The sequence below is a fragment of the Puntigrus tetrazona genome, chromosome 13 (assembly GCF_018831695.1).
Source record: "Puntigrus tetrazona isolate hp1 chromosome 13, ASM1883169v1, whole genome shotgun sequence".
NCBI lineage: Eukaryota > Metazoa > Chordata > Actinopteri > Cypriniformes > Cyprinidae > Puntigrus > Puntigrus tetrazona.
In genome coordinates this window covers 3,003,877-3,148,055 of record NC_056711.1, presented here as the reverse complement: position 1 = coordinate 3,148,055, position 144,179 = coordinate 3,003,877, and the positions used below count along the sequence as shown (strand labels likewise).

General features: G+C 39.4%; 4 protein-coding genes and 1 long non-coding RNA gene across 6 annotated transcripts; 2 read left to right on the top strand and 3 right to left on the bottom strand.

The window, feature by feature from the left end:
• The first annotated feature begins 75,661 nt into the window (after window positions 1-75,661).
• On the top strand, window positions 75,662-91,308 carry LOC122356068 (protein delta homolog 2-like). Its single transcript, XM_043254520.1, has 6 exons — window positions 75,662-75,786; window positions 80,607-80,689; window positions 87,250-87,346; window positions 87,510-87,640; window positions 88,258-88,402; window positions 90,229-91,308. Exons 2-6 carry the CDS (start codon window positions 80,620-80,622, stop codon window positions 90,992-90,994), a joined length of 1,209 nt encoding a protein of 402 aa, XP_043110455.1. The 5' UTR covers window positions 75,662-75,786; window positions 80,607-80,619; the 3' UTR covers window positions 90,995-91,308.
• Window positions 91,309-92,757: 1,449 nt separating this feature from the next.
• LOC122356070 (2'-deoxynucleoside 5'-phosphate N-hydrolase 1-like) lies at window positions 92,758-94,550 on the bottom strand. Its single transcript, XM_043254522.1, has 4 exons — window positions 94,259-94,550; window positions 94,055-94,126; window positions 93,130-93,240; window positions 92,758-93,034 (listed from the first exon to the last, which is right to left on the bottom strand). The coding sequence occupies exons 1-4, from the start codon at window positions 94,533-94,535 to the stop codon at window positions 92,913-92,915; spliced, it is 582 nt and encodes a 193-aa protein (XP_043110457.1). The 5' UTR covers window positions 94,536-94,550; the 3' UTR covers window positions 92,758-92,912.
• A 677-nt stretch (window positions 94,551-95,227) lies between these two features.
• Window positions 95,228-97,508, top strand: LOC122356071 (male-enhanced antigen 1-like). 2 transcript variants are annotated; one of them, XM_043254523.1, is made up of 4 exons: window positions 95,228-95,354; window positions 95,587-95,884; window positions 95,970-96,078; window positions 96,795-97,508. In XM_043254523.1, the coding sequence occupies exons 2-4, from the start codon at window positions 95,594-95,596 to the stop codon at window positions 96,956-96,958; spliced, it is 564 nt and encodes a 187-aa protein (XP_043110458.1). In that variant the 5' UTR covers window positions 95,228-95,354; window positions 95,587-95,593; the 3' UTR covers window positions 96,959-97,508. The 2 variants fall into 2 exon arrangements, with proteins under 2 accessions (XP_043110458.1, XP_043110459.1); XM_043254524.1 differs by having other exon boundaries at window positions 95,268-95,354; window positions 95,584-95,884.
• Window positions 97,389-125,440, bottom strand: LOC122356067 (serine/threonine-protein phosphatase 2A 56 kDa regulatory subunit delta isoform-like). Its single transcript, XM_043254519.1, is given in 19 exon segments — window positions 97,389-99,711; window positions 99,714-99,747; window positions 99,750-99,806; window positions 102,252-102,362; window positions 102,861-102,902; window positions 103,699-103,771; window positions 103,935-104,036; window positions 104,179-104,306; window positions 104,935-105,105; window positions 105,264-105,317; window positions 106,031-106,139; window positions 106,236-106,295; window positions 106,497-106,627; window positions 107,810-107,902; window positions 108,659-108,769; window positions 111,083-111,282; window positions 121,042-121,213; window positions 124,497-124,580; window positions 125,319-125,440. Coding segments are annotated over 19 exon segments (1,803 nt in total). The 5' UTR covers window positions 125,346-125,440; the 3' UTR covers window positions 97,389-99,667.
• Window positions 125,441-127,164: 1,724 nt separating this feature from the next.
• Window positions 127,165-127,988, bottom strand: LOC122356074. Its single transcript, XR_006252271.1, has 2 exons — window positions 127,840-127,988; window positions 127,165-127,747 (listed from the first exon to the last, which is right to left on the bottom strand). It is a non-coding gene; the product is annotated as an uncharacterized LOC122356074 (long non-coding RNA).
• Between the last annotated feature and the right edge of the window lie 16,191 nt (window positions 127,989-144,179).

The following is a 144,179-nucleotide window of genomic DNA, read 5'->3' as shown; positions in this document are numbered from 1 at the left end:
GCTCATTTCATCCCCTTACCTAAATTACCATCTGCTAAGGAGACAGCGGTTACTGTCATTGATCACGTCTTTCGCATTCATGGCCTCCCGATGGATGTGGTTTCCGACAGGGGACCCCAGTTTGTATCCAAATTTTGGAAAGAGTTTTGTCGTTTGCTGGGGGCGAGCGTTAGTCTGTCTTCTGGTTTCCATCCTCAGAGCAACGGCCAGACTGAGCGGGCTAACCAGGATCTGGAAAGGGTGTTGCGATGTTTGGTGGCGCAGAATCCCGCTTCCTGGTGTCAGCAACTTTCGTGGGTTGAGTACGCACATAACTCGTTACCAGTGTCATCCACGGGCCTCTCACCATTTGAATGTAGTCTAGGGTACCAGCCACCTATCTTTCCTAGTCTGGAATCCGAAGTCGCGGTTCCTCCCGCCCACGCATTCGTCCCAGAGGTGCCGTCGCACTTGGAGAAGGGCCCGAGAGACCCTCCTCCGGTGGGACGTCGCACTAAGGCTCAGGCCGATCGCCACGGTCTAAGCCTTCCGTATCGTCGTTGGTCAAAAGGTGTGGCCTTCAACTAAGAATATTCCTCTCCGCTCCGTCTGTAATAAACTTGCTCCCAAATTCATTGGCCCGTTTCCTGTCACCAAAGTTCTTAGTCCGGTGACAGTCCGCCTCAAACTTCCTCCAGCGTACAGGAGAATTCATCCCGTGTTTCATGTTTCTAAATTAAAACCTGTTTTTCATTCACCCTTAATCCGCCGCCCGGTTCCTCCACCGCCCGCGTCTCGTAGGCGGGAGCCAACATATTCGGTCAATCGCATTCTGGACTCAAGGCGGAGGGGACGTGGATTCCAGTACTTGGTGGACTGGGAAGGTTACGGTCCAGAGGAGAGAAGTTGGGTTCCTGCCAGGGACATTCTGGATCACTCTCTTATCGATGATTACAATCAACGGGTAAGGTTGGCTGGGAGCGCCAGGGGGCGCTCTTAGGAGAGGGGGTACTGTCACGGTTCATGGATTCATTGTCTCATCTTGTGTGTCTGTTTGTTATTGTACTGAGTGTTGGGTGTGTCTAGTTCATGATTGCGATCCGATCAGCCCCAGCTGTGGCTCATTATTGGGGCTATTTAAGATCAGCTAACACCACTCTCATTGTCAGATCCTCACCGTTGTCCTGAGTTCCTGTTCTGATGTCGTTCTGTTTGTCGGTCTTCCGGATTGTTCCTGCTTCGGAGGATTACGCTTGGATTGACTGCCCATTGCGTTCCTGCACCCGCTTTCCATCCTCGCGCTGCACAAGCTTCACCGCCATCAGTGACTCACTCTCTTGTTTATCCACTAATAAACTGTCATTCACCGCACTTGAATCCATCTCTTGATTTCCGTGACAACTACATGTCATGTGGTCATTCACATTTTTGCCTACCCCCATATGTGCTTTCAGTCATTCGATTTCAAAAAGGTTTGGAATACCATCTGGTATTCAGGTGCATTTTAGGTGACCGGCTATAAGTGGCTAATCACGACACAGTACTGTTCCTACCTGCTATTAGCACGTGTTTCAATCATAACCACTTGTATTTGAATTACGTTGAACTCCTCCCCTGTTAATGTTACGATGCTAAATGTTCAAAGCAAACAGAGATACTGTCTTTTAAAATTATGTCAATTTAATGACTACAGTTATGGCTGGTAGGGACTACATCGAGGTACTTCATGGGTTGCTGACATCACAAACCCTACAATTGCATAAACCCTGCCCCCTGGGAACATGTAATAAAGGGGGGTGGGGCCATGGTGTTTTGCTTTAGAGAAGAAGAGTTGCCATGCCACCAAAACAACAACAACAACAAAACCATTCTAATGATTCCAATGGATTCACAAGTTTCAAAATCAATGTTCTAAAGCATTGCTCCTGCTCTGCATCTCTCTCTCATTCAGATCATCAGCTCATCACAGCTCCGTCAATGAACTGTGCTCCAATTAACAGATAATATTTCGAGAAGCATTAAACACACTTACTGGTGTAGTTAGCAGTACTTGCGGGCAAACAGTTTTTACTTTTATAAAAATGCTGCAGCACAATCACGTAAAAAATAAAACATATTTGAAGCTAACAGAAGCAGTAAAATCAACAAAGAACAATGTATCAAAAAAGTAGGAGGCAACAGCAAACAAAGAAACATTTTCAAAATTCTGTATTTTCACATTTTATTCACACCACTGAATAAAAAGAAAAGACATAAACTCTCAATTGCTAGATATAAAGTCTTTTTGGACTTTATAACTCGGAAATGTTTAACATACTGTATATGTAACATATGTATAACTCAGCAAGTTTATATCTCACAATTCTGACTTTTTTAAAAATTGTATGCAGTGGTGAAATGGGCTTCCATAAGTATGTAATCGTTTGCAAATGTGAAAATATGAACACTCAAATTATTAGTATTTACTCTTGAATTTATTAAAACCAAAAAACTATCATTTTTAAAATGAATCTATTCTTCATATGCTCGATATTGGTTTGTTTTAAAATCTGCATTTGGATAGAGTTGAGTGACAAGCAAAGCAGCCTACTCTGTAACTTGAGCACTCTTTCCTTGGAAACATCAGTGTTTTTGATTTATGATTACTATGTACTTGACCTTTCCACCCCAACCAGCTCTTAGAGACTCAGAGGACAAACAGTTGCATGATGCAGCGCATGAACTCTGACAGTTGAACTAACAAACCTTATGCGAGAGCACGATAATGTTGATATAAGGCGGTACTACAATTCTAGCACCACTATGTCTCAGACTGTCTGCACTTAGGCAGCTCATAACAGATTAATGCAGTTTCATCATATGAAACTGTATAGGTTCAGTCGAGCATTGAATAAAAACTATATAAAGATGCAGCTTTATAGATTTTTAGGATTTCCAATTTTACACAAGTACTCTTAAAGCTCATTTCCCAAGATATTGGTGTGTGCCTAAAGCCTGCACATCAGCTTTAATATGATCATCAAGAGTGCTTTTTAAAAGATCAATGGCATTCTTTCAGAAGCAATTCAGTGAGGAGACACACTGACCAATCCTCCATCACCATGTGAACATTTAAGTGTATTGACCGATGTCTCTTCTCTTCTTAGGCTAAACGATACTGAAGATTGAATAAGAAAAGCCGTCAAGGCTGTCTTAAGTCACTATTAAATATTAATCAATGCTGTGAGTCTGGAAGCCACGTAGCATGTTGACTAAGTACCGCATATACTGTAAGACAGCCTACATCTATTTGACATCTGAGCTTTACCACCGCAGTGCTGAGGGGTGATGAACTACATAATTCATTCCTGTACAGCAGGAACACATGGAGTTTCAGTCATCGGGTAAAATTGTGTACAGTTCTGCAAATGTTCAATATGGATATATGCTGTCTTATCTCAAAACGCCTCTTCCAACCTGCAGAGCTGCCATTACAGCTTTTATTAAATATTGTGACACTACTGGAAATGCAAGAAAATGTGTGTTTACGGATAACATGCAAATACGCCATTAGCCAAGAAATATGTGAATTGTCAAAATCTTGAGATGAATCCAGCAAACCTGGTTTGTTGAAGCACTGTCTTAGTCTTAAGTCGCATGGCCACAGCTTAGCGTTCCCTTTTACTCAATGTCTGACGCACGCAGCCTCAGAAGTAAACAAAAAAGAAATGCTTTCGCCCTCATTATGGGCTAATACAGTAAACCAGCCAGAGCTCGGCCTAACCACGTCTCCATCAGCTGATTCAGATAAACACGTTCTTAAACAACACATTAAAACAAAACGAACTGTAATAGGTGGCTTTTTGATGTTACATGGGTTTCTCAAATTGGACCTCACCTTACTGACAGTCAAAGGCCTGGATATGCTTTTAATACTTGGCACATGTACTTAATATTCACCTGGATCTAACTTACTAAAGGTCATTTTTGTCAATGAATCGTACAAGTAACATTTCGTAGCTTTTGATCGTGATGGCGAAAGCATTCTTGAAATTGCGTGATAAAACCTTTGCTTTCTTCTCATCGTACGCCTCCAGCACGCGTGTCTGCTCTTGCTTTAAAGTGTTCAATTATGTGTAAATGCCACAAGCTCAAAAAGCGAAAACATTTACCTGCGCTCAAGTGTAAAATGAGGGAAACCTTAAACCGACAGTCCCAAATAATCCCCTTTTTCTTCTTTCGCCTCCAGATCACCATTACACTCTTCTAAGACAGCAACACAAACTCTCCGAGGCTGTTTATTGCCCGCTGCAATATATCAGCTTATTCACTCAGCCCTCGAGTGCAACTGTATGCTCAGAACCACCTGTCTGTTGGACGATCCTCTTCCAAACGTCACACTGATATTAAATGATAATGCAGATGTGACATTGCCAGTGTGTGAGGCACATAAAGGCCAAACTAAACATTAATAGCTCTCAGAGTGCGTGAGAAAAGTGTTTAGAGCTGAACGAGTTTTATCATCGCATAAGGGAAAGTGTAAGGAGATATATAGGCTATCCGATCTCTGATTTCACACACTATTAAGTGACAGCCACTGTAAATGTAGGGAATGCGTCTGTGAGGATAAAACCAGGCAATCTAACCAGTCTACAGTATTTTACGTACAAGGCCCGATGTAAATAATCACATGACTTCGGCTGTTTAATCCAGTTTGCTCATATGAAAGATGACGTCCGTCAAAGCTCCGGTTTGATACAGCTACGGTTTTAAAATGTAAAAGTCTTACTTTGCTAATATTACTATTTTTAATTTAGTCACCATTACAATGGAACTCTGAAGCAATCGTTAAATTGATCTGTAGGAATTCAATATTTATATTCAGAATTGAAATGCCATGTTTTGGAATTATAACTTATGTTCTTTAAATATGTTTGGCATGCGTGGCTACTTATGGCAATTTGTAGCTGTTATACACTGTTAAAAAAACAAAAAAAAAACTTTTACAGGATCACCAGAGAAGGAATTGTGATTTGACACAAAATATAACCACAAACTAAAAAACACAAATAATCAAAGCTAAAACTTAAAATGAAAAGAATGGCTATACACTGTAAAAAAAATAATAATATAAATAAAGTCGTTTCAACTTAAAAAAAAGTTTTTACCGTGCTGATTTTTAGTCAACTAAAATATTCCAGTTGCCATTACGTAACTTAAAATTTCAAGTTAACTCAACTAAACATTTTTAGTTTTACCTTTGATTGTTTTTGTTTTTTGTGGTTGATGTTGGTGTTTTTGTGTGAAATCACAAATCCCTCTCTGGTGATCTTGGAATCTGTTACATTCAAATAGTTTCTCTCAAATAATTTTCATTGTCTATAATTAATAGTGCAGTGATGTAATAAGCACAACTCAAACAAAAGTCACTTTCTTCTATTCTTCCTGCTTCCCCATTACCTGTCTTTCAACTTTTGTTAGGGCCAGTTTAAACCATTTTTGACTCCCCACTGGTAATTTCCCACAGTTATTTTCTGTTTGGCAGTGAACAGAGACAGATTAAATTGATTTAGTGTTAGAGTGTTAAATGAAACTGTTGATATAAGTAGAGATAATGTATGCACACACCATCTGTCTGCTTTAAATCATATGGAGTCTGATTCTGAGAAAGAGTCTTAAGCAACTAGAGGACAAGATACTGAGCACCACCATCATTTACAAGCCCTGACTATTACCTCATACCTCTGTCTCAGACCATTTTTCACAGAGATGCAGTTGTCAGCCAGTTCACACGTCCAGGTCTCTGATGTACCTCAGTATAAATACCCCCTCACCCTCAAGCTATTTTGGAAAAGTGCAAGATTTGGAGGAAAGTCTCACGTGTGTGTTTCTCCCGTGACGCCCCAAGCAGTCTGTGTCACCATTAGACGCTTATAATAACTGGACACCTGATCCCTGACTGCTGAAGGTGGGGGTGAAGATGCCTCGTAAGACATTGTGAATCAATCATACAGACAGAAAAGGTGACAACCAAGGGCAGGGAGATTTCCACGTGAAGACAAACACTGAACACAAAAGGACCATCACGTTTAGAAAAGACGCAGTTTAATGTATAGATTTCCCCACAAAGATTACAAGAAGATGGAAATCAGACTGATTGAACTATGCTAAACAATTTTCACTGCAGTGATGCTACCGTTTTCATTGCCATATAATGTGCATAACATCCATAAAAATAAGTACGTAAAACAAGAATCCATAAGAATCTGTGGTTTGCAAGTGAGTTTAGAAAAGCAAAGGTCTATATACGTATAATGTGGAGTGGAGGCTTCAATGGGATTAAAAGGTTTCATAAAATGAACATTTCTATAAAAATGGTTCCAAAAAGCAATTTAGCTCTTGATGAATGTTTAGCAGAATGGCTACCAAACAACACACAGATGCAGTACCAAAGATACTAATCACTATACCAATGTAATGAGGTCACAGATACGCATTTATAAAGGATTTTAATCAATCGTGGTCAAGGATCAGCAGTCTTGTTTTTAGATATTTCTGCTTTTAATTTGAAAGGACAGATCATAGCTGACAGAAAAGCGAAGGGGTAGAGAGATAGGAGGACTGGATCGGGAAAGGTCTGTGAGCCGGGACTCAAACTCATGACGCCCGAAGCTCAGTGGCGCTGGATGACGACGAGCTGCCCACGAGGCTGCTGGCGCCGATAGAAGGATTGTTTTTATAAAAATATTTATACAACAGTAAGTCCCAGTGCTGCATTCCCAGAAGCTATTATGAGTCTTGCGGCATGTTACATTGTTCCACCGGTACACTAGGAACCTGTCTAGATGGTTCCATAAAGAGCCTTTAACATCTGAAGAACCCTTCTGTTTCACAAAATGTTCTTTGTGGTAAAGATTTTAAACAGGTTAGAAAGAGATGGTGGTTCTTTAAAGAATCTTTGACTGAATGGTTCCAGTTATTTATCAGATACATGCGTATTGGTTGTAGGACAGGTTGAAACATCTTGGGCCAGTGCCCAGGTCCTGGTTCTGTATCAGCCCTAAAACCTTGCTGGATTTGAACAAGGGAGCCTATGATATCATAGAGGTTCTACTTCAGGCTTTGGATTTAATCAACATGCTTTAAAATAAATAATGGAGGGGGAACAGTTGCTTGTTTTTGGCATCTGCTCATGAGTCAGCCAGAGCGCTCATGGGATATGGAGGTTACAGATGATCACTGTTGCACTTAGGAATTCATATTTTAAATTATTAGTTCAACCCAAAACGATAGTTCTGTCATTAATTACTTAGCCTCGTGTTGTTCCAAGACCTTTGGAACACAAATTAAGACATTTTTTATTAAACCTGAGAGCCATCTGACCCTCCATTTGATCCCAGATCCAAAAACATAACGTTAGTAAAAAACAGTCCATGTGACATCGGTGCATCAACTTCAGTTTTGTGACACTATGAAAATACTTTTTTGTGCAAAACCCCCCCAAAATAATTGTATTTACTCAACCATTTTTTCCAGAGTTACGACTTCTGCGATTTTGGAGACTTCTTAACAACATATTTGAGGTAATCAGCATTGTTGAGCATAAATGTAATCTACGCAATAATGGTTTTTTATGTTAAGGGGAAATGTTGTGATACTCTCTAAAATGGCAGAAGATGTATTTGTTATTTTTGTTTTCTTTGCACAAAATAGTATACTTGTAGTGTCGTGTTTGAGCCACTGATGACATGCATTGTTTTACCGATGTATACTTTTATGGAGCTGGCATCATTTCGGTTGTGTTTTTGTCTATGAAGGGTCAGATAACTCCCAGATTTCATAAATAATATCTTAATTTCTGTTCTAAAGGTGAACAAGGGTCTTACAGGTTTGGAACAACATGAGGGTGAGTAATTAATGACAGAATATACATTTTGGGGCGAACTAGTCCTATAATTCATCATCTTCTAGATCTGGCTTTTGATTTGTCTTAATGAGTTTGTTTGGACTTTGTTTGGACTTGTATTACTTGCAAGCACTTGCTAACATCATTGCACTGGCAAGCACATTTGAACATTATCAGGAACTTTATAAAGCATTTCAGAAAAGGGACAGAAATCTGAGAGAATCTGAGTGAAAGTCTTTTGATTGCGAAACAGAACGGGGTGAATTTCATTTGAAGGAAATAATTTTGGTAACTCTTTAGACTAGGAAACGCACAGTCATCATTAATTAAGAGTTTTCCCTCACATTCCTACCTACTGCTTATTGTTTAGTTGGTATGTTTAAATATATAGTAAGGTTAAGAGATCTAGAATATGGCCATGCAGTGTGCTTATTTAACAGCCTATATGCTAGTAATATGCATTTTAATAAGCACCTAGTTGTAAGTAAACAGTGTTCCCTAATCAGGTGTTAATAATGAAGCTCCTGGAGCACTATTGAGTTGCTAACCTGATTAAACAAATTATAACCAATCAAGGTGTTCAAGATTACTTGATTATTAGAGGCAAAAAAGTATTCTATGGTAATATCTAGCCACCGCACAAAATTTTTAAACTGCACCTGAGCACCTGCTATGTTTCCTTAGGAGTTCCCATAATGCAAATAGTCTTTGTGTGTTGCTCATTGGCAGTGAAGGTGGTGAAATGAGGTGCTATTTCAAGTTTGACATGAGGCTCTTGGCCTTTGAAGTCTGAAGTACAAGAAGATTACTTTTATACCGATGCTGTCATCTGTCAACAACCATATATTGAAAGATGAGCAGCGTATCTCTCAGTCCTGCTGACCTGCACAATCTAACAGAGTTTTCCATTAGACTTGGGACCTTTGGACAGACCAGTATCTCAGGCCTTCTAAAATAACACCCATGGCTGTAACAGAGGGACCAGGGTCAGAGCGAGAACGGCAGCTGCAAGGGTCCAGAGTCCACTGAAAGAGATGGGCATTGACGTTCTTCAAGGCATTGTACTAAACACAATGGTCCACGTGGGTATTGTCTTCCCCTACGACGAGTTAAGCGGCACTTGTGCTACAAGCCGTCGGCATGCGAGAACGCTGATGCTCTCTAAGGTCCCTGTCGAGATCGACCTGTCTGTCATTGTTGCTTGTAAAAATAACCACATCATTCTTCAGAAAGCAGCTGCCTACACAACTGCAGGGCGACAATCAGCCAGGACAAGGAGGAACAAAATGGAGCAGCTCCCTGATTACTGATGGCTGCTGTCTGATAACAGGCAGCTTTGTGTAATGAGTGTTAATGAGCGTCTGCCATTTTGTAGCCTAATCAATAATTTTGCCATAAGTACTACATAATTTTGCCATAAGTACTACAAAGAGCCACTACACTGATTATTTCTATGGCAAAATTATGAGTTATAGAAGGAAACAGAGATAATAAGCTACTAATGGGGAATTAGTCAAGAGAAATTAAGCATCTGAAGACCGAAGACTTAGCTTCTGTTTCACTACTGCACCTTGACTGAGATGAATTTATCAAAAAAAGCACAGCTGCAGTACCTTTATAAAAAGAAAACCTATACCACATTCAAAAATCTATACTGTTATGGATAAATAGATATAAAATGCCTTTACCTGCAGTACAAAGTCGTTCACATTTGTACGTCTTGTTTCCACAGAATAAAGCTGAATGACTTACGCCTTATGTAGCCAAAAGAAGGGTCTGGGGATGATTTCTTTCCCAGCGTATGCTAGTAAAAATCTCCAGTTTATTTATTTTAATCCCGGACGAGCCCCCAATTATGTTACCTCTCTGAATCTGGACCAGGTTTGTAACAAATTTCCATCCAATCCAGTGTTTTTTTGTCTTTTATTTATATGTATCATTATATATTTTGGAGTGTGTATTTGCTGCACTACAAATTAATCAAATAAGTGATTCATTCACGAATCTGGCATCGCTAGATCTGACTTCAAACAGAAAACACACGTAACACGACTGCCAAAATGTGTTTCAGGGAAAATGATTATCAGTTTGGTGCAATGTAGCCTAATCTCAACTGTTTGACATTTCGTCAGTATTAATATTCTTGGCTACATGTTATTTCACTGGGTACAAAATCTGAGTTAAATTGTTATGCGGGTGGTATAATCTCATGGCAATTAAAAAAAAATAATAGGATCTGTGATCTGAGACTATTTGAATGTTAATCTGGTATAACCATTTGATCAAATTTAATTAATGTAAAATTATATGATGTATACCAGAAACAAACATGAGTAAAAAAAAAATACATTTGGCATTGTATTTTGAAAGAGCTGGTATCCTTGACCTCCTGTGTGGCTCAGAGTTTAGCTGTAAGTGTTGATCTTCCACAGCAGACGGAGCCTTTGAAGTGAACTATTATAGTACTCTATGTATTATCAAGCTCAAGGGCCAACCCATTAGGAAATCTTTGTTCTTTGGTCAAGTTAAATATCTTTGGAATAATAATAAAGCGCTTACCTGCTCAGAAAGTCTTCCGGCGTGACCTAATACTTAAATAATGGCTCCATCAAAATAGCAATAATTTTTGCAGATAAGCATACTGTCAAACCAACAAAAGTGTCTAAATCACATTTTTATATTTAAACGCATGGTTGGCAAGACATTTGTTTGTACACACTTTTATAGGACACAGGTGTCACTGAATAAGCAGAATTTCATATTTCTATTTTATGTATTTTTTTAAGTTATGCTATATCAGAAATTCTCAACTCTAGTCCTTGAGATCCACTATCTTGCAGAATTTAGCTCCAACCTTCATCGGATTCACGTCTGTGACTTTACAATAATCCTGAAGGCCTTGATCAGCTTGTCCAGGTGTGTTTGATTAGAGTTAGCGCTGAACTCTGCAGGAACGTGGACTTTGACTTGAAATCCCCTGTAGTAAACCTCACATAGTGCACCTTTTAAAGAAGGTTAAGTCGTTTGTAGTAGTGTCTGAAAGCATAGTGCGTATTAGTCCACCTAATCTGTAAAACCATTGTACATTAAACAGCTTCTAGATATATCTCATGCTCTACAAAATAAAGAAATTACCATTATTGTCTTCTTTTTTTGGTGAACTATCTCTTTAATAGCAGCCTATACTAAATATGGACAAACTGCCTCTGCAAATAGAAACAGCGGTTGTTAGTTGGGGCTCACTGACAGAGATACCTCAGGGACACAATCAGCACATCTTCCCTGTTTCACTGAAGACAGTAAGTTATGAGCCGCACCAAGCTGGAATTTATGACACTGCTGCCATTTGGAAACGGCCTGGTATTCAAGGCTAAAGCATGACAATAACCTTTAGCAAGCTGTGTTTGCACTGATGCCTGCAGCACACAGTAACTGGTGCCAACTGCAGGGAATCCATCACAGTGTGGGCAGTTTCTGCGCAGTATAAGGTGGGAGTTATTAGATTGGATGGGGTCATTTTGTAGGATCGGGTTCACCTTCTTGTTCTATAATGATCTTTTTTATGTACATGTGAGGGCAGCGCAAGAGAGGCTCCTTCAATGAGAGTTTTCTTGTGCTCGATCGCTCTACGCAGTGCATTTAAACCATGCATGCGGTGCATTTAATACAAGCACTTTTCCCTATAAGTTTATTATTGCAGAAAATTAACGGTTATGAGAACCGTAAATGATGATAGTGGATCAATACTGTATGAGCGTGGTGCTGTTCTAAATCACTGGCATACATCCTCCCCTTGTGGCTGCTCTTGGTACTGTCAGAGAAAAAAAAATTGAGCATTTAAATAGAAAGTGTCAAAAACTAAGGCATAAATGTGTTTTAACAACCGTACTGCCCTCCGAGCAGTGATTCACAACCGTTGGACGGTGGTGGACCCAAACCCAGAAGTCAATTGGACAGGAGGTTCCTTTAGCTTTCCAGTTTTTCCGAGAATACCCTCAAAGGAACACTCCACTGTTTTTGAAAATAGACTCACCTAGAGTTAAACAGTTGCGATTTGCCATCTTTTAGCTGCGGGTTAGCAGAGATCATTGGATCTGATTAAACCAGTAGCATCTCGCTCAAAAATGACCAAAGAGTTCAGATATTTTTCCTATTTAAAACCTGACTCTTCAGCTTTTAGTTTTCCGTTGGTCTTAGTTACACGTGCGCACTACTGCAACAAATCCAGTTGGGAACCACTGTTCTAGAAAGACCCGTCTTCTCGCTGCCAGCCACTTAGCCCAGTTGAAAGCGTTATTTAAACCCCAGAAATCCCAGATCTTTCTCAGTCCTGTGAGCATAGTAGAAGAGATGTCGGATCTCAAACTAAGCAGGTAGTAAAATATCTGCTCTGTCTCAGAGAGCCCACCAGTAACCGAGAAAGTTTTATCGCAGGCCTGAAGAAAACAGTCGGACTGCGTCACCCTTCCTGACTCACACTAGTGTTTGAGAGCTTGACTGTGCTTCTCCATGCATTAGAAGGAGTGGCAGGTTTTCCCGCTGTGCCACAAATGGGTTTTCCAACAGCCCAGAACCCAATCCAACTGTGGAAAACAAACAGCCAAAGGCGCCCAAAGAGGAAGAGACGGGGCTGCGTGTTTAAATCGCCGGGCCTCTGCTTTCTCTTGTATAACGAAACGTCAGACAGTCTGAATGCATAATTACATCTTCAGTGCGACTTCTGACATGTTTATTCTGTACTGTCGGGATAACTGTTCGCATCATTTATGATCACACCAGCATTGTTGCGTGTTTCGCAAAACACAACTGGCTACACCAGAAAGAAACAGGGTGGGATCAACCACTATTTATCTGCGCATGCAGTTTTTACCCCAAACAAACCAGACTCTCAAAGTATCCTGCTGCTGGTTTATGCTGCAGTGGGTGAGCGAGATAGCGGCTTCACAGTATCAGTTAGTATCGTCACCCACCGAAAATGCATGTTTATTTGATCAAAGTGTTATTATAGTTTTCCATTTTTAAATATGTCATTTGTTGTGATCAAAAGCTGAAGCATCAGCAACGTCAGTCTTTAGTGTCACGTGATCCTTCTGAAACCATTTGAATACGCTGAACATTTTTAAATGTTGTGAAAACTGTGATACATACTAAAAAAATGAATGACTGCTAACTTAGAATGCACACACACACACACACACACACACTAAGCTATCTAGATTGAGACATTATATAAACTTCTAGATTCTTTTATACAGGGGGCCACTTCATTTCCAGCGATAATCGTTGATTTGATTACACAGACCGTCTCTGCATTTAATAAAAATTAATCTTGTCATTATACATCACTATCAATCTATTCTCTTATTTGATACTATCAGTGCTTTGCCACAATCTGTATAGTTAAAAGCGCTTAATAAATTAAAGTGATGGAGATATAGATTATATTATTATTTTAGATTTTATAACATAATCCTAACCCTACCCCTCACAGAAAACATTCAGCATTTTTACAATTTAAAAAATGTTCTTAGGTTTAGCTCACTTTTGGGTAGAAATTTGCCCCCAGAATATACAGGTACACACACACACACACACACAATAATATTAATTAATTAATAAAATATAACGGTCATTTTTCTTCCAGGGTATTATCCACTTTTTGTTTTTTTATGTGCATTTCTGGTAACTATAAAACACAAAGCAGTGCTGTTTTATTTACAGGTTTATTGGGTTTTATTTGAGGCTTTATTCTCACTTTACTGCTTACATAATAGCCGTTAGCAAAAACGCATTCGTTTCACCCAAAGTGCCTTATGACACAATAATCTGCATGTAGCAATTTACTCACGAGATCCAACCTGAGATGTTTATATGACTTAATCACTCCACTCCCACCGCCAGGGAAATTTATTTCCTACTGGTATCTACGTACAATCGCTCGCCTTCTCGGATTCTCCTTCTTTTATACAGAATCCTGCTGGAAACATCGGCGAAATTAGAGTCATATTTCACTCCCCTTCGTCTAAACGCAGGCACGCTCGCACGCTAGTTCTGTTTGTGTGTGGGTTTGCTAGCGTTTGTGTTGGCTCTCTCTGACGGCTCCATGACCACACGGGTCCGCAGGTGTTCTAAAAATGAATCACGCTGCTTCGAAGTCATTGAAGTCTCTCCCCTTTGCTTCAAATGCAAATGTTAGCTTCGCCGGCGGGAGGTCCAAGAGACCACGACCCCCTTTAAAAGCGCATGCTTTGTGCCGGCTGTTCTGAGGTCAGCTGTCAGCATTAGTATTCACCCTATACCTGTCAGATGAAGACAACAACTCCCCAGTACCTCGATTTTTTTTCCTTTAAATGTTTTGTTAGACGCAAACGGTGCTGAGGTGAGGTGGTCGGATTACAGATCGAGCCTAAAATGGGAAAGCGTGGGGGAAGGGAAACTAAACGCTTCATTTTCTGTTTATCAACTGTCAACCTAATCTTGCACACAGGAACCGATGAGTCTGTGTTTCTCGATGACTTCCGGCCAGGTCTCAGGACGCTCTCGTTGATGACACAATTAACTACACAAACATTCGGCGCTCTGAAGCCCCCTTGGCGTCGAGGCCCACTCGCACCCTTGACTGCCATCTGGTGCTGAGTTTCATCTCCGTGACATACTGCGTTGAGGCCCTTTCAACGTTTTTCCCTTTCTAATCGGAAAAGGACATACCTGTGTTCATTTAATACAATTTAATACCCGTTTAATACCCTTAAACTTCATTTTCAGCATCATTACTGTCTTCAGTGTGACACGATCCTTCAGAAATCACTCTAATAAGTTGATTGCTGCTCAAGAAACATTTCCCAATATCTTTATCTTCAGTATCGTGTCTTTACCGTCACTTCACTCAAATGCAAGTAAAAAGTATTTCTTTCCTCCTTTTTAAATCATACTTTTGAGTGTTAGTGTATAATAAGCAGCAGCTTTCAATGTAACGTTCAGAAATGCAGCAAATCAGCATGATTTCTGAAGAATCACGTGACACTGAAGACAGAACCCAATCACAACTTACTAAACATTTTTTTATAATTATTTAAATATATATTTGACATATTTGACAGCATTATTTACAACAATTATTAAGTTATTATATTTCTTTTATTATATTTAAGTTATTATATTATATTTATAAGTTGTCCATACTCATGAGACATTATGTCATTTTCTATTAAACAAATTCATAAAGACTTTTCATAATTCTTTAAAATTCATGAACATGGGAACTGTTCTAGATGAAATATTATCTGCGTGTGAAATTATAGGCTATAAGGGGTTTGTGACTTATCTGAACAGATATTGCTTTCAATTTACCTTTAATTGACATTGATTTTCTATATAAGCTAATTCCAATCACTGTTTATGATGTAGACCCGCATAGCTACTATCAGTGACACTTAATATTAATAACTTCACATTAAGAAAGTAGCCCAAGCAGGCTGTTGTCATCTATCATGGAGTCGTACCCCATGTTAGTTTCACGTAGTTGTATGAGTATGAACGCAGACGCCATTCTTTTATTTGCTGGTATCAACTTCTGAAAGCCAGATCCTCATATAGACCGGATGTAAATGTGCTGTATGTTCGCCGGTGGTCGGTCTGATCGCGCTCCTCCCGCGCCGTGATTCTCCCCGCAGCATTCCAGCACTCCGTGACGAGCAGCGAACGCGTCGCGTCGCGTCGGGATTCCTGAGGATTACCCGGCGTGCCCGCGGGAAAGATGGCGCTGGACGGGAGAAGATGGAGATAAACTTTATCTGAGATCGGGAACAGCGGTTATCTACACCTGCGATCCGCGCTGACACTTCAACTCCTCGCGGAGAGATACCGGCGACGGGACGCGGGACCGGAGATCGCTCCTGACGGCGCAGGGCGCGGAGATTTCAGCGGCCGCTAGCAAGTGTGTGTTAGCCAGCGAGGAGGAGAAGAAGAAGAAGGAAAAGCGGGCAAAGTTTATTCAGTTGGAGCAGGAGTGAAGACTGATCCGCACCAAACTCTGGGTTTAACTGCGGAAAATTCACTAGCGCCGGGTAAGAAGTTCACAAATACATTTCTTTGAAACATTAGTCTATTTTAGTAGCGCGCTATCATATCTATTTTCATATTTTGTTGATATACGCGGCCGGTCACCGTTGAGATGAACTGATAAACACACCCAGCAGTGCTGGCTTAAACCTAAACATCGTGTCTGTGTCACAATCAGAGCCGTGAAACGCTTCTTGATCGTCATATCCTCCGGGCACTGATCAGATAGCAGATTAGAGAAGGTTACCGATCTTAAAAGTGTCGATGTCAGGTGTTTTACGCGCATTTATTCGCTCGGTGGAGTCGGGCATGGCCATGGGCAGTGAAAATGCGTGATGTGTTTTCTCTATCCAGTATTCGCGATTTTAAAATACTTATATTTAATTCTTTAATGTCTCTTTTATTCTCCCGGTCAGAGATATGCTCGTATTAATGCTCACCAACTAGATCCGGTTGTGCAACCGATTCGGTTACACGGTCTTCTTTAATACTCGACTGTTTAGCGGGTTGATTATTATAATAACGATGATGATGATGATGATGTCCTAAAGCGACGGGGATTAACATTGTATTCACGTGTCCTCGCATATAACGGTATAACTTCGCGGAATGCTGCCGGGAGGGAAAACGAGGCGATATTTCGACGATGTGCTCTCAGTTTATGGAGTCCATCATGGAAACGGAGCAGGTAAGGACCGCTCGAGGAACCTGCGGTTATGAATCGACCCTCCGGCTGTCACGATCACGAAACGCTGCTTGACGATTAACTGTCGTGCAGATAACCGTGCGGAGATTTAATTGTCCGTTTCGTGCCACTTGCAACGTGAGCTTCATACACACGCAGCTCGGGAAGAAGTCGCGTATTCACGTTGAACACGGACTCGCTACACACTCCATTTAAGCTCTAACGCTGTTCAAATATACGTTTGCTTCAACTTGTTTCTTTTGGAACACGGCCAACTTAAATATAACATTTTATTGCGAATTGCAGGCGTATTTCTGTCGCGTTCCTCACTTTGATTTGGCAGGCAGTCTGACCCGCGACGGCCAAAAACATCGCGCTTTTCTCAAACGTCAAATAAAACGAAGCCGGTGGCTACTTTTATACCCGACGTAAAACGTCGCAAAATGCGCGCGTGGGAAGTTTTTGTTGTTGTTTGATGCACATTGCCTTCAGAAAGGACCAGAGACAGTGAAACGAAACGCAGGAAAACGCTTTACCAGTTTATCTTTGTGCTTGCATTATAACAAATATAGAATGACATTCAAAATGTTCGCGAAAAATCACAAATAGTTGGCGGACCCAATGGCGAAGTGAGGTCTAATATTATGCCTGTCGTTAAAAATATCAAGGATCAGTGGCATTTAAACAATCGAAATGAATTTTGTATTTTTAATAGTAGCGACAAAGTAACAAAAAAAAGTTGTGAAGTTGTGAATTTCTGATTTTAATGTGAAGTATAGTCAACTTGTTGATCTCTAATAACAGGAGCCTATAGAGGTCACCTGTATGCATGTGTAATATTTAGTTTCCACTTCAATTCATCGACAGATTGCAGCATAATGCAGCCCTGTTTTAGTATCTGTAGTGTTGATATAAGGCCTCAGCATCACTAATCCAGCTCTGTGTAAAGTAGATCAGCATCCTGATGTCATTGACTTCTCTGGCTCTGTTTTAAAACCTTGTGTGCCGCCTACCTAGACAGCATATTTGGAGATCGTAGGGTTGCACCTTGGTAAGTCGTCACTGCGCACACCATGCTCAGAAGTGAATGGGCAAGACGCTTCCTTTTAAAGCACTTCAGAGAACACTATAGTACTTTTCGGTCCTCTTTTGTTAGTACAGACGGCTCACTAGTTTTGGGACGAATACCGTGCTGAATGTCTCTCAGGGGAGGTGAAATAAACCGCAGTGTTTCATTGCATGGTGCTTGCTTGATATGACAGTCGAGCTGCTCCCATTCCTCCTCCCTTTTTATTGAGTGCACTTAAAGTGAGCTGATAAGTCATGCGTGTCTCAGCCATTACTTACAGGTGGGTAATGTCGATAAACAATTAGTAAATTGCAGTTTGTTGAGAAGTGCTGAACACGTTGCTGATTAGGACCGAGCGTTTGTACTTTATTGGGTCGTACAGCTATCTAATTCGTTTTAAATAATACAGTTCAAGCGAAGAGATTGGTTTTATTGCAGATTTCAGCCAGTCAGTACTGGGTTCTTGATTTCAGGAGAAACATGTAGATGTTAAAAAGTGAAAATATAGTTTCGACAAAAAGATTTGCTTTAAGTGTAAATAAGTGATTTTGTCTCGTTAATCCTGAGTTTATTGTAACAGTAATGATACAGATCGAGTTTTAAATATTAACTATAATGATGACAGAAATAATTTTTCAGCTAAAGAATAATAAAAACATTGACAACCAGTCAGTCAGGCGTTTAAAGCAGCAGACGACAACTTTGCATGCATTTAGAGCGACCATATTTTTTTTGGACAGTAAATAATTTTTTTTTTTTAGGAGGCGTGGCTTTGCAAGGAGGGAGGGACTTTGCGCTTCCTCTATAACCGCCTGTTCTCAAACAAACTAGTTACGCTCTTCTTCCTTTATTTTGACGTTTATATTCGCGGAAATTCGGCGCGAATTGCTTGAATTCAAGCAACAACAAAATACAACGTAGAACAAGGAACTTTTATTACCGAAAGAAAGAATAAAAATACACCACGCTCCATACCACATAATCTTAAACAACTTACGCAAAGTTAAAATAGGTATACAAAACTAATAATCATATTACAAATACTAATTAGGCTATGAAACGTCGAATGTTTGCCGAATAAGAAAGTTGGAGGCACGGACTGTATACACCTTGATGTAAAATAATGAAAAAACTGTTTAAATGCAATAAAAATTAAAAGTTTGAGGAACCAAAAAAATAATAAACTGTTTAAACAAAACTTCCAATATTCCAACAGCATGTGCAGTGAGCCCAATAGAGATTTACTAAAGATACGTAAGACTTAAACGTACAATTTTTTTGCATTTTTTTTATGTTGTGTTTGCTTCACTACAGCAGCTAATGTTGAATAGCAGGTGCTTGCCGATTGCCTGACTGGACTATGACGGTCTGTTCCCTAAACTCAACTGTGCTCGCGCTGTAACCTCTGAGGTGAAAAGTCACCTAAAAACACCCTCCGGGTCTTAGCGGCGCTCTGCGTTCTCTCTCAAGCGGCTCCAAACGCTCTGTTAGCACGTCGCGCGCATAGCGCTGCTGTTTAAGGCTGCCGGCGACTGCTGGATTTGCGCTAGGCGGTGTCGTGCGATAGCGAGGCCCCCCGTGGAGGTTTATCAATTAGGAAACAGCCAGCGCGAAAATGTTTGGGGAGGGATTTGTTGAAAGATTATTCTGTCAAGTGCCGCTGCATGTAGCTCGGCTTAGCTGAAGAGACGGGGCTTGTGTGCAGCCTGGAGTGTTTAATTGGGAAAAGGTGATTGAGAATCGGATAATTGTTGGAACGATTGAGCCTTTTTCCGTTAAGTAAGGTGGAATGGTTTGGGGCTTTCTGCCGTTTGAGCGAGGTTTTGTTACTGTTTGAGGGATAATGGTGACCATCGTAATTGGTTGTGCATCTTTGATGGCAGTTCTTTACTGAAATGCATCAGATTTGGATTTGGCCACAAGTAAGATTGGTAGATTGTCATATATATCGAAGACGATTTACTGATTATTAAAAAACAAAACAAAACCATATGCCAATATGATAACGGCTACGATTTAATTAAATGTTCGTCAGGGCCTTGGTCAATGATACTCAACGTCAACTTCATTTCTGCTCAGAGATTCACTTGACTATCCATTCGGTCATGCAGTGTTCAAATGAGAAGCGTTTATCAGCAAAAGAGCTTTAGTTGCGGAAAATAAATTGGTAATAAAAGCGTTATGAATTAGCAATTAAATTTCGGTATAAATATTAGCATCGCAAATTGTCTAAAATACGCCAATTTATTTTAGAGTGAAATTGCATTTTGAAAATTTTATAGCTGTATTATGCATGTAGCCATCACACGTTTTTGGCAAACTGTACAATTGTCAATATTCATATGAATATTGTTTTTATGACAATTTTTATTTTAATAATATTCAGTTAGACTTGGTTCCGTAAATGGCTGTAAATTAAATTAAAATTTAATTTAAAAATTTAATTTAATTAATTTGTATATCATATTTAAGGAGTAGTGAGGAGTAGTGAGGTTCATATCGTTAATATTTGTCACAATGCTTTTTCGTCCAAATAATGCGGTCCTGTTCCAGAATGTCACCTTCAACGCATACTTTCAGTCCAGGAATCTTTTTTTTTTTTTTAAACACAGCACAAAGAAGGGCTGTTGAAGATGACCTTGGCAGTCGAAATTGGTTTAGAATTTCAGATACACTCTATTCATCAGCATTTGCCCACACTCCGCATGGCCTTTCACTCAGAAAAGCTGTCAGACGGTCTTTTTTAAAGCAGCCATTTGAATGGTTTTATTAAGATCAACTCAGCAGTTGTTTTGACCGTAATGTGCTGGCGCTGGAAAGATGCACCTGTGATGCTCCTGCGCATCTACCGGACGTTTTTAGACGGATTCTTTAGTTTTGTTTTTCGCCCGGTAATCACTTTACAAGAGTTATTTCACACTCACAAATCACCCTAGCAACGTTTTATTCTTCTTGCCGTCGGCTGGGACCGCGCGTGAAGCTCCGTTGCCCTCGAAAGCAAGATCTCCTTCGAAATATTTGTAACGTTTGAAAGCTTGCGTCTCGCTAGCAGCGAGTAGACCGCGAGGACTTTTCGGTGTGACCTACATGTTGCAGTGTTTTGGAAGCTCCTCTGAAATTTTTTTGTTTTGTTTTGAGCGGGAGGGAGCGAGAGTCGCGAGGATTGTGTGGAAACATTCCTTCGCTTGGCAGAGCTCCCATGCTGGCGAAACGCTCCTCAGTAACCACCATTCAGTTCTTGTGCAAATTTACCCTCCGCTTGCTTGCTCCCATTGTCAGCCTGTCAGGTCTGTTTTTATGTTTGTTGCTTGAATCCAATTATCCGTGACCTGCAACATAGCCTGCACCTTTTCTCAGCGCTACAGACACAGGTTACCGATTCTTTCCTCCGTCCGTCTCTCTTTCCGTTCTCTACCTTCATCAATTTTCCAGCGGCGCTCGGAGAATCTCGCTTAAAGGTAATGAAATCACCCAATTGCGTATAATGACCAAATAAGCAGCTGAAATGTCTCGTAAAGGTCAGTTCTTCAGAGAAGTGTGGAGAACGTGTACATTTGTTCATTTACAAAATTCACCCTGAAATTAAATTCCTCTGCTTTAACTTTTTCGTGCCCGTTAAAACCTTAAAACGTGATTTTTGCTTCAGTTTGGGTGTTTTACGATGTCAAAGCCAACATATATTTTTATGCGCGTAAAAAACGTCTGATAATGAAAAGAAACTGCTTACAGAAATATGCATCAATCAAATGTTTTGTATCCAAAATATAGTTCTTATATTTTTAGATGCACTTGCACTCTATTTATATTTTGTATAAATTATATGACACAATATTTATTTGATTATATAATAAGTACTTTTGATAATATTACACACATTATAATTAGTTCTGTCAAATTAAGTGTGATTAATTGCATCCAAAATAAGTCTTTGTTTGCAAATATTTATGATATATAAATACATATACTGTATGTATTTTGAAAATACGAACATTTATTTACATGTCTAAATGTAATATTCATTTTTTTGCTATATTTAATATATAAACAATGATTTTTTTCTGAAATATGTATAAATGCTTGCGTATAAATCTTTATTTTGGATGCGACTAATCGCGATTAATTCTTTGACCGCACTAATTATACTACTAAATGTTTTTGATGTCAAAGTGAGAGTTTTTAGTAGAAATTATTACAAAATTTAAGCAACATTAATTGTGATTTAAAAAAAAAATTCTTAGAATTTAAATTAGATTAGATTAGATTCAACTTTATTGTCATTACACATGTACAAGTACAAGGTAACGAAATGCAGTTTAAAATGTGTTTTATTTAAAATGTTTGTTAAATTGATCAGAATATTATTTTAATGATTATTATTAAATGATTACTGGTCCTAAACGGAATTGCATTTTTATATTAGGAAGAAAACATTTGACTGTGGCGTCCAACTCCCCCATCTTTTATTTCTGCAGCTCTTAGAAGCCACATGGAAGTCTGACTGTTCTTTATGAGCGCAACTGGCTTTCCGGGGAGCTCAAATCTCCACCGTGTTCCTATTCTTTCATGCTTGTTTCCTCTCTTACCTGCACTTGTTTTTGCCCGCAGTGTTAAGAGAAAGCAGGAGTGGTAATCCTCAGCACACATTAGGCCCGGCTCCACACACACCAGCTGCTAGAAAGAGCTTAGCGCTCCACATCTCACAGTGGCAGGTGGCTGTAGCCCACTGCTTCACCGCTAGGGCCATAAAGAGTCCCGTAGACCTCAGGTTTCCAGACAGCATCAGGTCCGAGCTGCTCTACTTATTATAATTGCCCTTTCCTGCATTTCCTTTGAAACCATCCTGTCATTTCATCTGAGGAGCTCTGCTGGTTATCAAGGACATTTCATAACGCTCCATATTTCAGCAGTTCTGTTTGCTTGCGTACTGCATCGCATGTCGTCCAGCTTGATGATTATGCATTGTTGAAGGCACAGTTCACCAGTAAAATTGAAAACCCGGCATCGTTCACTAGGGCTGGGCAGTCGCAATTTCACTAAAACGTTAATTTCTGATTCACAAACTCTTGATTTGAATCCATTCCATATTAATTCATTTCATTTCTATCTACTCATTATCATAAAAACGCCCAAAAAACCCTTTCTGAGTGGGACTTGGGAAAAACGTGCAAAATTGATTGATTTATTTGAGCTTGACAACATCCGCCGATACAACAGAGGGTATAAAAGGAAATGTATAAATGCTAATTTGTTGGGGTAAGTGTTGGTTTAATTGAAAGTAAAGCGTAATTTCATCCATAGCCTGTAAAGAACCCAAAGCGTTGCCGTGTGCCATTGCAGAACGTCACCTCTATAAGCTGCCAGCTCACAGCAGGATGTTCATTGACTCATATCCCTGCCTTTCTCTTCCTGTCCCTTCCTCAATTTTCCTCCTGACGTCAGCACTTCTACTATTTTTGTCCCCAATGGACACTTTCTTGGAGATATAATGAATATCTCTGAAAATTACAAATTACCCTTTAGGAGTTGGGTTTTGTAAGCCCTGTCATTCACTGAAAGGTCATAGCGGTTCTCATACCTTTATATGAGATCGTATTTAGTTCGCATGGACAGAATGGCCTATTTCTGTCAGTGTTGCCCTGGAGCTTATGTTACAGGTGCGGCAGATGTCTTAAGTTATCTAGTTGACACAGTCGAGTATCGGCATTTCCATTAGCACGACCGTCTTCCATTCTGCCTCCTTATGAAGAAACGTGTGAAGCTGACACCTACACTAAATACAGTCTTATTTTGGAGTTGTGGCAGTGGATAGAGTTCAGACTTGTCTGAACAATGCGCTTCAAAAGAAGGGTTCACTTAAATACGAACATTTCTGTCATGTGCTTAAACCAGCTCGACGTCCTCCTTTTTGCGGACTTCAAAATTAGATGTTTTGAATATTGTTCGAGCCGTGTTTTTTATCTATTGAAAGTGAATGCTTATTATTTTGCTGCCAAGATCAAAAGAAAAAAGTGTGCGTAATCAAACGTGGAAGGAATATGGTCCTTTTCAGAGCTTGACGGTATAAAAAGCGCTGTTCTCTTTTATTGAATGGACAACATCAGCTAGAACATTATTCAGAATGTCTTCAATTACCTTTTGATGGAAGAAAAGAAATCAATAATTGCAGATTCAGAACTACACATGGGTGAGTAAACTACTCCTTATATTTGATTTGCCTGTTGCCTTGAGATTATTAGGAGCATTTTCAAGGTTGATTCATGCTTGAGTGGTTGCTGGCAGCTGTGCTGATTGGATATTATTCTTGTGTGGACACGCCCCCATCCTGTAGCAGTATAAATGAAATCACTCCGGAACTAAAAGAGCCACCTCAGCTATAATTTGACCAAGCTCTCACAGCTGGAAGTCCCATTGATTCTGATTTACTGATGGTTTTTAAAACAAGCAAGACTTTTTAAGAGACTAAACATGCTGAGTTTTAACAGCACGTAACTTCTTCTATTATTCTGCTTGTTAAGAACAAGTATTAGCGCTTTTAGGTACCACTGGTACCATATCTGTTGAACAATTTTGGATATTTTTTGGATATCTTACAATTTAATTCACTGTATGAATCACAATATACCCACTTTTACAAAACATAACTGGCTGTGTTTTTGCAAATGCTTCCCAAAAAGGACATTTTGACATTTTTTCAACAGTCACTTTCACAGTTTCACAGTTCCTCTTTTAATAACTCTTTTAAAAATGGAGATTATCCCACTGTAGACTGCATTTTACCACAGCAATGCTGTATGGTGCGTCTGATTTTAGATTCTACGTGGAACAGCGATCATTTTATTTTGATATCACATTTTTCTAATCGTTGGAGGCCAAAATCAAATCTGAAAGTAAATTCTGATTTATTGCGCAGTCACCATGCGTGAAAGACACATGATAGAGACACGTGATATAATTCGGCCGGTCAGCACAGCCTTCGAGTAGACGGGCATCGCTGTGGTTGTAACGTTGAGCACATAAAAGATCACTGACGTAAGACGTATGTTCCGGGCCAATCAGTAATCATTGAAATTCAGAATTCAATCTCAGTGTTTTCCAAAGAAAAAAAATAAGACGTAAAAAGTCGTTCCTGTAATTGTACGGCAATTTACTCGTATTACTGTGTGAAAGAGACTCAAATCCATTTTACTGATTTTGGGTCGCGTTGTTTTCACGTGTAATATAGCAACAAAGTGCATGCTTCTGCGTGAGTTTGTACGATGAAAATTACAGACACTTACTTATCCAGTAATCGAATTTCTAAATGAACATGCATTTTCCTACTGTAACTATACACTGGTTTTAGTTAGGTTTTTTTTATTTTGCCGAAATAATAGAGAAGGTTAATGTTTTCCATTTAGCGTTAATTCGCCAGTTATCAACTGATTAATCAGCGCTTCAGAAAAGCCTCCAGAATTTCCGTACTTACATTAATTTACGGATTAAAGCCAGACTTAGAGATTTAAACACTGGGTTCTTTTGAGTTGAGCCAATGAACAACCACCTGGCAACCATCCTTTATGCCTTGGCGTTGTGGTGGTGAGATTTGCGCAGACATGTACGCACTCACATTTGCTTAATTTGCTTCTGGCCTTTTAGAATGAATGTCCTCTATTCTGCCTTTTGTAGGAAAACTTCCTCAGCCTATAGCAGCCCTGTTTGTATAGTCTTCATTTATAGTCTAAGCAGTAGACCATCGGCCTGTCCATTACATCTCACCGTCTGAGGTTAGCCGCCCTGGCTGCTGCTCTCAATAGCAGAATGGTGTTCTTGTTTGTGCGTTTTGTTGGTTTCTTTTCGGTGCCAAGTGTAACGCGCTTGAGCAAGTTTTCGGTTTCCTCTGTGTTGTCAGATAAAGGTTTCAATAAAACGTTGAATTCGGAAACTTTGCAGGATCACACATTTCTATGCATAAAAAAAGGATGAAACCTTCCTTCCTCTTAAAGCTGGATTTCGCACAATCCCTTGCTATGGAGTCTGCATCTGCATCAATAAAATATATGACTTAAGTGTGTTTTCTTTCCATTTTCTCTGTGCTTTAAGCATTTGAAATCCTATTGAATTCGTGACTGAATAATGAAGAGGGTTATACGCTGACTTCGACCCGCAGGTATGGAAATAAACTAAACCATCTAAAAGCAATAAATGAAAGAGCCCCGTTCTGGATTAGAAGTGTCCATGTCCAATATTCTCTGTAGTCTCTTAGGTATTTTCAAAGATGATTCCTATATGAAGCGAAGGTAAATTTCCCCCATGACTCGTGGGTTCGGCTGGTGGTATTGTAGCATTAAAGAAAAAGGCTCAGTGTAGTCAGGACTGCAGCTCTTGGCATGGGATTTGTATTTACATGCCTTAGCACAGAAGCCCACTGAGCCTTCCAGAGGGTGAGAGAGAGTTGCTTTAAGACTGCATAACCCTCTCACTTCAGAAGAAGAAGCTTGATTCAGACACAGGAAACCACTCGCACTAGCCCGCGAGCTCCGTCTGCATTCATACATGGAGCTCTTCTGGGACTTCCTGGCATTCTACTCTGACATGACATGGACTGAGACTGGATTTGCCAATGTCCCTCTTCCTCTGATGTTTTTCATCATGAAGAGTCACAGCACTGACAGTGATTGATGGGGGGGTGGAGACATGCACAAGAGAAAGTATGTTTGAATTGATTTCCAGAAGCTGGCCTTTGAAAACTACGTTTTATAGTAATCTTTAGCAGTAACGGTTAATGTGGTTTCCTAATGTTATTACGTCCAGCACAGTTGGTCCACTCAAACAAACAGATTGCGTTTCCGCTTGTTTCGGTGAGCGGCACATGAATTGCACGCTTCATCTGCTTCCTTCCATGAGAAAATGTTTTGGATACCATCGAATGGGCATTCATTTGTCACTGCTGGAACCTAAGGCGTTTGCAGGAGGGGAAACGGGCGACTCGGGGTGCTTCCAGACCTGCCTTTAGCTCTGACCACCACTAGTCAGGAAGTTCATAATAAAGGCCAACCCGGTTCAACCACTCTAATCTGGCAGAGAGATCGATGTCCGTCATGAAACGTTTTTCATCTCAAAGCACTTTCCATCATCCTTGAGGCATGTCTTCTGTAGCGATCACACGCACTGAAAGGCTTTGTGTAAATAGACGTGTATATAAATCAATAAACCCTCTGGGAAATGCTGACATATTATCCATTCAGTAAGGAAGCTCACTTCTAAGGTAACCAAATTCTCAGTATTAAAACTAATTGGGGGAGAAAGCCATCTCAGAACGTAATTTGATGTGCTCAATTAATCCAACATGAAATATGTAATTAAAATAGATGGTAACGCTTTATTTTAAGATGTCATAATACAAAGTGGTTACCTAATTAGGTACTTGATAGAATTTGTTGTGCTTGCATGCAATAAGAGATACTTATCATGTGTCTTATCTGTGTTTTAAAGTTTGTAATTATGTAGATGTAACGGGCAGCTACTGTTACATGTATGTAACGAGTCTGTTACTTGGCTACTTACATTAAGTAAGTACAGTCTTCAGGTGTCTACCGATATTGAATTGTACAGATATCAAAAGCTAGGTTGGACCGCACTTGCCGATAACCGATTAATTAACCGATAGTTTTTAAAATGGATACTTAAAAATAAAAACGTAACGCTCCATGTAAAACAGTACTGAACTCTATTAGAAAAACCAAACAAAAAAGCATCGTGTGCACACATGAAATTTTCTTTTTCCTCCGAAATTCTGTTGCATATCTAGTTATCAAACAAAGGAGTAAAACCTCTTTAAATGACTGAAAATCAAATTTATTTAGGCCTATTTTTAGCAATAGATTTACTATTCAAATCAAAACATGGGGAAAATGGTCTTTGATCATTACTTAAAGTAATTTTTTTGTATTGTTTTTAATAATTTTAGTAGTAGCAATACTGCAAGTTTAACCCAGACTTTTATTATGGCGGGTTGCCAAATGACAGATGCCGAATCACTGCGAGTTCATTGAAGGAAATTTATATCACTTGATAATTATCGTTATTGATTTATCTACTAATGGGTTAAATCAAACTAAGCTAGATAAGGTGTACAGCATAGATACACATGAAGTACACTTAAGTACAATTTTAATTTTTTTTAGGTAGCATATGTCTTTGTACTTGAAATTATAATTAAATTGTATAAAGTTGCATTCAATTCGGATTAATGTCCTATAAAATAGCTGTTGGTTTATTTAAATGCTTAAATAAGTACTAATTGCTTATTGCTTTGCTGTCACATATTGCAACGCTTTATTTACCAAAACAACGTTGAACGGCTTCAAGAGAGGAGGAAAAAACAGCAGAGGAAGAGGATTGCTAGGAAATCTCGCCCCATTTTCAGAAAGATTGCGCATGAATAATTACCTTAAATTTTTACTTTAAATAAAATTATGGTGCTCATGTACAACCGTAGTGATATAATGCCAACTTTGCTCACCAGATATCGCTTATTCTGCAGTAACAACTGGCGGGATGTAAATTATTACGCTTATTATTTGGCTACTTGCCACATAAGTAATTAGTGTTTCGCCTCAAGTTCAGACAAGATTGACATTTAAGGCACAATGTACAGTTGTGTAGCTAATTGCTCAGCTTTTCACCACAAAAATAGAGACGAGGACATAAAATGTATTTTTGATAAGAATGCTTTTTAAAATTGCACCTGCAGTACTTATATAAATGAAGTGAACTGTTAAAAAAAAGGAAAGCGGGCTTCTGGCTTTAAGAGAGCAGGAGTTGATAAGCTAGAACTGACCCTTGGAGCTTGTCTCTTTTTCGTTTTGCCTCACGCACCTCAGTGGCTCTAGCTTCTGTGGTCTCATGGTAGATTTTCTAAAACTCTCTTAACCAACCGCAGCTGCAGCTGTCTTGTTCCTGCCTGCTGGTGTGTAAACTCGGAAAACAGTTTATTTGTTTTCTGGTTTTTTTCCACATCTTCACATCTCTTCCTTTCCTTCATGCTCTGGCTTTTCGGCATCCAATTTTTTTTTTAAGCGCAGTCGTAATTCTCAATATGTCCGTGTCTTGCTTGGAGCCCAGCGAGAGCTCTTTCTAATTAAACGAGTAGGCTAATGCCGCGTGTGGCTTGTCCGATGCTGCCTCTCGTTACTCGCAGTGTGTTTGAGATGCAGACTGTGGGAACATCTGTTGAATAGCTCCTGGAAAATGAATGTCTGTGCCTCATCGTTTCTCCTCCGAAGAGCCCAGTGGTGCAGAGAAGCAGCTGAAGGAGGAAAGCACTGAGGTTTGTAAGCTAATATAAGAGACTTCACACTTGCATGGGAGTTTGGCTTGTTTCTACACTTGACGCAGATATATCAGCTTCACTATTCTACTCTCGCACTGCAGTATTGTTCATCCTCTCTTTCTTTTTTTCTCTCCCTGGAATTGCCCTGATTCGTGGGCTTTAAACTCTGTAAACACAGGGTCTTTTTTTAAATTGGAGTTAACATAATCCTGGGTTATCCTATTCAATGTCTCCTGCTGTTCACACTTGGTATTATATTATTCTTTATCCTTTTTCCATTTGGTTGGCTAAGGATGCAAGATATCTTGGTACCATATCAATTATCATCTGATTTTAGTGTTTGGTCTTTTTAAATGCTTCTGTGTGAGTGCTCGGGGGAAGAGCGTGAAGCAGTGATCATTGTAGCCAATCGCAGTTGAGCATGTGAACACATTGGCCAATCAGCGGTGTTTAAGAATCCACTCGACAGCACTCAGTGCTGTGTGACCGTATCATATACTTTTTGGCTGTTAGGAGTTATTTTCTATTTTTCTGTTTTTACTTGAACATGAACTTTTTGGCTTTCTAAGCCATTTCAACATTCAGCAAAGCTCTAAAGTCCCTCTGAAATCCAAATTACAATTTCTTTGGGTTTTAGTATCGATACGCTAGTCTTAAGGTTGTCTATAAGCCAGTGGGCTCCAAAGCAGCGACAAAATTCGCATTTAGAAGATATAAGCATTCAAAACTGCGAACAAATTTCGCATATTTTAAAAATGGGGCAGGGCTGCTCGATATGTCCCGCCCCATCTTCCTGTTTCCGTTGAAATTACCTCACCACATACTTTAGCGCTGCGTATTTCAAGGCACATAAGGGGACCTTCAAAGTCACTTTCTTGTAATTGCAGGTGGGTTATGTTAATGTGGCAAAGTTCTGACATTTTCGAGCTCCATATTGAAGGAGTTGACTTCATTATGGTTCTTTTCGAACAGAACAGATGCACTTTTTTTTTTTTTTTTTTTTTTTTTACATGGATTGATTCAAGGACAGCTAGTCTGCGTTTTGAGTGTGTATCAGTCGACTTACCCTGAATCATTAACATAGACCTACTGATTAGTCAGCAATTAAAAATGAATTGTCATGCAAGCCCTAACATGAAAAAGTGGTGACTCTTTACAGTAGGGAATTAATTAACATATGAGCTAACAATGACTAATCAATTAATCTAGGTTATAAATATCCTTTCGTTTATTATTAATGTTAATTCATGATACATTAATGTTGATTTATACAGCTTGAAATGTAAAAAATGTATTTATATATGCAGAAATTAACAAATGCTGTAAGTGGTCTTGTTCATGGTTAGTTCATTATACAGAATGCATTAACTAATATAAATGTGTTGCCGGAAAAGCTTCATACACGGATTTAAAGCAGTGGTTTTCATTTTTGACTCGCAGATCTCCTGTTGATCAAATCAGTATCTGAAAGACCAAATGTAGGCTATTTTTTCAGTATTTCTGCTTTAATTAGCCTATAACAAAGCTGCTTATTTTCAAAGCTGCTGGTTTTTATTAACAGAAACTGGAAGTATTGATATTAATTAACTGCGCCACGTTTTTGGAGTCCAGACGTTTCTGGATGCTCTTATTTTAAAAAAAAAATGAATTATTGAGGAAGGGGGTAATTATAGTAATAAAATGCTCAAATCAATAAATTGTAGTGATAATTTGTTGATATAAATCCGACTTCTGGTCCTTTGACTTTGACTCCGTTCTTTCTCTTTTTCCCTCCTTCTCCATCCTTTCCCATCAGTTTCTCCGCTCCCCTCTGAATGGAAAAAATGAATAACCAAAAGCTCACTTTTAGATGTGGAACGTCAATGTGAGTTAAGGAGCGGGATCTGATTAACTGAACAGTGTTTTACTTTCACTGTTTATGAAGTCTCAAATGTCACTTGAGGCTTGTCGAGTCCGGGTTAGTGCCGCAGACGTCAAATCGAAGGCGTCACACACAAACGCGCACAGTTTTTCTTATGTCTTTAAGAGACAAGGCTGTATCAGCTCACCGATTTGGCACATTTCACTTTCCCTTGCTGGTTCCTTCTCTTTTCTCACCACTGCGTTTTTCCAGTCCCTGGATCTGAATCCATCGCACTGTTTGCCGGTGGTTCCCAGGCTGTGCTCCGTTTCCTGAGGCACGGATAAAGACAGCGCATGCAACAGCAATTTAGTCAGGAGCTGACTGAAATGAAAATTGATCCCCCTTTTTCTTATTGGCTCTATGTCTTTCAGCTATTTATGATGTCTCCCCCTGCTGTGTAATTGCACAGCCCACTCATGAACCCTGCTGGGTCAAACAGGAGAGAATAGTCAGAGGTGCAGTGCATACAGCCTGTGAAAGCAGATGAATGGTTAAAGACAGGACTGTGATGGAGCTCGAGTGCGTTTATAGACTTTGAGACCCCTTTGAGGCAGTGCTATGTATTGTCATTCAGGTGGACGTTACTTTGACGCGTTCCACCTACCTAATTTTTATATTGTTGAAGGCCACGTGCACCCCATCCTGTCAACGGTTTGGTAGTGGCCTTTTTCAGCAGGACAGTGCGGTGTCGCCAGGGTTCGAGGAACATGACAAAGCGTCTAAGGTTTTGCCCTGGCCTTCAAATTCCCCAGATATCAATCTGATTGAGCATCTGCGGGATGTGCCGGACGAACAGGTTTGATCCGTGTAGGATTTAATGGATCTGTTGCCAATGTTTTGTCAGAAACCACAGGACTTGTTCACAGGTCTTGTGGAGTTCATGCCTCGATGCGTCAGAGCTTTTAATGATATTAAGAAGGTGGTTTTAAATGGCTGGTTCATGCAAAAACATTCAAGTTGGTTCAAACTTGTATGAGTTTCTTTGAGCTGCTGGGCACAAAATGGTAGTCGTTGACTTCAATAGTATGAAGTCAAGTCAATACTCAACCCGCTCAATTTGTAGCAGCAACTCACTGGAATTTCTAATAATGAAGTCTATTTATAATGTAATTGTAATTGGCATAACCTTTATTACAGTATATATAGAACGCTATAAAGTAACGAGTTTGAGCCAGTCAGTGTGTCAATTTCAGTTTGACACCGAAGTAAGATTTTGCCCTTCGACTGTTCGGCTGCCAACTACTTTTGTGTTCAACAGAAGAGAGGAAACCCATACAGGTTTGGGAAAAAGTGCAAGGTGAGTAAATGATGACAGAATTGCCTTTTTTTGGATAAATTATCCCTTTATTGATGTGCCTGATCAGTGTTGTATAATATAATTTTGTCATAAACGGTAGTTTTTCCCCCCTTAATAGCGGGTTTCGGTTTTTTCTAGCATGTCATTTGCGCTTTTGGGACGTGTGTCATTCAATGTATTGTTTTAGTGAAGTGTGGTTTCTTGCTCTGGTAAAGCATTGTAAGAGCTCTTGGCAGAGGGGATGAGAGCTCTGTAAAGTGCTTTGTATTATTCAGGTGAGTGTGAAGAGCAAGATCAAAATTAATAGAGGGTGTTACTCATTTAATTAGACCCCTTCAGTTTCATTAGCTGACTCGGACCTGAGAGCCGCCACACACAGACACACTTTGATAGACACGCAGCGATGCCGTTTCTCAGGCTATGTTTACTCTAGTGCGTTTTTTTATTTTAGAATCACTTTCTTGTCAGTACTGGCGTTTTCACTGTGTTTCCGTCCACACTGCACAAGCAAAAACACGTCACGTGACCCATCACGCACTCAAGTGTGGTGCAAGACACCGCAAAAAGATTTATTGTAGCAAAAAAGTAGAAACCAACGCAATATGTAGATTTGAGAATCATGGGGAAATTCACAACAATCACGTGAAAACAATAAGAAACCCAACAAAGTCAAACTTCAGACTGTTCGCTTGCATTTGCATGCATATAGCCTCGCTCAATAAAGAGACAGTGGAGAAAAACATCTCTGAAATTAAGTTGGTGACGACAACGGGTTTGGTTGTCAGACTTTCATTGACCTTTAAAAAGGAAAATGGTGAATTATGCAGACATTCCTTACTCAGGGTTTGATTTATTATTAGAATAAATGATAATGCCAAGGTCAAGTGGCGCTAATGCGTGAGAGTCCTGTGCTCCACAGGTACTGGATAGCGCACGATTTAAATAAAGGTGAGGAGTCGCTCTCTGAATGCAGTTTAGATGGACTATAATATAGTCGGCCGTAATTCTCACTGCTCCTCACCGGTGATGTTTAAATCTCTGGAGGTAGTGAATAGATGAAAGTCAGATGGAGTCATTTAGCAGACGCGTCTCGCACCGTGTCCTAACTAGAAGCAACACACCAGTGACGCTCTGTATCACTGGGCAGAACGTAAAGACTAGTAAAAAAAAAAATCTGGCTCAGAACTGCTTTATCTTCATTGAAATTAATGAAAAAGACTGGAGCATTTGCACTGTTACCCTTTTGGTGAAAAAAGGTGCAGCCTGTTATAGTAGACAGTGCAGATTCTTACCAGTACTAAAGCTAAAAGCCCAATCCGTGCCACAACATTAATCCTATTTCGCAACCTCTAACATCACTATCGGTACACGTGCGAGTTTTTCTTCAATCGTAATCTGAGCAGAAAGGCTAGTCATTAGTCTGTTAAAGGACCGATCGTTTCTGAATGTCAGAAATTAGCAGAATTGTTTTTGGATGTAGGTGAAGCCTATCTCTGCATATTAATTACTGATTATTAATTCAATTCTTGTACACGCATCACCTGGTCTACCAAGGCCTCTAAACAACAACAGCAGCAGCAGCAGCAACAAAAAATACAATAAATAAATTTAAAAAAAGAATAAGAGAAAACGTTAGGGACTGAACCGAGGCGTTTTAGCGTCTCCTCGCATGTGCCGCGTTGTATAATAGAACAGAGATGCTGATGGCAATGTTGAGGCAAAAGGACATCTGCTTTATGATGCTTGTCCAACTGAGAACTGCTCAGATGTGTAGCATTAAGCACAGGCTGTAAGAAAGCTGTTGCACTTTGATCGTTTGGCTGTGTGTTAGCGCAATCGGTGCACTAACCGCATTGCAGAAGCTTTATTATAAACCCAACAGAGCCGCATTAAAGTTACAAACCTTTGATGTATAAATCATATTTCGAATTTTTGGTTTTTCCGTAATATTTTTTTCCGAAAGCGATTTTTTTCGGGAATCTAGATGAGTAAATAGGAAATGAGAATAGCATTGAAGCGTTTGGCGGGATTGACAGTTTTGTCTTGGAATGTGAAGACGCGCACACGCAACAGCTAGAAATGTGTCATACGAGTTGTTTCGCCGCTCCAAATCATTCATTAAACAATTAAACTGTTGTCGTCTTGCGCAATTATGAGACCGGAGCTCAATCAGATGAACAACACAAAGAAAATAATTGCATTGGAAAGTAAATGCGTGACACACTTATCAAAATACCTTTGTGAACCGCAGACTGCTTTAAAGTTTTATTTAATTTTAATTTCCTCCACAAACAAAATTAATCAGACAGAAGTAATTAAATACACCTGTCTCCGTGGTAATAGTTTCCATGGCAATCGGTTTTTGATTCATTGCACCAATATATGTTTGTGCCTTTTGGACTAGATTTTTCATTTTAACCTGACAAGATGAGTTTGAAAATATTAGTAACTGTTTTCTGTTTTTCAAAACGGTTTCAGTTTTGCTTTGCGACTTTCGCTACACAAAAACAAACTGTTAAACTACTGAACGTCTTAACTGCCAGAGCTGATACATGCTTGACAATTTACAGTTACATACATTTTTATATGTATTTCTTGAATTATGACCTTTTTTTAATGAATGGAACATTTAGTTTTTAGTTTTTTTTTAGGCTACTACTACTTATTATTATTTAATACATCAGGCTCATATACTTTTATGCTAATATACAGTAGTATAATACAGGAGAAACCAAAAAAAGCTAACATTTTGTACAGACTAATATTTATATGGCGAAAAAGTAAGGTGAAATTCTGATTCAGAGAGGTCTTTACAACAGTATAGCAGACCATAAAATCCATATAAATATCAGTTTTCACTCTATGTATCCAAATAATACTATAGTAAGATGATATTATAATGTTTTGTGATCAAAGCTCTCTAGCATTTATTGTGGGGCAACTCGTATAATGCAATACAAATACAATGAAAACTGAGAAATGAATAAATATTCCATTCAAATAACATTCCTCAAAAGCCTGATGATCACATTTTTCTTAAAAATAAGGATGATTAAATAAGCCTAAGTTGCTTTAGTCCAGTAACTGTTCACAAACAATATGATTAATAGTTATTATTAGGGGATGTCACAACAATACAATATCGGTACAACATCCACTGTTCAATACCTGCTCATGAATTGTGTGTTTTTGCATTTAATTAATGCCCATCTGTCTTTATTTCTCTCAGGTTTGACTGTGTGTGTGTAGGCAGGCAAGTGTTTACTGCCCTTTCATAATTTAAAAAGTTTAACGGTATAATGTCTTATTTTTATTCAGTCACAGCGACAATGATATACGTATAACCTACTAATCGGAGTAAGAAAGCTGCATGAGTGTAGAGGTGAACAAAGGTGAGGTTACATGGAAACGTCATGATGACTTAAGTTGATTTCAAGTCATGTTTGGCAGATGCTGTTCAGAGACAGCTGCCCGTTGCCACATGCTCTGTGTACCGGCCGGCAAGAGCGAACTTAGGATCAAACGTCTGCTACACATTGAGCTGACAGCTTCCAGACCCGCCACTGACTCGACTCAATCCATCACACAAACGACAGCTACTTCTGTGACTCAGCCCATCCCTTCTTCTGCTCCGTGTGTGTGTGTGTGTGTGCCTCCGTTCATCTCTGACCCTGAGCCCACGTGACCGGTGCCGTGTTTGCCAGCAGCCGAGGAGCAGAGGGGCTGATGGGATTACATGGTGATCAACAGAGCAGGATTTAGGCCTTTGTGGGGAAGCTGTCTTTGTGTAGCGGAGATATGCTGTTTATTTTTTTATGAGGTTAGCTTCATCTGTTGCGTTCCGATTGTAAGTTTATACATTTTTGCAAGTAAAGGCGGTCGTGTTACATGTGTCTTTTGCTGACATAATCAGGAGTCATCAAGTGTATTTAAAGTGTGCAATACTGCCAGAAATCGCGGACTTATGGCATATCTCCTTTTTAATAAAGTAAATATAGGAGTAACTTCTATATGGGCATTTAAACATAACAATATAATAATGGAAGCTTCTGCATCGTTCGACCAGTGCGTCCGACACAGACGCAGCGAAATATTTAAGGTGTCTCTTTAAGATGACGTGATCTTTACTCAGCAGCGATGACATCCCACGTTTGCGGAAAGCGCCAGTCAAAATAGGCTGCGGCAGCGCTGTACAGCCCCATTAATAGCCTGAATAAAGACGAAACTCCAAGGACGACGCCGCTTTCTCCAGTTCGCCAAGTATTTATGAGCATCTGGCGACTTCGGTGCGGGGGTAACGCTGCTGCTGATCGCTGAATATTTATATTTACTTTTGCCAGCAACGGCTTTAACGACATCATCATTGCGTTCAGGCGTAATGGGGGCTGCTACCGCAACTCTTCGACTGCGCTTTCCACAAACAACGACGTCATCGTTGCTGGCTGCTCACGTCGTCTTAAGTTGCCTTAAATGTTCGCGCGTTCATCAGTTCATCACTGTCAGCTGTCTTAAGCTCTTATTATATTGTTATGCTTAAATGCTCATATAGAAGTTACTCCTATTTACTATTAAAAAGCGAGGATATTTGCCCAGAGTCACGATTTCCGCGGTAACAATACTGCTTACATGACTTGACCTGATTATAATGCGGACACATAATACGACAGCAAAATGTATGAAGCTTACGTCGGAACACCCAGCGGTGGCCCCAGTCCCTATTGAAATAAAACGGCATATTCTGGTTCTGCACAGACAACTTCCCCCACAAGAACTGCGTCTATATGACGATCTGTCTCATCAGCCCTCTGCTCCTCGCTACTATGCACTGTCACTGAGCGGAGAGCACACACGCACACGCAGGCTGCAGAAAAGAGAGATGAGCTGAAGTCACAGTAACTTGTGTGATAGTTCGAGTCGAGTGGCCGGGCTCTGAAAGCTGTCGCTCAATGTGTAACATTTCGTTGATCTAGTGCTTACCGGCATTACAGAAGCATGGCAGCGACGCGTCTACAACAGCATCTGCAACATGACGGGAGCTCAGCTTGCGTCATGTTTTTGTTCACCACGCCTCTACTCATGCGCTCTTCTCGTTAATCAGATTGCTGCGTATATCATTAATGTTTATGACTGAATAAATAAGACATTACGTTAAACTTTTAGGTATGAAGGAGCAATCTTACCTGTTGAGCAAAGACAGATGGGCATTATTAAATGCAAAACACACGATTCATGAGCAGGCGCATTGAGCATTGAATGGCCGTGCCAATGCTACCATTGTTGTGATCTAATGTAACTGTGTTATATTGTTTGTGAACAGTGCTGAACTACTTTGGCAGAAACTTATTTATCATCCTTATTTACAAGAAGGAATGTGATCATCGACTTTTGAAAGAATATTATTTGAATGGAATATTTATTGTTAGATTTCTCGGTGAAATGTATTTAATATTGCATTATGCGGTGCCTCGCAATATTTGATCACAAAACGATATAATAATAACACTATAGTATTGACTGGTTGCATAGGTAACGATGTTTATGGTTTTGTAGTCTGCTACTGTTGTAGACACTCTGCAATCAGGAATTTCACCTTGCTAGTATATAAATATTGGTCTGTGCCAATGTTGGCTTTGGTTTCTCTGTGATATACTGCACAGCATGTTGGCATGAAAGCTATGTGAGCCTGATATGTTAAATAATAATGAAATATTATTAACCACAAAAAAAAACTAAAGCTAAATGTTCCATTCATTAAAAAGATGTAGTCGAAATACATAAATATGCTTAACACTGTAAATTGTCGAAGCATGTATCGCTGCAACATTAAGACGTTCGATATTTAACAGTTTATTTTATTGTAGCGAAGAAATATAACACAAACTGAAACCGTTGAAACGAAAACGAGTTATAATTTTCAAACTCATCGAGAATTAAAATGAAACTAATCCAAAAACGCGAACATATATTAATTGCAATGAATCCAAAAAACCCGATTGCTGTAAACTATTGCCGCAGAAGGTGGGCTGCGTTTAATTACTTCTCACAATTGGTATTGCTTTGTGGAAATCAGACAAATAAGGAAACTTTTAAAAGCAGTCTGCAAAATGATACGACAAGTATGTGCATTTACTCAATGCAGTGGCCTGCTGTATTGTTCATCTGATTGAGCTCGATGCATAATTAACGCCAAGATGACAGCAGTTTGGTATTTAATGAGTGAATAATGGCTAACAAATCATGACACATTTCACAACGGCTAACGTGTAGTCTTCACATTCAATCGAGCAAGCACTTCAATGCTATTCTCATTTCTATTTATATCTGGAGTAAAAATCGGCCGAAAAATAATGCGGAAAAACAAAGGTCGAAATGTGCTAAAGGTTTGTAACTTTTAATGGCGGCTGTTAATAATAAAGCTTCTGCAATGCCCGATTAATCGGCGTTGCGCTAACACAGCCCAACGTCAAATACAACAACTACGACACAGCCAACTAATCTTTACGCATCTGAAGCAATTCTCAGTTGAACGAAGCATCATAAAGCAGATACTTTGCCTCAGCATTGCCATCAGCATCTCATTCTGTCTGCGGCACATGTGAAGACGCTAACATACTCGGTTCGAATTTCTTGTTCTTTTATTTATTTATTGTATTTTTTGTTGCTGCTACTGCTGCTGTGACAGTAGACCAGTGATATCGAATTAATAATAAACCAATTGTATGCGGGAATGACTTATCCAAAAACAATTCACCACTAATTTCTGACATTCGAGCGATCGGTCCTTTGGCTAATGACAACGCTCTTCGAATAGATGAAAAACTCGCTGCATGCGATAGTGATCAGAGGTGGCGAGAAAATAGAAGACAATGCCAGGCGAATTAGGCACAGCTTTGTGCTAGTGAAGTGCAAAGGTCTACTAAGGCCTTTTCGCGAAAACGTGCTGAAATAACTCCGATCGCCGTGTTCAATGAAATAAAAGCGATTCTGAAGCCGAATTTTTTTACTGAATATTCGTTCTGTGATGATACAGGCGTCGCTGTGTGTTGCTTCTGAACAGAACGCGATCAACAGCGCGTCTTTAAATGTCCGTCTGACTTTCGTATCTATTCACTGCCTCCCGAAGACCAAACATCGCCATTGAGAGCGATGAAATGCGGCGACCTGTTATAGTCATCTAAGCTTGCATTCGAAAGAGCGACTCCTACCTTTATTTAAATGATGCATATCAGTACACTGTGAGCACGAGACTCTCAGCGCATTGGCTTTCCCTTGTGTAACATTATCATTATTCTAAATAATAAATCAAACCTGATGAGAAGATATGCATATTCACCATTTTCCTTTTTGAGTCGTGAGAATCTGACAGCCAAACAGGTATCCACCTTGTTTAAGAGATATTTTTCTCACTGTCTCTTTGTGTGAGGCTATATGCATGCAGAGTGTCGGTTTGACTTTGTTGAGTTTCTTATTGTTTTCGTGATTATTGTAATTTCCCCATGATTCTCAAATACACATATTCGCGACCAGTTTCTACTTTCGCTTTGTGATGTCTTGCGCGCACAGTGGCGTGATGAAATCGCGGCGTATTTCTTGTGCGGTAATGATAGTGACGTGGCGCGTTCGAAAGTGATTCACAAAATAAAGCGCTAAACAAGCATGGCCTGAAGCGGCATGCATGCGATCTATCGAAGCAATGTCTTGTGTGTGGCTCTCAGGTCGAATCGGCAATGAAGCTGAAAATCTGACAAATGAGTAACACCCTACTGGTAATTTTGATCTTGCTCTTCACACTCTACGAATAATACAAAGCACTTTACAGAGCTCTCATCCTCTGCCAAGCTCTTGTCTTTTGCAGAAACCAGCTTCACTAAAACAATACATTGAATGACACCAATCCCAAAAGCAAAAACCCGAGCCACGCTATTAAGGGGAAAACTACCGTTTAACAAAGTACTATTATACAACACTGATCATTACTAATAAAGGTAATTTATCCAAAGGCAATTCATCATCATTACTCACCTTACCTTTCCCAAACCTGTATGAAGTTTCTCTCTTATTTGTTGACAATGAATTGGCAACTTGAGGAACAGTCGAAAACAAATCTTGCTTGATGTCAAGCTGAGTGTTCCTGGCTCCAAGCTTCGTTACTATAACATTCTATATACTGTAATAAGGTATGCCAATTATTATAAAATAGACTTCATTAAGAAATTCGGTAGTGCTACAAGTGGTTGTGACTTGACTTCATACTGTGAAGTGACTACCATTTGTGCCCAGCTTGTAAAAAACTCATACGAGATTTGAACCAACGAATGTTTGCATGAACACCTTCTTAATATCATTAAAAGCTCTGACGCGTGGTATGACTCACGAACCTATCGAAAGTGCGGTTCTGACAAAGCTGCATTGGCAGCAGATCCATTAAATCTGCGCGAATCAAGCGCCTGTTCGTCGCGAATGCTCCAATCAGATCTGGGGTGAAGGCCGAGGCGGAAACGGACGATCTCGAACCTGGCGTGCCGCGCTATCCTGCTGAAAAGGCCGCTGCCAGGCTTGCGTTGACGGTAAACCTGGTAGGTAGTGAAGCGGCGTCAAAGCGTCACCTGAGCATGACGGCTACGCAACGCTGCCTCGAGGTGCTCGTCTATGAAGCGCGCTGCGGCTCATCACGGTCACGTATTTGGCCATTGTCTGCTTTTCACGGGCTGTATGCGCAACTCTGACTATTCTCTCCTGTTTGGCCGGCAGGAATCGTATTCAATGCAATTACAGCGAGAAGGAACATCATAAATAGCTATATCAATTTCGCTAAGTCGGCTCTGACTAAGGTAACTTTGTTGCGTGCTAACCTATCGTGCCTGAAGGCGAACGCAGCAAGAACCACCGGCAACTGTGCAATAATTCGAATCGAAGTGAAAAAACACTGATAATGAAGAAGAAAGGCTCAACGAAAAGTGAAAATGTGCAAGCTCGATGAGCTATTCACAACTTAGAAAACATGAAAAAACTGTCAACGGCATTCTGTAACCACTTCATTGGCGTCTGCGGCTCTCAAGCAACCTCAGCTGAACTTCTGTAGTGAAGTAAACACTGTTCAGTAATCGTCCGGCTCGCCAACTCACATTGGCGTTCCACATCTAAAGTGACTTTGACAATTATTTTCCATTCGAAGAAATGGCTGGAAAGGATGGAGGAAAAGGAGGAAAAGGAGAAGGCAGTCAAATCGAGACCGAAGCGAATTTCTCAAACAATTATACTACAATTATTTTATTACTATAATTACCCTTCCTCAATATTCATTGCAAAATAAGGCATCGAAAAGCGATCTGGACTCCAAGGCGTGGCGCGGTGAGTAATATCATGCTTCAGTTTCTGTTAATAAAAACCGGCGGCTTTGAAAATAACGGCTTTGTTATGGACGTTAAACGTGAAATGAAGAGCCAATACTGATCTTTCGAATGCTGATTGATCGGCAGGAAGACCTGGAAGTCAAACGAAAGCACTGCGCTTTAAATCGTATGGCTTTCGGCAACACGTATGTGAACAACCATGAACAGACCGCGGCATTTGGTAATTTCTGCGTATATAAATGCATTTTTACATTTCGAAAACTGTATAAATCAGCATTAATATATCGTAATTAACATTAAATATGGCGAAGGATATTATAACCTAGATTGCTCATATGTTAATTAATTCCTGCTGTAAGTCACCGCGCCATGTTCCATGACCATTTTTAATTGCTGACTGGTCTATATTGTGTTCAAAACTAGATGTTGATACACTCAAGCGCGGAGCTAACTAATCCATGTAAAAGAAAAGAAAAAAGCGAAAGAACATAATGATCAACTCATCGGCTGAGCTGAAATATCAGAACTGCCGCATTAACATAACCGTACTGCAGTGAAAGTGACTGAAGAATACACCAACAATGCCTTAATCTCGCGTAAAGTATGTGTTGAGCAATTCAGCGAGGGCTGTAAGAAGCCGGGGGCATGTCGCCCCATTTTAAGCTGTCTTGATGCGAGGTGATAAGCGATTTTGAATAACATATCTTTCACAAATGCGGTGCTCGCTAACTAGTATAACATAACAGTAAGACAAGCGTGTCATTGCTAAAACCCGAAAGTGTATTTAGACTCGAGGACTGAAGCTTTTGCTGAATATTGAAAATGGCTTAGAAAGCCAAAAGATCATGTTCAATAAAAACGAAAATGAAAATAACTCTAACAACCAAAAAGCGTAATGCGGTCACGGCGCGAGTGTATTAGTGAATTCTTGCTGCCGTGATTAACAATGTTGCATCAGCAATAACGTTAATACAATGATCGCTGCTTCCCTTTCTTCCTGGTACTCACGCAGAAAGCGACTAAAAAGACCAAACGCAAATGATAGTGATATGTACCAGAATATCTTGCATCCTTAGCCAACCAAATGAAAAAGAGATAAGTAATGTAATACCAGTGTGAAAGCAACAGAAGACATTGAGCTAGAGACAACCCGGGATTATGTTAACTCAATTTGAAGACCACTGTGTTTACGATTGAAAAACACAATCAGAAGCGAGCCAGGAGAAGAAAAAGAGGAGGATGAACAATATAGTGCGGTAGAATATGAAGCTGATATATCTGCGTCAAATGTTGGCGCAAGCCAAAACTCCGTACGAAGATGTGAAGTCTCTTATATTGGCTTACAAACCTCGGTGCTTTCTCCTTCGGCGCAACTGCTCTACTGGCTCTTCGGAGGAGAAACGATGAGCCACAGTGTTCATTTTCAGGAGAGCTATTCACAGATGTTCCTACACGGTCTGCCTCAGGCTGCACTGCGGTGACCAACGGCATCAGACAAATACGCGGCAGCATTATGGGCAATTAGAAGGCTGCGCTGGGCCAGCATTGAAGTACGACTGCGCTCGCGAATGCTTGGCGGTATGAAGAGAAGAAGAGATGTGGTGTGGAAAAAAACCGAAACAAATAAACTATTTTTCACCAGCAGCCGAACAGACGGCGGCTAACGATTGAACAAGAAGAGTTTTAGAAAATCTACCGTGAACCTGAAACTGAAACGCTGGCTGCGTGTTCGGCGAGGAACAGCTCGAGTCGATTCTAACTATCAGCTCAACCACACTCTTGAAGCCGAAGCCATTTCCCGCAACGATTCTTCATTATATAAGTACTGCAGTGCAATTGCAAAAACTTCTTATCAAAAATACGTACATATCTCATTATTTAACAGAGTAGCTGAGCAATTAACTACGCTGGCTTTAACCATTGTCTTAAATGTCAATCTTGTCTGAACTTATTGCTTACTAATTACCTTAACAACGAAGTAACCAAATAATGGCGTAATAATTCGTCATGGTAATACTGCAAAGAATAGCGATATCAATGACAAAGAATTGGCGATATCTTCCTCTAAGTTATATATTTGCTATTTTATTGGCTAAAGTGGTATATTATTATACTTGTAAATAGAAAATGGTAGATCTGCTGTTTCTCCTCTTGAAAGCACGTTCGCGTTATTTTATTAGGCGTTGCGATATCATGACGACAGAAGCAATAAACAGTAGTACTTATTTAAGCATTTAAACCTCAAACCAACAACTATTTAGGACATTAATCCCGGAGTGAGGAATACTGACTTTATACAATTTGAGTATGTTTCGAAGTGCAGACATATGCTGCTACAAAAAGGTGGTAATGTATACTGCTTATCTAACAGTTTGATTTAACACATTGATAGATAAATCAATAGCGAAGTGATATAATTTCGCTAATGAATTGATCGGCATCTGTCATTTGGCAGCCATGCAATAAAGTACGATTAAACTTGCGGTATTGCTACTACTGAAATTATTAAGAAAGCAATACAAAACCGCTTTGTGTGATAAGGCTATTTTCCCCGTATTTTGTTTGAAATAGTAAATCTGTTGCTGAAATAAACTCAGTATATAAATTTGATTTTCAATGTCATTTAGAGAGTTTTACTCCTTTTGTTGATAACTGGAGAAATATGCAACATTCCGGAGAAAAGAAAATTTCATGTGTGCACTGCGATAACTTTTATTTAGTTTCTAATGAGGATTCAGTGCTGTTTTTACGACCCCAAGTATCCATTTAAAACTATAATTCGTCATCAGTTATATTAGAAATGCCGATTAATAACACGACTCTGTACAGTCAATGTCGAACACTACAACTATGCTTATAATGTAGTAATGTGAAATGTGGGCTTCGTTATCACGTGTAACGTGTACCCACGTGCAATATAGTACAAACTTTAAAACACGAATGGGCCACGATAAACCATCTCTTATTGCAAGCGTATCAATGCCTAATTAGGTAACGCTTTTATATTATGACATCGGCGTTACCGTTTAATTGCATATTTCATGTTGAACAATTGAGCACATCAAGTAGATGCAGATAGTGAATTTTAATGCGAAATTATTACAGAAAGTCGAGCTTCACCTGAATGGATATGTCGCTGACAAATTATATACTGCGTCTGTACATAGAAGCGCTTTCAGTGGCGTGTCATACGAAGAAAGACATGCCTCAGAATGATGAAGTGCGAAAATCGGCGTTTCATGACATCGATCTCTGCCAGGTAGAGTAGTTGTTTTCGATTAACGCTTTGTGTTCACGACTGAAAATGGTGGTCGGCGAGCGAGTCTGGAGGGCGCACATCTACCTCGCAGGCGCCTTAGGCCAGCGATGACTAGTGAATCTTGCATTCGTGTTGCATCCAAAACATTTTCTCATGGAAGGCTGAATAAACATGCAATATGCACTCGCAGCTGTGACACAATCTCTTTGTTTGGTGAACCAACACAATGGCACAGGCGCAACGCTGAAGCATTAACGTTACTGCAAAGGTACTATAAGGCGTGGTTACCTCAAAAGGCAACTTTCTGGAAATCAATGTTTATGCTACCTATTTGTGTGTCTCCACCCCATCAATCACTGTCAAGTGCTGTGACTCTTCATGATGAAAAATGTCGAGCAACGAAATCGATCGATATTAAGTAGATATGGGAAATCCCAGAGAGCTCCGTAAGCCGAGACCGGGGAGACTCGCAGCAGCAGCTGCTGGCTGATACGAATCAGCTTCTTCATCTCGTGAGAGGTGCCCAGTGTGTGGCTCTCTCGCCCTGCAGGCTCAGTGGGCTTTGTCTTGATCTGTGATCATGCCAGAAACTGCGGTCTGACTACTGAGCCCTTTTCTTCAATGCTACAATACTACCAGCGAGCTTACGCGGAGTCATGAGGTACCTTGCGCTGCTAAGGTATGCGGCTACTAAGAACTGAAGAATTATTGGACATGAACACTTCACAATCCCGAGCGAACTCTTTCGTTGTTAACTTTTGAATGGTTTTATTTATTTCGTATAACAGTCGAAAACTCGGCGTATAACCCTCTTCATTATTCGATCGCAGTCAATAAGTTTCAAATGCTTAAGCGGAAAATGAAGAAAACACGCTTAGAAGTCATATATTCCAGCAGCAAGGGATTATTGATCACAACTTTTAAGGAAAGGTTTCATCCTTTTTTTATGCGTAAATGTGTGATCTAAATTTTCGGTAAAGTTTATTGGCTTACATCTGACAACACAGAGAAGCGAGCTTTCCAGCGTTGGCGGCGGCACCGAAGAAACCGGCAAGGCGCGCAGACTGAACGCCATTCTGTATTGAGAGCGGCGGCCGAGGCGACAGCTCAGCGATGAATCTTCAATGAACAGGCGATATTCTACTGCTTGAACTATAAATGAACTATACAGGGCTGCTATAGGCGAGAAATTTTTCGAGCAAGAACATTCGTCTAAAAAGGCAAGAAGCTGAAATAAGCAAATGTAGTGCGTGCATATCTGCGCCGTCTCACCACCTGGCCGCCAAAAGGCATAAAAGGAATCAGTTTGCTTGTGAAACCAACTTCAAAAGGAGCAGTGTTCATCTCTAAGTCTGGCTTTAATCAAACAAATTGTCTTAGTGCGAGGAGCTTCTGGAGAGCTTTCTGGCGTGATCAATATCGGTGATAATGGCCAGTGCGCTAAATGAAAACGATAACCTTCTCTATTATTTACGGCAAAATAAAAAACAACTAAAACCGTGTAGTACGATGAGAAAATGCATGTTCATTGAAATTAGGTGCTGAATGAAGTGAAGTGTCTGTAAATTTTTCATGCGTGAGCTAGCATGGCTGCATGCACTTTGTTGCTATATTACAACGTGAAACAACGACCCAAATCGTGAATGAATTTGAGTATAACTACGCGGTAATGCGTGGAGGCACGTATTCAGGCGACACCGTCTTATTTTTTCTTTGTTACTGATTAATTGCAATTTCGGTACGATTTTGGTGTCGTCTTACGTCGGTGATCTTTTAGCAACCAGCGATCGACCGCAGCGTGCCGTCTGCTCGGCTGTGTGACTTGACGACCTGTCGCGTCAATGTATCATGTCTTTCGCGCGTAATGTTTCGCCAGTAATCAAATTTACTCGAACGACACGGCCTCAAACGACAGAAAAATGTAAATATCAAACAAAATGATGCGCTATTCAACAAAAATCCCCAAAATGACCCTTTCATCATTATTGCTGTCAGTAAAATACGTCTACGATGAGATAATCCATTTTTAAGAATTATTAAAGAGAACTGTATGAAACTATTAATGTTATTGAAAAATGTCAAAATGTCACTTTTAGGCGCATTGCAAAAAACATAACCAATTATGTTTAGCAAAGAAATGGTATATTGTAATTCATACTGATAATTAAATTGTAAAGATATCAATATCCAAATTATTCAACTTGAAATATATTGCCAGTATTACCTAAAAGCATGTCTGTTCTTAACAACAGAATAATAGAAGAGATGCGTGCTATTAAGCTCAACAATCTCTTAAAAAGCTCTTGCTTATTTTAAAACCATCGATAAATCGAAATCGTCAGGACTTCAACTGTGAGGAGCAGTTTGTGAAGTCAGTATAACGAGGTAATCTTTAGTTCAGTGCTGCAGAGATGAGAAGCGTGTCCCAAGAATATCCCAATCGGCACATGCCAGCAACCCTTTCAATAGTCAACCTTGAAAATAACCTGTATCTCGAGACGGCAAATATGAGAAATGGTTACTTTCACTTAATAATGTAGTTCTGAATCTACTGATGTGAGCTGCTATTCCCATCAAAATGTTGAAAGACATTCTGAAATAATGTTCTGGCTGATATTGACAAAGAAGAACAGCGCTTTTGCTGCCGTCAAGCTGAAAAGAGACATATTCCTTCCGCGTTGATGCGCACGCACTGGCACGATAACACAAAATAACTCAAGCATTTACTTTCAATGAATAAAAGCTGCGGCTCCGAAGGCTGTTCAAACATCTGATACGAAGTCCTGGAAAGGGCGACGAAGGCTGGTTACATGACGAAAATGTTAAATATTTAGAAAATGAACCCTTCTTTGAAGCGCATTATTCAGGCAAGTCTGAACTCTATCCTGCCGCAACTCCCAAAATGAACTTTGCTGACTGATGTAGTGTCGGCTTCGCATACGTTTCTTCATAAAGGCAGAATGGAAGCGTCGTGCTTAATGAAATGCTAATGCCGACTGTCAACAGACAACCCAAGACATCTGCGCACCTGTATTTATAAGCTCAGGCACAACACATTGAAATGAGCCATTCTGCCATGCGAATACGATCGTATGGTATGGTATATGTTTACTTTCTGATGATGACAAGCACAAAGCAACTCTAGGAAGCAATTTGTAATTTTCAGAGATATTCATTATATCTCGAAGTGTCCATTGGACGTGTGACATCGAAATGAGGAAGAACGAGAGAAAGGAAAGGCGAGGATATAGTCGTGAACATCACTGCTGTGTTTATTGTATTGCTGAAGGTGACATTCTGCAGTAACTGCAGCTTTGGAGTTCTTTACAGCTATAGATGAGGCAGCTTTTACTTTCAATTAAACCAGCGAACTACCAACAAATTAACATTGCCATTCCTTTATACTTTCTGTTATGTGGGCGGATATTGTCAGCAAATAAATCGTCAATACCGCGTTTTCCAAATTTTACTCAAAGGACACAGGCGTTTCCTGATGAAGTGAATAGAAATGAAATGAGTAATAATAGATGATTCAAATCAGGGATCGAAAGTAACGTTTTTAGTAATTAGGCTGCCCGATACAATGCCAGATTCAATTTGCTGGTGAGCAGCCTGAACGGCCATAATCATCAAGCTGGACGGCGTGGCGATACGGTAGCATAGCAAGCAACAGAACTGCGGCTATGGGCGTTATGAATGTCGCCCGATAACCATGACTCGCCGAATGATGACGAGATAGTTTCAGGAAATGCGGGAAAGGCAATTATAATAAGTAGGTGCTCGGGCCTGATAACGTCTGAAACACAGTGCAGAGATAGCTGCTGGCGGCTCGAAGCAGTGAGCTACAACCACCTGCTAATGGCTGTGAGCAAGCTCTTTCTGGCAGCTGTGTGTGTGAAACCAGTGTGCGAGGAATACCACTCTGCTTTCTTCTTAACACTGTAATTTCAAAACAGTGCAAATGAAGGCAAGCATGAAGAATAGGAACACGTGGAAGCTCACAGAAACTGGTGGCGCTATAAACAGTCGAACTTCATGTAGCTGAAACTGAAATGAGCAGGGAGATTCAGACGCCACGATCGGAAATGTTTCTTCTAATAACAAAATGCAATTATTAGATAATCTATCGCTGTATCAATATTAAAATAATATTCTGATCGAACTAACAAACATTTGTCAAAACACATTTAAACTGCATTCAAACTGCATGTGTAATGACGTAAGTTGAATCTAATCTAATCTGGCCCAAATTCTGAAATTTTTTAAATCACAATTAGTTAACTTAAATTGTAATATTCTACTAAAGCTCTCACTTTGTTTATCAAAAACATTTAATATTATATTGAAATCTTGATCAAATTAATACATGAGTAGTAAGCATCAAAATAAAGATTTATGCATGGCATTATACATATTTCGAAAAAAATCATTATTTATATATTAAATATAGCAAAAAATTAATATTACATTTAATTTTTATGTATAAATATTGCGTATTTACAAAATACATCGTATATGTATTTATAACTATCATAAATATTTGCAAACGGAAACACTTATTTGCAGATACCATTAATCACACTTAATTGACAAACAATTATAATAATAATGTAATATTATCAAAATACCTATTATATAATCAAATAAATATTGTGTCATATAGTATCTGAATATAAATAAATGCAAGTACATAAAATATAAGAACATATTTTGAATACAAGCATTTATTGATATATTTCTATGGCAATTTCTTTCATTATCGGGCGTTTTACAGCGTAAAATATGTTGGCTTTTGTTTGTAAAGCAGTAGAGCTGAAACGAAAGCTCGCTGGAACGCAGCGAACGCGAGATTGAAAGCGGAAGGCAATTTCGGGGTGAAATTTTATAGGTAGTGAAATGTACTGCGTTCTCACTTCTCTGAAGAACGACCTTTGCGGACATTTCGGCGCTGCTTTATTGATCATTCGCGGTGGGATTTCATTACCTTTGAGATTCTCGGCGCCATGCTGGAAAAACCCGATGAGAAACAGAAGGGGCGGAAGAGGACGGACGGAGAAAGGCCGATGACGCAATGATATGGCGCTGAGAAAAAGTGGGCTTTATGTTGCGTCTGAATAATTGGATTCGAAGCAACAAACGCAAAGCGAACCTGACGAACTGACTGTGTCAGAACGAAGCGAAGCGGGCTCAATTTGCGCAAGCGAATGTGATTTACTGAAGGCGTTTCGCGGCATGGAGGCTTCACCGGGCGAAGATGTTTCCCGCGCAATCTCGCGACTCCTTCCCTCCGCTCAGCTGAAGCAAATTTCGGAAGGCGCTGCACGTCGTCACGCCGAGAGTCACCATGGTCTACTAAGCGCTGTGAACGCAAGCTTCGAGCGTTACAAATGTCGAAGAATCTTTGCTTTCGGAGCAACGAACGCGGCGTGATCCCGGCGACGCGAGAGAAGAATGAAAACGTTGCTAGAGGTGATTGTGGTGAAATCAACTTCTTGTAAAGTAGTGCGGCTAGCAAGGCAAAGTCGTCTCGCATCGTGCGCAGGAGCCTCACGGAGTGTAACTCCAGCGCGACACGTCGTCAAAACAACTGCTGTACCAATAAAACCATTCGAAATAACAACGAGACCGTCTGTTAACTTTCTGAGTGAAAAATGGCAGAGGAAATAATGAGCAAATAACGTGAATATCTGAAGGTACAAACCAGCGACTCTTCAGGCATCAACAACCCTTCTTTATGCTGTGTTTAAAAAGGTCTGAACTAATATCTTAAATGTTGTTCTGGTTTTGATATTGGACAGCTTCCATTGACAAATATTGGCAAATATGAGCTTACACCTCACTACTCGCAAATATGATATACAAATTAATTAAATTAAATTTTTGAAATTAATTTAATTTAATTACAGCCATTCACAGAACCATCTAACTGAACTATTAAAAACCAAAAATTGTCATAAAAACAATATTCATATGAATAATGAATTGTACAGTTTATAACATATTGATAACTTCATCATGTGCAACTATAAAACTTTCAAAAATGTGTTCACTCACAAAAATAAATTAGCGTATTTAGACAATTTCGATGCTAATATTTATACGAAATTTGTTGCTAATTCCTGGCAGCTTTATTACTGTTCTTTAGCAACTAAACTCTTTGGCAACTACTCATTGACGCATGACTGAATGCGCTGTCAGTAATCTAGTGAAAGCAGTTGGCATTAAATATCGCTGACAAAACACGATGACATTCGAGTAAATGGTAGCACGTTATATTGGCGCTGTGTTGTTTATTTTTAATAATCAGTAAGTATCTTGATGGCAATCTGTAATCTTACTTAATGGCCAAATCAAATCTATGCATTCCCGTAAGGAAACTGCCATCGAATAACGCAACTGTGCGATGATGCCGATATCCTCAGGCAATGTCAAAACTGCCGCTCAGGCGGCTGAAGCTGACCATTCCTGCGGAAAGACTCAATGCGTTCAACAGTATCGATTCTCAATCACCTTTCTGATGAAGCTTACTCCGGGCTGCCTGGCTGCTCTCTCAACTAAGCGACTACGTCTGGCGACATGACTCGTAATCGGCAAATCCTCCCCAGCGACCACGCCCTGGTGATGAAACACTCCGCGGCCACTATCTTACGGCACCGCCTGGCGCAAATCAACGATTGCGCCGGCAACAAGCTTAACGGCGCTGGCGACGCTGGCACAAGCGTTTGGGCGCGCAATGAGCGCGCGTCGGAGTATTTTAGGTGACTTTCACCTCGGGAAACCACGGCGGCTTTGATTGATTTGAGAACGAACCGTCATGTTGATCGAACGTCGGCGGCACCTGCTATTCAACGTTAGCTGCTGTGTCGGCTAAACACAACATCAAAATGCGAAAGGTATGCGTTTAAAATCTTCGTATCTTTAATGAAGCTCTGTTGAACTCACTGCGCATGTGATGACAGAATATTGAAGTTTCTTTAAACGGACTGATGACACGGTTCTCAAACTTTATTTTATTGCATTCTTTGATTTTTCATTATTTTACATCGGTAACATACGATCGTGCCTCCAACTTTCTTGGTGACGAGCATCGACGTTTCATAGCTATTGTGTTGTAATGTAATTATTGAATTTTATTAATACTATTTTGCTGGCGTAGTATTTAAAGACATGTGACATGGAGAAGCGTGGTATGTTTTATTCTTTCTTCGGTAATAAAAGTTCGCTTGTTCTGCATTGTATTTTGTTGTTGCTTGAATTCAATGGCGGTTTCGCGATCGGCGTCGAGGAAAGTTTGAGAACGAGTGATTATAGAGGAAACGAAATCCTCCTGCTGCAAGCCACTTCTTCCCTAAAAAGAGCTTGTTACTGTCAAAAAGAATATGGTGACTCTAAATGCAGGGTCAATAGATCTACCTTTTAAGCGTACAATCAGCCTGTTTTGCTGATTCTGTCGTCGATATAGTTAATATTTAGAGCTTCGTCTGTATCATTACTGTTACAATAAACTCAGGATTAACGAACAAATCGCTTGTTGCCAAAGCAGTCTTTATTATTATATTTTCTTTTTAACATCTGCATGTTTCTGCAAATCAGAACCCAGTACTGACTGGCTGAATCTGCAATAAAACAATCTCTGCGCAATTGTATTATTAAGCGAGTGGGCTGTGCGGCCCAATAAGCTACCAAGCGGCGGTCACAATCGACAGCGTGTTCAGCACTTCTCAACAAACTGCAATTTTGGTGACTGGCCGACATTACTGCCTGTAGTAATGGCTGGTCTGCGCATGACATCGGCTCGCAATGCGCTCAACTAAAGGGAGAGTAGAGCGGCTTCGACCTGTCGCTGCTCAACGGCACCATGCAATGAAACTAGCGATTCCCCTGAACATTCGGCGCGTGTCGTCCCAAACAGTGAGCGTCTATACTGTGAAGGACGAAAGTACTATAGTGATACGGAAGTGCTAAAAAGGCGTCTTGCTTGATTCACTGCGAGCATGGTGTCTTTTCGACGTTGCAGTGCCCAACCTACGATCCAAATATGCTGTCTGGTAGGTACTGCCTGAGTGCAAAACAGGCAGAGGAAGTCAATGACATCCGGGATGTGATCTGCGCAGGCTGAATTGAAACGATGCTGGCGACGCCTGCTTTGCTAAAACGGGGCTGCGTTATGCTGCAATCTAGGTAATTGATGAAGCAAACTATTACGCATGCGCCAGGTGTTTCTCCTATGAGCTTTCTGTTATTAGAATCAATGAGTTGACTATACTTCACATTAAAATGAAATTCGCAACTTCACACAACTTTGACCTTTGTAAGCTACTATTAAAAATACAAAATTCATTCGTTGTTAAATGCCGCTGATGCTGATATTTTTAACGACGAGCATATTAGACCTCGCTACCATTCGCCAACTATTGTGATTTCCATGACATTCTACTATTTGTTATAATGCGAAGCACAAAAGACCTGAACTGTGGATTTTCATAACGTTCTGTCTCTGGCTCCTTTCTGAGCGTGTGCATCAAACAACAACAACTTCCCGCAGCAACGCATTTTGCGGCGTTTCGTCGGGTATAAAAATGACCGCAACCGTTGACGTTTGAAAAGCGCGATATTTGGCGTCATGTAACTGCCTGCCAAATCAAAGTGAACGCATTTTAACCACGCTTACTGCAATTGCAATAAAAATGTTATATTAAATTGGCCGTGTTCAAAGCTGAAGTTGGCGCAAGCGTATATTTGAACAGCGTTAAACTTTAAATGGAAGTGGCAGCGATCGTGTTCAGCGTGAATACGCGACTTTCTTCGACTGCGTATGAAAACTCGCGTTACGAAAATGGCACGAAACAGACAATTAAATCTCCGCACGGTATCTGCGCGACGGTGTATCGTCGGCAACTTTGTCGTAATCGTATTTCAACCGGAAGGCTCGATTCGCCAACCACGGATTCTCGGCAGTCTACCTACTCCCATTTCGATGAACTCCATAAACTGAGCACATCGTCGAAAATATCTTGCCGTTCCTTCCCGGCAGCATTCGCGAAGAACCTACCGTATATGCGAGACTTTACGTAGTAATACAATGTTGTCCGTAAACTTTAGAACATCATCATCATCATCGTTATTATAATAATCAACCCGCTAAACAATCGGTGAAGACCGTGTAACCGAATCGGTGCGCTCAGGTCTGAACGGTGACGCCAATACGGCATATCTGACCGTGGCGAAGCGATTGAAATTGAAATATGAAGTATTTTAAGTCGCGAATACTGAATGAAAACGCATCACGCATTTCGCTGCCCGTAGCCATGCCTCCCGCCGAGCAGACAAATGCGCGCAAACTACTTGACATCGACGCGCAGATCGTGGCTTGCTATACAATCTGCTATCACAATCGGTGCCCGGAAGAATATGACGTCAAAGGCGTTTCACGGCTCTGATGTGATACGAACACGATGTTCGTTTAAGCCGCTTTGAAACAATATTTATCCCGGTTCGCTCAACATTGACCGGCGCGTGTATCAACGAAAATATGAAAGCCAAACCTGATAACGCTACTACAATGTTTCGAAATGTATTTGTGAAACTTCACCCGGCGCTGGTATTTCGCAGTTAACCAGAGTTTGGTGCGGATCGTCTTCGCTCACCTCTTTCCAGCTGAATGAAACTTTGCCCGCTTTCGTCTTCTTCTTCTCCTCCTCGCTGGCTGGCACTACTGCCCAACGACGCTGAAATCTCGCCGCATAGGCTCGGTCGCGTCCGTCGCCGGTATCTCTCCGCGAGCGAATGTCGGCGCGGTGTCACGAATGTGGTAGCATTCCCGATCTCAGATAAAGACTATCTCCATCTTCTCCGTCAACGCCATCTTTCCGCGAGGCTTTGCCGATATCTCAGGAATCCAAACGCGTTTGTTTTGCCGTTCGCTTTACTCGTCACGGAAGTGCTGGAGATGCTGCGGAATCACGGCATGGCGAGCGAGCCGCCGGCTGTGATGCTTCCCAGCTTTTATTTATCCGGTCTATATGATTTTCAAGTTGATAGCAAATAAAGAATGGCATCTTCGCTCTCATCTGTTTACGTGAAACTGGCATGAAGTACGACTTTCCATGATAAATGACAACGGCCTGCTTAAACTACTTTCTTAATGTGGTGTAATATTAAGTAATGCTGATAACTATGCTGAGTCTACATCATAAACGTGGTGAAATTAACATATAAGAAAATCAATGTCAGTAAGGTAAATTAATATCTGTTCAGATGAAATCACAAACACCCATAACATTCCATGAACTGTATTCATCTGCGTGATTCCCATATTCGTAATTGCAAAAAGTATGAGTCTTTTGTAATTTGTTTAATGAAAAATTACATAATGTCTCATGTAATGTGATTAACTATAAATATAATATAATAACTTAAATATAATAAAAGAGAAATATAATAACTTAATAATTATTGTAAACTAATGCTGTCAAATATATGTCAAAATATATATTTAAATAATTTAAAAAATGTTTAATAAGTTGTGATTAAATTCTGTCTTCAGTGCGTGATTTCTTTTCTTTGATTATACGAATGATACGGTAACTGCTGCTGTATACATAACACTCAAAAGTATGATTTAAAAGGAGGAAAATACTTTACTTGCATTGAAGCAGTGACGGTAAAATGCGATACTGAAGACAAGATATTGAGAAACTGGCGGCAACAATCAACTTTGTGAAGTGATTTCTGAAGAATCGTCGCATGAACGTATGTGCTAAAATGAGATTTAAAGAGAGCATTAAACAGGTATTAGAACGTATTAACGTAAGCTATTTTCTGTGTTAAATGGTGCTGCAGGTATGTCTTTTCGTTAAAGGAAGGCTGAGAGAACTTTCGGCGCGGTATGTCACGGAGATGAGAAACTCGGCACCGGGATGGCTGGTCGAAGTGCGAAGTGAACACGCCGAAGCTTCGCCAGATATTTGTGTAATGGACAATTGTGTCATCAACGGAGCTCTGGACCTGGCGCGAAGTCGTCGAGAAACACGAACTCATCATTACAATGATGAACAGGTGACGGACGATAAACAGAAAATGAAGCGTTTGTTCAACCCCCCAGTACTTTACAGGCACAAGTCTATATTCACCTCACCTCAGCACCGTTTGCATCTGTAAAACATTTAAGGAAAGGAAATCGGTACTGAGAGTTATTGTCTTATCTGTTTGAGCTCAAGTGAGCTGCTGACGCATTCAGGCACAACCGGCACAAGCCCATGCGCTGAAAAGGGTAAATAATCTTGACCTCCTTGACTTCTTTATTTGCATTCAATGACAGCGTAATTCGACACGGGAGTGAACCGTGTCGTAGGAGGCATCAGAGCAACGCAACGCTGGCAAACCCTGCGCCAAACGAAACAGCGTAGAAAGCGCGCTGCTGCCTTGAAGAAGTGAAAATAACGAACGGCGTCTTCCGGCAGAATTCTGTAAGAAGGAGAATCGAAGAAAGCGGCGGTGCGTGAATACCAGTAGGAAACAAATTTCCCTGGCGCGTGAAATAGTGTTAAGTCATCTCTACAATTTAGACTCTAAATGACAAACGTGAACATTATGTCATAAAAACACTGTAGTGAGCGAATGCGTTTTTGCCCGGCGGCTATTATAGTAACGTGAAATGAAGGTAAAGCCTCAGAAATAAAGCAATAAACCTGTAAATAAAACAGCATTACTGTGTTTATAGTGCAGAAAACCACATAAACAAAAATGAATAACTACCTGGAAAAATGACAAGATTATATTTTATTGAGTAATTAATATTATTGTGTGTGTGTGTGTATGCCTATATTCTGAGATTGAAACTACCCAGTAAATAAACTAGAGCAATTTTAAATTGTAAAAATGCTGAATATTTCTGCTGTGAAGAAACGAGAGCCAGAGTTATATTATAAAATCACAAAATAACAATATAATCTATATCTCCATCACTTTAATTTATTAGCGCTTTTAACAATGGCAAAGCACTGAATAATGTCCAAATAAAGAAGAATAGATTGACAGTGATGGCTGTAATGACAAAAGGTATTACAGTAAATACAGAGACGATACTGTGTAATCAAATCGCGTGTAAACTGAAGCGAAGTATTTGTATATTAAAGAATCAGAAGTTTATATAATGTCTCAATCCTAGACTTGGCAATGAAGCTGAGTAATATAATGTAATAATATATTACATTCTAAGATACAACAGTCATTCATTTTTGTATATATCACGTTTCACAACATTGTACGGCAAACTTCACAAACAATTAAAAATGTTCAGCATGTATCAAATGGTTTCAGAAGAGATAAGCGTGACACTAAAGACGACACATTGCCGATAACTCGGCTTTGTCACAAAGCAAATATTTGCTAAAATGGAAAACTATAATAGCACTTTGATCAAATAAACACATGCATTTTCGGTGGTGACGATACTAGCTGATACTGTCGAGGCGCTATCTGCTAGTATTGCGGCGGCGAGATGCGAGTCTGGTTTTGACTGAGGTAAGCTTTAAATGCAGACTAAGCGTTGATCGACACTGATGCCAGCCAGTTGTGACTGCGAAACTGCTGGCAATGCTGGTGTGATCATGAAATGATGCTGGGCAGTGCTCCGGCAGTAGGGTAACATGTCGAAGTAAGCGCTGAAGATATGATTATGCATTCGGGCTGTCTGGCGTTCGTTATACAGAAGAAGAAGCGAGGCCTGGCGTTTTAAACACTGCGGCCCGTCTCTCTCTTTGGCGCCTTTAGCGCATTTTCGCGGTTGAACAGGTTCCTGAGCTGTTGAAAACATTTTACGGCGCTCTGCCACTCCTTACAATGCATGGAAAGCTACGATCTCAGTGTGGTCGAGAAGAATTTCTTCCGAGCCTGTAGGCTGCCAGATTACTGATAGGCTCTCTGAGGCGAATGTTTTGCTGCATATGATTGAGATCGGAGCATCTCTTCTGCTGCTCTGAACTGAGTGTGAAGTTTCTGGGGTGCAACTGGCGGCACTATTTGGGCAAAATGACTGGCTTGTGAAAGCAGTCTTTTCTAGAACGATGATTCCCAACTGAATTTATTCTTTGCGTGTAACTAGGAACAGCGAAAGCAAGCCTCGGAGTTTTAAACAGGAAAATATCTGAACTCTTTTGGTCATTTTGAGCAGTTATACTGGACTGTCAGATCAATGATCTCTGTAACCGCAAAAGATGGCAAAATGCAGCTTACTAGCTAGGTGAATTTTATTTTCAGAAACAGTGAATGTTCACTTTGGTATTCACCAGCTTTGAAGCTAAAGTCTCTGAGAGCTGAGTCCCACCACCGTCAACATTGTGAATCACTCGGAAGGCATTGTTAAAACACATTGTCTGTAATTTGACACTTTCTATTTAATGTAATTTTTCTCTGTTTGTACCAGAGCATACGAGGAGATATATGCCAATGTTAAACAACACCATCATACAATATTGATCCACTATCATCAATTCTCTATAACAGTAATTGCAATAATGGCTTATGAGAAAATAACTTGTAAATGCATGCATGTTTAAATGCACTGCGTGCGATAGAACACAAGAAAACTCATTGAAAAGGCCTCTCTTTGCGCTGCCTCACGCTGCTACATAAAAGATCGTTATAGAAGTTTGAAGGTGAACCCGTCACAAAGCCCCATCCAATCTAATAACTCCCGCCTGCTGAAACTACCCGCACTGATGAACCCTGCGGTTATTTTCCAGTACTGTGTGCTGCGGACATCGGTGCAAACACAGCTTGCTAAAGGTATTGTCATGCTTTGTATGAATACCAGGCGTTTCCAAATGGCGCAGTGTCATAAGTCCGGCGAGTACGTCATCTTTTACTGTCTTCGTGAACGAGTGCGATTGTGTCTGGCTATCTCTGTCGAGTATTTACTAACAACCGCTGTTTGTTGCGAGAGGCGAACATCCATGTTGAAGTATGAGCTATTTATTAAAGAGATGATTCACCAAAAGAAGACAGTAATGGTAATTTCTTATTTTTATGAGCATGAATACTATCTAGAAGCTGTTTAATAACCGCAATGTTTTACGAATGAGTGGACTATTGCGCATGTCACTGAACACTGCCCAAGCGACCAACCTTCTTTAAGTGTGCACTATGTGAGTTTACAGAGATTTCAAGTCAGAATCACGTTACAGAGGATTCGCTCACAACTCTGTCCAAACACTGAACAAGCTGTTCAAAACGCTTCAGGAGCAATATGAAGTCTGGACGTAGTCGATGAAGACGAGCTTTATTCTGCAAGATGAGTGAATCTCAGAGACAAATTGAGAATTTCTGATATATAACATAACTTAAAATACGCAAAATAGAAATATGAAATTCTATGTAAATGACTCTCTCTATAAGTATTAATATAAACACAAATCTTGCCAACCATAACGTTAAATATAAAGGAAATGATTTAACAGCTTTGGTTGGCTGTTTCTTTGCTCTGCAAAGGTATTGCTATTTTAAGATGGAGCCGATATTGAAATGTTAGATCGCGTGAAATTCTGAAGCGGTAGCGCTTTTGTCCGAGATAACTTGACCGAAGAACAAGATTTCAATGGAACGGCCTGACTTGATAATACATGTAATTACTGTAATGATTCGCTTCGAAAACAAAAATGCTAACGTGATCAACACTTACGAAACTCTGGTGAAGGTCGAGATAGCTCTTTCAAATGCAATGCCAAATGTATTTTTATTATTGTTTCTGGTATCGTCATATAATTTTACATTGATGAAATTTGATCGAAATGGTTATACCAGATTAACATTCAAGCAGTCTCGAATCACGAATCTATTTTTTAAAATTGCCATGAGTTATACCACCGCGCTAACTATTTAACTCAGATTTTGGCGCAGTGAATAACGTGTGACCAGAATATTAATACTGACGAGAATCAGAAGCAGTTGAATTAGGCTATTCGTAAACTGACACAATCATTTCCCTGAAACACATTTATTGATAAAATGTTAAATGTGTTTCTGTTTGAAGTCGAATCTGGCGATGCCGGAAGCTCCGTGAATGAATCATATTTGATAATTTGTAGTGCGTGTAAATACACACTCCCAAATATAATGATACATATAAATAGAACAAAAAACTGCTGAATTAGATGAAGCTATTACAAGTAGTCCCGGAAGGCTAACATAATTGAGGCGCAATCCCGAGATAAATAAAACAAACTGGAAATTTTAGCATACGTAGGAAAAGAAATGTCCCCCGAACCCTTCTTTTGCTACATAAAGCGTCATTCAGCTTTTATTCTGTAGGCTGAAACGTGCAAATGTGGTGACACTGCAGCAGAGCATTTATATCTGTTATCCCATAACAATGTAGTTTTGAATGTATTATGGAAGTTTCTTTATAAAGTACTGCAGCTGTGCTTTTGATAAATTCATCTGGAGTCGAATACGTGAAGCTAGTCTTCGGTCTTCGAATCTTAATTTCTCTTGACTAATTCCCATTAGTAACTTATTATCTCTGTTTCCCTTCTATAACTCATAATTTTGCCGTAGAATGGTCAGTGTAGTAACTCTTTAGTAATGCTTATGGCAAAGTATATGCAGTACTATGGCAGGTATTGATTAGACTACAAGATGGCAGGCGGCTCATTAACACTCGTTACACAAGCTGCCTGTTATCAGACAGCGACCGTCGTAATCATTTTGTTCCTCTGTCTGGCCGGTGTTAGCCCACTGCGATTGTGTGAGCAACCTTTCTGAAAGAATGACAATGATTATTACAAGCAACAATGTTTGAACAGTCGTCTCGACAAGAAGACTGCCAGAGAGCATCGGCGTTTTGCATGCGTGCAGCACAAGTGCTAACGCGTCGGTAATGCCGCGTGAAGAACCGCCCGTGTTTAATGCAATGCCTTGAAGGCGTCAGTAACCCCGTCTCGTGGGCTCTGGACGCTGCGACACCTTCGCTCACGACCTGATCCTCTGTGGCATGATCATGAAGCTAGAGGCCTGAATACTGGTGCTGTCAAGATCCCAATCAATGGAAAACTCTGTTAGATGTGCGGAGTCAACAGGACTGAATACGCTGCTCGTCTTTCAATATGTGATTTGTTGACGCGAATGTTTAACATCCTATAAATGATCTTCTGTGCCTACTTCAGGCAGAGCCTAATCAAACTGAAATCTTTCATTCACACCTTCACTGCCAATGAAGCAACTTTACACAAGGTATTTGCATTATGAAGTCTAAGCATAACGAGTGCTCAGTGCAGTTCTTTTGATAGCGATATTAGATATTACCATGAAATACTTTTGCCTCTAATAATAAGTAATCTTGGCTTTTTTATGATTGATTATAATTGTTTAATTAGATTAGCAACTCAATAGTGCTCCGTATGGCACACGATGCAAGCTGTTACCTATGACTAGGTATATTAACATGCATATTACTAGCATATGAAACTGTTAAATAAGCACACTGCATAGCCATATTCTCGATCTACTGCTTACTATATATTTAAACATACCAGTAAACAATAAGCAATGAAATAGGGAAATAATGAAACTCTTAATTAATGATGACTGTCTTGTTCGGTACCAAAGTATTTCGCTATGTGCCCGTTCTGTTTCGCAATCAAACTTTCACTCAGATTCTCTCGATTTCTATCCCTTTCTGAAATGCTTTATAAAGTTCCTGATAATGTTCAAATGTGCTTTTGCCGGTATGCAATGATGTTAACGAAATTAACTGCAAGCCTGACTCATTAAGACAAATCCGAAAGCCGAACAAGATGATGAATTATGAGACTGAATTACTTCCCCAAGTGTAATATTCATCATTAATTGCCATACTCGTGACCCAGGCCGCTAAGCCTTGTTCGCCTTAGAACGAAGTGAACATTATTTATGAAATCTGAGTTATCTGACCTTCATGGGTAAAAACCTGACTTTGCTTTCCAGCTCCCATAAAAGTGCTACATCGACAAAGCAATGCATGTCATCAGTGGCTCAAGCAGCGACTTACTCTGATATCTCAATAGAAGGCAAAAATAACAAATCATCTCTGTATTTAGGAAATATCTAACATTCCCACTGCTATAAAACCATTATTGCAGCATTATATTTCAACAATGCTGATACAAATATGTTGATGAAAGTCTCCCAAAACTCCTTGGTGCTAACTCTGAAAAAATGGTTGAAGTAAACTCTGGTATTTTGAAATTTTGCATAGTATTTTCATAGTGTCACAAAACGAGATTATTTCTTTGACTCACATGGACTATTTTTACTAGCGTTGCTGTTTTGAATATGAGATCAAATGGTAAAATGTCTTATTGTGTTCCCAGGTCTTGAGCTAACTTGCAATTAAATAATTAATGACAAGAACTATCGTTTTGGAGATTGAACTTAATAATTTAAGCAATTTATTAACGATGATAAATCTGTAACACTCATATCCCATGAGCCTTTCTGACGACTCATGAGCAGTGCCAAAACAACAAGCTGTTCCTCCATTGTTATTTTAAGCATGTTGATGGAAATCCAAAGCCTGAAATAGAACCTCTGTAGTGTCATGGGCTCCACTGTTCCAAATCAGCGGAGTTTTAGAGACTGATGAACCAGGACCTGGGCACTGGCTAGGCTATTGACACAATCTGCAACAATGCATGTGTCTTCATTATTAACAGACCATTCGTCAAAATTCTTTAAAGGAGCCACCCATCTCTTCTAACCTGTTTAAAAATCTTTACCAAAAAGCATTTTTGTGAAACAGAAAGTTCTTTCGAATGTTAAAGGCTAACTTTATCGACATCTGAACAGATTCCTGATCTGCGGTGGAGTACAATGTAACATGCGCAGACTCATAATGAACTGCAGGAAATGCAACACTTTGGAAGACTACTGTTGTATAAATGTTTTTATGAAACAGTATCGCTGGCCGACGCCAGCGACTGCCGTGTTGCTTCCGTCATGTCAGGGCGATGCGTCTGTTTCGCGATCGTCACCTATCTCTCTGCGCGGCTTTCTGTCGGCCTGATCTGTCCTTTTCAAGTAAACGAAATATCTACAAAAACAGACTGCTGATCGCGACCACGATTGATCAAAATCTGTAAATGCGTATCTGTGACCTCATTGATGATAGTATTGGCTTATCTTTAGTACTGCATCTGTGTGTTGTTGTAGCCATTCTGCTAAACATTCATCGAAGCTAAATGCACAGAACCATTTATAAATATTCATTTTATGAGCAGCTTATTGAAACCTCGCTCGCATTATGGCGATATGTGAACGACTGCGACTTGCAAACCGCAGATTCTGGTTTGTTGTTTTCGTGCTTATTTTATGGATGTTATGCGCGTTATGGCGGTAGCGGCGTCGCTGCGGTGAGCTGGCTGGCATATTCGTCGGTCGGTCCCGTCGCCTGTGTCTTTGTGGAAATCCGCCATTAGGCCGTCTTTCAGGCGTGATGGTCGCGTGTTCGGTGTTGATATTTCGCGTGGAAATCACCTTACTGGTTGTCGCGGCACTACTGGCTCTGTATGGTCGTTAGCGTGTACGGCATCTTCGGCGATCGAGAATCGGGTGTCGGTGTTATAAGCGTCTGTGGCGCTAACGGCGTCGTGAGCTGCCTGCTTTCTCAAATCTGCACTTTTAAAAATAACGGTGAGAAGGTATGCTACGAGGCCATCGAAGGTTTCCTGAACTTTGTTTATTTGACTGTCTGTAATGGTCTGAGATTGAAGGCAACAATTGTAGTCGGCTTGTAAATGATAGTGATAACCGATATCTTAATCTCTGAACTCTTTCTCGAAATCGGAAGCTCCATATGATTAAAGCAGACGAATAATTATTGTGCATACATTATCTCTACTTATATCAGCAGTTTCATTTAACACTCTAACGCTAAATCAATTTAATCTATCTCTATTCACTGCCAAACGAAAAACAACTTTGTGAAGGCAAATGTTAAGCAACACAACAAAAGTTGAAAGACTTTGGTAATGAAACGGGAAAATAGAAAACGACTTTACGGTTGTATCACTGCGCAATATGAACAATGGTATTTGAGAAGAGCTTTATTTGAATGTAAACAATTCCAGATCACCAGAGGAGGATTTGTGATTCGCACAAAACACCAACATCAACACAAAAAACAAAAACAATCAGGAAGTAAACGTAAAATAACTATACGGCTCTAAAAATGTTTGGGTGAGATAACTTAATTACAAGTTACTAATAACGACAACAAATATTTTAATTGACTAAACTAAAAATCAACATTAACTTTTAAGATTGAAAATGACTTTATATGTATATATGTATATGTATATATATATATATTTTTACAGTGTATAGCCATTCTTTCATTTTAAGACTTGATTATTTGTGTTTTTAGTTTGTGGTTATATTTTGTCAAATCCACAATTCACCTGCTCTGTGATCCTATACTTCTCTTTTACGATGTATAGCTGGCTTACAGGTAAAAATAACATGCATCTGTTTCTTAAGAACATGAGATTATAATTCCAAACATGGCATTTTAATTCTGAATATAAATGTTAATTCTACGAATCAGACCCCAACGTTGCTTCGAAGTTCCGTGTAATAGTGACTAAATTAAAGGCAGTAATATTAACGAAGTAGTTTTTACATTTTAAGGCGTGGCTGTAGGCGAGGCTGGGCGAGGCGTCATCTTTCGCTATGAGCAAACTGAATTAAACGGCGTCAGGCCGCTATGCGTGAAAACCTGTGAACTGAGACGGGCTTAACACACTGGTTTATCCTGCGAACGCATTCGATGGCTGTCGCAATGGTGTCGAGATCCGAATAACTATATATCTCCTTGCACTTTCACTTATGCGATGATAAAACTAAATGAGAATCTCGCTGCCATCTACGACTTTGCTAATATTGTTCATCTAAACACTTTCTCGCGCACTCACGAAACTATCAATGTTGGTTACAGCGCTTTATGTGCCTCGCACCATAACGTGTCACATCTGCGTGTCATTAATATCGTGTGACATTTGAAGGATCGTCAGGCTGGTATTCTGAGCATACGGTGCTCGAGGCTGATGAGCAAGCGATATGTGCAGCGAAATAACACTCGAGATTTGTGTTGTATCTTAGAAAATTAGCAATATTGATCTGGAAGAGCAAAAGAAAAGAGATTATTAAGGACTGGCCGTTTAAATTTCCCTCATTTACATGAGCACCAGGTAAATATTTTAAGCTTTGAGCTTGTAGCGACACATATTGAACACTTTAAAAACGAGAGCAACGGCGGCGTGCTGAAGCGTACGATGGAGAAAGAAGCAAAGCTGTCGCGCAATTTCCATGCTGCCGCCATCCGTCAAAGAAGCGCGAAACTGCGACCATTGTTCATGACCTTTAATGAGTTAGATCGAGTGAATAATGTACGTAGCCGAAATATTAAGCATATCCCGGTGACTTGTCGTGAGTAGTCAATTGAAACCCGTAGCAACATCAAAAGCCACTAATACAGTTCGTTTCATTTTAATGTTGTTGAAACTGTCTTCTTCTGAATCGCTTGATGGTGATAAACCGAGCTCTGGCTGATTTACTGTATTAGCCATGGCGAGGCGAAAACATTCTTTGTTACTTCTGAGGGCTGTCGTCGAACATTGATAAAAGAGAGCTAAGCTGTGTGCATGGGCTTAAGACTAAGACGGCCTTCAGTAAACAGGTTTCTTTAGATTCATCTCCGGAATTTGGTAATTTATATTTCTTGGCTAATGTTGTGTTGCATGTTATCGTGGCGCGTTTGCATTTCAGTGGTGTCACAATGTTAATAAAGCTGTAATGGCAGCTCTGTGGTGAAAGGGCGTTTTGAAATGGTGGCATATCGCGGTAGACATTTGCGAAATGTACGCAATTTTGCCGATGACTGAAACTCCATGTGTTCTACTGTGCAGGTAATTATGTAATTCATCGCCCTCAGCGCACTGCGGTATTAAAGCTCGAATGTCAAATAGATGTTGTCTTACGGCTGTATGCAGTGCTTAATCCGGCATGTACGTGCTTCAGGCTCAACATATTAATATTTAATAGTGACGGGTGCGGCCTTGGCGGCTTTGTATTCAATCTTCAGTATGATTTAACTAGGAAAGTTTGACCGATCAACAGCAAATATTCGCACAGTCGATGTGTCACTAACTCTGAAATGCCGTGATACAAGCATAGCGTGATCGTATTAAGCTGATGTGCAGGCAAACATGGAAATGAGCAGAAATGCTAGCAAGTGAAATCTAAAAATCTATAAACTACATCTTTATAGTTTTTATTTAATGCTCGACTGAGCTCTATACGATTTCATATGATGAGCTACATTAATCTGTTATGAAACTAACACAAATGCTGAACGATCTGTATGATGTGCTGAGTACGCCTTTCAGCGTTATCATGCTCACTTATGAAGTATTGGTTTGGCTGTCGTGTGCTGCGTCATGCAACTATTTCTCTGCAATCTCACAGAAGCTGGTTATGAAGATCAAATACATGGTAATCATAAATCAAAAACACTGATATTTCAGAGAAAATTAACTCGAAATTACGGAAGTAAGCTGCTTGCTTGTCACAACTCCGTCAATAGTGCAAAACAGGCAACTATTGAGCATATGAAGAATAGATTCATTTTTAAAAATGATGATTTTAGTTTTAATAAAATTCAGGTAAATGCAATAATTTGATGTTCATATTTTCACGTTTACCAACTGTTACATACTTATGACATTTCACTGCATACAATTTTAAAAGTCGAGTGTGAATATAAACTTTTTGTGAGATGCATATTGCTACATTATGTTAAACATTTCCGGGAATTATAAGTCGAAAGATTTTATATCTAACGGTGAAGTTTGCTGTCTTTTTCTTTTATTCAGTGGTATGAAATAAAATGTGAAAATCTGAGGTACAGTATTTCTTTATTTGCTATTGCCTCACTTACGATACATTGTTCTTTTGTTGATTTTACTGCTTCTGTTGCTTAAACTGTGTATTTTAGCGTGATTGTGCTGCAGCATTTTATAAGTAAACTGTTTGCCTGCTAACTACACCGGTAGTGTGTTTGTACTTCTTAAAATATTATCTGTTGAGTGAGCACGAGACTAATGACAGAACTGTGATGTGTGATATCTGGTGAAGAGGGCTGAGCTTTGAAGCAATACTTTTAGAATTTTGAAGCAACGAATCCATTGGAGGTAAGTGAGTTTTGTTGTTGACGACCTTTGATGGCATGGCAGCTCTTCTTCTCTAAAAGCGAAGAGCACCATGGCTTACCAATACATGTTCAAGGGGCAAAAAGACTATACAATTGTAGGAATTTGTGATATCGGCAACGTAATCTCGATGTGATCTACCAACCATAACTGTAGTCATTAAGTGGCGCAGTGCAAAGACAACAACTCTCTGTTTGCTTTGAACATTGTATCATGGCGATAACGAGGAAGGAAGTTCAATAGCAATTCAAATACAGTAATTTATGATGAGCGTGCTAATAACGAGGCAGGAGAACGATGCTGTGTCGTCGATTAACCGCCTCGCGATGCTAAATACTTACGGAATGCGAATGGTATTCCAAACGCTTTGAAATCGAATGACTTTAAAGCACATATGAGAAAATGGACAAAAATGTAGAATGACCACATGACATGAGTGTAATCGCAGTGCCCATTAAGCCCATTAAAACGATAATATAAGCAGTTATATTGGAAACTGTAGCACCTTCCTATTCTTCTCATTCTCATTAGTTCATTCGAAGTATTCACGGTGCTCACTGCAAAAGATGTAATGAGGGAAATGGCTGGAAAGTGCTCAATGAAAATCCGAATACCAAACAATCACGAAATACACTAGTAACACTTGTAACAGAGATGATAATTACTATAACTTCATGCATGAATACTCACTTCATGCAGTATGTCATCGGTAGTATTCTAACTTGATTCAGAAATCTTTCATTTTATGGCTCATGGATGAACTACACATTATCACATCAAATAAGATGGGTACATCGTCAAAGGATTTATTACATACGATCATGATGTTTTCTTTGTTTATAGGGATAATAATTTGATAATATTTTCATTTAATCGACAACTTAAATGGTGCTCTTCACCTCTTACAAAACCTATTGTATTCCATCAGAGAGGACTGCAATTGCAGCGTCATTTTAATACTGATTTTGACATTTTTAAATAAATGATTGTAATTACACTGTCTGTCATGGGGTTTTTTCATACTGTAACGTTAGAGATAATTATGGTTAGTTTTAAAGGTAGCATTTTATGATTAGAAAGTATAAAACATTACTAAAATGGTAATTTTCTTGTATATTATTTCCTGGTCACTTACATTTCTATCTTTTATATTTAACATTACTGTAAAATGGGCAGGTATTTTTGGTTTGGGGGGTAGGTTGAGGGCTAAATGACACACATATCTTAATAATATAAACAATACATAAATATTTAACTTTTTTGGCTAAAATAATAAGTAACAATTCGCAGCTGAGAAACCTCTCATAAATATTGCTGAACAAAATAAACTAATAAGCCCTCAAATTATATACTTTTACGTCTTTGTAAATATCTAGTAAGGATCTAGCTTTTGAGTTTTTTTTTAAGATCATGAGAAACTAATGCTTAGTTAATGATGACTACTGTGTCTGAATGTCCACAGGATTCTCATGCCATGTGCTGTGATTGGCCAGTGTTGGGGTCTGTTAGTTTACATGGAGGGCTATATGAACATGCTTAATAACTAAAAAATAAAAAACATTAGTTCTCACATTAACTGATAGACTGTTCCAGCCTGTATGAATGCACAAGGTGATGTGGATTTTGTAAATTCCTTTAGTAATTCAAGTGTGTTTTACCTGCACAAAATAATACTATTTTAATGCTCAAATTCCTGACAATTTATGTACTATAAGTATAGACTTATCCAAAGTAGATAATAAAGGCTTTTTCTTTCCTTCTTTCTTGTGGACAAAGAAAACATCATGATCATTTGTAATAAATCATGACGATGTGTCCATCTTAGATAATTAATTAATGTGTAGTTCATCCATGAAATCATAAATGAAAGACTTTGAACTTTTGATATACTGCATGAAGTGAGGCATAATTAATGCATGAATTTATTCATGAATCTCATTGTGATTCACGCCACTCTTACCGTAAAGTGTTACCGATACATTTGAAATGCGTGGTGGAAAATCTAAAGCTTCTAAGCTGACCACTTGTGATCCGATCAACTAAAAATGCATCTTAATACCAAGTGGAAACAGGTTCTGTTTTTGTCATGCTCTTAATTTACAAATGGTTAAATAAAAAGAACAACTTTTTAGGGGAGCATAACACGCATCTGCAATGCTTTGCGTGTTTGGGGGCAAAACCGAATTCAAGACAAGCAGCATGAAAGTTCTGGGCTCACACATAACAGGCCAAAAAGGGTGTGTGTATTCTTGTCATCTATGGACTTCAAGGTTTCAAATGCCCACTGGTCTTTGTTTTCTTCTCTAGCCTCAGCTGCCCGGGGTCAAGGCTGCTGCTAGTGTGGAATGTGTGTTGTTCTTTGTGCAGGCCATTTCATCTCCACTCTCATCCCAGCATAAACAGGCATGCATTTAGTGCCAGGTGGCTAGAGAAGCACCTCAGTACCATTTCTGAGAGTCATTCAATACTAAAGCCATCAAGGTCTTAGCCTACTGATGGATCACTCTCAACTGTGCATCGTGTACAGATTACTAGCAGTTAGAGAAGAAGGCATCCCACAGCTGCACTGTACATCTAAATGTGCAATCTCTCAACCTCAACCGCCAGCTATTTCAGAGTCACCACCCATCCTGGTCAAAATTAGCCCAAGCCTCCTCTTTCCAGACCACACAATCTCTCAACTTGCCTCTCCATTTAATGTACTGTAACAATGAGCTCCAAGATTAGCTTTCAACAATGAGGCCATGTCCCTTGGGCCGCGGTCCTATCACGATACAGACATGAGAAGAAGTTGTCTGACAATGGCACAATAAGTGCACCAGTCCCTATGCAGAAATGAGTGACAGGAGCGGAGCATCCCAACTATGGAACGTTAATTCTCACCCCAAACGTGTTGTACAGTGGAGGAAGGGTGCTAATGATCTGTGCAGGATCTTCTTACAAAACAAATATCTTTAAAGTACGAAGGAAAACTTTTGTTACTTCAGTACAGGGGCATCCAGTCCTGCTCTTGGAGGGCTACTTTCCTACTTTTCCAACACCTGCCTGGAAGTGTCTGGTCATCCTGATGGCCTTGATTAGACTGGTTCAGGTGTGTTTAAATAGCGCTCGAGCCAGAGACTGTTGGATAGTGGATCTCCAGGAACAGAACTGGACACCTCTGTTTTTAATAGCTCTAACTTCTGAGATCCAGGATTTTTATGTCAGAGGTCTTCAACCCTGCTTCTGGAAGGTCTCAGCCCTGGAGAATTTAGCTCCAGCACTAATCAAACACACCTGTACCAGTCTTCTGAAAAAGGTCTTCTTCAACTCTTTCTTGATTTATATAATGCTGGTATGATGTACCTCGATCAATAGCACACCGTTTGTTCACTTAAGCCAAGGGAGAACTGGTCCCCCATCTAAGCTTGGTTTATCCAAAGGTTTTTATTTCTCCATTTCTATCACCTAATGGAGTATGGTTTCTTTATCAGTATCGCCATCTGGATTGCTTAGGCAGAGTTTTAAACATACTGTCAGAAATGTATTCATATGACAAACTGATTTTCACCATCAGATGAGAACAAACCATAAACTGAATGAAAATGGACTAATGACAATAAACTAATTTGAAAATAATAAGCAGGTGTGTTGAAACAGATAAACTTTACAGGACAGGTTGAAGGCGCTTTTTTTAAATATGTGCACTTACATTATTTTTCACTGAGTAAAAACATGGATTTAACATGAATTACAGTTAGGTTTAGGGTAAGTACCTAGATTTTACATGTAATGTAATTAATATACTTAAATTTATATGTACAAGCAAAACCTGACTGTAAAATGAAGTGCTACTACTTTCTTTTCGGATTACTTGTGTACCTGGGTGTTGTGGGTCAGCTGGGTGTAGTTCCAGCTGCTCTAACAGTCTGTGTCAGGTTTCGTTTCAACCAATCTAGCTTTAGTGCCTCCACTTTTCAAATAGAGCTTACGAAAGGACTGGGGCTCAGCACACAGTCAGATGTCATGCGGATTAGGAGGGCTCTAAGACCTTGGGTCTTCATAATAAAAAAGGATCCTGGACGTCAATACAAGAGAACCTTTCACTGGACATACAAAAAAGCATCAGAGATTGAAATGAATTGCCAAGCTCACTCCCATTTCACAAATTGAGTCTTTGAAGACTTTGAAGCCGGTGAGGGAAATACTTCGCAGCACCAAGAGACCATTGAAGACTGAGTTGGACTCTGGATGGTGCAAGACAACAACAGGAAACAATCAAGACAGATTGAACTTGTCCTGTGAAGGATGACATGTGAGGAAGTCCTCAATGTACCAGAAGGGTAAAAAAGTTAGAGACCCTATCTTTCAAATTCTCATGTAACTCTTAGAGCAGAAATAGCCCTCTTGGTTGCCTTAGTGGAGCAGAGGCTATCTTATCAAGGGGTTCACTTAACACCGCTTCAATCCGACGACGGGACGACGTGCTTGGTGACAGAGTACGAGCGTGTGCCTTAAGTGAAGTCCTCAGGGGTCCGAGCAGCCCTGTGAGTCAGAGCTGCAGGGCAGGGTGAGAGGCTGTGAAGTGCGTGGACGCGTGCGCCTCCTTGTTCTTCATCCGAGACGGAGGTTTAGGGTGAAGGGAGGAAGGTCAAGCCCCTTCTTCATGCTGTCTGCAACTTAGACACATGCCGAAATAACTTCAAAGACAGACGCCCAGCATACACTAGCTGTGGACAGGGACACGTCTCATAGGCAGAAAACAACACCACAGTAAGATCAACACAGAGAGCCGCCGCTCAGTGGATCTTGACTTAACCTGATATTCACACAGGAAGGAACACCAGGCTCAGGCTATAAGAGAGGTAGGTTCGTGCTGGAATGTGTTTTTTTTTTTTTCTTAACACTTAAGCCCTGAAGATATTATATAAGTTACTGAGGTTTCTTTAAAGTCTTGTAAGTGCTCTTTTTCTAATGTTTGATGGAAATTCTTACTCTGTCCGTGCATTCGAATGCATTTTTCACACGGAGCCTTGTATAGCATCTCACTGTAAAGCTCACATTTGCAGGCGCATATATTACTGGTCTGCATGGTGTGGGAAACATCACTGGGTTGTAAATGGAGTTCATAAATACCGTCACTTCCTAATAAAACTCTGACTTCATAATCTACTTTCTCTGGCATTCATGGAGCTGTCTAATATAAGAGCTGAGCCTGTTAAAACACATGGACAGAGTAGCAAGAGCAAGTCTGAGGGAGACAGATTGAGAGAGAGCGATAGATAGATAGATAGATAGATAGATAGATAGATAGATAGATAGATAGATAGATAGATAGATAGATAGATAGATAGATAGATAGATAGATAGATAGATATAGATAGATAGATAGATAGATAGATAGATAGATAGATAATGGCAATAAAACACCTAATTTTTAGAAGTTTAGAATCTTTTCAGTGCAAATATGTTCCTTTAGTCATTATATAACATTTTACTGAGTTGCTGTTGCTGTCTTATAAGTGCTCTAATGCTTAATTGAAATGCTTACTTTGTGCAATGAGGTTACTTAATTCTCAATTATTTAGCTGAGCTAACCAGAATAGATAGATAGATAGATAGATAGATTTGCATTACTTGTCACAACACATTCTTGTTTCATGGACTAAAAATTGGCATATGAATCGTGCCATATGCAAAGCACTAAAGCCCATATGTTGCAAATGATAGGAAGGAAGCTCCAGCAGGCGCTCTGTTGCACTAGTTAATCTCACTCTACTGTCTACATACAGGGCATCTTCTCTCAGTTGCTATAGTAACAGTGACCACCACGGACACACAAACCAGGATTATTCTGTGATATTCATCCACTTCGCTTGAAATGCAGTGGTCCGTGATAGATGCCGTGTTAAAAGGGTAGTAGTATTTAAACCCCATCTAACACGGTCCTTTGAAGATGCTTTTACCCTCCACTTCATGCTAGTATATTAAAGTGGATGCAATCTTCATACGAACAGCACAGATATCAAAGGTGCAGCATTAACACTGGTTGAGTGTGCGAGTACATTTTCTGGGAAGGACAAATATACATATCATTCAAGCTGCCCTGCTTTAAGCTCAGACTGTTAAACACCCACTTAGCTTCTATTCATGCCTCCGTGGCGTATGAGTCAGAGGACGGGATCCAGCGCAGTTGTTTGTTTGTTGGCACAAACACAGTTACATACAATTTTTCTAGGGGCGCATTGTCATACTTCCAAAAAACTGTGATGATGCCATCTTAGTGGTTTGAATAGTTTGATGTACTACTGTTATTATGACGAATTAGAAAATGCTGATACTGGCTGTATGGTTTTTCTGTTCTCTGTTCTTTTGCAAAGCAAAAACCGTGACTATCAGAGTTCCCATCTGGATTACTCTGGAAAAACTAGGAAAAAGAAGAGTTGGGATTTCTGAAGTGCTTTATGTGGGGGGATGGAGGAGGAAGTGGCGGCGTATTTTTTGCTTGTAAATGGATGTTTTACAGTAAGCAGTGATAACATGATATATGATGATGACAATTCAGAAGAACAACAAGAGCACAAACCAGGAGGGGAGGACGGGCACATGTTCTGGGAAGAAATAGGCAAGAAGGGCCTTGAATCTGTTCTGAATGCTATTACTGCGTAAATACAGAAATTACAAAAATAACAGAAAAGAAAAGAAAGATTAAAAAAACAGATGATATGAAACTAAGTGAAATATATATAGATCGTGGAATTTTGGATTTGATCACACAAGCACTGAAACATAGATTTTTTTTTCAAAAGAAAAGTTTTGAAAGGAACCAAAAGGGGATTTTCTGGTGATGCCATAGAACCGTCCTTCAAAGAACCTTTCAGTTCTTAAAAGAGGTGTCATTTGTTAACGTTAGATAATGTATTAACCAGCATGAACGAACAACGATCAACACATTTATTGACATATTTATACATTTTTGTTAATGTTAATAAAAATACAGCCGTTCATTTTTAGTTGACGTTAGTTAACAGTGCATTAAATAACGTTAACAAGCACAGCTTGTGATTTTATATGCATTAGTAAATGCTGAAATGCACATTAAATAATATTAATAAATGCTGTATTGTTCAATCTTAGTTCATGCTAACTAATGTAGTTAACTAATGTTAACTGATGAAACTTAAAGCGTTACCAGAACATTTTACTAATCTAAAGAACCTTTTGTGCAAAGATAAGCTCAAGACAAGCTCCATGCACGTTGAAGGTTCTTTATGATACCACTGATACCAATAAACATTTTACACTTTAACACTTTTCTATGGCTTTCCACGAGAAAGCGTTGATGCAATAAAAAGACGTCAATATCCTTAAAACATTCTTTAAAGAGTGTAAAACCGTTTCCGAGCACAAACATTCTTTATAGTAGTAGAAAGTTCTAGTAAAAAGGTAATTAAAATGTTCTTCACACTATATTAAGAACTGTTTACTGAAAGCTTCTTTTGTGGCTTCACAAAAACCCCTTTTTGGAACCTTTGTTTTTCAGGGCGCAAGATGAACACGTTAAAACAGATACTGTGTGTGATATTCAAATGAAAGTCAATTTTCACAATTGCCGTAATTGTTGCGACTGCAGTGGATAATGATGCGGCTTAGAGCAGCGAGCGCTCGCGACAGAGCAGCCGATTTGAACACCCTAATTACCGCGCTGCCATTTTCAGCGCAAACATAATCAGGCCACAGCAGGACAGACGTACAAATGTGTGCTTAAAATCAAAAAGCTGAATGGCTGGAATAATGGGCTTGCCATTATCTCAATATAAACATGAGGCGAGCAACCAAAACAAATGAGCTTTGAGTGCTTTCCTATTCTTCTGTTCCTCAAAGACTATCAGCACATAAGCCCTCAGGAGCCCGATAAAGTAGTAGTAGTGATTCAGCTTTGTAAAGAGAAACCGCCAGCGGTTGATACACGCCTGTCTTTACATACGCCCTCATTTATAGTAATATATTTGTACGGCGCAGAGCGAGTGTGTGCACATATGTGTGAGCGCGGTCTCCCATCGCAGTGGCGTGGACATGTAGATGCCTGTTTTCAAATGCTCCACAGGCCTGATATTGTTGAGATAATCTGCTGAAAACTGATCCTCTCCACACCATCGCCTGCAGAGGAACGTGTGGGCACATCAGCCCCCAACATCAGGAGCCTTGTCTGTCGCTACAGCAACAGCAAAAAGCCTTCCATTACCGCTACGGCATTCGCTAAGGCTTTCTGCCAGACTGCGCTTCTCTGATAACAAGACGGCAAAGTGCATGCAATGCGCTCTCAATCAGATGTGTCCAGAAACTGTCTGAAACAACAAGACCTGTCGGTGATATACCAAAAAAGTTGCTGAGGGTTTGACAAAACCAAACAAGCATGCGATGTCTGTACTGTATCTTGCCGTACCCGCTCTAGCGTGATGGATTGGTCTTTGGGCTGTGTGAGATGGTGGTATTGAGGGAAGCCTGTCTCTTTAAGAGCCAGTCCTTGGGCAGGTTGGCTTGTTGAGTGGGGAGGTGGAACCTTGTCTGCTTCTACAAACAAGCATTTCTATCAACAAAACGTGTCTCACTAGCGAGCTGATCTTGAGGGTGTGCATATACGAGAGAGAGCGAATATTGCTTTCACGGTAGTTTCTGATGCCGTCTGTGTGATATGTGAGTCCCGTTTTATCAGCACCTGAGGTCTGCAACGCTCTGCTGGAGGGGGCCACCAACAGCTCAGGTGTGTCACATCTATTTGTGCGTTTATGTGTTTAATAGAGTTAAGTGGCATTTAAAATAACGCCGCTCGAAAGAGCTGGGCTGTGCAGTCGCTTTTGAACTCTGTAACTTTTTCAAAATGAGTATCCTTGCGTTGCAGTTTGCGCAGAAGGCTACAGCAGGTTTTAGAAATATGCTGTGGGTCGAGCTCGAGCACTTAAACTTGTGATTTATAATCTGACTATTCGTGCAGTAGCAGGAACGTGTTTGTGTTCACACATCATTTGAGATGGAAATGGTGTAGGAATACAGATTGGCTGTTTTTAGATGTGCCAGTGAAGTTTCCGTGGAAGCCTCTTGGTAAAATAATGGGTTTTTAAGTAGGATTTAAGTAAGATTTTTGTGGGTTACTTTGAGATCTGTGCATGTCTTTCGCATGGAAGTGTATTTTGTGCTTCAGTGTGCATGCGACTTCAGAAGTCTGTCACTACTTTTTTATTGTTTAAAGACTTTTTAGATAACTGTTTCATACAATATAGGCACAAATAATGTGCTTTTTAGTGTGCAGCATCTGAGAGGTAGATAAGTATGTGTTCCCAGGCTGGTAAAATAGATAGTTTTGATGAGTCACAATATAAAATGGTGTCAAACTTATACATTCTATGTTATTATTTCCATTAATAAATAAGAAGAGTCTTTATGCAGCTTCTTCTCATTCATATTTAGTGTCATTCTCCAGAATAAGACCATAAAACATCAGATCATGCCCTTCACTGCAGCTCTGAATTGTTTTCTCCAAATATTCCCCAACAGCCTCCAGTTTAAACCGCTGTGTTGTGTTCAGGTATAACACACACGTGAACAGTGACGGGATCAGTGATGTTCTCAGCTTTCCAATACCAAGCTTTTCCCAAATTAATTCCCATTGAAAAAGCACTCCATTAATCAGTCATTTCAAATCTGGCAGGTTTTATGGTCTAAACATTAAGAGTTTGTTAGAGTGAAAGTGAATAATGACTCGAACATCAGTCAGCTCCTCAGAAATCTGCCAAAAATCTTTTCTTTTCTATTTCTTTGTATCCCATGGAAAGAGGAAAAGTCATTAGGGTGAGTAAATAATAATAGAATTGCAGTATTAGCAATAGCAGCTCCACCGGAAAAAATAAAACTGACTTAATATTCATCAAAAAGAAAAGAAAAAAAAGCCTAGGGGAATACAAGCACTGAATATTATGCAAACATGCAATTAAATATGTATTAAATAATATGCACTTATGCAATAATAAACACTAATAATCTGCATACACTTCATGCATTTAACCTCACTTTGATGAAACAAATGTTAAAGGGGTCATGACATGGATTTTTTATTTCAATATGTTTCTTGAAGTTTACCAATTATGTTAATGAAAAAAATAAATATGTTGGAAAATTATTAATTTCCTCCCTAATTATGACCCTCTGTCTGTTTTAAAGGGGTCATGAACAGAGAAACCAAAATTCCCTTCATCTTTTGACATAAGAGATCACTGTATAAAAACATCCAGTAAGTTTCAGAGCTCAAAACTTTCTCGTGAGTCTAAAAACAGCTAATTTTGAAGAACGTCTGTCAAAAAGACCGTTTGTAGAATGTTCTGCTCTATGATGTCATAGTGTAGCTAAGCACCGCCTCCACAGAAGAAGACTGACGTTACAAGAAGCATCCATCTATGAATGGCCGTAGATTGTCAAACACACATTAGCCAATCATAACAGCGGGTGTTTACAATCCACCATGACTACTCAAACAGAGCTTTCTGATGAGGGGGGTTGCCTTAAAGGGAAAGTACACCAAAAATGAAAATGTGATGTTTATCTGTTTACCCCCAGGGCATCCAAGATGTAGGTAACTTTGTTTCTTCAGTAAAACACACAAAAAAAACATGTTTTAACTCAAATGGTTGCTGTCATATAATGCAATTTAATGGGCACACAATCCTTGAGAGTAAAAATAAAACACGCACAGACAAATTAAACCCTGCTGCTCGAGACGACACATTGATGTCCCAAGACACGAAACAATCAAATCGCAATTTTTTTACGTACAGACGTAACGGAAATAATCTATCCTGCGTATGCATCACTCATCGTTTGCACCGAGCATGCAGAGGTTGTAATCAAAATGCTAACTGCTCACGCTTATCCTGAGTGTTCAAACCGACTAAAACCTAAAAGACTTTCTCACACGAACTCATCCGCTGGGCACGTGCAGACGTCACACACTCGGGACAGCTGGACATAGCGAAAAATATATATACAGTGAAAGCCTTTCAGTTTCTCACACAAACCGATCGTTTGGCGTGTTAGGAAATCACCTTCTCATCACCAGCCACAGGGTTTAATCTGTAATTGTGATGCAGCTGCAGATCAAGTATTGCTTTATCTCTCAACTTGTTTTTTCGTGAATTTTGCACGAGACTGTGCCTCGTTTACAAAACAACATGCTCCAATCAATCTTCTGGCATGATCCGGAGTGCCATTTAAAATATACCATCTAATCAACTCCTCCTTACAGATATAGACGATCAAGCTGTTTGAACAAAACACGTCAAAGAGCAATTTCTTTCACTCCATTTGTCCTAAATCTAATGCACATCTGCATCCAGCGTAGACAACATAATGGCAGTGATTGTAATTTCTACTTGCTTCGTCAAGACAAAGCCGATGGCAAGATTATGACTTATATCTTGCTCTGGAGGCAGTTTGGAGCCATGGTTTTTTTTGGCTTGGGAGATGTTGTCTCTCACCTCCTGATCCGACCGAGACATTTTTGGAGCTTGATCAGATAAATGCTTTGTTTATAACGCGGAGGATGTTTTAAGCTATGAAACCCACAGGATGTTTTAATGGTACAAAACCTTTTATATGCTAAATCATCAAGGCAAAATTTATTCGTCATGTCATGACAACGTCCCCTATTCATTTTTATTTCTGTTGCTCAAATTCGAAACTATGACAAGCTGATAATTCATATATGAACCGTCTTGGTTTTTAGCTTGATGTTTAGCCCGAAGGGGCTTTCAGTTGGCCTGTGGGCTACCTTTAAATTTATAACTGTTATAATGAATCGCTGTGCATGATTCATTGAAATTTGATGATTTGTGAAAGACGGACCATAAAAAATTACGACAGTTTCCCTGGATAATTGCCAATGTGTCAAATGGCATAAAAGGCCCCTGACTGTATTTTTCACATCTGATGTGACACGCATTAATTAAACACGGCTGGAAATAGCACCTTCGACAATCACAGAGCGAGCTGCTCAGGAAATAAAGTAACGTTCAAATATAGCCTGCGCGCTCGCATTCACTGGCAGGTGTCTGCACATGAGACCGGCCAGAAAGCATAAGTGATAATTGACATGGCATCCCCAGCATCAAGGACTGTAGATGGAGGCTTCCTATTGTGACATGCTCGAGAGCCTCTTCCATGGAAATGGACCTCTTCTCAGCTTTTGCCGTTCAAAGCTGTGCCCAAAACCATCCCCACTAGTGGTTGCAGGAGTGCACCATTAATCTACAATGGGAAACATCCAAAAAAAAAAAAAAAACAAAGAGGCCAGTTGCACCATCTACAGATGGAGAAAACACAGAAGAATTTAAAATGATCTTGCTCTTTCTTCAGCTTTTAAAACACCAATGGCAGTTGGGATAAAATTTGTCTTATCCATGGCCTTTTTCACCAAAGGCACTTTATTCTGTTTTTAATGCCACGGTATAGAAAACAGTGAGAGGTACTTGTCTCTCACCAATTATTTTACTTGCCCCGTTTGCAATACTTATTTCATTTATAGAAAAAGAAATAGAAATTTTCACGACTTTATGCCATCAGGCCACAAAAACGGTTTCCCGGTTTGATGCTAAACCATGAGAAAAAGTCCAGTTAGTATTACCGTTTTAGATTGTATTATGTCATGCAGCATTTGCTTTGTTTTGCTTCGACAGAAAGCACAGTGCAAAAAAAATATGAATCGATGAATGCATGAACGAACCAGGTTACTAGAGAAACTATTCTATTTCTATTCTATTTCTATTATAAGCGCCACCTTAGTCTGCCTGCCATTTCTGTTCAGACCACTTTTTTTGTTGCAAATGAAATATGGCGATCGTTTTAATGTTATTACTTTATTATTAATTCTTATTACTAATTATTGAGTTTATGCAAACAATACATGCATTGTAATGCAAATTTCATTTGTTGACAGAACTGTGATAATACCCTTATCTGTGATTATTTAGGTCACTACAATCGTATGAAATTTCATCTCTACTAAAGAGAGAGGAACTAAATCTGCGCTTATAGGGTGAAAAGAGGTGCTGCTGCAATCTACAATGTTGTTTTACTTCAAATGATATTCTAGCAGAACCCAAAAGCATTGCTCAACAGAGCGCGAGTTAGGCACAAGAGCAACAAACAGACACAACGTAACACTTTTTCTGTCAGCTCTTGGCTCAACGGAGCTGCAAGATGAGCGCGAACAAGGTAGTGAAGGAGTGATGCGCTCTTGTAAACGTCCATTATAAAAGATTCACACAGTGCTTTTAATTATTGAGTATTAAGTTGAATTATTAAGCGTGTCTGTCAGCTGGTCTGTGGTCAGGTGCTGCTCTGTTAGAGTGAAAGTGCTCAGAGATCTTCTCCTGGGCTGTTGTGGCTCATGTTGGAGGCTATGCGGGCAGGCCTTGATTTCAGTGTTTCGTGTCTTGCTTTCTACTTCTATTCAGTAGATATGTTAACGGCAAACTGTCCAAATGTTTACTGTAATTTCCTGAATGCTAATGTTTCAATGTCTCGTGGTTTCAGATTGCCCTGCACCATGAAACTCGCTGTAGTTCTGCTGCTCTGTGCCTGCTGTCTGCTTTTTCAACACAACTGTGAAGCCCAAGGTAAATATATTTCACACAATTATTATTATTTATTTTTTTACTGTATATTCTTGAGTGGTGGTTGCTACGCATTCATTGTATGTTTAACTCAATACACATATAATAACTTCCGAGTTCCCAATATAAGACGGAAAGGTTTATAATTAATATACGATTAATTCTGACACATCTTAAATTCAGTGGATGAGCATACATTATTAAAGGGCACTTATAAATATAATTTCATATTTCAGTTTGAAATGCTTCTTTTTAGCATTTCAAATCTTCTTTAAAACTCATTTGCAGTTGTTCAACGGCACGCTTAACACCATTGACATCAGCCGCTTAAAAATCATTATCAGTAAAATTGCTGTGAAATAATGGCAGTAGTTATTTTGATATAATTTCATAAAATATCTGTTTATCATGGATAGGAGTGAAACTCAATCTGAAAATGAAGCACATATGCATATTTACAAAAGAAAATGTTGCAGCGAGTGAATTATAAGAATTGGCCATACAGGCTGTTAATTTCCTCAAACAGTTTCTGCCAACTGTGCTGCAACAGGATCCTGGTGAGCAGATTACATAAAACTCAGCGTCAGAGGCCTTTGATGGTTCCGTTGTGACTGATCTGTCTCTGGAGTATTCAGCTGTGAAATTCCTGTCTGCTTAGAGAATGTGGCAAATCTGCGTATCAGTTGTTGGGCGCAAGGGTTTGTGTCTTACACGCGTGCTGGGGGCAAAGGTCAAAGCCCAAAGTCCTTCTGTGCAGAAGAAAAGTTAGTTGCGGCTGCTGACCTGATGTTGAAAATGTGGGGGAAAACCTGATCTGCAAAAATGGATTATAGTGCAGGTCAGTGGGGCCGGTGTCTCCTGGAAGAACCTGGAAACAAGCCACTGCAATGCAAGACTGATACAGACAGACGGACAGCGCTCGAGTCTGTGCCAGAGACTATTGCCACAATGTGAAACAGGAATTCAGAAATCATATCAGTCGCTGGCCGTTCCTCAACACTATTAGCGCCTACTGAAGATTTAAAAGCCGCTTTGAAGTTTTATACCAGTCGTGGCACATTGGTAGATTGAATAGTGCTATAAATGTTATAAAAATAAGTCATAAAATAAGCCTAAACTATAAAATACGAAATTTATAAATGTTGTTTCGGCAACAAAAAGTTAACTAAAATTACTTAATGGAAAAAAATAACTTCTGTGGGAATGTACTGTGCCCAGCATTTATTATTTACTTTTAGAAATCAGGTAGTTTCAACGCTTCAGCGCGGTTGCCGGAAATTACAGTGTGGGAATCTCGCAAGTGTGTCAAAACGAAAGTGTTTTCAGACACTTTCTAAGTGACCTCCAGCGAACTGCATTAAAAGCGCAAGTAATTTTGCCAGAAACAGGCGAACGTGAACGTTTTATTCAGTCAGTGGTTGTAGGTAAACAATAACAGAAAGTAACGTGCAGCACACTAAACCCAACCTAACAGGTAGTGTTAACAAAAGCTGAAAATGCGTACGTACCAGGTGAGCTACTGAGCAAGTTTACCATCTGAGAAAAACAATATGAGAAGCTGATTATATGGCGCTATAGTAATACTGTTTTGAGAGTCGTAACATAGTTTTGTGAAAGGAATTGCGAAAAGGAAGTTGTTTTACTGCCGCTGTTATACATACTGAAATGTATGTACAGTAAATATATATATATATATATATATATTTTAAAGAGGCATGTTTTTCCAATGAGCCTATGTTCCACAGCGCTCTGGAGCCTCACTGGATCATAATCCGTCCTCGCTTGTCTGTCCTGGCAAAATGTTTTCTAGCAGTGCAAACGGCCGAGTGGATACTGAGGCTGAACGATCCTTTGCTTCGCATGGATCTAGTTACTTCTTCCTCAGCTCCTTCAGACGCTGTCCGGCCGGCCTTCTATTACACTCCACCTGCTGCCCAGTGAGATCCTGGACACATATGCATACGCTAGGGCGGTGTGTGCGGCTCGTCTGGAGTTAGAACCGAAGGGAAACCCACACCTGCATGTTTCACTGGCACCATGGCGCTGAGCTTGGCCACGGGGGTTCTGGAGAGGCAATATAGGGTTTCATGGTAGGAATAAATTTAGATCGCTCTGGTTTTCACACGCAGTGAGCCCACGCACTGTGGTCTCTGGTTGAGGACCCCCGTGAGGTAAACCACAAAGGCTGGAGGATGGACACAGTCACACCTGTTGCACTGCTATCATAAACTCAACCCCAGGAAACACAGCCACTGTTAACAATTGAAATGTTCGCTATGGCGGATCATGCATCCATCTTTAGCATAAATCAATGCCCAATGAATCAGAGCACGACAGATCAAATCAGCAGGTGTCTGAAACCTTTCGGGCTACCCGATCTCATAAATAGTGTAAATGGTATGCGAATAAAATCTTCTGGTATAGATATGCAAAAATGGGTTTTGTATATGCTACACGATTGGTAAGATTAGGGTTGTGGGATAGAGGTGTATCATTTGTACTAGAAAACTGCGTATCATATGCATGCAGAAAACGCGCGTATATATATAACATTTTTCAATCGACTTGAACTGAATCATGGCCCATTTTCAGATTTCTTGCTGCATCATATTATTTCAAATCAATGTGACTGCAAATATTTACACACGCTACAGAATTCCGCCTGGAGGCTTTTCTAGAATAGGCTCCTCCAGTTTGTACAAGAAGAAGTTATTTGCACCTCATCTCTCTTTCAGCACTCTGAGATCATCGGACTTCTGTTTGCTGTCACACCCGGGCTCTTTCTCTTTAAAACTCTATAGTGTTTACTGCGTATGAAGTATTCACGGTCTCCAACTGCTAGTCTTCGTCATCCAAAGCATGCTTTGAACTTGCAGTAAATACAGAGAGCAAATGAACAATGGGAAGGAAAAAGAATAGAAGCGTGTACATTGAATTATGCAGATATTCTACTTTGCATATTGCATACGTTGCGTATCTTCCTTTTCTAAGATTACCATTCTTCACTAGCTTTCTTGCTCACGAGTTGGAGAAATCTCAATCTCCCAATTCCGCATCTACAAAAACGTTCTTTCAGTATGATTGGTTTTTAATATCAGGAGTGTTTGTTACACTATACCCTGGTTTCACAGACAAGGCTCGACCCTAGTCCTAGACTAAAATGTAAATCTGAACGGTTTCAACTGAAAGAAACTTGCACCGATTGATCTTAAAACATGCCAGTGGCTTTTTTTTGTACACCAGTAATGCTTTTTTGAAGGCATGTTTATAATAAATACTTTCATGTCCTAATTGAACTATGGCCTAATTCTGGTTTAGGCTAAGCCCTGTCTATAAAACTGGGCCTTTATGGACAAAGGTATTGTGACGCACCTCTTTATTCTTAAGTTCAGGGTTTTAGTCAGCCAAGAAGAGGAAGACCACATAAAGCGGTAAATTCTGAATTTGCCAATTTCAGCTCCAAACATCAATTGGCACGAAAATCAGCATAAAATCTGTGCGGCAGGAGCAAAAGGAATGTGCTTCAGTGCCAAGCAGCTGTGTGTGTCTTCATTTTCACAGATATGATAACGGTGTTGTTTTCAAAAGCTTGCATTTTGAAATCAGTTTTCTGAAGAATTTTCAGGCCCAAAAATACCACTGTTGTGTAAATGAACAGTTAAACTTGTAAAAAGCAGAGATATGTAGTTGCAATGTTACTTATAGTCAATAGAATATGTTCAAGGGACCATCAGAATACATAAATAAAGTGAAAGCTAAAATGTAAACTCAAATCTTCACTGCTGGTAAAATCTTAAAGTGCCCCTATTATGGGTTATGAAAGGTTCATATTTTGGTTTTGGGAGTCCCAAACAACAGATTGACATGAACGCAGGAACAAAAAACACTTTCATTGTCTTATAATATGCATTTATTCTTACTTTATTTGCTCAACAACTCCCAAACACGATTTAATGATTTGTTAATTTTCAGTGATTAAATCGATTTAAAGGATTGTTAGTGGCAAAGAAGATCTGTTTTCATGAAACGATTCAATGATTCAGAGTCGACTCTTTCGAGAGACAATAACTTCATACACGGTGTGCTTTCAGATTTTAAACTGTGCGGGATGTTTTCATTCACTTAGAGCTGTTTTACATGCTGCCTGAAAACTCATTTTCAAAAATTCATAATAGGGGCACTTTATTTTAAATATATATTGGTGTATTTTAAATATAAACAGTATTTTTCGGCAATATAATTTATTTTTATTATAATATATTATAATATATAATACATTTTAAACATACTACAGAAATTAGAGTCAAAGCACTTCAAATAATTTTTGAAATTTATCTAAGAGGCTAGAAAGGTTATAATTATATATATATATATATATATATATATATATATATATATATATATATATATATATATATATATATATATTTTTTACTTGTTTCAAACAGTCAGATAACATTCCCATAATGTAACAATTTAAGTTACATTCCCATAATGTTTATAAAAAGGAAAAATCTAATTGAAGAAACAACAATTAAGCATTCAGAAATACTGTTTTTATGACTGGGAACATTACAGAAAACATTCTTAGAACATTTTTGTTGGCTGTGAACATGGCCAATGTCACAGATCGGCTTAAATTTAACTCGTCAACAGGTTTAAATAACAATGATAAAAAAAAAAAAAAAAAAAAATTGCTTTTGGAACCCACAGCGTATGCAAATGCCATTTAAGCAAGAGAAAGAATATTTCCATTCACGTCTTATTGAGCTGTACGACAAGAATCATTACGAGAACAGCTTCTCTTGGTTTTAAATGTTAAACTAATCCTTCAGCTGTCTATGTTTAAGAGATTACGCTTCACGTTGTTGTTTGGGCTGCTCTCTGTTATCAGTTTGTACTTTTCAGCTGTTGCACTGATAGCGCAGGAAAGCCAGGCTCGCATTGTTCAAAGCTCTGTGTTTCCAGGAATACAGGTCTTACACTTGGCCAGATTACATGGAAAATGCTTCCCATTCCAGCGCCGCTGAACGAATATGAGCTTACACGTGTATTGTGTCTCACATACCGGCCTTTATCCGGAATAGGCACACGATTAAGTGAGCATGTCAGATGAGGGTAAACAAACTTGTCGTAAGTGTACGTGTGGTTTGCGTTTTGAGAATTATTCGTAACTTCCTGGCTATGAGGAATAATTGAGTATGTTTAGTGGAAACGCAGACGGGCCGTGTGATGTAAGAGGCTGGCTGTGAGCGCCGGGGGTTTGGAGGCATGTAGGGGTTGGGCCCTGGGCGATGGTGAATTCTTGTGATGTTCGGGCAAAGCTCATACGGGCGGAGACATGAGCACATTCCTCTCCTCCCACCGCACACGCTCCCTCGTGCCCATCACCACAGACACACGCGCTTCCTGGCCGTCCCCAACACACACACACACACACACACACCCTGCTCTAACATCCACCGGAGCGCAAAACCCAATACTGGATAAGCACGGCCAAGAATGCTAAATCACTCAGTCGGGATGGTGATGATGGAGATCAGGGTGAATCATTTCCTGTACCACATCATAAAACTTTTCATGTAAAAGTACATGCGGATTATTAAGGATGGAAAAAGAACACGCATAAACGTTCTGCTCTCTCTCGACAGAGGTCAGACTTTTAGAAAATATGCTATATATATATATATATATATATATATATATATATATATAAAAAAATTGAGAATTATAAGCTTTCCATTGATGTATGGTTTGTTATGATTGGACAGTATTTGGATGGGATACAACTTTGAAAATCTAGAATATGATGGCGCAAAAAGTCTAAATATCGAGAAAATCACTTCTAAAAGTTCTTAGCAATGCATATTACTAATCAAAAGTTAGGTTTTGATATACTTGCGGTAGGAAATATACAAAAATCGTCATGGAAATATGAACTTAACATTCTGATGCTTTTTGGCATGAAAAAAAAATCCAAAAAGTCATTTTGACCCATACATTCTATGCCATTTCTACAAATGAATGTTACTTATGACTGGTTTTGTGCAGGATCTCTCTCTCACACACACACACGTTGGTATTTGTGGTTTATGAGGATTTGTATAGGCGTGATGATTTTTACTGGACAAACTATATGTGCTACAGCCCTACACATACATTTAATGTATTTTTATTCAAGAGGAAAGAAACTTTTTTGGATGAACTACCCCTTTAAGACAATTAAATAACAGTTCTCTTCCCCTGATTGACGTTTGTAACAATAAATCATCTTTCCTTCAGTCAAGATGAACGCGTATGTGCATCTTAGTATGTGCTAGCTGTTGTTTACCACACTCGACATGCTACATAAGCTGTTGAAAAGTGACACTGATCGCACATGCCTTCTACAAGTGACAAACTCTCACAGACAAGCTAGAGCTTATAAGTGATCTGAAGGGCTTGTTTGCTTAATTTGAAGAGAAATTATTATTGAGGATTGCTGTTCTGCAAAAAAAAAAAAAAAAAAAAAAATCAAGAAAATACTACCAAACTCTATATTAAATGTACTCTTCTCTTCTCAGTTTCATTTTTCTCAGTAGATACATCTCCGACACCCTCGGCCAGTAACTGCACGTGTGAACTCGGCCATGGAAAGTGTGCTGAAAACGGTGACTGCAGGTGAGTGGGTTCATGAGAGTGAAATATAGGCTCGTGTTGGTGAAGTATATCTGACCTGTGCAAGCCTGTTCCTGCTCACTACTGTTGCAGAAGAACACTGTAAACAGATTAATGATACAATGAGCATGGAACGCAGGGGTTGACTCTTGCCTCCGTGTGGCAGGTGTGACCCAGGATGGGGTGGACAGCGGTGTGAAGACTGTGTGCGAATGCCCGGATGTGTCCATGGCACCTGCCACCAGCCCTGGCAGTGTACGTGCATGGACGGGTGGGCAGGCCGATTCTGTGATAAAGGTGATTCATTTTTAGAGATTGACCTGACAGCACTGATTATACAGATAAAAGAAATACAATATGATTTCTATGCATTTAAACATATATCAAAGAAATACAGGCTAGTCGCAACTAAAGCTTTTGTGCAAAACTCACTCGCCAATTTTAGCCACTGTTTTCATTATGGAGTTATATTCAACATGAATTAGAAACAATTTTCATTTTAGTGTTAACTATTTCTTTAAGGTCATGAATAATTACTCACTTTTATGTCGTTCCTAACACCCAAGACCTTTGGTTCCTCTTCAGAACACACATTAAGATGTTTTTGATGGAATCTGAGAGCCCTCTGACCTTCCAAAGACAGCAATGTGATGAACACAATCAACTTCCAGAAACATAGCCAAGAGATCGATAAAAATAATCCATGTGACATCAGGGTGCCAATACTTTTGATAGTTTGGTCAGAGAGCTCACGGGTTGCATCCAAAATATCTTAATGTGTGTTCCAAAGAAGATTGAAGGTCTTACAGGTTTGAGGACATGAGGGACTAATTAATGACAACATTTTAATTTTTTTCACTTATTCCTTAAATGCTTTAACAGATTGACATAACGGCACTGACTTGTTTGTGCAGATATTTACGTGTGCTCCAGAGAGCAGCCGTGTCAGAATGGAGCTACTTGCGTCTTGAATGACTCTGGGGATTACAGCTGCTTGTGTCCCGAAGGCTTTCATGGGCGGGACTGTGAGCTGAAAACAGGACCTTGCCAAAAGACCAAGTGAGATGTTTTTCCCCTTTTTGTTCGTAACGTAAATGTATGTTTTATTTCTGTATTGTACTCACCTTCCCAACATCACAAAGCTGTGGAAGAACAGAGCGAGTCATTTTAGTAGGACTTTCTGATTACACTGTTACCATGAACTTTTTTTTTTATATAAGATCAGTTCATGATTTGACCTCTTTAAGTAAACATTTTGTTAAGCTGTGGTCCTTGATCTATTAGCACACAAGCCTAGACGCACTGGCACAGGCAGCACAACAGCCTGGTCAATTTGCAGCCTCCAGAGTGCAATCATGTAATTCAATGGGCTCATTACTGGCCCTGTAAGAGACTGCTAATACTGACACGCTGCAGCTCGGCCCCCGCTGTTCTTCCCATGAAGTCCAAAACAAACCGACAGAGAGGTTTCCAGGGAAACGATGCTGCAGGACTGAACCAGTTGCAGCACAGTTTAAGGATGACAAATTATTACTTGAAATATTACATGGTTGACGGCTTATCCTGTGAACATGAATGATGTAATGGGGACGTTCGTCACATATTAAAAGTTGAATATGCAGATACATCCAAGTATGTAAATAAGCCAATCACATGGCTGGTTCCCTTCTAAAGTGTCAATCTTGTGACTCTTTGAAAAGAACCATTTGCTTGAGTTTTTACTTTCTCGGGCTTGGCATTACATTAGGGCAGAACTTTTTTGTGTGTGGCCAACCAGTGGCAATGTAACAACAAATCATAAGGATTTTAAACATTGTGATTCTTTAATAGTTCCATTAAGATTTGTTTTTGTATTTTTGAGAAAGAATTGTTTAGAGGTAAATTGCATTTACATCAACCAACAGCCTATTGTCAAATTACGTTATATAACATAGTTCTATAGGCATGTTATCAATAATTTGTACTTTTCATTTACAAAAAATGCCTCATTTATATTTGTATTATGTATTTGGCAGCAGATATTTAAGTCGAAAGATACATTTCTGATGTATATGCTTATCCGAAATGCATAGCATTTGAAAGTACACTCTTTGATAGTGTGCCCAAACACAGGAGGTTGAAACAGAAGCACAACAACGTTTCATCCCTATACTAATTTTGGCACCTTTTTAATTGTGGGGCAACTGTTCAACTCTCAATAAGTCTTTTATCCCAGCCTCCAATAGTTTGATGTTGTTCCATCTCTTCAGTCAAAGTTGCCACCAGAGACACCAACTAATTAGTGGAATAAGAAAATAAAGGTGCGTGCTGAGCATACAGATGTTGAGTAATTAGAAAAATTAAACTTGAGCATACCAAGTATTTTACATTCCATTCAAGATACACAATCAATTAGTTCATGGGTTGTATTTAACTCATGACAATGGTGCTGCCTGCAAAGGAAGGTTCATTTGTTCAGTAATCTAAATGTTCTTGTTACGAGTCCAAAGTATACTTCAGGTATGGCACAAAAAAACCTGGCTTGCAAGCGCTATTCTTTCAGAAATTCTTTCAGATCCTTTTCTATTCTAACATGCCAATGCCTCAGTGTATAAGGCAAGGATCAACAAGAAATGACTGATTGAGTCACTGTGGAAGAACTTGACTGGTCTGCAGAAAGCCTACTCTTAATCCCAGCTGAACACCTCTGGTGTGACTTTAAAAGCAGACGTTGAACCAAAAACCAAAACAAAAATGACACAGAGAATAGAGAAAGGAAATATAGGAAAAGGGTTCTGTCCAACCTGTTAAACATAGATTTGTACTCATGACTAAAGTAGTCCAACTTGCTCATTAGAAGGGGGTGCCAATATAGTTTTTATAATTTCTTACGTGTATTGCTTTAGGTCCCCCTGCAAGAATGGTGGTCTCTGCGAGGATCTGGGTGGTTACGCTCCAGAACTGTCTTGTCGATGCCTGGCCGGCTTCACGGGGCCCCGCTGCGAGACCAACATGGACGACTGCCTGATGCGCCCCTGTGCCAATGGTGCCACCTGTTTGGATGGCGTGAACCGTTTTTCCTGTCTGTGCCCTGCGGGTTTCACTGGCCGTTTCTGCACCATCAACCTGGACGACTGCGCCGGCCAGCCCTGCCTCAACGGAGGACGCTGTATAGACCGAGTCTCCACCTTCCAGTGCTTCTGCTCCCCAGGGTTCACTGGAAGAACTTGTGAGGTTCCCGTCTGGGAGTCAGGGCCTCAAGCCGTGTCTCCATTCAGGAGCGAAGGATACAGAGTCACGCTGAGCAAACCTGTCCCAGTCAACCGCTCCCAGGGGACCACTCCCAGCGGGGATGAAAGACGCTCGTTCAAAATCTCAGTGGTGACTCAGCATGGGGCAGAAGGGCTGTCAGAGCTGCAGCTTATCATCCTGCTGGTGCTGGGGGCTATGACTTTGGCCGTGGTGGCGCTAACAGCTGGCCTGGTGCTGCGTGGACACTGCCAGGACCGGTCGGCTCGCTGTCAGTGCAGACCGGCCCCAGCTCACCATCGCCCATTCCACCGATGTAGGACAAACTCTGTGCCTGCGCAACAGGAATGCAAGATCAGCTTCCTCCAGTCCCCGGCTCCAGCTGAGCTAGAGAAGAAGAGGCTGAACACCGACATTGTTTAGCCGCAGAGATCGCGCAGCTGCTCTTGTTGAAGTAAAAGGCCACTTCTGACCTCTCAAAAGATAAAGACGGAACTCATGAATCTGAGAGTCCGTCGCTGAAAGCAGGTGGCCATTAAAGAACCCATTTTTATTTGATCAAAGATGCCACAAGTGAGGCATGTACTGCTAAGGGAACATTAAATCAGAGTCAACATGAAAACAGTAATGCTCGTACCTGGTCAAGGAACTTAAGATAAGAAATGCTTGTCTGTGTAATATTAAATCAGAAATTATGTATTATGCCTCTGAAAACCATTTTGCTCTCACCAAGCAATATTTTTATGGAAACCCTAAACTGTGGCGTGTCTTAGTGCCTTCCAGAATCTATTTTCTCCCCAATTTTATGATTACAAATTTTTTATTATGAAAATGAAAACATTCTTTCTGTTTTGTTTTTTTTTGGTAATTTTAATAACATTCAAATCTGTCTGTTAATATTATTGATTAGACCTAAGCTTACCTGAATTGTATAAAAACAAGATTAATAAATAATAATTAAAAAAATACATATTAATTAATAATATATATTAATGCATTAACTATTGTTAACCAATGGGGTCTTTAAAGTTTCATGAAAATTAAATCCATAAATCAAGATAATTATTTTAGAGAAAATAAACTAATTTTCATTCAGAGGGCACTTTTCAATATCCATCAGTTAAATTGGTTCAAATTTAAAAACACACCTTACCCCTTTTCTCATTTTAATAGACTGTATCACTTGGGAATACAGTAGGTCACATTATGAAGGTAAGGTGGGTTGCAGATGCTGTTTCATATTGACTTCAAGGTACACACAGCCTGGGAACCACTGTATTTGTTGATATGACGTCTGTACTCGAAGAGTAAACAGTAGCACCAATGAGCCGCGTGTAAAATAAAGCGAAGCACTTAACCACACATATATCAAAACTTCCATTGTGTGATACAGTAGTACTGTATGTATATAACCAAGCCATAATACTAAAAGCGCTTTTAATTTCAGGTTTAAGTGTTCACTTTCGCCAAGTGTTCAAACTGTAAAATATTTCAACGTGAGTATATGCCAAGTAAGTTTTATTCTTTGAGTATTTGCTTTATGAACGTTTTTTAAACGACAACGTAACGTTCCCTTTAACACTGTAATGATGCTCTTTTAAGCGGTATAGTAATATCAATTTCATGGGAAACGATTTTTGTGATACATAACGCATTAACAACAGTATTGTGTAAATATAATTTATTTATGTAATTTATTGGTGAAATGTATATTTGTTTTTTATCGTAATGTGTTATTTTTATACAGATCTGTGTGCATTAAAGTTTTTAACTGTGTAGTAACTAAGCTTCGCGTCTAAATCGCTAAATGTCTTTGTATTGCAGTTGTCCTGATCAAAATTCATTATGGATTACATTTTTATGCGCTACTCTCCATCCCTTTAGGCGCTTAATTTAAATAATCACACAATACATCGCATAAACAGCGCCATAATGCCCGACTGACACATTTTTGAGCCGAAAAACCCAATGCTTTGAGTTCTGGCATTCTGAAATAGTGAACTTGTGAATTTAATTAACCTACTTTATCGGTGCGCTGTGAAGGCTTTCGTAAAAAGACATCAAGTGACCCCTGGTGGACAACTCACAACAACGACGGTATGTGGATCTCACCTTTTTCTGGATCTCACAGTGATATTTATGGCCCATAATCTATTTAAACTACATTAGCCGGCGCAACACCCGTGTTTAACCCAAAGAGATTTATTCAGATGTAAATCACAATACATGTCCACTGAAAATTGAATGTAAAACGAAGAAAGCACGTCCTACTGACTTTCTGTAATGAGAGGAGAAGCATATAGAAGTTGCGCTTATCTGGTTACGATTTGCTGAAACGCGCTCATCGGTTCTTGGCGATGCCTTCAAAGTATTTCTCCAAGACGCTCTCGACTTCTTCCTCTGTATAGTCCTGGACTTGGAAGAGCGAGTTTGCGGAAGCTCCTCTGATCATGGCAGACAGCACTGGAGGGTGGGAGATTAAATACGTATCGATCTAAACATCTGGGGGAATCTCGTAAAACCAGGGTCGCGTCTGATGTGGGAGAAAGCCTTAATACCTTTGCCAGACGAAGGTCTGAAGAGACAGAAAACCCTCTTGTTGAGCGCCGCAGCTCGGCCGAGCTCGTAACCCACTCCTAAAGACGGCTGGGTCACCTCGGCTACTATCACTGAGAAGAAGACAGAAAAACACAGTGACGAAGGGCTTAAAGTAAAAGAATGACCTTGTATTATAAATACACCCTTCTTCTGGTTGTGGTACATGTATCTTTCGTAATGTTAATGTAAAAATAACATAATTATAACTTAACTTCAAAATATGCGTATAATGTTTGATTTTCCCTACACAATTTATGAGAAAAAAATAACGCGTCAAATATGATCCATCAGGCTTCTGAGGAACATTTATGCATAAATTCGTACATTATCTCGTTAGGACACATTACTGGAAGATACAGAGAAATTCTGGGCAAATTGCATGTATTTGCATGTTATTTATTACTTGAGTTAGACCGATTTATTTTAAATGTAATGGCTTCGTGCACTTTTAGACAGAACCACAAAAAAGTATTTTATCCAAAAGCATTTTTTGTATTATATTTGTCACTAGCCCATATAGTATGAAACTCTTATTAAATAAATCAAAGTTAGTTATCGATAAAGTACTTTGCCTGCTTATATTAATGCAATTTTTCTTTATAATATGCTATTGTGGCTCCATAAAGTAAACACCTAAAGTAAGTCCAAATTAAAATAAATTATATTACCGCGTTGGATAACAAAATCTAAAAAAAAAATCATATGGGGTTAGGGTGAATTTAGTGTTTAGTATAAAGTCAGGTGTTCTCACAGGTGTGGAAGAAGGGCATTCATTTTACGCAATCAGTTAAAAACTTAATTTTGCGATCTGTCAAAAAGCCACTTGTTGCTCCAAATGCAATGTAAAGAAGGTGAAAACGATGAACATGTCACGTGATCTCTCACCATCAGACAGCATCAGCCACTCCACGTCTCGATCATGGATGGCTTTATCTCCACCCAAAGCCGCATCTTCACCTGAAACAAGCACACGCGTTCAGTGCCGAGCTGCAACCACTGTGATTATTGCACTCACTGACACAGAAAACGGCGCTACACGGACACGTATTTAAGGGAAACTCTGAGAGAAAGAGAGCAGAAGTGAATCACCCTTTTCCGACAGACTGCCCGAGCTCACGTGCTCCGTCAAAACCGTGCCATACCGCTGTAACTTCTTCACTATTCTCTGGTAAACGTTCACGTCCTGTCTCCCTCCGCGGATGCTTCCGCAAAAATATATGTTCATGCTTTGCGAATGTCTTCGTGCTGTCTGACAACGACACGAGAGCGGCTTTCCTCGACAGGAGCAGCTTTCACCGGAAAGTATGGAGAGCATCCGCAGGGCATTTCCCGCGCAAACACCCGAGAAACGCCGCCGTGTGGCCATACGAACGATACAAAATATTTAAAAAAAAAGTTATTATTTTTTTATTTTTATAGGTTTTATTACTTACTACAAAGTCTGTAAGTAGTCGCCCTCGTAGGTAAAATCATTTGGTTTATTCATTGACATGTCAAATGACGCGAACTGCTATTTAAACTAGTAAAAAAACTAATTAATTGCTAATCTTTTAGATTTATAACTTAATTTAATTACCAAAATATAAAAACATCATGAACACACAAGGGAGAGAAACAAAGGACAGAACAAAACAACGAAAAAGTCACATTCAAGTACCCCAAACATTATTAAAAGCCACGTTGCCATCAGTTTTTAATTGCGAAGATTTTATTATATATATATATATATATATATATATATATATATATATATATATATATATATATATATATATATATATATATATATATATATATATATATATATATAATAAAATATATAAAAATATATATAATAAAAATACTTTTTTTTTTTTTTTTTTTTTTTTATACATTTGTTTAGGCCTCTTGAAGTACACAAATGAACGGAAACATGTCAACATATGATACTATAGTACAATAAACACAGATTCACGAACACGATTAGAAGAAAAGCTAACATTAAGGTTAAACGACATTTTAAAATAAACTCAGAGAACACATAAATACATTTATTTTCACATTAATTCGTTACATTCAGCGCGTCGACGTGTCGTGACGTAATCAATGCGCAGTTTTTCTTCTGCGCAGTACCGGAAGCGAATAACAGCTCTCGGATACAGATGCTAAAAAACATTTGGATAAAAGAGCTCCACAGAAGAAACAGGTAAGATAAAATAATCAGGGAGCATTTACTGCGGGGTTCTTTGCGTGGTAAACAGTCGCATTCGTTAGTCAATACCTGGGGACTGCTGTAGGTGTTCATGAACCAACAGGATATTAATCTTAAGCTTACTTTGACAGGTGGATGGTGACTCTGTTTTGTATATAACATAACGTTACATATATATATATAAACACGGCCGCCGAGCTAGAAATATCTCTGTGTGTGTTAGCAGTTGTTGAATGGAAGTGGTGAGGGCCAGAGAGATGGGCCCCGAGAGAATCTTACCGAACCCCGAGGAGGATGCGCTGCAGGAGCGGCCCTCAGACACCGCGGCGCAGGAGGAGTGGAGCGGGGAGGACATAGAGGAGGAGGAGGAGGAGGAGGAAGGAGGCGCCGGAGACGAGGACAGTGCCGGGTACTATTACCAGCCTCTCAATCAAGACCCAGACGGGATGAACGGCTCTCACACGGAGCCCGCGGACGAGGGAACCACCGCGGAGCAGCTGCAGGACGTCCAGGACAGAATAGAGGTACAGAGAGGCTTGCGTCTTTCTGGTTAGCCTGTGTGCTTTACCCACTAATTAATAAATGAATTTCTTGCTGTCGTTTTTGCAGGCCATGGGTCTGTTCCTGCCCCAGCCTCCTCCTCCTGACAGCGACGAAGAGGAGGATCCCGAAGGAGCTGCTGCTCGTAGAAGTTTCGCGTCCATTCCCATGGATGCAGGTGACGCATTATATAACACATCTACTATTTATTGATTTTATCAGTATAATGTAGATCATGCTACAGTATAATAACACAGCTTCAGTCTGCTAAATGCGACTACAATGCACGAAGACTTATAATCAGTTATTGTATTTTACTGTTACTGATTTTCTGTAAAGCTACTTTGAAACGTGTATTGGGAAAATATTATAAATTTGACTCGAATGACTGACATTTTTTAAATGGCAGTTAAAAAAAATTGGAATAGAAAAAAATTAAAGAACGGAATTTAATATAATACGCTTAAAATGCAGTTGGAGTTGTTATAATATATATATATATATATATATATATATATATATATATATATATATATATATATATATATATATATATATATATATATATATTACGTGAATATTTTCAGGTTATGGCCTATTAATGCCCAGTATTTTTTAAAACACTAAAATGTATCATTTTATAAATGTCTAAAATTAAATATTACATAATACCACTTTTTTACCATAGATTATATTCAGTGTTTTTAAAATGACTTAAAGACTTTAAAAGATCATTAGATGACTGCAAAGGTAAACGGAATACAAAAATATATGCGCAATAAAATATCCATTATCTTACAGCAGTTTAGATCAATGTAAAAGACGCGTATCAACCAGTATGCTTGCCAGCATTATAAATCTGTATTTCATGTATAGTTTCTCTTGTGTTCACAGATCACGTTGAACTGGTGAAAAGGACCATGGCTGCAGTAAATTTGCCGACACTAGGAATCCCTGCCTGGGCCCAGGAGATCTCTGACGACCAGTGGAAGGACATGGTCCAGCAGACGCTTCAGTCCAGACAGAGCTCGGCAGGCCTGAGACTGGACCGCAAGTGAAACCATTACAAGAGCCTCATCTCACCTGCTGCAGGAACATGAAACAGAGCTTCTGACATCTCAAATCGAAAGGCATTCCTCCCTTTAGGTGTGGTTTACACAAACTGTGGACTGAAATTCATTAATGGCTCGCCTTGTAATTGCTTTGAACTGATAGACAGCCGGTGTCCAGTTGATGCGGTTACCGAGTAGGCAAAAAAGACGCTCCTGAAAACCTCCCAAATGTTTTTCAACCCAGCTGTATTGACGCAGTGTGTTCTTTGTGAGGATTTAGCAATTTGTCGGTTGCCTTTGTATGACAGTATAGACATGTAATGGTGCATCTCAGTAATACTCGCATCTCCATTAACCCGAATGTTGATACCCGTGCAATGAGTGATTGATCCTTTATATACCGCACACGGCTCGAGCAACACAAATGGGCGTCGCATCTTTTGTGTTTCTTTATTTTTGTTCTGTACATACATGAACATCTGTACAAAATATGACTTTCATACTATGTAATGCTCAACCTAATTAAAGTACAACATATGTACATATGACCTGGAAAGCAGCTTAAGATTAGTGTCAGACTTGGGAAGGAGGACTGGGGGAGGAGGAAAAGGGACGGGTGAGTGTGGAGAGACCCATACTTTCTTAGTTTCCCTCGGGTTCTTGTTGCTGCCGGACAAGCTGAACACCGGCCCCATCCGCCTGTCAAAAGGCATTTAGAAAGGAAGCATGCTGCGTTCAAGAGTGAAGTTGCCTCTGATTGTTTCTGGAATGTTTTGGTCTATTGTTTAGAGGCAACAAGGTTGGCAATTCATGCTCTTGATTGCGCGGACGAGTCATTCCCGTACGCCGGTAGGCCCGAGGTGACATTACAACACTTCAAACATCGAATGATTTCAAGGCTTCACCTCTGCGCCGCGTACTAAACAGGCTGTGACGGCACGAATCTAAACGTATGCGCGTTTGGAGCGATGGGAGAAGTGTAGCAGCTTGAATGCGCGGCGAGTGGATGAATTACAGCGAGGCCTTTTTTGGGCTGTGCGTCGGATAGCGATGACGTTTTGCGTTGTCCAGCAGCCTGTAGGAGGAGTAAATGTTCCCTCGCTATTGGAATGATCAAAGTGACACTTCACGAGACAGATCTTTACAACAGAGAGGGGACATCATGCATCAGAATGGAGTCGTACAAGCAAACAGAATGAAAGAAAAGATGAACTCAGGAAGAGGGAGTACTGAAGGGTGAGGGTGGGGGGTGGGCGGGGCTAGGGCGCAATCATAAGCAATTTACATGACAATATACAGTACACACGTATTTGCGACGGCAACTGCAGGCTGTCGGTTTTCCATATATTAAGCCTAGACAGGAAAGCGAGTATCTTTTCTCTTTAAGTATATAGTCCTATCAGGAGGATTGTATAGCGCTTGATCGTACACTAGACCAGTGCACGTTCTCCGGACGACTCTTAATTCCTGAAAAAAAAATACTGCTTAGGCGCTTTGAAGCCGAAAAAAAAAAAAAAAAAAACGGTCAAAATATGACGTACAATTTCGGACAGGACTGTAGTTCTCGATCTCGAACGGTCTCCTTTTTTAAAGGCTTGGCGGATTCGTTCTTTTCTGGCTCTCATACGTCACAGAAACCTACGAAGCAAAAAACAAGACACCTTACCGAAGCTAGGTGGCGAAAAAACACATTTCGTTCTGTTAAAGAGGTATCTTAAAACGAAAAGACGGTTTGGACCGAAAGGCCGTTGCTGCACATCGAGCACATCGTCTTTTCCGCTACTACTTTTACAGCATTTTCATCAAGCGCTCTGCTGGTGGTGTATATAGAGATGATTGCTTACACAAATCTCCCCTTTTTTTTTTTTGTTTGTTTGTTTGTTCTTGACAATCATTAACACGGTCACTAGGAAAACAGCAAACGGATTCGGGAACTCTTCAGTCTCTGGCTCTTAATACGTGGCCATGACCTCAAAAATGACTTCTTCAGACGACTACCTGAAGCATTTACAGCACCAGGCCACTATGGAGAAACACTTTCATGTGTATACCTAGCAAAGCGTCTGAAATTGATTAGCAAATCTCCAATTTGCGTGTCTAATTCATAAAGCTTCTTACTAAGGAACAAGTTTCTCCGTGTAAGTTTGACATCAAGAACAGCCCTGACCGCTTCATTTGGCTCTACGCTGAACCCACGGGAAAATCCAACACACCGTCTGCATTGAGGTCTTCGTTTATCTCGAGTAACGCGATTCGTTTAGTTAATCGTGGCTCCTTCGTTGCAAACAGGTTTTTACAGAGGCAGTGATTGGAATACAGGAGAAGCTCTCAAGCAGTGGTAAAAATAAAAGGGGATAGGGAACATGCGGACGAATGGAGACAGCATAAAGTGGGCAAAACAAAGCGGAGTGTGGAGAGAAAAACAGACCACAAAAAGCATACTTTGATTATTTGTAACCCACACTGCTTTCTAACAGCTTCTGTTGGATGCGAGGATCAGCAGCTATGGATCTGTGAGGAAGTGCTTGTGCGCACATGGGAGCTCTCCACTGCTCTGCGGGCTGGATGTTTGCAGACGGGGCTCTCCAACAGCGAGGGAGGAAGAGAGTATGGACAGAGGCAGAGGGATTGAGAGGTGGGTTACAGCAGGCGACGAGTTTGGACCAAGACGAGAGGAACAGTTTAGGCGCGGTGGAGGATGGCGGTGCTCCCCGGTCAGAGGGCTTCCTGGTTGGCCGTCAGGTACTCCTCCGCTCGCTGTGAGCTTCCAGGGCTTTTATAGTATACACGTCCTGCGCGGCAGCTCAGACTTTCGCCTCATCAAAACCTTGTCTTTCTTGATTTCTTTCAATCCCTGTGAAGAAAACGGTTACATCACTGAGAAGGTGCACCTTTCAGGCAAGCTAAAAAACAACAACTTGTGCTTCATCAAGCATTAACGCTTGGGATGTGTGTTCAGAGGAACGCATAGCCTTTGAAGCCTTCTTATTTGACAGCGTGGGAAAAAAAACAGGTAGAAATGTCAACGGTTTAAACTTTTACGTGATTTCATTCCTCGCATGCTATTTGTCCAGGAGCCCGTTCTTCATACGTCGCCTATTCCATTCATTATGATTTCAATCCTGTTAACTGATATCTGGTTCTTGAGAATTAGCATATTAGGATTTAAATATCTGGATTTAGCAGCCTAACATTAATGAGTGCTTTCGTGTTTCCCAAAATGGCAGATGCATTGATACTCAAACCACGCTCAGCAATGCAGTGATTGGCTGGTGGCAAGACAGCAAAGTAATGACACAGTATCATAAAAATAAATAAAAATACACCCAACAACAAAAAAAGAACCAAATTTTCATTTTTAAGGAATATAAATGTAATAATAGATAGATGAAATTATTTGTAGTACATTAACAGGCTTCACATTATTTCAATGTTGATCTGCATCTTAAGCTTATGGACCCGTTGCTGTGACTGCAAATCTAGGATGAGCTTTAAAGAACCAAATGATCTAAGATCAAGTCAAACTGGCAACAATCAAATCCAGCTAAGTGAGTTAGCAAGGCAAGAAAACAGACACGGGGGGAAAAACAACTGCTAAAAAAGTATTCACATCCTTATACTGTATATATAATTGTTACTTTTATTGGTAGTCTTATCTATATGATTTATTCAAAATTCTTCAGCTAAAGTAGTAGCTTTTGCGAAGTAGCTTTCAAGACTGACCGGAGAGAAGAAACTGTTGAATGAAGTAATTGTTTTTGTTTTCTTTGTGCACAGAATTATTCTAAAATATGGTTGAAGCACTGATGTCAAATGGACTATTTCAACGATGTCCTTGTTTTCTTTTTGGGTCTTGAACGTTGGTAGTTCTCTTGCTGAGGGTCCGAAACCTCTTTAATGAATTTAATGAAATATCTTAAGCTGTGTTCTGTAGATGAACAAAGATCTTGGGGGTTTGGATTTGATGCTGTTGGACTGTAAAGCAAACCTTTAATCAAAATTAGCTGTAGTCTCTTTAATTTAGGGTAAACACTTACACAAATGTTTGGTTTCAGGTAGTGCTGTCAAATGATGAATCGCATCCAAAATAAAAGTTTGTGTTTATATAATGTGTGTACAGTGTTAATTATGTATACACGTATGTGCCAAAAATCTGAATATCAAGGGAAAGTCCATTTATTTCAATAATTTGTTTCAAAAAGTAAAAGTTATATCATATTAGTTCACTGCACACAAAGTGAAATATTTAAAGCCAGGTACTGGTAGTTTTGGCTTTGTGGGCAGGCGCCAAATCCTGCTGGAAAATAAAATCATCATCTCCAAAAAGCTTGTCGGCAGCGGTAAGCATGAAGTGCTGCGTTGACTGTGGACTTGATCAAAAGACAATGGACCCACACCAGGAGATGATGCGGCATTACAAACCTTCACTAACTGGAAACTTCACACTGCAGCTTGACTTTTGTGCCTCTCCGGTCGTCCTCCAGACTCTGGGACCTTAATTTCCAAATTAAATGCAAAATTTGCTTTCATCTGAAAACAGGACTTGGGACCAATGGGCAATAGACCAGTATTTTTTCTCCTTAGCCCAGCAGACACTTCTGGCATTGTTTTTGGTTCAGGAGTGACTTGGCGCATGGAATTCTACAGCTGTAACTCACGTCATGCAGACATCTGTATGTGGTGCTTCTTGATGCACTGACACCAGCCTTGACATTCTTCTCAAGGCTGCGTTCATCACTGTCACTTGCGCACCTTTTTCTGACACTTTTTTCCCTTCCTCTTAACACTCTGTTAATATACTTCGATACTGCACTCTGTGAGCATCCAGCTTCTTTTGCAATTGCCTTTTTTCCCTCATCATTTGTCAATGATGGTCTTCTGCGCAAGCGTCAAGTCAGCAGTCTTCCCCATGATTCTGAAGCCAGACTGGGGAAACCTTTGCAGGTGTGTTGAGTTAATTGGCTGACTAGATTAAGACACAAGGCGCCTACAATGTTGAACTTTAATCCAGTGTTTCACAAAATAAAATGACCTTTTTTTTGGAATCTTTAATCCATAATCATTAAAATTGAAACAAATAAAGGCTTGAAATATTTCACTTTGCATGCAGTGAACTAATATAACATACAAGATTCACTTTTTGAAACAAATTATTGAAATAAATGGACTTTCCCTCGATATCCTTATTTTTAGGCACATACCTGTATATAAATACACACACACACACACACACACACACACACACACACACACACACACACACACACACACACACCAGGTGTGTTTTGTTTGATTGTACCTGTGAAGCTTCTGATTCCACGGTCTTCTTCAGCAGCTGGATGTCCTCGACTGTAGGGGTCTCCGTCTCCATCGAGTACAGGGGCATCCCTCCTTCGTTATACATCATATACTGCACATAAACAAACATGACCACAGCATACAATATGTTTATACTAGCAACTCGCTGCATTGATACAGAATTCAAATGACGTGTATACAAGTCGTTTTATGAAGGTCTTGAATGTGGTGCATCCAAAAACAAATCGGTATGAACTTAGTGTTACTGTTTTGTCTTTAACTTAAGTGTTACATAATGCTGATCCAGATAATTCATTATTAATACTCTTTGGTTGCATCCATAAAATCACAAATGTATACATATAACGGGAAAAATAAGCATTATCAGATGCAATAAAGCACATTTCAGAGTATTTAATTTACTGAATTATGCCTAAAATAGACATTACTGTATGGTTATTAAAATATAAACCATTTATGTCCCAGAAAAACTGTGATATTGAATTACTCGTATAGGATTTTGTTCATACCGCCAACCCTACACCTCAACAGAACTTAATAAGACAGATGAAAGACATGCCTATTACGTTTATGGAAATAAATGACTTACCTCTTCTTGGGCCAGACCGGGCCGCAGCTGAATCTTTGTACTCTGTGAAAATCCAAAGCGTACAGTTGACAAACACACTCACAGGATCCCTCATCACATCTGATTGAACTCTGGGCTCTTTTTGCGTTTGCCCTCAGAGCACACTGGTAACTCAAGAGAGATGAGCTGGGGTAATTACACTCGTCAGGAGTAGTTTGGAGTTAATTAATTCTAATTACATGAAAAAAAGAAGAAGAAAGAAAACAAGCTCTCCCTTATACTTATCAGTAATTAAGGGAACCAGGCTTTTTCAGTCACCCACAATGCTCTAGGAATAAAGGTAAAAATATCTGTACCGCTAGCAATATTTAAGCTTGCGCATCTAATTACATTAATTTAGTGATTTTAATTAAAATCATACACATGCATGACTTCATTGAGTTTGACTCTGTCCTACTTGTGTGTACAATCTTTATTTTTTTATGTTTTTAAAAAAAGAGACACTTCTGCTCTCCAAGGCTGCATTTTTTGTCAAAAATACTGTAGAAACGCTAACACTGTGAAATATTATTACAATTTAAATAGTTTTATTTAAAAGTTTTAAAATGGAATTTATTCCTGTGACATACCTCTCCAGTTTTCAGTATCACGCGATCCCTTAAAAATGATTATAATATGCTAAAGTAAGATTACCAACGCAGAAAACAAAGTGCCGTTCAATATTTTAGGCAAAAAAGGTGACAGTTTTTCATTTGATGAATTCAAAGTTTAATTCAAAATTCAAAAATAAAAGAATAAAAGTATCATTTAAAAAAATACAAAAAAGATTTAAGTTGATGGCTGGTGGGAAGGTGTTTACCTGAGGGTTCTGTTTTGCCAGCTCCTCAATTTTATGCCACATTTCTTCCCGCTCCTTTAGTTTGTACTTCTCTCTAAAACAGAACAGTAAAACAACAGAGTTCAGGATACATCCGAGAGAACTATATGACAACTGCTGCCAAGATCTTACCAGACATAAGAGCGATCATCCACAAACTTCTTTTTTTTCACCTTTGCCCTTTCCCATATTCTCTCTATTCTCCCTCATTAACTTACTTCTGCTTCTCGGCTTTGTACTGCTGAGTGCAGTCATCAAACAGCTTCTGGTTCATCTCCATAAAGAGCTTCAGAGCATTGTAGATAAGCCCGTGGATTGTCCTGCAGGAGACACAGCTCTATTAGTCCAGACATTTGAACAGAATGCTTTTCTCCTCTGGTGCTTTGAATATGATCTGTCTTAAAGCAGAATCAGGCTGTGACAATTTCTCAAGAGAAGCGTGATTAACAAGTGTAGCTGTACTTGTTCCAGTGGCTCTTGGAGTTCTTGTAGAGAGCGGGAAACATGATGGGAAGGATCTTAGCGGCATTGTCACTGATCAGGCTCATGATGTACTCATTGTTCCAGTAATACAATGCTCTTTCAGCAACCTAGAACACACACGATCATATAAACTGTTGAAGTCGAAGGTTAGTACTATATCATAGGGTCTAGATATTTAGGCAAAGTCAAGTACACGTCTTCATTCCGTCCAAAAGTTTTGTTTTGTCCTCAGCGTGAAAAGATGGATATCAAAATCATACAGCCATTGTTGGAAAGGGTTCCAAAAACCAACTAATTTATGAGACCTGTGGGATTTTTATCTGAAGAACAGCAGGCAGTTTAACTGTTCAGAACAAACTGGGACTCATGAACAACTATTACTAAACATAAAAATCATTCAGGTAACAACTGTATTAAGAATCAAGGGTGTGTAAACTTTTGAACAGGGTCGTTTTTATAAATTCACCTTTCTCTTGAGGACTACACCTAAGCATGTGAAATATCAAGTCAGTAATTAATAAACAATGACATGCATTTTGTATGATCACCTAATTTTGGTACAAAAATGTACATTTTGCAGATTCTGCAAAATGCGTGTAAGCTTTTGATTTCAACTGTAAATCGTTATGAATGCGAATATTAGTATTAAAGAGCTTTTCTTATAATCTGTCACTGGTAAGAGAACAAGTCTCCCGATGTTCAAGGAGATTGAAAAGCACTACTGTGCTGTAATACCTGGAAGTGCGGACTCGATACACACTTGGCCAGCTGTCTAAAGAGAGGCTCCATGACTTTAACAAATTCTGAGGGCTCGATGACATCCAAGATTTCCTCCAGCTCATTCAGAAACATCACTTCCTTAGGACTGTGGGTCTTGGGCCAGAACTTTAGCAGGCCCATAATCACCTGAGGCAGAAGGCGATAAAAAGCCGTGAAAAGGCCATCTTTGCTCTTTCAAGTTCACCGCGAAAAAGAAAGAATTTAAACACAAAAACTTGAAAGAAAATGTTATTAATAGTGACAGGAAACAGCAAAGGTGCAGGCGCCAAGGCTGTAAATCTTACAGGTTCAGTGAGGCTGCTGTCCTTTTCCAAAAACTGCACCACACAGTAGGCCAGCTGAAAGCACAGGAAATCACTTTTCTTTTCTTTTTTCAAAACGGCATTAAACAGAACACAATATGATGACTAACAATGAGCCACTGCTTTTCGTCAGTCTATTAATACATCGTGCAAAACGTCATAACCTATAAGACTTAATCATAAAGTACAGACTATGGAAACTGAGAAAGTCGTGGGCGATATGCCAGCGAAAATGTATTCTTTCTAATGCAGTTATGCAAACTTTATAGGCGTTTTGACCCCTTTAAATATCACTGTCAATGAGAAAATGTGAAAGAAAAAAAAAAAAATCATAACTGGTTACCACTGCCAATGCTGTAAAGCTTTACTTGTGCTTGTTCTGACACTTTAAAACGTACTTCTTAAACATATTACCTCAAATATAATAGTATTTCTAAATGGAGGAAAAAAATAAGTGAAAGTGCTCTTCAGCTGCAGTCATGCTAATATTCAACATGATTGTGAGTTTGTATATTATTCTCCCACAAAAACAGCCCCAGAAGAAGCTACACAGACGAGCACAATGATAAGAGCGAGACGTCCCAGTGGTGTTACAGCTCTTTTGGAACACCACTCAAACAAACACATGAAACTAACTGTGGTTTAATACAATTATACAATGGGCCTCCACAGCCCATAATCACAAAACCCTACAAAAAGCAATCATTTCTACATTAAAGTCCTCAACAGATTGTTCTCCTTAAGCGTACCTGTGGGTGATAGACGCTGAGAGACTTGACTTTGTGTAAAGGCAGTAGCACTCTGATGAGGAACATTTTGTGCTCCTCTTTCAGTGGCAGGGCAAAGCCATTAATTATGCTGTGGGAAGAGCGAGAGACCAGTCATGTGACGGACAGGTTCTTTCAGTTCAGCAATGAGGTTCGTCATGGCAACACTGATAGTGGTCACACTCACCTTCCTAAGATTTCTAAAAGCTCTGCAATCCCATTGTGATGCTCCGTCTCGTATATAAACCTACAGTGCGAGATCAAGGACATCGACTCAATGGAAGAATTCTGGAGGAGATACCCGTCTCACCTTTTCTCACGAGTGCCAAACTCGGCTCATTCAAACACTTCTAAGAGCTTCCAGTTTCTGTCTAGCATTACAGAGTTCATGAATGAGAACGTTTTTAGAGCAAAAAGCTGAGGTGGATTAGTTGGACAGAGCTCTTGCCTGTAGAATATATTGTTGATCTGCCGGCGAATGTAGGCTCTCAGGCCCAGGAACTTTCCGTAGATGCGGTGCAGGATGGTTTTCAGGAAGTCCCGCTCTCGGGGGTCTTCGCTGTCGAAAAGCTCCAGAAGCTGAAAAGAAATAGGAGTCATAAAATGTGGTTTGAAACCCAATCCCAGTAGCTACGGTTTATATGGATCCAAATTATTTGTTACTAATCTGATGTAACAGATGGCTCAGATCGGACTGAAAGCCTTGAAGTAAACATTTTAATCAATCAGCAATATTTTGTTTTGATTAAAAACGGTGGTGTTGAACTGAAATAATCAGAAATCATTAAGCATGTAAACTATTTTCCCCAGTCTGTTTCAAATATATCTCATGGCTGATGAACTTGTCAGTAGATGAGACTAAATATTTGCTAAAAACCTCTTCTGACAAAAGTCAGCTGTCGTTTTAGGGTCTGGTCACTTCAGACATTTTCTTTTTCTGATAGTGTTTAATGCCCTCCAAAATGCTTTCTTTTTCAGAGGGCATTCATTTTGCTCACTCCTATCATGGCCTTTGATTTTGATTGATGACATAATGCTAAAATGATAAAAATTTCTTTTGCTTACGCTGATGTGAACACAGTTAAATTTGCATATAGTGTAAGAACTGAAGATCAGATTTATACTTGTTTTGGAGGAGACACACTCGTGTAGATAAATGTAAATGGAAGAATTTTAACACATTAAGGGACCACCATTAAGTGTAAACAGATCTAGTAAAAGTATTTAGCTCCAGTGACATTTTTAAAGTGTCTTTCTTCGGTTCTGAATGCAGTGACTGGGTGCAGTCTGGGTAAAGGTTTTAGAATACGCTTAACGCATATTCAAATGTGTGAATTGCATTGCAATGCTTAGGGCTAATAATGAAAATAAATGTCAGCATCTACACTGAAAATGATTACAAAACTAATAGCATGTAAACATAGATAGTGATTCGTGGGATGCTTCTAGAATCATGAAGGTTTAGGTCCAGAATCCTGCTCTTCAGAAATCAGTGTCACCATCAGACTATGGGGGGAAAAAAAACTGATCCACCACTAATTCAGAGTGATGCTGGCATGGTGAGTATACCCTTGCTTTAAACTTGACTTGGTATTCTACACAGACAAGTGCTGATCTCCGCACTGCTACGCGCTTGTAAAACCTGTAAGAGCAGCTGGCCTCTCTGACACCCACAGCCGAGGGAGTGCGTCTCTTCCTCTGATAGTGAGCCGATGAGGACAAACTGTGATGCAGGTATAGGCCAGAAGAAAGGACACTCACCGAGAGTACAAACTTTTGGTCGATGTATTTTTTGGCAATGTTGGGCTGGAAGTCGGGTGACTCCAGGAATCTTAAGAAGAATTCATACACCAGCTGAAGAAAGGAGAAAGAGGAAGTGAGAAGGAGAGATAGCAATAAAACTCGATACTAATACATGATTAATGTAACTGTCTGGTCCTCTTTGACACCAAAACAATAAATGCTGTCAGTTCCTGAACAAATGGGCTTTTTTAATCATTTAAGACAAGACACTTTGTTCCAAAACCTAGTGAACTGCTTCGCTTCAACCTCACAAACAGTGTTGTTTTTGATTAGGACTATAGTGCTATTAGTAGTACTGCTAACACTTGTTAACTATTAAGGACGCCTTTTCTCTCAATAAATTCTCAATTTGCTGCTTATTAATAGTTAGTAATATAGTTGTAGCAATAATAAATGGCTAATATTTTAGTAATATGCATGCTACCGAGCAACTAATAGACGTAACCGTAAAATGGTGTTACCGTAGTAACTATTTTTTTTTCTCCAAAATACATTGAGTATCAAGACATTTCTAAAATTAATTTTTGAATTTATTTCTGAATTTATTTCCCCCTGAACGTAATGCCATGCATGCGATTCACCACAAAGGACATATATCAAGCTACCTTAAATTTGGCAGAATTCAAAGTTTTACAGCTTGTGCTGATGGAGGTTGCAGTGATATAGCTTTATACCTTCGTGGCCTTGAAATTTCACAACATAATAAAGGAACACGAAAGGGAAAAATTCCAAGAACGACCAGCGACATGCACTGAAGACTTTGATAGCTATGACATTATAGTGCTGATAATATAAAGCTGCACACACCTGCAGGTGAGGCCAAGCTGCCTCTAGAGTGGGTTCGTCCTCCTCTGGGTCAAACTCGGCTCCCGTGGGGTTGGAAGAGGGCGGCAGAGTCCTGAACAAGTTCACAGAAAACTGGAAAGAAATGCATAATCTCTCATGATGTGAACAAACTACCTATTCCAAGAATATATTAAAAGTACTGTAATATACCAGATAGAAATATTAGAGTATATTGGTATATTATGAAGATATATGCATTAGATTAAAATTGACAGATACAAAAACTAACACAGCATGTTTTGTATCCGGATATCATCTTTAAATTCCCATGCTGCAATTCTTTCTGATGCACTCTGTGTTACTTTCTATGTGAACGACACCAGAAACTAAATCTGCCATACATGATGCAACCTTACTCTTACTAACCTAACGTTTTTAATACATCGTTACATTTACATCCAATCAGAGTTTAGAGCCAGAAGTAGTTCAGACTACACATTTATTAAGAATGCTCTTCTCATTCAGCCCTAAAAACCTCACTTCACGCAGTTTTGAACAAACTTCTTTAGCTCTCATTATGCATCCATGGCATTAAATATGTAACACCCAAAACATCAAATCCCTCTGAAGTGACAAGTGGTAAGATACTGCTTATTACTTGGTGTCCCAAAATGGCTGAGAGGAAGGACAGGAGTGTTACTACTGCAGAGGGGCGGCACTGCTCTCTCCGTCAAGATGACGCAACGTTTCGACCACAGCCTCAGACTAGAGTCGAGTCAGACCTCCAGACGGGAGAGGGAGGGGCGAGACTTTCTCTCTCACACCTCACGCTGAGACAGGAGAGTGGGACATGAGAGCCTAATGAGTGCACGAGAGTCAGGGGACAATGTGCATCTGAAAGCAAGAGATTTATGATTGCAATACAGTTGCAAGATTTATGATTGGGAAGCGGGCTGGCATTTATTAAATGTTGGCAATATAAACCGAGTCATTTTATTGTCTCAGTCGCTCTGGATTTCTTTTAACATTTCCCTTGAAAACATCCAGCAAAATTTTTAATCTGAAAGTGCAACGTATATAAAAAAAAAAAAAAAAAAAAAAAAAAGGAAATGAGACCAATCGGACGAGTCACTGCAGACTAGAGTCACCCAAAGGAGGGGTTTGGAAGAATTCATTAATAAAAACCATTCGGTTCGGGAGTCATTAATTCATGTGCATATTTGCATGAAGGAATTAATTGGAGATTTTTCTCGAGATCATTTATTTTACTTGAATGGCAATAAAAATTGTTGTTAAAGTGAAGTTGCTGAACCTACACAAAGAAGTTTTAGAAGAAAATGTCACAACACTAAGAGGTTATAGGCTACATAAGATATATTTAATAGGGTTGGGCCGATAGATGATGACATCACAATCATTAGCCAGCAATTTTCTGTACTGTAATATAACAGGCTAGCAAGCATCTAAACATGTCCTTTTATTAGTTCTTTAATGGCCTGTTTCCATGCCTTTTTGAATATGGATTCACGGTTTTGGAGTATATATACTATGTTTAATATCTGCTAAATATACATTTTTGCTATATCACTGAGCACTATTTGGGACACAGCAGATCTCTTCTTCGAATTATAAACGGCTGAAAAGAAACGCAGGTGTCTAGGACTTGATTTATGATGGCTAATTACCCATAATTCCCCGGTGTACATTTACACTTGAGCAGATTTTATCCGGGGTCTGGCTAGTAATCGCCTCTGCATCGGTCAGGCAAAAGCTATTACTGTCAATTGGTCGCAGAGGATGTGTCATAAGCAGAGGTGTGCACTCGCCAACTCCTGACCAGATGAGAACCGACTAACCAATGTGGCTTAAAAGGGAAGAAACCTTGGAGGTTAATGTTTGACATACATGTGTCCTGTTTGGAGACGTGTAACTGCTCAAAAAAATGTGTGGTGCAGGAACCAAATAAACTATTCTCAAATAGAGAAAACTAGTATTTCTTGTGATTAGATCAGATCAGATGAAGAATCAGGAACTCTTTTTTTTAAACAGGTTGCAGTTTTAAATGTGTACCATATCCTTGAATCCTTCATGCCACTTGTCACTTTGAATGAGCTCTTGTGACTCAAGTGAAAGGTGAGTCACACAATGCAGTGCAGCTGAGGCATCACCCAGTGTGTTCACAATTGAGGGATCTCAAGATGGTATGAGAGGTTTAATGTTGCCATGGAAACTGAATTAAAGGGGCAATTTTCCATAAAAAGAAGATTATTATTATTATATTTGAGAAAACTGCCAAGTGATTTCTGAAATGCGGTACTTTATTTAGAATCGGGTTTGACCACTGAAGGGCGATAGGGTGGTTTGAAGTAAGCCACACATGTCTTATATGAACAAGCACCGTGTATTAAAAGCAATGAGGATGTGTCAGTGTTTGTGCCCCCTCACCATGATGACAGCTTCAGGGTAGATGGACTCTGTGACCACGTCGCGGTTGTGTGTGATGTACTCCACCATTTCATTGAGGCCGGCTCGCTTCACCTCTTTGTACTTGAGATCGCTTAGTGGATCGGTCACAAAGTCGAAAAGCACACAGCACTGCCGTAGTTTCTGGACAAACAGTTCTTCTCGATCAATGGGTGGGGCATCTAGAACGGGAGACACAAACAAAATGACCTGAGTGAAACCCGTCAGGCAGGAGATGGGCGGCAGGCAAAACAGTCAATCAAAGTGACTTTGCAAACCTCCCAGAAAAGACTGAGAGAGCTCTTACTGCGCTATTTCACACCAACGCACCGTTTAAATAGAGCTCCTGTTTAGAAGGCTCTTTGGTCCACCACTGTTTCATTTACACCTTCCTCTCACCTTGACCGTGAAACTCGCATGTCTGCCTGTGTGTTGTGAACTGTGTGTCCCTGCACGGGCTTGTGGAAAATAGCACTGTTCTGCCAAGGCAGCACACTGCTACAATTATAAACAGGCCATGAAGGCTGGAATCAGATGACCAAGTACTGAAGATGGGCAATATAGGCTACTGAATATTCATGATATGTCATAATGCTTTTGCTGATTACATATGCTACCATTTAAAAGTTTGGGATTGGTAAGTTTTGTTTTATATTTCTGGAAAAAAAAAAAAACCTCTAATGCACATCTGCATTAATTTGATTGAAAACTACAGCTAAAATTGTCATTTTGTAAAATGTTGCTATTTGAAATAACTTCTATTTTAATATAACAGCAAAGGTGAATCATCAGCATCATTACTCCAGTCTTCAGTGTAACATGACCCTTCAGCAATATTTTAAATATGCTGATTTGCTGCTCAAGAAATAAAAAACAATTTTAAAAACAGCTGTGCTAAAGTCCTTACTTCCACTTTTCATGCATCTTTATGCAAGTGTCCTTGCTAAAAAGTATAAATTATAGGAACTTTGTGATTATTAATTTGACAACTTTTCTAAAAAGATGAAAAAGAATAGAATCCTTAGACAACTTTTGCTGTTTTTAACTTCGAATTAGGCAGTTCAATTCATTTTTATCAGGGGTTTGACGAGAACGAGATGAGATAACTTTTTTTTTAATAAATCCTCAATGATGAAACTTAAAGAAAAAAATATTATTTTATTTAACAAAAACATTCCAAAAATGTAGGTGCATTTTGAAATCAACGTTTTAAAAATGTGTGATAATAAGCAACACCGCGAAAACTGACAAATTGACAAGAAAGTAGGGTCAGGCCAAATAACAAAACAAACTTGTAGCCAATCAGCAGTAAGGGGCGTGTCTACTCAAAATGTGTGGAGCAGAGTGCGTTCAGTGACCAGCTGAGCCGAGCAACAGAAAGATGGCGAGAGGAAAAAAAAAAAAAAAAAAAATGTCTGCAAAGAGCTAAAGCAAGATTGTTGCTTGCTTTGTTTCTTCTGGATAGGTAACAAACACCGTGTCTACACCAGACAACGCACCACGAAAGCTAAAGTCTGCCCAGACTAGACGCGATAAAGCACTGTTGAAAACTCTGGAAGTCATACTAGAGTAAAGTAAAAATTTTGTGCTAAATTTAGGACATTTAGCCAACGCTATGCAACTTGCATCAGGCTAACTCAAACTCCAACAAGTGGTCCTGAAATTTCTGAATCAGTAAAGCGGCTGTGATTTCTCATTTTCACTGTCGGAAGTGGTTTTTGTTAAACACAGCCTGTCTATCGAGATGGACAGCACAGGGTAACGAGGAAAGGATGAGGGATTGATCCACTTTTGAGCAGCGCTGGGGATAGAATGAAAACGCAGGACTAAAATCTGGGGCACAGATGACAGCTTCAATGAATCTATATTCAACGGGATCCACCGAGAGCTGCACTGCAGCAGCTCCATCAGAACATTCAAACTTCTCTTTCACACGTCACCAAACACAAAGGGCACGCTGACTGAAACGACAGCAGCCACCCCAAACAAATGACTTCTATTGTCAGATGTGTTCGTTATCAGTTTCTTTGAGAGTCGGTGTCCTGTGTGCAAGTATGAAGCACACGTGTCATTTCTTTAACCCTGCTGACGCTAGTGAATTGTTCCTGCGTTGCTTTAAGCTGGCGGAGGATAGCAGGATTTCCAGAATAGCTGCAGGCCATGAACCTAAACATCCTGCACCAGGCCTGCAGTCTGAAGTAGGAGTGTGTGATTCGGAGATCTTATGCAATGCCAGAGGAGAAGCTCTGAGTGATGAGAGGAGGAGGAGGAGGACGATGGTAATGGAGGTAGAGGATGGCCTGGAGCCAGCAGGTTTTCTGCTGATGAATGCACAGGATGGCTTTCATATTGATCTAATCAAATCAAAAATGCACTAGTGTATACAGATAAAAGCTGGAAGCAAAATAATCAGAGTCAGAAGACACTCATAAACGGTGGGGATGAACCCATCAGGAAATCTGAGGCAGATGCTAATAGCTAATATTTTATTTGACCACTTTTACGTAATTAGGGGTTGGCAATACAGCAGTCAAAACTACAGAGACAAATGATACAGGGGTATAAATGTGTAAATATGTTCAAATGTATAATAGATTAGCTGAAGTTGCAATTGTGTTGTGTATTTTCAGTTTCAAAAGTTGTTTTACATAAAAATATGTATACTGTATATATGTGTGTGTGCGTGTGAGATTATGGGCCAAAAATAAAAATACTGTGCCATTTCAGATTTTACTGAAAATGTGTCCGTTTTCATAAAAACACTGCACAACTGTTTCGATAATGAGAGATCATGTTAGCATGCATTCTGAAGGATCATGTGCCACTGAAGATGCTGGAAAGTCAGCTTTGCCACCATTTTAAAACAATAAATGATTCTGTAACTTAAATTTTTAATAATATTTACTTTTTAAACTAAATAAAAATGTAACCTCGGTGCACATAAGAGACTTACAGTAAAAATCTCAAAGACTACAAGCTTTAAAATGGTAGAGAGATGCCAACTAGCAGCACCAAACCTGTTCTAGGACTTCCAACCCTGAAGAAAGTCGTCTTAGTGTTTAAGTAAGGTAAATAACTCATAACTAAGCATTAGGAGAGACACGCTTCCATGCCATTAAGACAATTGCAAGATTAACAGCTATTACTGTTATCAGAGGGAACACGTATCTCGTGGTGAGCTCTTAAATTGGATTTGTCACAGAGTACTGCTGTGACGAGTGACACCTGTGAGACTGAGAGTGTGTGTGTGTGCACAGACCATTTCTACTGACGCATGAGCAGATTTCCAGCACTCGTGTTACATCAAGAACACTATTATCAATTATCATCCAGGCACTATTTCTTTTGGTGAGAAGCTTAGTGAATCAGCAGAATTACTGTAATGATGCTTGAAAAATCTCAATTTCGTTTTTCAAAACCACCAAGCATGAGCATCTGAATGACAGTATGGCACGTATGGATTTAAAAAAAATTGGTGAGGAATGAAAATAATACAATTATGATTGTATTATTGGTGATCTGACAGGATTGTTACCATGAGGTGAATCAGATCTCGCGTGTATACTTTGTCCTTACTATCTAGTCGTGATGAAGATGCATATATTTTACTTTCATCAGTCAACAAATTTTACAGCTACGTTATTATTCCAGCTAACGTTACAACTAGTCACTACTCCAGCTAATCACAACAATGCATATGCAGTAACACATGATTGTATGCAAACCGCCAGTTTGTGGTTTTACACGCATGCACACAGACATTATTTCATAAACAACATAGTCGTGTTTTGCTTCCAGCTAGCGCTGTCACTCAGAAGAGTGGCTCATGAATAGTAATTAGACAGGCCAAAACATATCGAATTGGTTTTTGTTACTAATACCACAAAAATATATTTTCAAGGACATCAACGCCTAAAATATATCTGTAAACAACATGGGACATGGGAAAAAAATACAAATGATGGAATTTGGGAATAAAACTGATTTTATAGGGCGCTTTATCCGATAATGAAGGGTGGATAATCAATTATTAAATCTAAATGGTTGGTATAAAGCAGAGCATGAAAATGAGTGAACCACATAAAACAGAAGGGAAAAAAGGCACTGCCTCGGCCCACACAACGCAGGCACTTTAGCAGCACAGGGTCAAATGTCTCACAGAGGACCTATTCGATTATCTCAAAGTTGTCACATCCCCAGCAAATCAAATCGGTATGTGACTGCAGCCCTGGAGCTGCAGAACCCGCAGGGACACATTTATCTCTCTCTCCGTCTCTTGTACACATACGCACACAAATGACACAGAACACATAGCCTCGGCTTGCCATTTAGTCCACGGTGATTATTGCTTAATGAGCCTTGCGTTTCCTTGAGTCCTGCAGAGTCAAGCAGGGCTGAGCACTGGGAGGGAAGCCTCTATGAATGCAAGATTGACTTCCTGTCTGCTTTTAGGCCTCCGCCAGGAACGTAAGCTGCCTACTGCTAGAAACACGGAAAAATGTTTTTAATTTGCTTTAAATGTTGAGTATTTTTAGGGCTGCATGGGGAAAGTCATTTCTGACATCAATGTTTCTTGTTTAATGTAAAAAAAACAACTGAACTCCAACACTTAACACACCTAAATGTCACATGTAACATAACAGGTTTACATCATTTAAGTGAGATTTAAAACAATGTTAAGTTATATATTAGCTCTTTTTTTCATTCTGTAGTGGTTTTTAAAAAACTTCACAAATCTGATTATATTTGGGTTTTAAATTATATTGTAGTGTCAATGATTGTATTCTATCCCCAGACAATCTATTTAGTAAGAAAACAATTAGGAGATTTAATGTGAAAAAGTGATTACAAATTGCAATGCTACAGGTGAAGATTTACATTTTTGGTTTCTTTTATTGCACATCCGGCTATTGATTCACGGTTTCCCACTATCCACGTCCATTTACTTGAGCTGTGTTGCAATTGGTTTGGTTCGTTTTAACAAACCAGTGTCGAAGCAAGTCATACTGAATCGATCACTGCAGTCATGACTCAGAAACTATCATTTAAAAACACAGGAAACAATCTGCACTTCTTTTACATCTTCTGAAATTTATAACGATTGTTGCCCAAAATCCAGAGATTTAATGTTATTACACATTTTACTATTAAGGGTGATTAATCGCAATTAATTGAAGATTAATTAGCAAGTTTTTTTTTGTAGCAAATCAACAGCATTAATATTTTGGGCACTAATATTAACAAAGGACACCTTATTGTAATGTACTAACACGAACAAACAATAATGCATTTATTAAACTATTTATTAATTCATTGATTCATTTTTTCATCATTGTTAATGTTATTTAAAACACTGTGAACTAACACAGCATATGATTTTAATCATGCATTAGTAAAAGCTGGAATAAACTAAGATTAATAAATGCTGTAGAAACACTGTTCATTCTTAGCTGATGTTAACTAATGAACTAATTTTTCTTTTTTAAATAAACACTTATGAGACCTAAACACATGACCAACTGTAATATTAACATAGTTCACTAGCTAACATAAAACAGATGAACACGGTCAACAAGCACAAATAATATCCAAAAATAACAACAGATGTCTCTTGAGGCATCTCCACAGCGAGATCATAATGTGACTATTGTAGGCCAATTCAAAGAAAACACCCAGTGCTTTTGAAGAGCACATGCAATAACCCCAGGGCTCCCAGACAGATGACAAGAAACAGGGAGGAGCAGTTTTACATGCTTCTTAGGGCAAGCGGATTAAAATAGCCTATTTAAAATGATAAGTGGTCACATAGTTGTGTGCCGCGATGCCTATATACTCTGGCAAAACCAGAGCAGCTATTAATGCTAACATCTGAACTCTTGTCCCACGCAACCAATGCCAGCTGTGCCTCCGGCAAACAACACGCAACGCTCCAACGAGACACCGAGCCGGGTTCAGTGCAACAGCTCGAGCGTTTAGGGTCACGCGAGATTGTTTTCACAGTGGATCTTGAGCTAAACATAACCCGGGCCAATCATCCAAATTACGACCCAATGACCTGCGTGCGCTGGCAATCCAAACAGGGCCGAACGCGCTTTCTTCGGTCAGGGCCTGAGGTCAGGTGGTGAAGCATACGGTATTGTGAAAAGATTTTTATGAAGGGGATAAGGACGCTCACTTTGATTTGGAAGATGCTTGCGAACTGGTCGATAAGACGATAAGCGTATCGTTGCATTCCTAGTACCCCCAACCTCAGTGGAAAAATCAGCACTTTAGTGGTTACCTTGCCCTTCGGCGGAACACAGCACAAGCAGGCAGTCATAAGACTGATAATTAACCACCACAGGCTGATCAGCACGTCTTTATTTCATCTCAGAGTTCTTTCAGTCACACTAGGTTAGAGTAAAACTATTAGAACATCTATTTTTGAATAGGACACCATTTCTTGTTCTAAATGCACAAAAAAATACGTTGACTCTGACTGAACTGAACCCCATCGTAAAATGATTTTGATCCTTAACGGTGAATGGGTGCCGTCACAATGAGTCCAAAAAACAGCCACTATCCACAGATAACCCACATCCCTCCGACCAGTCTCCTTGTGAACCGAAATGTTGCATGTCTGTGATGAACAAATCCATTATTTAGGCTTTTTAACATTCAAACAATTATTACTAGCCAAAGCCAGAGTCAATAACAGATAAAGAAATAGGTTACAGGTGAACTATTCCTTCAAAAAAAAAATCCTGAATGCTGATAGAAATCACTGCAAAAACAACCAGTGAGGTTTTATCGTTTTATCAAATATTACGACCTATTTCTAAATGTAAAAAAAGCTTAACCAAACATTCAATCACATGTATTAAAATTATAATAAAAATAAATTACATTTAAATAACATGAGGCTGAAATGAAGGATTTACAATGCAGTTTGACCACTTTACACCAAAAACTAGATAAATACTCCGTATTGTATATTTTCCCGAGCAAAAGCATAGCAAAACTGAATCTTTTCTTTAAGCACGGATTATCCTAGGTTTGACTTTCCTCAGCAAAACATCAGCAGTCAGAGTGATGGTTCTGTGACAGTGTGCCTCACACAATGAGCGGTCTTTCTGCCGCGTGAATGTCTGTATGGTGCACAGAGATCGTGCCGCTGCAGGCAACCACCGCATGATACACGCTGTTCTTTACAAAACTGTGAAAATATAAAGCAAGCGCTCGTTCGAAAGCCTGTTGAAATATGTTATCTCGAAATTTACGTAATCCACTTATGTTGGAAAAACAGAGCACAGAGCTCGGAGAGAATTGATCTACTTGCGCGCACAGCCAAAATACATGCATAAATAAATGATGCATGCTGTCGTCTGCATTCTGCCTCTACCTGTATCAACTTTTAGTCCACTGATGGATTTCTAATCGTTGAGTCTTTGTTCATAATAAACAGCATGCCCATTTAAAACACACTAGTAACATCACGAACACCTCATCTGCAAACTCGGATTATGACGTATCTATTTTTTTTAAATTGTTATAATTTATATTACCGTGTTTGTTTTTAAATGTTAAAAAGTATTTAATTATTGCGTGCATTTGCCATCCAAACTGGCATCGCGACAGTAAAATCCCTCGCTTCAATGGCATTCCTAGACAAAAGCGCCGGGCCGGTCTGGCTTAATTCTCACACAAAGACAGGAAAAGGGAGATCTCCATGCTTCCTCTGTTTGTTTGCCATGTGGACATCCAGAGACGGTGCCAGACCACTAGAAACAGAGTTGCCTGGGCCAGAAACAAACACACAGAGACATTGTTCTTTGACGCATGCATCTGTTTGGCACCCCGCACAGAAAGGTGAATGCGTGTAATGGTCGAGGCTTTACAAGAACGCTCGTGACGCATTATGCAACTAATAAGTATTTTAAGACACAGCGTGGTTAATCGAGACCATTGTTGTAGCACGTAGATGCACAACATCACATTGCGACAGTCGCTGCAACAGTAAGGGAAAACCAAACTGGCGTTTCACATTTTAGTAATAACACAAAGAGCAAAGTGAAACTCTTAAGATCGACTCTTCTTGAAAAAGGAGCGTCACTCTTGTAGTTATGAAACCATGGGGACTGACGGTTAATTGCCTTCCTAAATGGAAAGAGCAGGCTTTAGGTGCAGCTCGTGGGGTCACGTTATGAGACAATCTATCCAAATGTGCTGATCGTGTGTGGAAAATGACTGGTTCAGCTCTAGAGCTCTTAGACTGCTGTCACCACTGCTCAAAGCCACTGATGTGCATCGTTCACAAATAGCCTGTGCTTCACTTGGTCTGTGGAAAAACAGCTATTAAAGACTTAAACGCATCGCCTTCATGTGACCACAACACACAGAAGAACTACCTAAAATCACCTTGACAGTGCAAGCGCTTCAGGGGGTTTGTGACTAAAAATAGTTTGGGCTGCACGATTATCACAAAAATCATAACTGTTGATAATTCCCTTGAAATTGTAATTGCGATTAATAATTACGATGATCACAATTTACACTGAATGATGTTTATGCAATTGTTTGAAGCGACTGCATGCCATATTTTACATTAACAAGAAAAAAAAAACTTACTTTTTTATAGTATTAAGCTTCAAACGTCAATTATACAATGGACTGAGTTTTGCTTTTTTAAAAAGAATAAACATGTATAGCATTATCATGTTATATTAAAACTAAAATGAAAACCATTGAGGACTTGAGGAGAAAAACATCTTAAGCACGCAGAATAACATAAGTGGACTGTGAATAATTAATTGCCAATTTAAACTATTACATAACTGTGGCATCCGTAATTGTAATTGCGATTAGAAAAATCGATTAGTCGTTCAGCCCTAGTGCAAACTAAAATACATTTAGAAGCAAATGTGAAAAAGTCCCAGCGTGTCCTTAAGAGCATCTTAAACGGTCTAACAATCATCTTAATTTTAGGTCTTACATTTTGGAATGGAAAAACAGGAATCCTGATTCAAGCCTGATAACAGCCTTTTGAAGTTCAGCTATTTCATTAAAAATAAATGGTTGCCTCACATCTAAAAATGTACAATTTAATCATTTTTTACTGTGCTGCTAAAGATTTTTTAGCAGCATTTTTTTAACCTAGGTGCGGTAAGCATCAAAGCCGTCAAACACCCTCTTCTTGGCTACAAGAGGTCAAAGGAGGCATCCGAGACGCATTTTGCTGACCATTTCTGATTCGAAGACAACCGGAGATGGATATTAATTACAGGTCCAAACAAGAGCTAACAAAATGAAAACAGCCCAATAGCTGATTAATAAATTAATCAAACCGTATGCTTTCTAGGAACAATCCCGCATCAGATTCTAAGAAATGAACGGCTTGATTAGATTGGAGATTAGACCGTAACTCTCTAAATTGTGAGCTGTGGCAAGGTTTCGCTGTCCTACTTAGCGCAGACACTTGCACTGCTGATCCAATTACCGCCGATGAGTTGTCATGTGCTCAAACTCCCTGCGTGGCCAAACAAGAAGGACTCTCCCTGACTGAGACCATGTCGGAAAACACCACAAGCAGAGAACGGAACAGAAGAAAAAAAAATTCATTAATTAAAAAATGTATTCTAATCAGTAGGCCTATATCTTAACTATTAAAAATACTATATTAATTATATGAACTATTAAACCCAGTGTATGTTTTCCAACTGTACTAGCCAACTTGCTGGAATAAAATACTTGTCTCAGTTCGAAAAAATCTTCATCTGCCGCAGTAACAGACAAAAAAATAAAAAAATCATTTGTGGGTCATGTGAGGCCAACTCCAACAGTTAACACAATTAGCAGCATTCACTGTGAAACAACAGCAGATCACTTGATCAGTCCAAGAAATCATCAACAAAGTAAGAAGAGCTGCGAGAGATGACTGGGTACTGTTTTGGAGCGGTTTCTACCTTTGAGGGCGGGAAGCTTCTGCAGTTCGCGGTTCTTGCTGAGGTTGAATCGTGACGAACTCTGTCGACGCTCCTTCTTTACAATCTGAGGCCCACCTGAGTACTTAATTTTGTTGAGTTGAGTGGGAGGTGGAGTGCTGTTGCTCGGACGCTTACTGGCTGTCTGCTGGGCCTAGAGGAAGAAAAATACATAAAATAATGTTTAAAATGCAGCGACCGAAGAGGAAAAAGGCGATCCTGCTAATCAGATGCTGGGGGCATCTTGAAAGCATTTTATTGGAGAAATATTCGGAAACACCCATCAGTGCAAGATGAGTCATCAATGTTTTTGCTTTGTTTTCCTGGAAGAGAAAGACTATTTTAAATGCTTGTATCTACTAAAAGCAAGTGATCTACTTTAGGAGTCTATTAGAAAGTAAATGACCTTAAAGATAATACGGTAAAAACTATCGCTTTAATTTATTGGGTCTTAAAAACAACTGACTTCATGGTCTACAAATGCACCAGTTAAATTACTGCATCTCTCTGGACATTTCTGTCTAGATCAACATTCATCTTCTATGCTTTGAAATTCACTCAATCGGCTTTCATTGCACTTTTCTATAAATATAAAAACTAGTGCTGTCAAATGATTATTTGCAAATACTCGCGACAAATTAAAGTTGCTTTGTAAAATGGACTGCGATGTAAAATTGAGCTCTAGCTGAATATTTATAGGAACAATTGAGAAGAAAAATTTTCATGGGAGATGTGGGACAAGCTGTATGTCTTGAGTACTGTTCCCAACCAGTGAAAAAAGGCATCTAAAAAAATTAAAAATAAAAAAATACTCCCTATTTTGAAAAATAAATTTCAGGGTAGGCCTTGTTTGCAATAACAAAAGGATGTCAAAATGAAAAACAAATGAGAGCAGAAAGATGGTCATTAATAATTAAGACTTTGCACTATTCTTTTATCTTACATTGGACACATTTCTTAGGAAAGAGCTTACAATAAACAATATTTTGACATCTACAGTCAGTGAGCCTCTGTTGCCGTGAATATTACCACATTTACACTCAATTATCAAGTCTAGCATAAACTGCTCACATTGTACAAAAAGTTTACGTTTTATCCGATGGCAAAACATCTTATAAAACCCATGCAGCCACCGAGAGCTGCTGTAACAAAGCAAAGCACCACATCAGTCAACAACCTGCAAGCAAACTGCCTCCCTAACCCGTGGGAGTTGAAGTCCACAACTAACCTAACCTACATACCTCCTTATTACCATATCTAGATTCAGCCTACATTAAACATTCATGAGCAGCCTGAGCTACGCTATCAAATAAATATGCGTCTTCCATATAAGACGAGCGTCGCCGAATCCGTTCCGACCACAGCATCTCCGCTGTGGGACTGTCCCCGAAACCGAATCAAGCAAAAAAAAAAACTTGTGTCCTTTCGTCAACCTGCACGACATTACGCCACAACCACCGTCTTTTATGACCGCGCGATATGCATCTCAGCTAATACAATATTTCTGAGCTTCGTGTGAGACTGAGTTTAATCGCAGAGGCGATTAATCGGCCGCCAGCGAGAACGTCGCACCAAGCAGTCCGACAATTTTGCCCAACGACAAAATAAATATCTCACGATCCCTGAAGTTAGTAATCGAGGCGAAAACTAATCACGCAGCGTGCACCCGGCTTTAGAAGCGCATTGATTGAGAAACAAAGCTGATCTCTGGTTTATAGCAACACAGAATCGATGCCAAACCCGCAATGCATTACTAACACCTTGGCTGAAGCGGTTCGGATAGCAGGACAAAGCGTGTGACGTTTCCAAACCAGCTTCAATGCATTAAAGGTTTTTAATGAAGAAAAAGTGACACTGATCGAGCAACAAATGGTGTGTGTGTGTGTGTGTGTGTGTGTGTGTGAGAGCAGACGGGAGCTGTGAAACACATGTTGAGGCTTGCCCATAGCATCGTAAAGCTGGCCTCAGTCACAGGGGTTGCATGACTGAGCCTGACTTAAAATAGACCAAATCGATAAACTTCACCCGCTGCTACGTCACACTCTCCGCCCGCCGCTTCCAGCCGTCAGTATCACTTTGATGAACGCCGAGATATTTCGGTCCCAACAGGGTTTAACGGAGACAGGCCATTACGTCAGTACAACCGCACGCTTAGAGGGGATACAAGTCGATACGTAAACGCATACAAATTTCATTATCTCGCAAATCACTACTGACGCAAGACGACAACAGCAAAAATGTAGTACGCATTTCCCTTATCGCACGAATGCTTCTTTACTGGGGTCTAAAAAAACAAGTCTGACTGGATCCCAAAGCAATCATTAAAAACAGAACAATGCAAAAAGTCGTAGTAAACTGCAGTTAAAAAAAAAACAATTATAGCTAGCTTTCATGAACAGGAAATCGTGCAGAAAGGTCGGTGTAGACAACATATTTATTAGAACTATTTATTTTTGTTAAAAAAATTCTAGTCACCTATTTCAACATTTCCAAATATTGCATTGAAATAAAAGACAACGATATTGATGTCATACAATAAGATGTCATTTGTTAACATTAGTTAATGTAATAATTAACATGACCAAACAATAAATACATTTATTACACTCTTAATTCACTTTTGTTACTGTTAGTTCATGGTGCATTAACTAATGTTAACACAACTTGTGATTTTAATAATGCATTAGTAAACGCTGAAATGAACTTTAAGTGCTGTAGAAGTATTGTTCATTTTTAGTTCATGTTAACTAACGTGGTTAACTAATGTTAACTAATGAACCTTGTTGTTAAGTGTTACCCAGTACTGCAGTAGGGTTACCGTTCGATGCAATATTTGAACGCAATGCAAATAAACATTTCAAAGCAATGCAGTGTCTTGAAATTTAGCCCTCCGTCGCAATAATTAAGCACGACTCGGAGACGTAAAAGAAAGGGCAGAAAAAAATATTTTAAGCTGCCGCTATTAGATTTAATAAAGCACAGGCAGACCTACAGTCCGGGTTCATTTCGAGAGGGGATTTGCATTGCTTTATGCAAGAGAATAAAGAACAGCTTTAAGAGCCACTTCAATCTTGGTTATTCAATAAAGCAGAAATCGAAATGAGGGTTTGTCTGGAATCGAGGTAGATAGATATCAAGGGCTTCACCCATCCTCAGCGTGATGCACTTCAAGAGTTTGCCGAGCAAGGTGTGCAACCGTACCAGTTGCAAAACACAGAATCAACAGGAAGCGCAGTGATTACCACGCATAATGAGCGCTGCCTCGCGAAAAGGCTCCAAAATCGAATTTTTGCCTTCTTGTGCCCTGAGGAACGAGAAAAAAAAAAAAAAAAAAGCCCAGCTACAACACTTAGCAAGCAAGTATCTGTGCCAAGTCCACCAGGCAGCCCCGCGGTCAAACACGGTATGAAGTATGTTTTTAAAACCGTCATCTTTACCTCTTCTGAATTTTCAGTCCCAGCATCCTTTCCGCCACCGGCATTGCTGTTTTTCGTGCTGCTTTTTGCAGATTTGGTCGGTTCCTGTAACGACCACAAAAGAGCCAATAAATGAACAGCTGAGTCATAAATCATATTTTGATCACTCCTTTTATCTCGGGGTTGGTCTGCATGCAGGTCGTGCTGCGGGGCTGGTCTGACAGGTGATGGCCAAATGCAGCCCAATTGCAACTAGATTTTCAATCAGGCAACGACATTGACTGCTTTCTGGGAACGCTAAATGATTTTAGTTCACGGCATCATGCAGACAGTGACAAACTTGTCCACTAATATATCGAGCGTTTATATAACGATGCCCACAGCCCGTCCACAGCTTGTCCACTGAAACATTGACTCATGCAGAGACAGGAGAACATGTTTGCGTGTCCAGCTTATGCTGCAATCTGTCAACTAATACGCCTCTATTCACATATTAACGGCCGATCATAATCTTACTATAGAAAACTGATCTGTAAAGCAAACACCGGGTAAAACAGCTATCGCACAGCGTTCTTTCAAATATACATGAGTCATGTTTTAAATTGCCGTCACGCTGAGCTAAAGAAAACGCTTTTCTGTTAGAGAAAAAAAATTCTGAACACGTAACTGTCAGTGTGTCGACTTGAGACATACATTCACAAATGCGCCCTTAGCGAGCTAGCGGCTAGCGCGGCCTTCGCCTAAAAAAACAACGCCAGTAAACGCTGCAGAATGGTTGTTTTACAAACCGAATTCTCGGACGCATTAATTAGACAGGTGTTATGATTGTAATCTGTACTTTACCTTCTCTTTTTTAGTTTTATTCGGCATTTTGCAAATGTTGTCTTTAGCCGTGCCTCCGTGAGAAGCCTTCCCTTGCACTCAGGCTCTCGCTCTCACTGTTACCTCGCCCTCCCTTCACCAGCTGCAATCTGATTGGTCAGCAAGGCACGGGAGCGGATAGCAACAACACAGCGGAATTTTTCTATTGGCTGCTTTTCAAACCAGACGGTCTTGAGTTTTGCGAACGGGGTCCTTGGCTGCGACGAGGAAGGGGACTACAGCTGTTGTTGACGGCTTATCTGTCTCTTGCGGAGGTGCAGATTGTCACAAGAGGAATTGATCGTGGGAGGGAGGCTTGTGTTGGTGACATTGACCGTCAGCATGTCAGAATAGAGTCATCCAGAGGAGGTTTTGATTGTATAAAAAAGAGCTTGGACACTGTACATACTTTTATTTGTAAATATCGATGCATTTGTGGACAGCTGCGGTCTAGCTTCAGAATAATAGGCTCATCAGACAGACTGTACTACATTCAGTGTATTAAAGGTATTATTCATTATGATAATCATTAAAAATCCCTTAGATGCATAAAGGACGTTCCACTTCAATTTTCTTACATTGTTGTGCGTGTTTTTTGCGCTTTAGCTTAGAACTTAGTGTTACACGTGATCATAATTTTCTTTTTTTTACGTAGACGTCTCATCAAACATGTATCTCATCTGTTTGTGTTTAGACAGTAGTCGTAATACACGTATAAAATATATTGTATATTTTCTACAATGAGTTCACGTTAAAGAAACGTCCACCCAGAAGCATCTACTGCCATCTATTGGTACATCTTTTCCCTCTCAACACATTTTGATTTGGATGAAAAAAAGAGAACGGAAACATGATTGCATTCACAAGCATTTATTTGAAGTACAGAAAAGATAAATTTCATTATTTTTATTTACCTGTCATTAACGTGCGATTTTATTCACTAGTGAATAAAACGTGGCGCCATCACGACCACACTGAAGACGTAATCATTTACGTCGTCTTTCCAAAACTGCGTGACCGTAAATTCTTTTGCAATTTTTTGAAGTCCATGGACTTTAATTGCACAATGAAAAAAGAGAGAAGCATTTTTCAAAACGTTATTTCGCATTCTACGTAAAAATAGTATTTCGTTATTGTAAATTAAGGTAATAATTTTCACGTTAGGGTCGAGTATGCTTTTTACTACTTTACTAACTTACTCGTAGTATGAGTTCTTCCATTGTACTCGAGTTAAATTGGTTAATTCACAATAAATGACCAAAACCAGTCAAGTCAAAAACACTTACCCTTCACTTACCCTGGATGCGGCTGTCAGCTGTAACATTTCCATCATTAAAGTACAGTATAAACCAGTCAACCACATTAACAGTGGAATTCCTACACACTAGTCTTACGGTTAGTTTATATCAGGATTCATGCATATGAAAAACTGCTTGTACGTGTATAATGCAAATACAGATAAAACAAGTTTAATGTCATTTCAAGAGTTTACTGTAAGCAGGTACAACATATTAGTTTAATACTTATAATAAATACTAGTAATGTTACTTACATTCGTATTTGATGCACATGCAAATACAGTGCGGTATGCCTCATTCATAAAACACCAACGTAATGAACTTTATAACATATATAACGTTCATAAAACCAAGCTTGAGGCAAACTGCTTCACTCAGTGTGGCATAATAGAAACGTTTTATGGACGATATACACAGAAACGCATTCTGCTCCTGTTTTATGAACGAGGCCCAATGTGTAAAAAACGTAAAAGAGAACTGCACAAGTCTAACACCAGCGGTAATAAGCATATGAGTAAAAAGCAAAGACAGAAAGGGTTGCTGTGATTTATTTGAGCTAGCACAGAACATGTGCAATTACACCAACTATCTGCAGATGCTAAAGTAGCGTGGTAGCAATGTGAACTACATTAGTTCCTTAAAAAAAAAAACTGGAAAGAAAAGTCATCAATACAGAGTACAGTGTAATAAAAACTATGGAGGCCAAGCCTGACATTTTCTGGCCACAGTTGTGAACGCATATGTCCTTGAAGCATGAACTCCACACCATTTCTCTTCTCTGAGCCTGGATCTTTCTGGCTCCTGCATTAAAATATCTTCATTTATTTAAATGGAACGAACAAAGCAAATGGTTTTACAGACTTAAATGTTTGATACTCATCATATTCATTATATGTTTTTACATTACCTTTGGGGAAAAAGGAATGGTTTCTGCTGGAAACAGAATAAGGAAACAAGTAGCTCAACACCAGGTGCTTTTGACAAGATAGCAAAACTTTTACACATACTAAGGGTTCGTTACTTGATGAAAGTTTTCATTTTCTTAGAGGGATTCCTTCCCCAGCATCCACTTCAGAATGAATGCTTTTCAGTCCACGTTTTCACTGGCATTACCTGCCAAAAGGTTAAGAATAGACATGAAACATTCTAACTGGATAAAGCAAATACAAAGAATACTTATACAAAGAAATAAATCACTTATTTACATTCAGAGGTATCATATACATCCCTAAACCTACTCTTCGTAGATCCTTTACAAAGTCTCAAAATTGAATTCAAATGTATCCAAGTTTATTTGCTCAGTGAAAGACCCGGGAAGGGGAGAGAACGACATGGGTTCCTCAGATTCCAGAGGTTTTCCTCATCATTATTTGTCTGCATTGTGTTCTGACTATCTACTTCCATCACAGTTATATCCCCCACAGAGATTTCAATAGATTTAAGAACTTGTTGATCAACAAAATCTTCTTTTGCATTATCTTCATCTGGAAGGTCATGTTTTAAGATGGTATCCTCAAAGACTTGTTCAAAGTCCTCGTTCTTGGGAGATTCCTCTCTTTGTGCAACATTTGTGACTCATTTTGGGGATTCTTCTGTCTGGCCAACGTCTGAGTCTTCACTCTTGGGAGATTCCTCTCTCAGACCAGATTTGAGCCCTCATTCCTGGGGTTCACCTGTCTGGGCAACTTCTGAGCCTTTGTTTTCTAGAGTTGCTCTCTCTGGGCAAGACTCAAGTCCTCATTCTCAGTGGGTTCTGCAATCTGGGCAACTTCTGCGTCTATGTTCTTGTGAGATTCTTCTCTCCGGAAATATTTAAACCCTCATTCTTGGAGGGTTCTTCTGTCTGAGGTAACTTCTGAGTATTTATTATTGGGGATACTTCTCTCAGTGTAAGATTTGAGTCCTCATTTTTGAGGGTTCTTCTCTCTGGGCAAGATCTGTGTTCTCATTCTTAAGAGGTTCTTCTCTCAAGTTAACTCCTGACTCCTCGTTCTTGAGACGTTCATCTCTCAGGGAACTTTCAGTCATTGACCTTGAGAGGTTCTCCGCTCTTGCAAACATCACTAGCATTTTTGACTTTATTGTTGGACTCTCTGCAGGTTGAGCCACTGTCTTGAGGAGCAAATCCGAAGTTTTGTTTGTCACCAACACTGCTGCAAACTGAGGTTTTACTGCAGCACTGCTACTGTAGAAAATGTCAAACAAATCTTTTGCTTTTCCTGCTGCAAGAGTTGTCTTTGGCTTTACCATTCTTGGGGCGGGTCTCTGGCTTTTGAAGAAAGTTGAGGAGGAGGGACAGAAGGATTACGGTGAGCTTCTGCTCCTCCTCAGGCACTCCTGGAGCAGCCACATCAGACTCAAGAGTAATAACACATTGACTGGGAGTAACAGGTTCCATCTGGCTTAAATTTGCCATTTTTGGTGCTGCAGTGGGAGACTGAACAGGTACGGGTATGCTGAAGATATCTACAGGGTTTGCAGGGGTGTCCTTTGTTTGTTTTAATTGCACCTCTTCTCCACTAAATGCCTTAGAGATGAGGTCTGCTGACAATGTTAGGCCCCTTCTGAGCTCCTGTTACAGGTGCAGAAGATTTATCAGCAGATGGTGTTGGTTTATTTTGCACACCTGTGTAAGACTTCCTAATAACCATGGGAGATGTGGGAGGAGGTAAAGTAGGATTAGTTTTATTTTCATTGAATGCTAGCCATTCACCTGAAGGGGAGCAGCAAAGCCTTTCCTGTCAGTTTGATAGCAATTGATTTTGCAGCAGCTATAGACTTGGAAAAAGGATCAAGTTCAGCACCCTTGTTTTCTGCCATTTCAGAAGGAACACTGTCTTCCTCTTCCTTTAAGAACTGTGCGCCATCCTCTCTGCCTCTTTCTCCAGTGCTGTCTTCTGTGGCTTTTTCAGACCAAATTTTCCAAAGCCAGGCCGACCAGCAGCTTCCTCGTTCTTCTTGCGAAGTTTAGCAAGCAAGGCAGGACTTGGGCCACATAATATTTTAGGAGGCTCGCTGGGTTTCTCTGATTCTGATTTGCCATCTTTACCACTGAATTTTCCTGTGCTCTCCTTGTCATCTTTGGAATAACTAGCCTTGCTCTTCTGGTGCTGAACTTTATCTTCCTTTTTTTCATACTTTTCATTACCATCTTTGTCCTCGTCCACTTGGATTTCGACCACTTGCCCAGTCCTCATCCTTGTATTTTGACTTCTTCTCTTCAAACTCCCGAGTGTATTTGTACTTCTTATCATCTTCTCTGCTGTACTTTGACTTCTCCTCTTCTCTACTATATCGGCCTCTGTCATCATCTTTTCTAAATCTGTATCTGTCGTCCTCTTCTCTATATCGATAGTGTTCATCATCATCATCTCGGTTTCTAAATCTGTCCTCTTCATACCTGGATCTCTCCCCTTCCTCCTTCCTGTATCTATCGTGTATTCCTCTTCTTTTCTGAAAGCGGTTTCGCTCATCATCATCTTTTTTGTACCTTCTCTCATCCTCTTTTATTTTGCCTCTTTCATCATCCTCCTTCTTGTATTTCTGTTTATCTATATCCTCTTTCTTGTATTTCTCCTTAGGTTTATTGTCTCCCTCTTTGATATTCTTATTCTCCTCTTCCTTGTTGTACTGTGGTTTTGTGTCCACTTCATTGCTTGATATTTTTCCTTTACTGTGTTTGGATTTCTTCACATCATCCTGTTAAATCATCTTCACGTTTTCGTTTGTGCTCTGAACTCTTTTGGCTCTCCAAGCCAGCCTGACGGTCCAAGTTCCTCCTTTGTTCATAGAGGGGATTTTCATAAATTTTTGCCTGTTGAAATCAATGCATATGAGAAAAATTACATATGGTCAAAAAAAAATTCACTTGCAGTCGTGTCCTAAGCTTACTTAAATTTATAATGAATATCATGGGTGATATTTACCTTGTATTTCTCATTGTGAATATGGCAGGTGACATGAGCCTCAGCACAAATGGGATCACCAAAAAACTCTTCACATAACTGGCAGAAGAATCCTTACAGGGATCAAGAACTCAGAGCCTAAAGAAAAGTATACAGCACAAAATTAAATACATTTACCAGTAGGGTTTAATGTTTTGATAGCTGGTAATTTACCCTTGATCTGCTCCAAAAGGAGGCACACTGCAAGAAAACCACATTTTAGGACACTACAAATAACATGGCACCAAGTGAGGCAAGAGAATCACAAAGAAACTGAATGATTCTGATTATTTGACCCACAGATTGCATTTATCTATTACAAATCCTTAACGGTGCATCTGGTACAACAAATTGCTTTAGCTTAAACAAAATTAATGTGTTTTCTGAATAGCAAAAAACATTTCATAAATATTTTGTTACCTTTGGCTGGCTTAGAAGTCCTCTTTCCAACAGGGGGTTTCTTTTCACTCTCTGATTTTGCCCAAGGTCTGTCATAAGGATCTAGAGTCTATATGATAGCAAAACAATTGATGATCGAAGCAGAGATGTGACTGGCAGTAATAAACTTCCATAACAACAACAAAAAAACTAATTTCATATATGAGCACGCATACCTTCCTATGGGTTTTGCTGTGCAAATGCATGAAATAATCAAACATTGAACCACTTGTAACATTGCAGTTTTACACCAGTGGTTTCCTGCATCATAGTACTCGAACTGCTCGGCAGCAGTGTCCAGGAATGACAGCTCGTGGAAGAAATGACTTGGGTTTTTCAGGAGACGCGCTCTTGATTTTGAGGAGGCTACCTAGATCAATTTAGGCAGTACAAAAAATACATAAGTAAAAGTGACTATGCATGCTAAATCTAATACTCTAGAGCTATCTATTTTTAAATGAATGAAAAAAAGGTTTTCAAAAAAACAAATATAACAATCCTATTGCCAATCATTAAAGTTTGTCATAGGAGACTTACCTTTGCAAAACAGGACATCTGTTTTCCAGTCGGGAGAAGTTACCCATGGGTTTAATACTTGAATTATTTGACTACTATAAAACTAATGGTTTTAAAAGCCATTTCAAAATGAGATCTGAAATGGCTTTTTTGTACCATAAAACGTATAAAGATTTCCTTAAAATCGACCAAACGCAAAAGCAATTAAATCTCATTCATTCAGACATTTCAAGATATCAAAACATGTTTGCAGTCAATCTTTCTATTATTTTTTTAATAAAGACAAATAAATTAAATATATAATTAGATAGATAGGTACATAGATAGATAAATATATAGAGAAAAAAAAGAGATTCCCTTAAAATCAATGCCAATAAAAGATAATTTAGAGACTTTTAAGTATACGCCTTGTTATATGCAAAAATAAAAACACATACTTATTAAATAATGCTATGCTATTAATCAGAATACTATTATGATTACACAAAAGCTATGTTATAGAAAAACAATCCCTAAAATAATGTGTTTATACATTACAGAAGTTATTGATGTCCTGTATCAGAAGCACAAACTTCCGGTTTAATAAATCATAGCCACAATGTACTATAACATGAAACAAATTAGTAAATCGAGGACAACCAATAAATATATTGTGAAACAAATCGTTAATTTATTGTCCCAATATACATTTTTTCAACTATAAGTCACTTTGAACTAAAACAGTGTTTTTCAAACCTTTTTAAAGTGTCTCAAGTGACTTAAAAATGCATTATACTAAAAATGCTGCTTTCTGGTCTGTGCAGATTTTATTCTGTGCTAAAAAACCACAAAGCTGATTAATTATTCTGTTTAATCTCAAAGGAAGCATTTAGGTGCCAGAGCCAAAGGCAAGCATATTCTAATCCTCTCTGAAAGTTACAACTGCAGTGTAAGTGTGTTTTTAGATGTTACTCCTCAGGGTCCTTCCACAGATCTGCAAAGCCATGCAGCACGATTAAACGAACTACAGGAATACTGATCTTAATAAATCAAAATGTGGCATTATGTTGCTCACAGTTATTTGATGCCCTGATTTAATCAAAGGTGGTACTTGTTTTAGTTTCAAAACCAATGCACTAAAAAGCATCTGCAAAAATAGTAACGAATAATGTTACCCAATACATTTGAGATGACCCTCTATGCAAAATAAAACAGTGATTATTATACTGATATGACTGGAGTCTTCATTTCATGTGAGTGAAGATTATTTTAAATACAAATTTTTAGTGTTTTCTTTCCATTAGAAATATAGAAATTAGGGTATATTTTTACTAATTAAAAACCCTGAATGCATTACTAGTTTTTTTAAATAAATATTTTGTGGAATCACTGTCAAGATTTAAAATGCCACTTAAAAGTTGCAGTCTAATTCTAAACTGAAAAAGCCAATCAAGCACAAGTACCTTTCCTGTAACAGAATTAGCAACTCTACCTTATTGTATGAGGTGCTGGTTTTGGCCCCTGATTTCTCTGGGCTTCTGGCTGACTCCTTCTTACTCTGAAGGGGCTGCTGCGCATGGGTCCCCAGAGATCTTGAGTCTTTGTGGTCTATACCGAGAATAAGAGCTACTTTGACCAGCTCTTCATATTTTTGATCTGCCTCTCTCTCTGTTCAGCACGCAATTTAGAGATTTGGGCCATTGCATTTTCTTGGAGCTGACTGAGTTCGATGAGTACAGGGTCCTTGTGCCCATCCTTCTCCCCTTAAGCTTCTTTGAAGAAGCTCCTAAATGAACAAATCAAACACTGCATAATACAGTGAGCCCTTACATATTATATCCATTTTACACTAAGAAAATACCTTGCTGCTTTCTCAATGTCTCCACATCCTTTAAGAGATTTTCTTTCCTTTTGTGTCGCACGTCTTTCTCCTTTCTTAGCTTTTCAAGCTCTTCCATGACCTGAGACAGAATTTTATTTGGGACTTAAATTTCGTTATGAGCAAAATCAAATGAGCAGGAATCTGATGAATTCAACAACTGTGCTTATGATTCCATTTCCTTGTTTCCCCCAAAATGTACAAAAAAATTGTAAAGACTACAGATATTCAAGATGTTTGTTAAAGAATACAAGCGGAGGAAAATCAAACGTAACCACAGTTTTTGGTTCTCCACTCCACGGATAAAACTTTTGCTTTGTAGATGAAACAACGATTTTGAGATGTTTGCATATTCAATAATCTCATCAAATATCTTGCACTTACCTTTTGTTTTTGGCTAGCAGTATTCTTCTCTTCCATTTCTTTCCTCTGAATGCCACTAGTGATCGCTTTAGAGGCCAAAGGATCTGATTTAGGGTTGCTGAAAAGACAAAGCAAATCAGGTTAGTAAACTGTGATGAGTGAAGTCTAAATCACCCAAAAATATCTAATTATTTACTCAAGGTCTTGTCATTCTGAAACCATGATAACATCCGTCTATTATGGAAATAATCTGATTACATCTGTGTTCTTTAATTTGTGCAATCTCACCCGCAGAACTTTACACTCCTATTGGTTCTTTTCTTGAAGTCCTTGTTTAGTAAACTGGGCCCATAGCATATAGCAAGTTATACAGACAGCTTAATAGTGCATTCACAATCTTTTGTGGTCCTTTAAGAGCTTTACAGACATGGTCACTTTGGACAGACCTTTGTGAAGAATGTTTTTCCTTTAATCAACTGCACTAACGTAAAGTTATAATACATAATGCTAAAATGTAACTTTTAGTTATTTCTCTTTATGAATAATGTATTGTAAAGGTCACTAACCTTTATGATCATCACCTTTACTCTCGTTCGGCACAGTTTTGATGATTTTAAGAAAGGTCGCTCAATGTTAGGGTGGCTGTAGGGATCCATTGGACTGGGAGGAGGTACCGGCATACTTGGAGGTGGGTACATCGGCCATCCCGGAGGCATATATGGAACATAATTGCCATCACGGATCGTAACCTCTCGGTGGGTAGTCAGGTGGCATTACCCCGTGGAGGCGGCCCAGGAGTATGGGGACATGGGATGTGTCGGGTGGCTGGTTTGGGAGGGATACATCTGAGACCCAGGACCCACATTGGGTGTGGTAGGCCAGCTGCTTTCTGCTTGAGAAATGCTAGGTTGAGCATCTTTCTTGTTCTGACTATGTGAGAGTGGAGATCTTTTTTCTGGGGAAGCTGGCTTTTTCTTGCTGCGACTTGAGCGTGATCAAACTGCCACTTCGGCTTTGAGGACTTCTGCTTCTGCTTCGGCTGCTACTCCGACTGCAACTGGAGCTCCTGCTGCTGCTGCTGCTGTAACTCCTGCTACGGCTCCGGTGCTTTCTATCCGAATGCCGACGAGTTGGTGTCTTCACAAGGGTGTTTCCGTGCAGGCGCGCCTGCGTCCTGGCAGCCATCTTGCTTATCTCAGCCACACCCAGGTCCAAGCCAATTGTTTTCAGCAAATCTTGTATCTTCTCATATTCCTCCACCTCTTTCCTCACCTTGACGTCCTGTGGCCCAACTCCAGGTGGGAAGTTGTGGAGTCCTTCCTTGGCGTGTACCTCAGGTGTGGAGGAGGAATGATGCCTGTCTGTCTGCCTACTGTCTCTATGTGAATGGCTCATCACATTGTCTACTGTATGGCCAAATGTGTAAGGTTCTCTTATTTGCATTTCACAAGACTGAGGGTAACTTGTACCTGGAAAGTTCGAATTTGCTGGCGCCACCTCACTGCCCTCTTCTTCTTCATCCCCATAGAGGAACTTCTCCTCATCTTCAATATCTGGATGACTCTTTTTTACATTCTGTGGTTGGGTGACCTCAGATATCATTCCTAGGAATTGTGTGAGGTCTAATTTCTCCTGTCTTCCCTTCTCGTGAGGGAGGAGCAGGTCACCTCCGCCCCCTCTGGCTGGTTGGATTTTACCAATCAGCTCTTCAAGAACACCACTATCAGAGCTTTTACCCAGCATGGATGCTAACAAGTCTGGCTCCATGGTTTTGGAAAGTGCGGAGAGAAGCTGTTCAGCCTCATGTGAAAGACCACCATCTGGATTTCCTCGAGGGGAGTCACTATTCTGAAATACATTGGTTATATATGATTTAGGGACAATAGCATCATTCTTTACTCTCTAAAAATAAAGGTAAATTAAGTATCAGCTATCAGTGGTGACGCTAGACTTTCAAAAGGTGTTACACTGATATGAAAGAAAGTCAATAAAATGAAATTGCTGGCTGTCCTTTAGCTCTGTAGGCCGATTAAAGAGGCGAAGACCGTACTCTACACAAGTATGTGAAATCTCATATGTGTGAACTTATGTTGCAGAAAGTATCAGAACACAAATCTAAACACAGAGCACACTTGATATGATGCACATTACATGAATCATTCAATCCTTTAGGTCCAAAACAAGCATTTGAATGTAACTATTGCCAACTTGATAGTCAAAGACAACATCAAAATGTATGTACATTAAAGTTTGTTTGTAGATATTTAGGAAACAGGTTATGTTTTCACAGTCATTAATTCTACTCTGAAATGTGCATTTTGGTAGATCCTGGGCGGAATTGCAGTGCTCATTTCAGTATGAAAATATTACGTACTGCACTTTTAATCTGTTGGAAAACACAGCGTATCGCATATATTTTTATAATATTTTTTTACTTTTAATTAGTTAATTAGTCCGAAGAAAGAAAGTCATAGGGTGGCTTTGGAGTTGAGTAAATTATGAGAGTCAATTGCATTTTTGGATGAACTATTTCTTTAAAAATGTCATACATGAAGTAAAGAATAAACGTTAACAGCTTTTGACCAGCCTTTTCAGTGTCACAATCTCCCGAGCCACAACGAGAGGCGGTTACCTGTACTAGCATAGGAGAATCGGTCTCGGAAGAATCCATTCTTTTCTTCAAAATTGACATGGGCTGCACAAGCATGTCCTGGATTTCTTTCCGTCGCCTGGCCTTCTCCAGCTCAGAAAAGTCCTCCTCTCTCACCCTAAAGTCGCCTGGTTGACTCTCCTGTTGGCGCTGCTGTGGCGACTTCTACTGGAGCCGCTGCTGCTACTGCTTCCGCTCCGACTGGCGCTCTGGCTCCGGCTCCAGCTCCTAGCACGACTCCGCCCTCTGCTCCTCCCCCTGCTGCGGCTCCTTTCGCGGCTGCGGCTCCGCGCTGGCCGGCTCTTGCTCCGTGCCCTGCTCCTGGCCTGCTCTGTCTGCGACTGCGGCTTCCGCTTCTGCTTCGACTTCTGCTGTAGCTCCTCCCACGGGTTCTGCTCTTGCTGCGCGCTCGGCTCTTCGCTCGTTCGGGACTCCTGCCGCGACTGTAGCTCCGACTCCTGCTGCGGCTGCGCGGGCGACTTTTGCTGCGCCCGTAGCCAGGACTGCGGCTCCGCGGCCTGCTCCTCCCGCGGCTAACACTGCGCCTCCTCGAACCTCGATCGCTGTGTCCATCATAGCTCGACTTCCTTGGAGAGTAATAGGGCTTATGATGTGACTCCCCCGCGGCATAATCTCTGTCAACAGAAACCATTAGATCATAAACCACAACTGAAGGACAAGGACAAGCAATTGCACATCTAGTGAATCTATGGGCTCAAGTTAATAGCGTCAAGTGCTGTGGTATTAAAATCCCTAAGGTGTTTTACACAGGCTGATTTTGGCCAGAAAAAACACATGATGGACATAAACTGTAATTATTTACCTACAAAAAAAAATTCCAGCCATTTAGAAGACAGCAAACATATCTGATATCTTAACACTGTTTGAGGACATATTGTTTTCATTTCAGCATTGTGAGTGAACATTAAACCCGTTTCCACGTTTAACATTGTCCCACAGCGTATTGCTGTTCGCCAGGCTGTATATCTCTCACGGACATAGGGTAGCCGGCTTGGATGGGTCAGCTCGTTCCCCACAGTTATAACCAGACTGTGATCTACAGGGAGACCACCACGAGGAGGTGATGGGCTGTATCTCTGTTAAGAAACATGGGTACATAATTAACTCATACATGAAATAATACAAACTAAAAAAAAAGAAAAACGTTATTTACTCCTGAAGTGACAAAACAAAATATTTTGCATCACTACTTGTGTCACACGAAAAAAAAAAAATTATCATCATCGATGTTTAAAAAAAGTTGAGTATATTTTAATGATTCGTTGATGATCGAAGATCAGCATTTATCGAAATAAACATTTGTAACATTAAATAATTACATTAAACAAATTAATACTTTTTTACATACAAGGCAAGGATGCATTAAATTGAACAAAAGCGATGCGATTTCTTTTCTATTTCACATAAAAGCCGTTCTTCTGGACTTTCTATTCATCAAAGAAACCTAAAAAGCCCTCAGCTGTTCAACACTATAATAAAAACAAATCAGAAGCAATCAGAATATTAAAATGATTTCTGAAAGGTCGTGTGACTGGGTAGTGATGATGCTAAAATTCAGCTTAGAAATCATAGTAATAAATTACATTTTTAAATACATTCAAATAAGAAGCAAGTATATTTAATTAGTAAACACGTCGCAATATGGCACTGCTTTTTGCTTCTTGTTTTTAAAAACTTCAGCTAGTAGCGAACATTTAATTAAAACTAATTATGAAATAAGTAGCAAGCACTGGCTGCTGGCAATCAACAATGCATGCATGCATGCACATTTTACCATGGTTTAATACCATAAAAAGGCACACGCAAAGGCTTTATACTATAATGTCTATAAACCCATAGCACAAAGGATATTTTTATTACAGTACATAACACTGCAACAAGCGTGTAAGGTAACGGAATGAGAAGACAACACTTTAAGAGCGGTATTAACGTAATAATTCATAGAATAACAGTGTATTCCCGCAATATAGAAAATTCACTTCCACTTTTAATTGGTGTGTACCATGCTGGCCAAGTGTTTTGTTTCTTACATACCCCATAGGCTCGCGGAGGTCTCCTCCTCGGTATTCATCGGCCGGTGAGTACCTCCTCCGCGGGAGGGCCGGCGGTACGGATCCGGGGTGGCCTGGTCCAGGACGGGAACCGAAACCACGCGACGGAGGATGATAGCCGCCTCTGTGCGGCCTAGAACCACGCAGTACATAACGACGCGTAGCCGCTGTTTCCGCGTCGGTGTCAAGTCCTTGTTATCCCAGGCGCGGGGTGGCGATTATCACCCTCAACAGATAAACGCAATTTCAAAAATTCAATATGAATGAGAGCGTATTCATCACACTCAAACGACTGTGTCTGCGCTCACTTCCTGTGCCGCCATTGGCCCCTCACTCACCGGACATGACGTCATGCCGGGAACAGCCAATTGAACGCAGCGAAGTAGCATCGTTTTGTTTACCTACTCTCCTAAATACAGCGAGAAAGCGAAGTGCATACGGTTTAAAATAGTTTTTAGTCAGTCAGTTGATGAATAGGGATGGAGTGGCTTATCATCATACTCAAGAGTTTCTTGACAAATTTAAAATCCTAATTAGACGCAGAGAATATTCCACTGTAATGGTAATGATTTTCTTTTTTTAAAAAGAAATGCAATGAAAACCCTAATCTGTTGTATCGACAATTTTCATATTTTAAAAAACACATGTTAAATTTAACATTTTTCTCATTTTTTGTAATATTGTAAAGAAATGTAAAACAAAAACTCTCAGGACTTCTAATTTCATCTGCACGTTTCAAATAGGCAAGTAAGCAGGCTGTCTTTATTATTTCATGTTTTATTTTGTTGTAATCTTGTGAACGTTTATATGCAATATGTTTGGACTTGACCCTACAACGGTCTCTCCAGCAGGAAAATAAAAGATTGATCTTCTCTTCATTGACCTTCCTACGTTGTTAAGACTATTCACTGTAAGGGAAAAGCATGTTTTTAAATAAGGCACCTCTAATATTTATATTATTTAGAGTGGGAGTAAAATAAATACTAACAGTTCAGGTTCATGTAGCCTATAACTCAAAGGTTTGTGGTCAGTAAGATTCTGTTGTTTACATTATGCATTTATTTGTTGAATAAAAATGTAATTTTTAAGCATGGATTTATCAGTTACGAGACTTAGATTCTTTGAAAAATGTAAATGGTTTCCATACAAATTTTAAGCAACTAAACTGGTTTGTAGTGATAAGTTTCTTGGAGCAGCCCATTTAATTTTAGACTTTTGCCAATTTTAATGAATTATAAAATGACTTTGGATGTAATTCTCTATAAATGTTGAATCCTAATAAAAATAATGAAGGTATAATTTTCTCTTAATTACCTATTTATCTAGTAATATAGAATGAAATCAAGTGAGTTCAATTAATTCGCTTATTGGTTTTAAGATGAAGAGTGAAATACAAAATCCACAAAAATACTGAATATAATAACCTCTAATGACAAGTGTTTAATTATAACAATAACATGTTTTGGGTCCTTATGTGCTGTTCCTTTATAAAAAAACAACAAAAAAACCCACATTGAAAATCAAAGTAGTATCATCTATGGAAGTCACCATTTTCCCAGAAAAACTAAATCATCAGAATTAACTAAAAACAGTTTTTCCACTTACAAAAACCTCACTAATGTCTGAAATTCAGCTGAAATGGCAAAAAATAGAGCAGTTATTGTGTTGAAAGCACATTTAAAACACTGAATAAGAAAAAAAGACAAGGTACATTGGAATGCATTTATTTATTTTAAATACCTTCACATTTTCCAATAAAAGCAAATGCTTCCCTAAATAAATGAAACAATACATTTTTGCCGTCATGCTGGAACAGATGTAATTCATCCCCACTCTCAAAACACATCTGATGAATCCAGGTTTGAGTAGAAGTGAAGGTCTTGCTGGTCCCTACCTCAAATCTGATCCTGAAATTCATTTGCAGTCTCTAATGCTTTAAAAGAATGAGAACCTCTGCAGACACGTCCATGCTTTTCAACTAACAACATCTGAGCGCATGAAAAGTGTAGGACCCGTGTTCCTCAATCAGGATTTTCCTGAAGCACGTGCTGGTTGTGAGTCAAACACATCAGCAAGTAGTTCTGTCCTGATGCTATCATTTTCCACCTCTCTTTACTTATTCACTTCTACAATGACATCATTATTTAAACATGAAGAATTAAATATCCAAAATGTATTCAGTGTTGCCACACGTTTTTGACTAATTAGTTTCATGACTTGTCCACTCCAGACATTTCGCATGTTACTTTCCATGTTTTAGAGCTGAAAAATCACAATTGTAGTAAGAAATAAATCAATGGTATAAATGTATAGCAATGAATGAATAAGTAAATGTATATTCACTTTTCCAATATCATGGACACACCATACAGTTGAACTGTTATTGGTTTTACAAAAGAACCAAAAATGTACCTGCAGTTTTAAAAACGTGATGTTATTTCTGGAGTGAACTAGATGACTGAATTATTATTGTCAAGATCATCCATACGAAGCGTTCAAATGACATTTAGCAAGCAACAATACACACTTACCTGAAGAATTTCAGCGAGTGCTCCCTCTTACTGATTCTTGACCTGTCGCATATTCTCCAGGCCTACGTAAACAACCACTTCAAGCGGATTATAATAGCATAGAAAGAAGAAACGGTAGACAGCAGACACAAGAGGACATGCCAAGACAGATTAATATAGTAAATCACAGCAAAACTGAACAGTACCAGAGAAGTTGTTAGGAAAACATAGACTCTAAAAAATCAATTACTACAACGTGAGATTTTACTGTCAGAACATCAAAAGAAAAAAAAAAGCTGACTGCAAACTTTTCCTCTAAATGGGAGATGGAAATTCTTACGATTGTTTTATTAGTTTACTCATTTCCCTGTTTGTAGCGTGCTGAAAATCCTTCACGCCTATTTTGATGTTCCCAGACAAAAATGATTTACTCTTTTTGTCAACTTGTTTCCTGTTAGCACATGATGTTTTCAGTGGTTTATCTCAGAAAAGCTGACAAAAAGAATTGTATCCAATATTTGGTAAAAAATAGCGTATATTTCTTGTCATACCATATTTGTTTGTCAGCCAGTTTTTTGAGACAGGAACACAAGTGTAGCAAAAGCAGGGAAGAGACACTGCGTGAGAAAAATCAAGTTTTAGTCCAATACGATAACAAGATTTCACTTAATACTACAGCCATTTGTTTTGATTAAGCAGTGTAGACTTCTAAGCAGTGATTAACAACAGGGAAATGATTTCCAAGATGAGTGTAGCCAATCACATTCAAGAAAATCAAGTAACCCATGTTGTTTATATTCTGCCAGTATAAAATGTGAACTTATGAAATTTCCATGATTGAGGCAGGCTCCGGGCAGTTTCTTCAATAAAATATCTTTCATAGACTTTTCCTCTTTATGGTGGAAGTAAATACCACTGTAACAAAGCTGCAGTCCATAACCACAGCTCTCCAGCGGCTGATGAACAAAAATGTGTGTCTTGCGGAAGAACCCTTGTAAGGCGGCTCTACTTCTCTCTGTTTTATGTCTACAGCGAATCACGCAGACCCGAACCAGTCTAAATATTTCTGAATATAAACACCTATTATAGGTGTGCACGAGTGAGTCAGGACAAGCCCTAACACGGTTTGGAAAATGGATTCATGTGTACTTCTATAATATACAATTTGTAAAATTTGAACACAAAAAGCTTTTAGAATAATTAAAATACTAACAAACCAATATTGTGCATCTACAAAGACTTCTTGGCATTTCCTGGTTTGATTTGTGGATCAGATTTAATGACAGAAAAAAGCACTGAATGAGGCTGATGCTTTGTGGATGTAAACACACTAAAAGCGGTCTTAGCATCATACACGAAATGTCAAATCATAAAACAAGCGTTTAATCCAAGTGGCTACATTGGAATATTTCGAAATGTTGATTTTATTTGTAAACTGAATGTATAAAACAGAACAAGTAAAACTAAAATCGAACACTCTTGCAAAATGCTTTTTTTGTATAGAAAACAAGTGAAACTGCGTTCTACATGGGTTGTATAACAATCAAGTTTGAAGTAACAAAACAACAGCAACAAAGGATATATACAAGAAGAAATGGCACTGCTTACAAGCTGCTAAACAAAATAAATGACTTTCCCTCGTCTCAAACCGATGGCTCCGTCTTGTTAGTCTCGATTCTCCCATTTCTCCAGAAAAGCCTGCAGGTTCAGATTGGAAAAGTATCAATACCCTTCCCGATAGATGAACCCCATCTGGTCTGTAGAGTCCAAACTTGGCCTTATGTTTTACGTGGCTCAAGCAGAGCCACAAAGTTATCTCAATTCCACATATGCTCCTCATTAATGAAAGCCATCGGATAACGTCCATCTCTTTGCTGTCTTCTGTACCCCTCCAGGTCTGCGTGAAAGGATGCTGGGACCACACCAGCAGGCATCCAGGGAATATGCTCTTCAGCGAGGTCAGGTCTTTCTTCACAGTCTCAATAAAGTCCTCTGGATCAGTTGTGCTTATGTCATTTCCACCCAAGTGGAATATAAGCACATCAGGCTTAGGCCAGTTGTCTTTGAGCTGGAGCAGCAAAGGAACAAGCTGTTGCCACGCCATGCCCTGCCGCCAGCTTCCACCAGATGCGTGTATTGAATCTGGGTACATGCTAGCTGCACTCCATACTCAGGGAAGTAGCCTCTTCTCAGCCCAAAACACAAAGAGAGTGGCCACATATCCACACATTCTTTATCTCATTGAAGTACTTTTACCTGTAAATGTGTTACAATATAGAGTGTGCATTAACCTCGACAGGCTTGGCCACATGAAAAAAAGTGCTTGATGGTCCTTAATCTAAGCATAATTTCAGGACCAACATAGTGATGCTTAATACAAGAGATCTGATCCCATTCCTGACAAACCTCATCTAATGAAGAATAAAACTGTCCTCTACCAACTGATCTGCATCTATTATTTTGTAGAGAATGCATGTCTACACTGAAAGTGATTGGCACTGAGTTGACTGGAGACCAGTCTAAACCAGAAGCCCCAACTATACCTAACTCTGGGAGTAAATCCCAAATTTATTTTCAACAGAAATCCAGTGGTGTAAATATTTTAGAATAGCGCTTTCTACTTCTAAACTTCCATGAAATTTCACAGGCAAAAAAGTTCACTGGCTAACTCGAGTAGATGCATGAAGCACAGCTCACACAGAAGTCAATTTAAAGCTAAAAGCAGCTTTCTTTATTGAATTTTCTAACTGTCAATAGAAAATCCTGTAATGGACACTTTCATTGTGTAGACAGCACCACTGAACATTTAATGCAACCCAAGTTTCATACATCCAGTGCAGACATACATATATTTCCAGAAAAAAAATAAAAATATTACACTTACAACATAAAATCACTATTTAAAAGTTCATTACCAATGTCTTTCCATAAAGTATGCACTAATTTAAGTAATTCTCAAGGTATGCTACTGAAAAATAACTCTATCCTAAAATCTTGTTTCCTCATCTTGTGATTAAAACACTAGGTTTCTTTAAAAGTTAAATCCAGATCCAGTACCATCCCTATTATGATCTGAGAGCTAACTGAAAAACTTTTCATGAAAACAAAAATGGAAATTTTAGTAATAATCCTGTTTGCAAGGTAAAATAATAAGCAAACTATACAGGCAGTTGCACCTGTAGATAATATAAAGC

What these genes read in the sequence shown, in the direction of transcription:
- LOC122356068 (XM_043254520.1), top strand. Translation starts at nt 80,620, where the DNA reads ATGAAACTCGCTGTAGTTCTGCTGCTCTGTGCCTGCTGTCTGCTTTTT. An exon ending in ACACAACTGTGAAGCCCAAG is followed by an intron (nt 80,690 to 87,249) that starts GTAAATATATTT and finishes TTCTCTTCTCAG; the next exon opens with TTTCATTTTTCTCAGTAGAT. An exon ending in AGGCCGATTCTGTGATAAAG is followed by an intron (nt 87,641 to 88,257) that starts GTGATTCATTTT and finishes TTGTTTGTGCAG; the next exon opens with ATATTTACGTGTGCTCCAGA.
- LOC122356070 (XM_043254522.1), bottom strand. Translation starts at nt 94,535, where the DNA reads ATGGCCACACGGCGGCGTTTCTCGGGTGTTTGCGCGGGAAATGCCCTG. An exon ending in GGGCAGTCTGTCGGAAAAGG is followed by an intron (nt 94,127 to 94,258) that starts GTGATTCACTTC and finishes TGCTTGTTTCAG; the next exon opens with GTGAAGATGCGGCTTTGGGT. An exon ending in GTGGCTGATGCTGTCTGATG is followed by an intron (nt 93,241 to 94,054) that starts GTGAGAGATCAC and finishes TCTTCTTCTCAG; the next exon opens with TGATAGTAGCCGAGGTGACC.
- LOC122356071 (XM_043254523.1), top strand. Translation starts at nt 95,594, where the DNA reads ATGGAAGTGGTGAGGGCCAGAGAGATGGGCCCCGAGAGAATCTTACCG. An exon ending in ACGTCCAGGACAGAATAGAG is followed by an intron (nt 95,885 to 95,969) that starts GTACAGAGAGGC and finishes TCGTTTTTGCAG; the next exon opens with GCCATGGGTCTGTTCCTGCC. An exon ending in GTCCATTCCCATGGATGCAG is followed by an intron (nt 96,079 to 96,794) that starts GTGACGCATTAT and finishes TTGTGTTCACAG; the next exon opens with ATCACGTTGAACTGGTGAAA.